The sequence below is a fragment of the Salvelinus namaycush genome, chromosome 39, assembly GCF_016432855.1.
Source record: "Salvelinus namaycush isolate Seneca chromosome 39, SaNama_1.0, whole genome shotgun sequence".
Classification (NCBI taxonomy): domain Eukaryota; kingdom Metazoa; phylum Chordata; class Actinopteri; order Salmoniformes; family Salmonidae; genus Salvelinus; species Salvelinus namaycush.
Window position 1 is genome coordinate 813,433 of NC_052345.1, and position 143,337 is coordinate 956,769.

At 46.2% G+C, this 143,337-nt stretch overlaps 5 protein-coding genes and 6 long non-coding RNA genes across 15 annotated transcripts; all 11 read left to right on the forward strand.

Annotated features, from left to right (window-relative positions):
* The first annotated feature begins 1,420 nt into the window (after nt 1–1,420).
* Nucleotides 1,421–3,105, forward strand: LOC120033061. Of its 2 annotated transcripts, XR_005473899.1 has the most exons (5): nt 1,421–1,921; nt 2,014–2,474; nt 2,558–2,648; nt 2,745–2,911; nt 3,006–3,105. It is a non-coding gene; the product is annotated as an uncharacterized LOC120033061 (long non-coding RNA). The 2 variants fall into 2 exon arrangements; XR_005473898.1 differs by having other exon boundaries at nt 1,421–2,474.
* A 3,011-nt stretch (nt 3,106–6,116) lies between these two features.
* On the forward strand, nt 6,117–9,918 carry LOC120032935. The gene is made up of 6 exons (XR_005473874.1): nt 6,117–6,578; nt 6,673–7,417; nt 7,508–7,687; nt 7,803–8,160; nt 8,747–8,983; nt 9,116–9,918. It is a non-coding gene; the product is annotated as an uncharacterized LOC120032935 (long non-coding RNA).
* A 2,849-nt stretch (nt 9,919–12,767) lies between these two features.
* On the forward strand, nt 12,768–16,481 carry LOC120032439. The gene is made up of 8 exons (XM_038978543.1): nt 12,768–12,812; nt 12,907–12,936; nt 13,366–13,529; nt 13,627–14,081; nt 14,440–14,764; nt 14,945–15,743; nt 15,845–16,060; nt 16,150–16,481. Exons 4-8 carry the CDS (start codon nt 13,834–13,836, stop codon nt 16,479–16,481), a joined length of 1,920 nt encoding a protein of 639 aa, XP_038834471.1. The 5' UTR covers nt 12,768–12,812; nt 12,907–12,936; nt 13,366–13,529; nt 13,627–13,833.
* Nucleotides 16,482–37,672: 21,191 nt separating this feature from the next.
* On the forward strand, nt 37,673–38,236 carry LOC120032584. Its single transcript, XR_005473840.1, has 3 exons — nt 37,673–37,757; nt 37,871–38,086; nt 38,183–38,236. It is a non-coding gene; the product is annotated as an uncharacterized LOC120032584 (long non-coding RNA).
* A 9,172-nt stretch (nt 38,237–47,408) lies between these two features.
* Nucleotides 47,409–55,617, forward strand: LOC120033054. Of its 2 annotated transcripts, none has more exons than XM_038979340.1 (6): nt 47,409–47,721; nt 47,824–48,601; nt 48,692–48,871; nt 52,841–53,200; nt 53,782–54,018; nt 54,150–55,617. In XM_038979340.1, exons 4-6 carry the CDS (start codon nt 52,919–52,921, stop codon nt 54,264–54,266), a joined length of 636 nt encoding a protein of 211 aa, XP_038835268.1. In that variant the 5' UTR covers nt 47,409–47,721; nt 47,824–48,601; nt 48,692–48,871; nt 52,841–52,918; the 3' UTR covers nt 54,267–55,617. The 2 variants fall into 2 exon arrangements, with proteins under 2 accessions (XP_038835268.1, XP_038835267.1); XM_038979339.1 differs by having other exon boundaries at nt 52,865–53,200.
* Nucleotides 55,618–57,440: 1,823 nt separating this feature from the next.
* LOC120032440 lies at nt 57,441–60,680 on the forward strand. The gene is made up of 7 exons (XM_038978544.1): nt 57,441–57,593; nt 57,688–57,717; nt 58,147–58,310; nt 58,408–58,862; nt 59,221–59,545; nt 59,726–60,524; nt 60,667–60,680. Exons 4-7 carry the CDS (start codon nt 58,615–58,617, stop codon nt 60,678–60,680), a joined length of 1,386 nt encoding a protein of 461 aa, XP_038834472.1. The 5' UTR covers nt 57,441–57,593; nt 57,688–57,717; nt 58,147–58,310; nt 58,408–58,614.
* A 4,958-nt stretch (nt 60,681–65,638) lies between these two features.
* On the forward strand, nt 65,639–67,318 carry LOC120033063. 2 transcript variants are annotated; one of them, XR_005473901.1, is made up of 5 exons: nt 65,639–66,139; nt 66,232–66,692; nt 66,776–66,866; nt 66,963–67,129; nt 67,224–67,318. It is a non-coding gene; the product is annotated as an uncharacterized LOC120033063 (long non-coding RNA). The 2 variants fall into 2 exon arrangements; XR_005473900.1 differs by having other exon boundaries at nt 65,639–66,692.
* An 11,719-nt stretch (nt 67,319–79,037) lies between these two features.
* Nucleotides 79,038–80,063, forward strand: LOC120032441. Its single transcript, XM_038978545.1, has 2 exons — nt 79,038–79,316; nt 79,419–80,063. Exons 1-2 carry the CDS (start codon nt 79,038–79,040, stop codon nt 80,061–80,063), a joined length of 924 nt encoding a protein of 307 aa, XP_038834473.1.
* Nucleotides 80,064–80,072: 9 nt separating this feature from the next.
* LOC120032955 lies at nt 80,073–82,059 on the forward strand. 2 transcript variants are annotated; one of them, XR_005473876.1, is made up of 5 exons: nt 80,073–80,195; nt 80,286–80,498; nt 80,608–80,940; nt 81,525–81,761; nt 81,894–82,059. It is a non-coding gene; the product is annotated as an uncharacterized LOC120032955 (long non-coding RNA). The 2 variants fall into 2 exon arrangements; XR_005473875.1 differs by having other exon boundaries at nt 80,286–80,465.
* A 16,288-nt stretch (nt 82,060–98,347) lies between these two features.
* Nucleotides 98,348–99,175, forward strand: LOC120032442. Its single transcript, XM_038978546.1, has 2 exons — nt 98,348–99,001; nt 99,092–99,175. The coding sequence occupies exons 1-2, from the start codon at nt 98,348–98,350 to the stop codon at nt 99,143–99,145; spliced, it is 708 nt and encodes a 235-aa protein (XP_038834474.1). The 3' UTR covers nt 99,146–99,175.
* Nucleotides 99,176–99,181: 6 nt separating this feature from the next.
* On the forward strand, nt 99,182–100,501 carry LOC120032993. The gene is made up of 3 exons (XR_005473879.1): nt 99,182–99,271; nt 99,414–99,746; nt 100,331–100,501. It is a non-coding gene; the product is annotated as an uncharacterized LOC120032993 (long non-coding RNA).
* Nucleotides 100,502–143,337: the final 42,836 nt, after the last annotated feature.

Below are 143,337 nucleotides of genomic sequence, written 5' to 3' on the forward strand. Positions count from 1 at the left end.
GTACACTCTCGTTGGCAGGTCCTCGCTTCATACTCGTCGCCAAACCCACTGGCTCCAGGTCATCTACAAGACCCTGCTAGGTAAAGTCCCCCCTTATCTCAGCTCGCTGGTCACCATAGCAGCACCTACCTGTAGCACGCGCTCCAGCAGGTATATCTCTCTGGTCACCCCCAAAACCAATTCTTCCTTTGGCCGCCTCTCCTTCCAGTTCTCTGCTGCCAATGACTGGAACGAACTACAAAAATCTCTGAAACTGGAAACACTTATCTCCCTCACTAGCTTTAAGCACCAGCTGTCAGAGCAGCTCATAGATTACTGCACCTGTACATAGCCCATCTATAATTTAGCCCAAACAACTACCTCTTTACCTACTGTATTCATTTATTTATTTTTGCTCCTTTGCACCCCATTATTTCTATCTCTACTTTGCACTTTCTTCCACTGCAAACCAACCATTCCAGTGTTTTTTTACTTGCTATATTGTATTTACTTCGCCACCATGGCCTTTTTTTATATTTTTATTTATTTATATATTTTGTTTGCCTTCACCTCCCTTATCTCACCTCACTTGCTCACATTGTATATAGACTTATTTTTCACTGTATTATTGACTGTATGTTTGTTCTACTCCATGTGTAACCATGTGTTGTTGTATGTGTCGAACTGCTTTGCTTTATCTTGGCTAGGTCGCAATTGTAAATGAGAACGTGTTCTCAATTTGCCTACCTGGTTAAATAAAGGTGAAATAAATAAAATAAAAATATGCGAAACGTATGCTGGGTGATATGGGAGTACACTGTCCCATCTAGGACTTTGATAGGGTAGAACATAACGACGTAACAAAAGCCCGCGCACAAAACCCCACCCACTCACTGAAACCCGACACGCTCTGGGGCTGCATTCACAAAAGGTCCTCACACACAGATGTAGAAGGAAATAAACATTACAACACACAAGGTAGCCATTTAACGATGCATTATTATCCCTACCAGGTTCACGTCTATACAATATCCTGTGGGAATCTTCAACGGGTGGTTTATGAGCCTCCAAAGATCCGTTTGACCCCAACCAGGATACAAAACGTCAGGGGGTTGTGCTCTATATATGAGGGCCTCTCCTTTGTCCCTAATGTTCTCGATTCAGTAGCACATATACTCAAATTGGAACGATGGACAGAGAAGAATGGGCAATATCCTTGGGCAATTTGCAAATTTTTATCTGTTCCAAATGTTCCAAATACCCATATTGTACCATTAGTCCTCTCCTCCAATCAGATGCTTCAGTTTGTTCCAAATTGGAGAAAGAGAGCAAAAATCCACCAATGAAGAACCTAGCTTGTTCCAAAAGTTTTTAAGCCAATCATCTTCCTCTGAAATTTTCCTAACGTCACTTTATCACAAAATATTTTTCTAGGAAGCCATTGATGCTACTCGGTGAGTATCTGAGGTAATTTTGCTTAATTTCCAACGAATTTAACGTCGATGACTATAAATGTGATGAAATATGACAATAACACCTCTAGTCAACCGACTTGTTTGACGACATGGGCTACCCAAATTGTGTAATTTAACAACGGTCATAACGTTATATCGCTAGCTACTGTAGGTGTACAAAATTCACAAAGTTTATTTGACCACTGACAATCCTGTAAAACCTTAGCTAACATTTATATCAACTAAAAGTTGAAATTCTATACTATTTAATTGTCTATTTTCTTTCGTTTTTTTGATGGCATGCGTTTGAAGTGTATGTAGTTGAATGAATTGTATGATATGTGACAGCCTGATGGTCATTGGGGGCAAACGTGTCTTTCTATGTAAACTGAATTTAACTGCATATGAAATAATAATCACCCTAACCCTACCCATAACCCCCAAACCCCCCACTGCTGTCTTCCTCCTAGCAGACCTATCAAGCAAACGTAAGTTTCTTTATATGTATCTAATATGGTTATACTGTCACTTGTCACTGCACTCATCAGTCATGATAATAGTTTTTTTTTTGCCTCCTAAGATGGAAAATCCAAGGTTCCGTTTCACGCCCTCACAGGAGTTGGTCCTCAAGGCCACACCCCAGGCAGTAAGAGTGGCTGCTGACGGCCCCCCTGCTTCTGGTGCTCAGGGCCCTCCTGTGAGGACTAAGAAGTGGGAGGAAGTGGAGGCAGAGGCTCGCGCCCGCGTCGTCTCCGAGGGAGGTGACCCCGGTGCAGAGATGGTCATCCTGAACCGGTGCACGGTTCCGTTCGGCAAGTACCGGGGTCAGACATTCAAGTGGATGATGGAGAACGACGTAGGCTACATGTGTACGTGGTAACAGTACATCAGAAGGAGAGGGAGCGAGAGCGCAGCGTTTCCCAGCATCCCCTGATGGGCCAACAAGGACGCCTTGACTCGCTACTCGTGCGCCGATCCGGCCTTCGCTGAGATGGTCAGGTTCAACCGGGCACAGGAGGAAGCTAAAGTCCTCCCAGCCAGGTGAGTTTGTTTAATTCTCCTCATTGTATGTAAGATGTATCTCTTTTGCTCTGACAGTTAATTGGTTCCCGTGCTGATTTCAGGCCAGGAGGGCCTGGCCTTTGTTGGCATCAGGAAGTACAAGTGGGACTCGCTGCAGGACCTGTATGAGACTACAGGTGCAGACAGGATAAGGTAATGGGCATGTGTCTTTTGTGTTTTCTATGTTCAGCTCAGTGTGTTTTATGCAACATTTTACATCTGAAACGTTCCCTCTGCTGTGTCTCACAGATATGTCAGGAGCTTGAGGACGCAGACACCCCGTTATCCTGGGAGTGCGATGGCTGCCTTGATTGGCTACATTCAGCGCAGAGACCAGGAGGGGGTAGCTGCTGTGGTCAGGCCCGCCGCAGCCAGCACCACCCCCGCCAGCTAACACCCGGCCCAAGTGCGGCTACGTAAGTGTTACATATCATCTTAAAGGAAAATATAATTCTACTTGTTCCACACAGTTGGAAATGATGACATATTTGCTATGTTTCGTTTTCAAAGGTCTCTTGGTCCTGCGATCTCTACGCTCCTGTCAAGGCGCTCTCTCACCCAGGTGAACTGCAGTCGAAGATGAAGAAGCTCATTGCTTCTCAGCCTGCAATTCAAGGTGAGTGTGTAGTTACACATGTAAGATAATATTAACTTTTTGGATAAGCTGTGTAGCTCACAATCCTTTCTCTCTCCACGTGATATAGGGGTGTCTTTCCCTCGACCAGCACTGCCACCAACAGATCTATCGGACGCAGAGCTGGTCAAAGCAGCTGCTGACAGACACATGTATATTTTTACGTCACTATTAATTGACAAAGGACATTTAATAAGTTTTCAGTTAACGTTTGCTGACATATTAAAGTGTGTTCAATGTTTCCCTATCATCAGCCCGAGGAAATGTATTGGTAAGAGTCATCTGGGTTTAGAGGAGAGTCACTGCATGTATGAACTATTAAATATCGTATCTTGCCACTGTAGCTGTCATCCTGCATGTAGCTGTCATCCTGCGTGTAGCTGTCATCCTGCATGTAGCTGTCATCCTGCGTGTAGCTGTCATCCTGCATGTAGCTGTCATCCTGCATGTAGCATGTAGCTGTCATCCTGCATGTAGCTGTCATCCTGCGTGTAGCTGTCATCCTGCATGTAGCTGTCATCCTGCATGTAGCTGTCATCCTGCATGTAGCATGTAGCTGTCATCCTGCATGTAGCTGTCATCCTGCATGTAGCTGTCATCCTGCATGTAGCTGTCATCCTGCATGTAGCTGTCATCCTGCATGTAGCTGTCATCCTGCATGTAGCTGTCATCCTGCATGTAGCTGTCATCCTGCATGTAGCTGTCATCCTGCATGTAGCTGTCATCCTGCATGTAGCATGTAGCTGTCATCCTGCATGTAGCTGTCATCCTGCATGTAGCTGTCATCCTGCATGTAGCTGTCATCCTGCATGTAGCTGTCATCCTGCATGTAGCTGTCAACCTGTATGTAGCTGTCATCCTGTATGTAGCTGTCATCCTGCATGTAGCTGTCATCCTGTATGTAGCTGTCATCCTGTATGTAGCTGTCATCCTGTATGTAGCTGTCATCCTGCATGTAGCTGTCATCCTGCATGTAGCTGTCATCCTGTATGTAGCTGTCATCCTGCATGTAGCTGTCATCCTGCATGTAGCTGTCATCCTGTATGTAGCTGTCATCCTGTATGTAGCTGTCATCCTGCGTGTAGCGGTCATCCTGCATGTAGCATGTAGCTGTCATCCTGCATGTAGCTGTCATCCTGCATGTAGCATGTAGCTGTCATCCTGCATGTAGCTGTCATCCTGCATGTAGCTGTCATCCTGCATGTAGCATGTAGCTGTCATCCTGCATGTAGCTGTCATCCTGCATGTAGCATGTAGCTGTCATCCTGCATGTAGCATGTATCTGTCATCCTGCATGTAGCTGTCATCCTGCATGTAGCTGTCATCCTGCATGTAGCATGTAGCTGTCATCCTGCATGTAGCTGTCATCCTGCATGTAGCTGTCATCCTGCATGTAGCTGTCATCCTGCATGTAGCTGTCATCCTGCATGTAGCATGTAGCTGTCATCCTGCATGTAGCATGTAGCTGTCATCCTGCATGTAGCTGTCATCCTGCATGTAGCTGTCATCCTGCATGTAGCTGTCATCCTGCGTGTAGCTGTCATCCTGCATGTAGCTGTCATCCTGCGTGTAGCTGTCATCCTGCGTGTAGCTGTCATCCTGCATGTAGCTGTCATCCTGTATGTAGCTGTCATCCTGTATGTAGCTGTCATCCTGCATGTAGCTGTCATCCTGCGTGTAGCTGTCATCCTGCGTGTAGCTGTCATCCTGCGTGTAGCTGTCATCCTGCATGTAGCTGTCATCCTGCATGTAGCTGTCATCCTGCATGTAGCTGTCATCCTGCATGTAGCTGTCATCCTGCATGTAGCTGTCATCCTGCATGTAGCTGTCATCCTGTATGTAGCTGTCATCCTGCATGTAGCTGTCATCCTGTATGTAGCTGTCATCCTGCATGTAGCTGTCATCCTGCATGTAGCTGTCACCCTGCATGTAGCTGTCACCCTGCATGTAGCTGTCATCCTGTATGTAGCTGTCATCCTGCATGTAGCTGTCATCCTGCGTGTAGCTGTCATCCTGCGTGTAGCTGTCATCCTGCATGTAGCTGTCATCCTGCATGTAGCTGTCATCCTGTATGTAGCTGTCATCCTGTATGTAGCTGTCATCCTGCATGTAGCTGTCATCCTGCATGTAGCTGTCATCCTGTATGTAGCTGTCATCCTGCATGTAGCTGTCATCCTGCATGTAGCTGTCATCCTGCATGTAGCTGTCATCCTGTATGTAGCTGTCATCCTGTATGTCACTTAATCATGACTTTCTCTTTTCCATTTTAATCACTCATTTCATTTCAGTTTTACACTCAAACTTGACCAACACTCATTTCATTTTTTTTTGTTACATCCTATCACTGATTGATATTCATCTGGGCATGTTGGAATGTGCTATTAACTTAATTACTGTTATCTACATTTGTAATATGTCTGTCCATTCATGCATGCATTCATGCCTGCCCCGGTCCCTGCTCCTGCCCCACTGGGGCAGAGCGAAGAGGAGGATTTGCCCCGGCAGTCCTTCCTGCCTCCAAGGCCCTCAGAAAGTGCTGAGGTAAATTCATCAACTGTAATTACTCCACATTGTTAAGATATTAACCACGATGCCAAATTGGACACAGTTGTCTCCTCTCCTGCATACTCTCTCCCTGTCCGTTTCTCTGAAACATTACCATCCATTCGCCCCCGCCCCATCACTCTCTCGTCTCACTCAGCTGCTGATTCCAGAGAGTTGGCATTCATCTCTCACCAAGTAGCAGCAGTGGTGGATCGGCCGCACGCTGTTCACCAGGAATCCCCGACCCCTTCTTCGCATGTCAGCTGTTCCTTTGGATGCCCGTACCTATATGGGCATACAAGCTGGCACGTCCCCAGTCTGGGTGCAGAGGCACACTCTGCAAGACCACCCGGAGGGTCTTGGACATCGACCTCTTGTATCTCATGGCCACTGAGTGCCTGGAATGCGGTCGATGTAAGAAGGTCGCGGGGTGGTCACGGGACCTTGTCAGTCAGCTGGACGTTCGGCATCGCTGCCAGTTCCCAGCAATATTGACATACAAGTAACTTCACAAGATTTAGTTAGTTAGTAATAAAGTAAAATAAAAGCGTGTCATTCATATGCTTTATCTCTCTCTCTCTGGGCTGTCCTGTGACCTGCGGGTTGTGAGGATGCTGAGGTCGCGCACTTTGGGGAACAGTGCGTCACAGACCTACAGCAAGCTGTGTGAAAGTCACAGCGAGTCCTGGATGCGGAGTGGAATACGGTACCTCGGGGAGTGCGAGCAGTTTCTGGCCTTGGGCACTGGGCGGCAGTTCACTGATCTACCGGAGATGCCCCCGGTGCCCTCACCCGTCTGGCTGCTGACAGTCTACAGCCATGACGTGCTGTCGCGGCTGGACGAGGTGAAGGCCAGGGTCACCTCCATCTTTGGGTCCATCTTAAAGATGGACTCTACCAAGAAGGTGAGTTTTCACTTAGAAATGTGAAGATAAGTCGTGTCTGATTTTGTTCATCTATATTTAAATAATGTCTTGACCTTTGTGTGTCCGTCTCCAGGTGACTAAAAAGCTTGCGGGTACCGCTGCAGACACGGCCGCCTGGGTTACCAACGTCGGTAATGAGCATGGACTGGTCCTCGTCAGTGTCGTCACTGCCGGTGAGGGCGAGGGCTGCTCCCCAAGGCGGCTGGTCTCATGGAGTGGTACAGGCTCGCCGGGGTGGCGCCCCCCCAGCTCATGTACGTGGACTGAGACTGCTGCTCCAGCTTTGGTGGATCAAAGACAGCTGCCATGTACAATGAGTGGGACCAGCTGGTGATTCGGCTGGACATCTGGCACCTGATGCGGCGGTTTGCGCCAGGTGTCACCACTGAGAGCCACCAGCTCTACAGTCCCTTCATGCGGCAGCTGTCAGCCTGCATCTTTGAGTGGGATGCAGGCGATGTCCGCCGACTGCTGGAGGCCAAGACGTCTGCGCTGGAGGGGAGGCACGGGATGGTCGGCCTCACCGAGGAGGAGGTTTCGAGGCTGATCGGCAGGAAGGAGATTGCACTTCACTGTCGGGGTTGTACGCGTGGAGCTGCGGCGACCGAAGTCCTTCTCCTTGACCTCCTCGAGACCTTCAACAGCGAGAAGGGGGTCGACACCCTGGGCATCCCGTTGCTGGACTCCATCCGCATCCAGGCAATCTGGAAAGAGCGGAGGCGCCACCTCTACTGTATACAGGACCCACGAGATCGGCAACTGCCGGTTTATCGCTGAGCACGGGGCTCCACATCCTTGGAGTCATTCCACCTCAACCGGTAATTGTCATTGTGTAGCTTAATGTAATGCTTAATGATTAATGTTAACAGCAACAGCTCTCCCACCCTAATCATGCATTGTTCTCTCAGGTACCAGGGCAAATGCAATGCATTTCCAGGCATTCCTGTTGGATGGACCGATGAGGTGGAACGAGGACCGTGCGCAGGCAGCAGTGGAGGGAAAGAACAGGCAGCCCCTGCTCTCCTACAGTGGCCACCTGCAGCACATCCTTAACCTGAGCAGCCAAAGGGTGCTTGGCAAGGAACAGGGTAAGGACTACACCAAGCCTAGCGAGTACAGGGGTGAGTCGAGTAAGAGAATGAACATTTACATCAATCGCATTAGTTACATCCCATTAACACTTCCCTACTCTGCTTTTGCCAGATTTTTATTTTGTTGCTTTAATAGGGGAACTTCTCGGAGTGGAGTACCTGTACTCGCAGACTGGCAGAGTGCTGCAGGATGTCAGCGTGGACCCTGACCTTCCTGGAAGAGGCAGCCGCCGTCGAGCAGCTCGACGAGGAGGACGAGGGCTTTCAGGAGAATGTGGACCCGACAGTCCACATCCCTCATGTCACTCATATGAGCGCCCCGTCCTCCAGCTCAGCGGCACCTCTGTCAGGGGAACCCGCTGACGCACCCAGGTCTGGGCCATCCAGTCCCACCGCCCCTGAAGACGGAGGCTCTCCTGAGGCCCCTGGTCGACACGGTTCTCCTCACCCTGACCACTCCTCTGATTCAGGTAATTATAATTGACGTTTTGTGTTGTTAAAAAAATACATGCTATTGCAACCTCTTTGAAATAAAGGAATTGAAACAAAAAACTCAAGACAATTTTCAGGTGTTTTATACCAAGGATGCCATCAGCTGAGTGCATTCGTTTAGAAAGCTCACACCACGTCTTATACTCTTCCCTTGTAGACGTCACCTCCCTAGTTATACATTTTATGACCCCAATGACTCTCCCCTTCTTTCCCCTGTGGAATGTCCACGGTCCTCTCTTTGTTTAGCTATCCATCTTCTGGGCCTGACCCTGATCTCTGATCCTAGGCAATTTCCTCTTGTCTGATTAGGTCATGGTTTGTAAATTAGCATACACAAAGTTTCTTGACCTAAACTCCATTAATACTCACAGTAATCATTCACTAAACAGGATTAAAAAACTACAGTTTAACTTGAAACATGTTGCATTTTAACAGATTCCATCTGTTGATTTTCAGTTACACAATATAAAACATCTTCTATTTCCTTGGTAGAAGAATCTTATGTGTTACCCCTAAATGTTTGACATCGTCCTCATCGATTCTTCCATGTGTCTTTATCTTCAGGGGGAGAAGCAAGGCCCTGATGCAATGCCGGGCTACCAGCATGTCCGCAGGCTTGCCAGGGCCTTGGTGGGGGTGAGGAACCGTCAGGGGCTGTCGGACCGCAGGGTAGACGGTCTGGTGGCGCTGTGGCTGGCGCTTGATCTACCCTGCCCGACACCAGGAGAGGATCGTTCAGGGGCGGTTCAAGGCAACGAAGGGGAAGTCGTCCATTGTCGTAGAAAAAGACTCTCTCCAACGGTATGTTGTTAGTGTTCATGTCCTCCACCTTACTATTATATTGCCTGCCTCTACATTAAATACATATGAAGGTTAGTTGATGGCTATCATTATTTTTCAATGTTCTCTAATTATTTATCTCCTCTGTTTCAGTTGCCTTCTTGGACTCAACTCGGGCCCTGCAAATTGGCCGGGCACCAGCCGTTTGGTGGAGGCCATTTGCAGTCAGCTCTGCCAAATCCATCCCAGCGCCATCAGCCTACTTTATGATACAGAATGCAGGGATGTGTACTGAACCTGTACCCATAATAAAACAAAGTGCTCTATGGTCAAATGCATCTAAAGGCTTTAATGAAGTGGCATCTGCATTCATATAGATGATTTTGCAATAGTCTAGGACCAGTAAGAACATAGATTGAATTATCTGCTTTGTATTATTAAGCAAGAGGCCTGACCTATTTCTATAGAAGAAGACCCTTTTTATATTCAGCATCTTAATTAACTCATCATTATGTTTTAAAAAAAGACAACTTAACGTATTTACTGATACACCACCGTACTAGGGACGTACACTTCAATCATTAGAATAATTTTTGTGTACTCTAGAAAACAACATACTTAGTTTTCCATGTATTCAATAATAATTTAAGGTCAAAGTTTTTCTGCAAAATATTGAAAGCATAATGTAGTTCAGATAGAGCATGATCAGCAGGGCGGGCGATAGAGTACTCAACCGTATCGTCTGCATACAGGTGCAGGTAAAACATTATTATTATATATTTCTGACAAAACAATATTATTAATGTATAAAATAGTTGTTTATTAGACATTCTAACATAACACAATATCTAGATACTAAAACATGTATATGCAACATTTGAACAACAATTTCGACCCCCTCGGGTTATAAAGTATATGACATGACGACACATTGGCTATTTTAGTATTCCTTTTTTTATTTACATGTTTATAATTTGAAAGTACATTTTTAGAGTGGAGGGAAATATGTTTTATGTTAAACTGTAGAGAACAAGAACCTTTGGTGAATCAAAGAGTCACTGATGTTTTATATACAGTACCACACATATCCAAAAGGCTCGTTCTGACAATAAACAAGAAGTTTTAACGTTTCAAACGAGGATGTCAAGACAGGTCCGTACTGTAGTACTACGCTATTACACTGTTATGTACTACTAATGTTCTAGTATCTAGGATGTTACGGAATATCTATAGGGGGGAACATGTACAAGATATAACACATTCCCCACTGCATCGAAGGATGCTGACACTGACATTGTATTATGTGAAAGTAGCATAAGTATGTGTAATGAGTTTACAATTTTGTTTAAAAGTTCAGAATATGTCTCTAGGGAATATTGAGATGGGGTACATATATTATGTATTTCCATGTCTTACACATGTTTAATAACTTGTGAGTTGTAGACATATTTTGATTTAGTTCAGCGTTGAGTCGTTTTGTTTTACATGTAATCTAAGATCTTCACAACCTAATACATATACAACTTTTCTCATTCCCCCCATGGCTATATAAACCCGACTCTAGGTTTCATTTTCATTATAATAATGATTTACAAATGAAAAAGTCAATAGTTAATTGCATATTATGTAATTGTTGATTAGATTATTTTTCATTATTTAGCCAATTTTCTCAACTGTGACCCCCTTGCTTTTATGGTTTATAGGTGTCCTCTGCTAGTCCTAAATCCAGACAAAGTCCAAACATATGTGATTGTTATAAAGGGTCTACGTTGAGGGGGAACAAACATATGTGTTCCTGGAAGGGTGAGCTTTCAGGAATGGGGTCACAATAAATATGCTAGAAGTGATAGAAACAAGGATGTATTTCCCAGAAACTAATAGTGTATATCAATTGGTAATTCACGGTATCATGGTTCAATGATACGTGGTCCATTCTGCGGACTGAGAATAAAAATACTTTGCAGAACACAAACATTTAGATTGTATACATTGTTGCTTTGGCAATATTGACACAATGTTTTTCATGCCAATAAAGCAGCTTCAATTTGAAAAAAATTATAATTTGAGAAAAGACAGAGAGAAAGGAGAGAGAGAGAAAAGAACGACAAGAGAGTCTGTCGTTCATGTCCCGCCTCCCCCAAAATCCACGGAGAAGTTCTTTGCAGTTAGTTCTCCATCATTCCGAGTACTTGTGAGAAAGATAGTTGTAAAGGTAACGTTAGCTATATTTCATCGCGGATTTCGGAACACAGTTGTGTATTTCGGTGAATTAAGGTGAGTTTCAGTCGTTGATTTAGTTGTCATCACGTATTTCAGGAAACATTTGGATGAATTAATGTGAGTTTCAGTCGTGGTCGTAAAGGTAACGTTAGCTATATTTCATGTCGGATTTCAGAACACAGTTGTGTATTTAGGTGAATTAATGTGAGTTTCAGTCGATTTTCTTGAAAACGAGTCCTGTCGCTAGCTAATAATGTGTAATAAAGGGCGGTAATAATTGATAGTTAGCTGGCTAACGAGTTAACGTTATATATTTAGCCAATGTAGTTAACGTGCAGTGTTAACTTAGTGTACTACAACGCACACTTGCCAGCTAGCTAACGTTATATGTAGAATGAAATGGACATTTAACGCTGTATGGGCCAGCTAGCTAACGTTATATGTAGAATGAAATGGACATTTAACGCTGTATGGGCCAGCTAGCTAAAGTTATATGTAGAATGAAATTGACATTTAACGCAGTATGTGCTCTACTGTAAGCAGGGTAACTATGTGGTCCACTGTGTATTGCTGTCAACAAATAACGTGTGTGTATGTGTGTGAATAACCTCTCTTAATGAAAGGAAGAATGGATTATGTTCACACCCCTGCTTTCCGCTTGGTGCCCTCACCCTGAGGGCATCTGAAGAGGCTGCCAGGGTTGCCAGGACCATCCAGGAGGAAGAGTGTACAGGTGTAGTCCAGGTGCTGAAGCCACGACAAGTGAAGGAGAAGGCAAAGGCTTGTGTGGTAGCCAGTTGGGGTGACCCGGATGATAGCCGACTGGTGGACAGTGAGAGTGCCATCCAGTTCGGCAAATACCGTGGTCAAACCTTCAAGTGGCTGCTAAGCCACGATGTCGGCTATGCTGTCATGGTCTTGGCTTCTCACCAGCAAGAGAGGGAGAGGATGGACACAGACACGTCTTCTGAAATGGCCAACAAGGACCGGTTTGACTGGTACTCTTTTCCTTAAATAGTTGTATTTTCTTATAAAATTACATAAACATGAAATCAGTCAGAATCACAATACAATTTATAACATTTTCCCAACAATCCGGACAGGTATACTAACCTGTTTCCTGAGGTCCAGAAGGCAGTGGAGGAACGCAGGTTACGGGACGGGACCTTGCCCCCCCGACCTGACCAGGAGGACTCGCGCCTCGTTGGCTTTGGGAACCACAAGTCCCTTACCTACAAAGAGCTTTATGAGGCCAAAGACAAGGAAAGGAAGAGGTATAGTGACCTTACATTGTAAAAATCTCTTTAAGCCTCTTGTTGGCCTGTTTGGAGACTTGTTTATTTCCTTTATCTCAATACAGCTACATGGCCTGCGTTAGGAAATACCAAGTAAAGCCGGGGACCTCAATGGGCCACTTCAAGGTCTATGTCCAGCGCAGGGACACAGCAACAGCTGTAGAGCCTCCTAATCCATGTAAATATATATTCTGTAGTCATCTAAGTCAATCAAACAGTAAATCAAACAGTGTAGCAGTTGACAATATAACTGTGTCATTATGTTTGTCTGTGTTTCTTAACTGCCGAGCCATCGGATCAGGAGGTGCTGTCTATCTGCGTGGGTTTTGACCAAGGTACTCTATGTTATGGCACTTTATTGTTTTTTTCTGTTGAGAAGAATATACATATGAAATGACCTTTCCCCTAATAACTATCTGTTGTTGTTAGCATTAACAGGATACACTTTAAAGTGGTAAGGTAAGTGGTAAAATTGTTAAAACACCTCCTAGCTGGGCTTAGAAATCACTGTAGAATTTCTCATTTTTGCATCCATTTTGCTTGCCATAGAAAAATCCTTCCTCATCTTTTTGTGGAATGAATTGTTTACTGTAGCTTGTCTTGTCACCATTCCAACCTGTATTTCAGTCTGCATCACTTTGCTTTGCCTATTCCTTGCTTGTAGATGTCTACCCACTATACATCTGTCGTTTGTATCTTTTAAATGTAGATTGTGTTTAACCTAGATTCCTAACCTCTACCACTGATAACACTGATCAAAACTAAACCAAAGTGCATTGGCTGTCAACAGGCTGTTAACATGTTTTGAAGCTGAAGCTCTATTCTAATTGAATTATTTCACTTATTTCTCTGAAATATTTTGTGAGACTAACTCCTGTGCTCCTGTAGCAGTTCCTACTGCTCCCACCCCCACCGCACCCCCTGCTGTGCTAGCTCCTACTGCTCCCACTCCCACCGCGCCCCCTGCTGTGCTAGCTCCTACTGCCCCTCCTCAGCTCCAGTCAGCCTCCCAGCCAACAGCTGGACCACTACAGCCTGCTGCTGACGCTCAGGTAAACGTCTCACCTCAACTATGACTTGGCTATTTCATTTCACTTTTGGTTGTGTGGGGATGGAAAAGAAATGTATTGATTCTCTGCTCTGTTGCAGGTGCTTCTCCCTGAGGGATGGAAGCAGACCCTCCCAAAGGAGCAGCAAGAGTGGGTCAGTCGGGCCATTTTCATCAGGAACAAGCAGCTCAAATGTGTCCTGAAAAGCCAGCTTGAGCTGTGGTACTTCCCTCCTCTGCCTCCTAACATCAGCCATCAGCCTCCAGCTTCTCCCTCCGCCTACTTCCTCCGGCCATTCTGCCTCTGGATGCCCTACCGCCTGTGGGCCTTTAAGTTTGTGTGCACCCAGCCACGGTGCAAGCGTCAAAAGCTCACAGGCTGTGGGGTGTACAAGACAGTCCGGAGGGTGCTTGACATGGACGGCTGGTATTATATGGGGACAGAATACCTGGAGTGCCGCCTCTGTAAGAAGAAGCTAGCAGGATGGTCGCTGGATATCTTGGACCAGCTGGACGCAAGTCATCGCTCCATTTTCCCAGCCATCTTGACTTACAGGTTAGTAATTCACACCTCTGAAAATCAAAGCTCTTGTTCACTTTGAGGAAAAACAGAAAAAAGCATCATGGTGAGAAAAAGAGGCGGTCAGTAGGTTCTTGTCAACACTGAGGTTTTGATTTGTCAAAGCCCCATTGACATGTTAATTAGCTCTTTGCCCCATTGAAATGTTAATGAGCTCTTTGATCTGAATGTCTGACCTTTGATCTCTTATCAGGAACTTCCCAAACAAAGCAAAGTGTTTCAAAGTCACCCTTTCCCAAGCCCCTCCTTCCCTTATCAAAGTGTTTCTAGAACCCCCCTCCACACTCCTCACCCTCTTCTCCTCCTTTCCCCCACAATTGTCTCTGTGTATTAGGCTGTCATGTGACCTGAAGGTGGTCAGGCTGATGAGAGAGAGGACACTGGGGAACAGTGTGACCAGGCTGTACAACCAGCTGAGGGAGCAGCACAGCCAGACCTGGATGAGTCGGACCCTGTACTACCTGTCCGTCTGTGACCACTTTGTAGTCCCAGGTGCCGCACCACTGAGGGTAACACCTCCTCCTCCCTTTTTGGATGTGCCCTCAGCCCAGTGGCTGCTGACTGTCCACGGCTACGACGTTCTGTTCCAGCTGGAGGACTTCAAGGCCAGAGTCACCTCCATCTTTGGGTCCATCCTGAAGATGGATTCAACCAAGAAGGTGATTCAAGATGTTTTGACCAGAAATAATACTAGTTAGTTAGAGACAATCAAATGAATAATAATTTATTATGACTTATTTTATGACTTAATAAATGTATTGTGAAACTTTGTGTCCACTCACTGACATGACTGTGTGTTTGTCTGTCTTGTCTGTCTGTGTTTGTTTGACTCCCCTCAGGTGACCAAGAAACTAGCTGGGGCAGCACACGGGACAGCAGCGTGGGCCACAAATGTGGGCAATGAGTACGGCCAGGTGCTCATTACGGTCCTCACTGACAGCGAAGGAGAGGGCCTGCTCGACATGGCAGCTGGCCTCCAGCAGCGCTACAGTAGAGCTGGAGTGGCACCTCCCAAGCTGCTCTATGTCACCCGGGACTGCTGCGCCCTGATGGGAAAGGGGAAGACGGCAGCCATGTTCAGCCAGTGGGAGGAACTCATCGTCCGGCTGGATGTGGGGCACCTCATCCGTCGCTTTGCTCGGGGAGTGACAACAGAGAGCCATCCTCTGTATGCTCTCTTTTTGCGGCGGCTCTCCTCCTGCATGTTGGTGTGGTGTGCAGAGGATGTGGAGCGCCTGCTGGAGGCCAAGCGAGGTGAGCTCAAGGAGAGCCACATCACGGGGCTCAGCGACGCACAGGTGTTGAAGAGGATCCGCCTGAAGGAGATGGCTCGGCACTGTCGTCGCCGCACGCACGGGGCGGAGGAGACCGAGCGTCTCATCGGGGAGCTCCTGGAGACCTTCATCGATGCCACAGACACCCTGGGCGTCCGGCTCCTGGACCGTGACCGAATGCAGGCCATCTGGCAGACCCAGAGACAACACCTGGTCTGTATTCAGGACCCCCCTGGTGTCAGCATCTACACCAACAAGGGCAAGGACGTGACCAAGGGAGGGGTCATCCTGCCTGTGTTGCGCTGCGCCCGTGAGTCCACCTCCCTGGAGTCTTTCCACCTCCACCTCAACCACTTCATTCCTGGTATGTTAAATATAAAACTGGATCATGTTGTTACGTCATGTTGTGTGTTAACAACTGTGTGCATGTGAGGAGTTCTTATTTCTTGTTGTCGTCATTTATAGGAACAAGTGCGTCTGCCGAGCACTTTCAGGCCTACCTCCTTGAAGGGTTGGTTCGGTGGAATGAGGACCGTGCCGAAGCTGCAGCGGAGGGGGGGGGACAGAAGCAGACCCTGCACTGCTATGATGGTGTAGCCCAGCACGCCATCAATGAGCTGAGCCAGAAGCTCCTGGGCCGCAGTCTTGTGAAGGATCACACAAGGCCTGCAAAGTACACTGGTATGTATTTCTAAATTATACACACACACTAAAACATGTACAGTTCTGTTTATGTACAACTCTCTTTTTTTTTTGTCTCTTTGTTTAAGGGGAACTCATTGGGGTCAAGTATCTCTTCTCCCAGAGCCATGGTGACCAGAGGTTGGAGTCCAACCTCGGTAAGGACCCGGATGTCCCAGACGGGACACCTGATCTATTTGAGGGAGGAGAGGTAGAGGAGGATGACCTGGGAGAGCTTGAGGAGGAGGATGACCCCACCATGTCCTTGCCCGACCTCGATGACCATCTCCCACCAGTTCCTCCACTCAGGAAGGCCACTCCATCGCCCACTCAACCCAACCCATCCCAGGTACCTGTCGTCACACCCCCTGAGTGGCTGGCACTCATGAAGGCCCAGCGTGGTGCTAGCAAAGGCCAGTAAACTCTGACTGACTGACTGATTGGTGTGTCAATTGTAAAGTCGTTTTTGTACATATCTTCTTTGTTGTTTATTTATTTTTTACGACATTCATTGTTAATCTCTTGTACATTTAGCTCATTTCAAATCATCTTAACTTGTACAGTAGGTGTAGGGGACATTATGCTGGGTTGTTTCACATGTGACATTCCCTGTGAAATAAATAATAATTGAATGCAAGCACATTTTCTCCTTTGAAATTCATTTTGATTTATTGTCATACACTCTCTTTAAAGTTCAACAAATAAAAAGACAAGTAAATCTGTCATCATTTTCATAGTCAATAAACACACTGTTTACAGAGTTGTAACACACAAAAAAACAATAATACAGTCAAATTCTACTCAGAGATTTGAGATGACCCAGATACTACAGGTGACAGCAGGGAGTCAAACCCCCCCAGTGACGCCCACTTATCTCTGATTGATTGCTGCACACCTTCTCTCCCCCTTTCACTCTCTCCCTCTTTTTCTCTTTCGCCCTCCCCCTTTTTCTTTCTCTCGTTTTTTCTCTCCCTCCCCCTTTTCTGTCATTTTTTTCTCTCTCCCTCCCCTTTTTGTCTCCCTCCCCTTTTTGTCTCCCTCTCCCTTTTTTCTCTCCCTCCCCTCTTTTACTCTTGTTCTTGCAAGAGAAAGAGGTTGCAACTTTCTGAGGCCTCTGCCTCTGCCTCAGAGAGTTGCAACGTATGCTGGGTTATATCGCTTCAGCCCTACGAATCAAATTACAGCTTGTTTTCATGTGTAGTGCACCCAAATTACAACTTAAGTGCATCCAAAATGGCACCCTATTCCCTATTTAGTGTACTCGTTTTGCCCATAGGGTCCAAAGTAGAGCACTATATAAGGAATAGGGTGTGATTTGGGATACATCCCTTGACTGACTCATCTTGGGGATACCTAGAAAGTAGGCTACTATGGGGTCTGGTCAAAAGTAGTGTAAGGAATGGGGTGCCATATGGGATGCAAACTTATAAAGTATGGTTGACTCTGGACCCCATGTACCCTCCTCTCTTCTAGGGCCCTATGTTGTCTTTTTAGGAGTCCTGAGGTTCCGTCAAATCTCATTCCACCCTAGTCCCTATCAATAAACCGCGATGCTCCGTCTCGTCGAGGGTTAGCCGATGTTCCAACTCGTGAACTATGGTGTGTTATTTTGTGTGTATAAATTGCTGACATTTATTTAATGTTTATTGGATTTACATTGCAATAATTATCTTCCATTTCATCCTGTTTCCCTATGTATACTCTGGTTCATCATTAAAACTCCTAGACTGCGCTTCTGTGTCTGTCATCACTGTTTTGACCTGGTGATTAAAGCACATGGCTACTTAATATGCATTGTTGACACATCCCTGCCAACTCCTCCTCTCACCCAGCAAAACCCCCCATTTCCCCTCCTCCTTGGACAGAGAAGAACGGGCAATATCCTTGGGCAATTTGCAAATTTTTATCTGTTCCAAATGTTCCAAATACCCATATTGTTCCATTAGTCCTCTCCTCCAATCAGATGCTTCAGTTTGTTCCAAATTGGAGAAAGAGAGCAAAAATTCACCAATGAAGAGCCTAGCTTGTTCCAAAAGTTTTTAAGTCAATCATCTTCCTCTGAAATTTTCCTAAAGTCACTTCATCACAAAATATTTTTCTATCAGCCATTGATGCTACTCGGTGAGTATCTGAGGTAATTTTGCTTAATTTCCAACGAATTTAACGTCGATGACTATAAATGTGATGAAATATGACAATAACACTTCTAGTCAACCGACTTGTTTGACGACAAGGGCTACCCAAATTGTGTAATTTAACAACGGTCATAACGTTAAAGCGCTAGCTACTGTAGGTGTACAAAATTCACAAAGTTTATTTGACCACACAATCCTGTAAAACCTTAGCTAACATCTATATCAACTAAAAGTTGAAATTCTATACTATTTAATTGTCTATTTTCTTTCGTTTTTTGATGGCATGCGTTTGAAGTGTATGTAGGTGAATTCATTGTATGATATGTGACAGCCTGATGGTCATTGGGGGCAAACGTGTCTTTCTATGTAAACTGAATTTAACTGCATATGAAATAATAATCACCCTAACCCTACCCATAACCCCCCACTGCTGTCCTTCTCCTAGCAGACCTATCAAGCAAACGTAAGTTCCTTTATATGTATCTAATATGGTTATGCTGTCACTTGTCACTGCACTCATCAGTCATGATAATAGTTTTTTTCTTGCCTCCTAAGATGGAAAATCCAAGGTTCCGTTTCACGCCCTCACAGGAGTTGGTCCTCAAGGCCACACCCCAGGCAGTTAAAGTGGCCGCTGATGGCCCCCCTGCTTCTGGTGCTCAGGGCCCTCTTGTGAGGACTAAGAAGTGGGAGGAAGTGGAGGCAGAGGCTCGAGCCCGCGTCGTCTCCGAGGGAGGTGACCCCGGTGCAGAGATGGTCGTCCTGAGCCGGTGCACGGTTCAGTTCGGCAAGTACCGGGGTCAGACCTTCAAGTGGATGATGGAAAACGACGTGGGCTACATTGTGCACGTGGTAGCAGTGCATCAGAAGGAGAGGGAGCGAGAGCGCAGCGTTTCCCAGCATCCCCTGATGGGCCAACAAGGACGCCTTGCCTCGCTACTCGTGCGCCTATCCGGCCTTCGCTGAGATGGTCAGGTTCAACCGGGCGCACGAGGAAGCTAAAGTCCTGTCCTCCCAGCCAGGTGAGTTTGTTTAATTCTCCTCATTGTATGTAAGATGTAACTCTTTTGCTCTGACAGTTAATTGGTTCCCGTACTGATTTCAGGCCAGGAGGGAAAGGCCCTTGTTGGCATCGGGAAGTACAAGTGGAACACGCTGCAGGACCTGTATAAGGCTACGGGTGCAGACAGGATAAAGTAACGGGCGTACGTCTTTTGTGTTTTCTATGTTCATCTCAGTGTGTTTTATGAAAACATTTTACATCTGAAATGTTCCCTCTGCTGTGTCTCACAGATATGTCAGGAGCTTGAGGACGCAGACACACCGTTATCCTGGGAGTGCGATGGCCGCCTTGATTGACTACATTCAGCGCAGAGACCAGGAGGGGGTAGCTGCTGTGGCCAGGCCCGCCGCAGCCAGCACCACCCCCACCAGTAACACCCGTCCCAAGAGTGCGGCTACGTAAGTGTTACATATCATCTTAAAGGAAAATATAATTCCACTTGTTCCACACAGTTGGAAATTATGACATATTTGCTATGTTTTGTTTTCAAAGGTCTCTTGGTCCTGCGATCTCTGCGTTCCTGTCAAGGCGCTCTCTCACCCCAGGTGAACTGCAGGCGAAGATGAAGAAGCTCATGACTTCTCAGCCTGCAGTTCAAGGTGAGTGTCTAGTTACACATGTAAGATAATATGAACTTTTTGGATAAGCTGTGTAGCTCACAATCCTTTCTCTCTCCACGTGATATAGGGGTGTCTTTCCCTCGACCAGCACTGCCACAGACAGATCTATCGGACGCAGAGCTGGTCAAAGCAGCTGCTGACAGACACATGTATGTCACTATTAATTGACTTAGGACATTTGATAAGTTTTCAGTTAAAGTTTGCTGTCATATTAAAGTGTGTTCAATGTTTCCCTATCATCAGCCCACGGAAATGTATTGGTAAGAGTCATCTGGGTTTAGAGGAGAGTCACTGCATGAATGAACTATTAAATATCTTAGCTGTCATCCTGCGTGTAGCTGTCATCCTGCGTGTAGCTGTCATCCTGCATGTAGCTGTCATCCTGCATGTAGCTGTCATCCTGCATGTAGCTGTCATCCTGAGTGTAGCTGTCATCCTGAGTGTAGCTGTCATCCTGCGTGTAGCTGTCATCCTGCGTGTAGCTGTCATCCTGCGTGTAGCTGTCATCCTGCATGTAGCAGTCATCCTGTATGTAGCTGTCATCCTGCGTGTAGCTGTCATCCTGCGTGTAGCTGTCATCCTGCGTGTAGCTGTCATCCTGCGTGTAGCTGTCATCCTGCATGTAGCTGTCATCCTGCATGTAGCTGTCATCCTGCATGTAGCTGTCATCCTGTATGTAGCTGTCATCCTGCATGTAGCTGTCATCCTGTATGTAGCTGTCATCCTGTATGTAGCTGTCATCCTGCATGTAGCTGTCATCCTGTATGTAGCTGTCATCCTGCATGTAGCTGTCATCCTGCATGTAGCTGTCATCCTGAGTGTAGCTGTCATCCTGCGTGTAGCTGTCATCCTGCGTGTAGCTGTCATCCTGCGTGTAGCTGTCATCCTGCATGTAGCTGTCATCCTGCATGTAGCTGTCATCCTGCATGTAGCTGTCATCCTGCATGTAGCTGTCATCCTGTATGTAGCTGTCATCCTGCATGTAGCTGTCATCCTGTATGTAGCTGTCATCCTGTATGTAGCTGTCATCCTGCATGTAGCTGTCATCCTGTATGTAGCTGTCATCCTGCATGTAGCTGTCATCCTGCATGTAGCTGTCATCCTGTATGTAGTTGTCATCCTGCATGTAGCGGTCATCCTGTATGTCACTTAATCATGACTTTCTCTTTTCCATTTTAATCACTCATTTCATTTCAGTTTTACACTCAAACTTGACCAACACTCATTTCATTTTTTTGTTACATCCTATCACTGATTGATATTCATCTGGGCATGTTGGAATGTGCTATTAACTTAATCACTGTTATCTACATTTGTAATATGTCTGTCCATTCATGCATGCATTCATGCCTGCCCCGGTCCCTGCTCCTGCCCCACAGGGGCAGAGCGAAGAGGAGGATTTGCCCCGGCAGTCCTTCCTGCCTCCAAGGCCCTCAGAAAGTGCTGAGGTAAATTCATCAACTGTAATTACTCCACATTGTTAAGATATTAACCACGATGCCAAATTGGACACAGTGGTCTCCTTTCCTGCATACTCTCTCCCTGTCCGTTTCTCTGAAACATTACCATCCATTCGCCCCCGCCCCCATCACTCTCTCGTCTCACTCAGCTGCTGATTCCAGAGAGTTGGCATTCATCTCTCACCAAGTAGCAGCAGTGGTGGATCGGCCGCACGCTGTTCACCAGGAATCCCCGACCCCTTCTTCGCATGTCAGCTGTTCCTTTGGATGCCCGTACGTAAATGGGCATACAAGCTGGCACGCCCCCAGCATGGGTGCAGAGGCACACTCTGCATGACCATCCGGAGGGTCTTGGACATCGACCTCTTGTATCTCATGGCCACTGAGTACCTGGAATGCGGTCGGTGTAAGAAGGTCGCGGGGTGGTCACGGGACCTTGTCAGTCAGCTGGACGCTCGGCATCTCTGCCAGTTTCCAGCAATATTGACATAGAAGTAACTTCACAAGATTTAGTTAGTTAGTAATAAAGTAAAATAAAAGCGTGTCATTCATATGCTTTATCTCTCTCTCTCTAGGCTGTCCTGTGACCTGCGGGTTGTGAGGATGCTGAGGTCACGCACTTTGGGGAACAGTGCGTCACAGACCTACAGCAAGCTGTGTGAAAGTCACAGCGAGTCCTGGATGCGGAGTGGAATACAGTACCTCGGGGAGTGCGAGCAGTTTCTGGCCTTGGGCACTGGGCGGCAGTTCACTGATCTACCGGAGATGCCCCCGGTGCCCTCACCCGTCTGGCTGCTGACAGTCTACAGCCATGACGTGTTGTCGCGGCTGGACGAGGTGAAGGCCAGGGTCACCTCCATCTTTGGGTCCATCTTAAAGATGGACTCTACCAAGAAGGTGAGTTTTCACCTAAAAATGTGAAGATAAGTCGTGTCTGATTTTGTATATCTATATTTCAATAATGTCTTAACCTTTCTGTCTTTGTGTGTCTGTCTCCAGGTGACCAAAAAGCTTGCGGGTACCGCTGCAGACACGGCCGCCTGGGTTACCAACGTCGGCAACGAGCACGGGCAGGTCCTCGTCAGTGTCCTCACTGCCGGTGAGGGGGAGGGCCTGCTCCCCATGGCGGCTGGTCTCATGGAGCGGTACCGACTCGCCGGGGTGGCGCCCCCCCAGCTCATGTACGTGGACCGAGACTGCTGCTCCAGCTTCGGTGGATCAAAGACAGCTGCCATGTACAATGAGTGGGACCAGCTGGTGGTTCGGCTGGACATCTGGCACCTGATGCGGCGGTTCGCGGCAGGTGTCACCACTGAGAGCCACCAGCTCTACGGTCCCTTCATGCGGCAGCTGTCAGCCTGCATCTTTGAGTGGGATGCAGGTGATGTCCGCCGACTGCTGGAGGCCAAGAGGTCTGCGCTGGAGGGGAAGCACGGGATGGTCGGCCTCACCGAGGTGGAGGTTTCGAGGCTGATCGGCAGGAAGGAGATGGCACTTCACTGTCGGCGTCGTATGTGTGGAGCTGCGGCGACCGATGTCCTTCTCCTTGACCTCCTCGAGACCTTCAACAGCGAGAAGGGGGTTGACACCCTGGGCATCCCGCTGCTGGACTCCGTCCGCATCCAGGCAATCTGGAAAGAGCAGAGGCGCCACCTCCACTGCATACAGGACCCACCCGGTGTACAGCTGTACACCGAGACCGGCAAAATCACCAAGGGCGGCGTGATTTTGCCAGTTTATCGCTGCGCACGGGGCTCCACATCCTTGGAGTCATTCCACCTCCATCTCAACCGGTTCATCCCAGGTAAATGTCATTGCGGAGCTTAAAGTAATGCTTAATGTTTAATGTTAACAGCAACAGCTCTCCCACCCTAATCATGCATTGTTCTCTCAGGTACCAGGGCAAATGCCATGCATTTCCAGGCATTTCTGTTGGATGGACTGGTGAGGTGGAACGAGGACCGTGCGCAGGCAGCAGTGGAGGGAAAGAACAGGCAGTCCCTGCTCTCCTACAGTGGCCACCTGCAGCACATCCTTAACCTGAGCAGCCAAAGGGTGCTTGGCAAGGAACAGGTGAAGGACTACTCCAAGCCTAGCGAGTACACGGGTAAGTCGAGTAAGAGAATAAACATTTACATCAATTGCATTAGTTACATCCCATTATCACTTCCCTACTTTGCTTTTGCCTGATTTTTTTGTTTTTGTTGCTTTAATAGGGGAACTTCTCGGAGTGGAGTACCTGTACTCGCAGACTGGCAGAGTGCTGCAGGATGTCAGCGCGGACCCTGACCTTCCGGAAGAGGCAGCCGCCGTCGAGCAGCTCGACGAGGAGGACGAAGGCTTTCAGGAGGATGTGGACCCGACAGTCCACATCCCTCATGTCACTCCTATGAGCGCCCCGTCCTCCAGCTCAGCGGCACCTCTGTCAGGGGAACCCGCTGACGCACCCAGGTCTGGGCCATCCAGTCCCACCGCCCCTGAAGACGGAAGCTCTCCTGAGGCATTTGATCGACACGGTTCTCCTCACCTTGATCACTCCTCTGATTCAGAGGTAATTATAATTAACCTTTTGTGTTGTTAAAAAGAAAAATGATATTGCAACCTCTTTTAAAGAAGGTTCATTTAGAAAGCTCACAACACAATAGTTTATTTTTAATTTTTTTATCCATCAGTGTGATTTTCAGTTAGTTACACAATGTAAAATAACATATTTTTCCTCTGTAGAAACATCTTACGTGTTAACCCTAAATGTGTGACGTTGTCTCTTTATCTTCAGGGGGAGACTAAAGGCCCTGATGCAATGCCAGGCTACCAGCATGTCCGCAGGCTTGCCAGGGCCTTGGTGGGGGTGAGGAACCGTCAGGGGCTGTCGGACCGTAGGGTAGACGGTCTGGTGGCGCTGTGGCTGGCGCTTGATCTACCCTGCCCGACACCAGGAGAGGATCGTTCAGGGGCGGTTCAAGGCAACGAAAGGGAAGTCGTCCATTGTTGTAGGAAAAGACTCTCTCCAACGGTATGTTGTTAGTGTTCATGTCCTCCACCTTACTATTTCGTTGCCTGCCTCTACATTAAATGCTTATGAAGGTCAGGCGATGGCTATCATTATTTTTCAATGTTCTCTAATTATTTATCTCCTCTGTTTCAGTTGCCTTCTTGGACTCAACTCGGGCCCTGCAAATTGGCCGGGCACCAGCCTTTTGGTGGAGGCAATTTGCAGTCAGCTCTGCCAAATCCATCCCAGCGCCACACAGTTTGCCGGCGTCAAGAAGAGCAGGTGGGCGCTCATTCTGGCAGACTACGTGGCCATCAGGGAGGCAGTGCTGAACAGCCCGAGGTTGATGACCCAGACCAACCTTCAGCTCTTTGAGCTGAATCAAAGGACCATCAGTCAATGGTAAGACATTAACTTATGGAAGACTTGTTACATAAAGCCATGTGACTAATGACAATCTGTGTGACAGCTTGTGTTTGTTTTCTCTCCCTGTTTCAGGTACTCCCGGCGTCAGAAGGAGAGGGAGAGGATGGTGATGCAGCAGGGAATGGGGCTCGCTGCTGCCCCCAGCGTCACCGCCCAGCCCCTCCCTGCAGCCAAGCCCCTCCACTTCAAGCAGGAGGGAATCAAGGCACCCTTCCCTTTCCCTACGCCGCCCCCCCCTGTCCCACGCCAGAACACCCAGCAAGGAGAGCCAACCCACGCGCCCATTCTGCCAGCCGACCTGGAGCAACAACCCCCCGCACTTCCAGGCCCCTCCGAAGCCCAAGGACAACAGACGGGCTGCTCTTCACCTCCTCCAGTGCCAAGGACAACGGCATGGAGGAGGAAGAGGATGGCGGAGGACACAGAGGAAGTGACAGCCGGGAAGAGAAGGCGACGTGAGCATTACGTCTGCGCCAAATGCGGGTTGCCGAAGCGGCGGGAGACGGGGCACAGCCGCTTCGGCGGCGTGGCGTTCTGCTCTGTTGCTGCGGGGGGTAAGACCGTGGCCCAGTGGCTGGCGGAAATGAAGGACGCTAAGGGGAGAAGTGAAGGACACTGAGCCACTGGCTGGGTGGTCGGACGTTTTTTTGTTGTAAATAGTTCACCGTTTTCCTCTACTTGGACCGAGACCTTGAGCGCGGTGTAGAGGCTTGTGTGTGTTGAGGACCCTCAGAGCTATATTGTTTGTAGTCTATAAGACTACTGGTAGGGTTACCCATGGTAGGCAGTTCTGAGGCGAGACACCAGACTAACATCGGTCCGTTCCCAAACAAAATGCACATGAACATTTTATTAACATAGTTCAATAAGAAGACTGTATAGCAAAGACAGACAGACAGGATTGCGATGAACCTGTAAAAAAAAAAAAAAGGATAGACATTAAAATATACAAATCAAACATGATTTATCAATACATCTTCAAGTGAATTATGGTGTGTTAATTTGTGTATAGAGATTGCTGACATTTAGTTAATGTTTATTGGATTTAATGTGTTAATTTGTGTAAAGAGATTGCTGACATTTAATGTGTTAATTTGTGTATGGAGATTGCTGACATTTATTTAATGTTTATTGGATTTAATGTGTTAATTTGTGTAAAGAGATTGCTGACATTTATTTAATATTTATTGGATTTAATAATTTAATAATTATCTTCCATTTCATCCTGTTTCCCTATGTATACTCTGGTTCATCATTAAAACTCCTAGACTGGGCTTCTGTGTCTGTCATCACTGTTTTGACCTGGTGCTCAAAGCACATGACTACTTAATATGCATTGTTGACATGTCCCCTGTCAACTCCTCCTCTCACCCAGCAAAACCCCCCATTTCCCCCTCCTCCTTCGACAGAGAAGAATGGGCAATATCCTTGGGCAATTTGCACATTTTTATCTGTTCCAAATGTTCCAAATACCCATATTGTTCCATTAGTCCTCTCCTCCAATCAGATGCTTCAGTTTGTTCCAAATTGGAGAAAGAGAGCAAAAATTCACCAATGAAGAGCCTAGCTTGTTCCAAAAGTTTTTAAGCCAATCATCTTCCTCTGAAATTTTCCTAACATCACTTCATCACAAAATATTTTGCTGTCAGCCATTGATGCTACTCGGTGAGTATCTGAGGTAATTTTGCTTAATTTGCAACGAATTTAACATCGACGACTATAAATGTGATGAAATATGACAATAACACGTCTAGTCAACTGACTTGTTTGACTACAGGGGCTACCCAAATTGTGTAATTTAACAACGTTCGTAGATCGCTAGCTACTGTAGCTTGCTGCTGCACAGGCAAGTTAGCATTGGCTATAAATTATTTTTCTGTCAGCCATGATGCCACTCGGTGAGTATATGAGGTAATTGTGCTTAATTTGCAAGAATGAATACTAAATGTGATGAAATATGACAATAACACCTCTAGCCAACCGACTTGTTTGACTACAGGGGCTACCCAAAATGTGTAATTTAACAACGTTCGTATATCGCTAGCTACTGTAGGTGTACAAAACTCCCAAAGTTTATTTGACCACTGACAATCCTGTAAAACCTTAGCTAACATCTATATCAACTCAAAGTTGGAATTCTATCCTATTTAATTGTCTATTTTCTTTTGTTTTTTGATGGCATGCGTTTGAAGTGTATGTAGTTGAATTAATTGTATGATATGTGACAGCCTGATGGTCATTGGGGGCAAACGTGTCTTTCTATGTAAACTGAATTTAACTGCATAGGAAATAATAATCACCCTACCCATAACCCCCCACTGCTGTCCTCCTCCTAGCAGACATATCAAGCAAACGTAAGTTTCTTTATATGTATCTAATATGGTTATGCTGTCACTTGTCACTGCACTCATCAGTCATGATAATAGTTTTTTTTCTTGCCTCCTAAGATGGAAAATCCAAGGTTCCGTTCCACGCCCTCACAGGAGTTGGTCCTCAAGGCCACACCCCAGGCAGTAAGAGTGGCTGCTGACGGCCCCCCTGCCTCGGGTGCTCAGGGCCCTCCTGTGAGGACTAAGAAGTGGGAGGAAGTGGAGGCAGAGGCTCGAGCCCGCGTTGTCTCCGAGGGAGGTGACCCCGGTGCAGAGATGGTCGTCCTGAGCCGGTGCACGGTTCAGTTCGGCAAGTACCGGGGTCAGACATTCAAGTGGATGATGGAGAACGACGTGGGCTACATGGTGTACGTGGTAACAGTGCATCAGAAGGAGAGGGAGCGAGAGCGCAGCGTTTCCCAGCATCCCCTGATGGGCAAACAAGGATGCCTTGCCTCGCTACTCGTGCGCCGATCCGGCCTTCGCTGAGATGGTCAGGTTAAACCGGGCGCACGAGGAAGCGAAAGTCCTGTCCTCCCAGCCAGGTGAGTTTGTTTAATTCTCCTCATTGTATGTAAGATGTAACTCTTTTGCTCTGACAGTTAATTGGTTCCCGTGCTGATTTCAGGCCAGGAGGGCAAGGCCCTTGTTGGCATCGGGAAGTACAAGTGGGTCACGCTGCAGGACCTGTATAAGGCTACGGGTGCAGACAGGATAAGGTAATGGGCGTACGTCTTTTGTGTTTTCTCTGTTCATCTCAGTGTTTTATACAACATTTTACATCTGAAATGTTCCCTCTGCTGTGTCTCACAGATATGTCAGGAGCTTGAGGACGCAGACACCCCGTTATCCTGGGAGTGCGATGGCCGCCTTGATTGACTACATTCAGCGCAGAGACCAGGAGGGGGTAGCTGCTGTGGCCAGGCCCGCCGCAGCCAGCACCACCCCCGCCAGTAACACCCGGCCCAAGAGTGCGGCTACGTAAGTGTTACATATCATCTTAAAGGAAAATATAATTCTACTTGTTCCACACAGTTGGAAATGATGACATATTTGCTATGTTTTGTTTTCAAAGGCCTCTTGGTCCTGCGATCTCTGCGTTCCTTTCAAGGAGCTCTCTCACCCCAGGTGAACTGCAGGTGAAGATGAAGAAACTCATTGGTTCTCAGCCTGCAGTTCAAGGTGAGTGTCTAGTTACACATGTAAGATAATATGAACTTTTTGGATAAGCTATGTAGCTCACAATCCTTTCTCTTTCCACGTGATATCGGGGTGTCTTTCCCTCGACCAGCACTGCCACCGACAGATCTATCGGACGCAGAGCTGGTGAAAGCAGCTGCTGACAGACACACGTATGTTTTTACGTCACTATTAATTGACAAAGGACATTTGATAAGTTTTGATAAGTATTCAGTTAAAGTTTGACATATTAAATAGTGTTAAATTTTCCCTATCATCAGCCCAAGGAAATGTATTGGTAAGAGTTATCTGGGTTTAGAGGAGAGTCACTGCATGTAAGAACTATTAAATATCTTACCTTGCCACTTTAGCTGTCATCCTGCATGTAGCTGTCATCCTGCGTGTAGCTGTCACCCTGCGTGTAGCTGTCACCCTGCGTGTAGCTGTCACCCTGCGTGTAGCTGTCACCCTGCGTGTAGCTGTCATCCTGCGTGTAGCTGTCATCCTGCGTGTAGCTGTCATCCTGCGTGTAGCTGTCACCCTGCGTGTAGCTGTCACCCTGCGTGTAGCTGTCACCCTGCGTGTAGCTGTCACCCTGCGTGTAGCTGTCACCCTGCGTGTAGCTGTCACCCTGCGTGTAGCTGTCACCCTGCGTGTAGCTGTCATCCTGCATGTAGCTGTCATCCTGTATGTTGCTGTCATCCTGCATGTAGCTGTCATCCTGCATGTAGCTGTCATCCTGCATGTAGCTGTCATCCTGTATGTAGCTGTCATCCTGCATGTAGCTGTCATCCTGCATGTAGCTGTCATCCTGTATGTAGCTGTCATCCTGTATGTAGCTGTCATCCTGTATGTAGCTGTCATCCTGCATGTAGCTGTCATCCTGCATGTAGCTGTCATCCTGTATGTAGCTGTCATCCTGCATGTAGCTGTCATCCTGCATGTAGCATGTAGCTGTCATCCTGTATGTAGCTGTCATCCTGCATGTAGCTGTCATCCTGTATGTAGCTGTCATCCTGCATGTAGCTGTCATCCTGCATGTAGCTGTCATCCTGTATGTCACTTAATCATGACTTTCTCTTTTCCATTTTAATCACTTATTTCATTTCAGTTTTACACTCAAACTTGACCAACACTCATTTCATTTTTTTGTTACATCCTATCACTGATTGATATTCATCTGGGCATGTTGGAATGTGCTATTAACTTAATCACTGTTATCTACATTTGTAATATGTCTGTCCATTTCATGCATGCATTTTTTTTATTTATTAATTCATTAGTTTAACCTATTTATTTCTGTGTCATTGCAAAAGCCGTAGCCCTACAGGTCCCCCCCATTGCTCCCTCGGCCTCTGCTTCCAACTGACCAAGCCCCTGTTCCTGCCCCGGTCCTGGCCCCGGCCCCTGCTCCTGCCCCGCTGGGGCAGAGCGAAGAGGAGGATTTGCCCCGGCAGTCCTTCCTGCCTCCAAGGCCCTCCTCAGAAAGTGCTGAGGTAAATTCATCAACTGTAATTACTCCACATTGTTAAGATATTGTTAAGATATTAAACACGATGCCAAATTGGACACAGTGGGCACACACTGCAAGGCTGGGCTCTACAAGACCATCCGGAGGGTCTTGGACATCGACCTCTTGTATCTCATGGCCACTGAGTGCCTGGAATGCGGTCGGTGTAAGAAGGTCGCGGGGTGGTCACGGGACCTTGTCAGTCAGCTGGACGCTCGGCATCGCTGCCACTTTCCAGCAATATTGACATACAAGTAAGCTCACAAGATTTTGTTAGTTAGTAATGAAGTAAAATGAAAGCGTGTCATTCATATGCTTTATATCTCTCTCTCTCCTCTAGGTCTGGGCCATCCAGTCCCACCGCCCCTGAAGACGGAAGCTCTCCTGAGGCCCCTGATCGACACGGTTCTCCTCACCCTGACCACTCCTCTGATTCAGAGGTAATTATAATTGACCTTTTGTGTTGTTGAAAAGAAAAATGTTATTGCAACCTCTTTGAAATAAGGAATTGAGACAAACTCAAGACAATTTTCGGTGTTTAATACCAAGGATGCCCTCAGCTGAGTGCATTCGTTTAGAAAGCTCACAACACGTCTTATACTCTTCCCTTGTAGACGTCACCTCCCTAGTTATACATTTTATGACCCCAATGACTCTCCCCTTCTTTCCCCTGTGGAATGTCCACGGTCCTCTCTTTGTTTAGCTATCCATCTTCTGGGCCTGACCCTGATCTCTGATCCTAGGCAATTTCCTCTTGTCTGATTAGGTCATGGTTTGTAAATTAGCATACACAAAGTTTCTTGACCTAAACTCCGTTAATACTCACAGTAGTCATTCACTAAACAGGATTAAAAAACTACAGTTTAACTTGAAACATGTTACATTTTAACAGATTCCATCTGTTGATTTTCAGTTACACAATATAAAACATCTTCTATTTCCTTTGTAGAAGAATCTTATGTGTTACCCCTAAATGTTTGACAACGTCCTCATCGATTCTTCCATGTCTCTTTATCTTCAGGGGGAGACGCAAGGCCCTAATGCAATGCCTGGCTACCAGCATGTCCGCAGGCTTGCCAGGGCCTTGGTGGGGGTGAGGAACCGTCAGGGGCTGTCGGACCGCAGGGTAGACGGTCTGGTGGCGCTGTGGCTGGCGCTTGATCTACCCTGCCCGACACCAGGAGAGGATCGTTCAGGGGCGGTTCAAGGCAACGAAGGGGAAGTCGCCCATTGTCCCAGGAAAAGACTCTCTCCATCGGTATGTTGTTAGTGTTCATATCCTCCACCTTACTATTATATTGCCTGCCTCTACATTAAATGCTTATGAAGGTTAGTTGATGGCTATCATTATTTTTCAATGTTCTCTAATTATTTATCTCCTCTGTTTCAGTTGCCTACTTGGACTCAACTCGGGCCCTGCAAATTGGCCGGGCACCAGCCGTTTGGTGGAGGCCATTTGCAGTCAGCTCTGCCAAATCCATCCCAGCGCCATCAGCCTACTTTATGATACAGAATGCAGGGATGTGTACTGAACCTGTACCCATAATAAAACAAAGTGCTCTATGGTCAAATGCATCTAAAGGCTTTAATGAAGTGGCAGCTGTATTCATATAGATGATTTTGCAATAGTCTAAGACCAGTAACAACATAGATTGAATTATCTGCTTTGTACTATTAAGCAAGAGGCCTGACCTATTTCTATAGATGAAGCCCCTTTTTATATTCAGCATCTTAATTAACTCATCAATATGTTTAAAAAAAAAAGACAACTTAACGTATTTACTGATACACCACCGTACTAGGGACGTACACTTCAGTCATTAGAATCATTTTTGTGTCCTCTAGAAAACAACATACTTAGTGTTCCATGTATTCAATAATAATTTAAGGTCAAAGGTTTTCTGCAAAATATTGAAAGCATAATGTAGTTCAGATAGAGCATGATCAGCAGGGCGGGCGATAGAGTACTCAACGGTATCGTCTGCATACAGGTGCAGGTAAAACATTATTATTATATATTTCTGACAAAACAATATTATTCATGTATAAAATAGTTGTTTATTAGACATTCTAACATAACACAATATCTAGATACTAAAAAATGCATATGCAACATTTGAACAACAATTTCGACCCCGTCGGGTTATAATGTATATGACATGACGACACATTGGCTATTTTAGTATTCCTTTTTTATTTACATGTTTGTAATTCGAAAGTATATTTTTAGAGTGGAGGGAAATATTTTTTATGTTAAACTGTAGAGAACAAGAACCTTTGGTGAATCAAAGAGTCACTGATGTTTTATATACAGTACCACACATATCCAGAATGCTCGTTCTGACAATAAACAAGAAGTTTTAACATTTCATACGAGGATGTCAAGACAGGTCCGTACTGTAGTACTACGCTATTACACTGTTATGTACTACTAATGTTCTAGTATCTAGGATGTTAAGGAATATCTATAGGGGGGAACATGTACAAGATATAACACATTCCCCACTGCATCGAAGGATGCTGACACTGACATTGTATTATGTGAAAGTAGCATAAGTATGTGTAACGAGTTTACAATTTTGTTTAAAAGTTCAGAATATGTCTCTTGGGAATATTGAGATGGGGTACATATATTATGTATTTCAATTTCTTACACATTTTTAATAACACTTGTGAGTTGTAGACATATTTTGATTTAGTTCAGCGTTGAGTCGTTTTTTTATTTTTATACATGTAATCTAAGATCTTCACAACCTAATACATATACAACTTTTTTCATTCCCCCGAAGGCTATATAAACCCAACTCTAGGTTTAATTTGCATTATAATAATGATTTACAAATGAAAAAGTCAATAGTTAATTGACTATTACGTAATTGTTGATTAGATTCTTTTTCATTATTTAGCCAATTTTCTCAACTGTGACCCCCTTGCTTTTATGGTTTATAGGTATCCTCTGCTAGTCCTAAATCCAGACAAAGTCCAAACATATGTGATTGTTATAAAGGGTCTACGTTGAGGGGGAACAAACATATGTGTTCCTGGAAGGGTGAGCTTTCAGGAATGGGGTCACAATACATATGCTAGAAGTGATAGAAACAAGGATGTATTTCCCAGAAACTAATAGTGTATATCAATTGGTAATTCACGGTATCATGGTTCAATGATACGTGGTCCATTCTGCGGACTGAGAATAAAAATACTTTGCAGAACACAAACATTTAGATTGTATACATTGTTGCTTTGGCAATATTGACACAATGTTTTTCATGCCAATAAAGCAGCTTCAATTTGAAAAAAATTATAATTTGAGAAAAGACAGAGAGAAAGGAGAGAGAGAGAAAAGAACGACAAGAGAGTCTGTCGTTCATGTCCCGCCTCCCCTAAAATCCACGGAGAAGTTCTTTGCAGTTAGTTCTCCATCATTCCGAGTACTTGTGAGAAAGATAGTTGTAAAGATAACGTTAGCTATATTTCATCGCGGATTTTGGAACACAGTTGTGTATTTCGGTGAATTAAGGTGAGTTTCAGTCGTTGATTTAGTTGTCATCACGTATTTCAGGTACATTTGGATGAATTAATGTGAGTTTCAGTCGTGGTCGTAAAGGTAACGTTAGCTATATTTCATGGCGGATTTCAGAACACAGTTGTGTATTTAGGTGAATTAATGTGAGTTTCAGTCGATTTTCTTGAAAACGAGTCCTGTCGCTCGCCAATAATGTGTAATAAAGGGCGGTAATAATTGATAGTTAGCTGGCTAACTAGTTAACGTTATATATTTATATATTTAGCCAATGTAGTTAACGTGCAGTGTTAACTTAGTCTACTACAACGCACACTTGCCAGCTAGCTAACGTTATATGTAGAATAAAATTGACATTTAACGCTGTATGGGCCAGCTGGCTAACGTTATATGTAGAATGAAATGGACATTTAACGCTGTATGGGCCAGCTAGCTAACGTTATATGAAGAATGAAATTGACATTTAACGCTGTATGGGCCAGCTGGCTAACGTTATATGTGGAATGAAATTGACATTTAACGCTGTATGGGCCAGCTAGCTAACGTTATATGTGGAATGAAATGGACATTTAACGCTGTATGGGCTCTACTGTAAGCAGGGTAGCTATGTGGTCCACTGTGTATTGCTGTCAACAAATAACAACGTGTGTGTATGTGTGTGAATAACCTCTCTTAATGAAAGGAAGAATGGATTATGTTCACACCCCTGCTTTCCGCTTGGAGCCCTCTGGTGCCCTCACCCTGAGGGCATCTGAAGAGGCTGCCAGGGTTGCCAGGACCATCCAGGAGGAGTGTACAGGTGTAGTCCGGGTGCTGAAGCCACGACAAGTGAAGGAGAAGGCAAAGGCTTGTGTGGTAGCCAGAGGGGGTGACCCGGATGATAGCCGACTGGTGGACAGTGAGAGTGCCATCCAGTTCGGCAAATACCGGGGTCAAACCTTCAAGTGGCTGCTAAGCCACGATGTCGGCTATGCCGTCATGGTCTTGGCTTCTCACCAGCAAGAGAGGGAGATGGGGGACACAATCACGTCTTCTGAAATGGCCAACAAGGACCGGTTTGACTGGTACTCTTTTCCTTAAATAGTTGTAATTTCTTATAAAATTACAAAAACATGAAATCAGTCAGAATCACAATACAATTTATAACATTTTCCCAATCATCCGGACAGGTATACCAACCTGTTTCCTGAGGTCCAGAAGGCAGTGGAGGAACGCAGGGTACGGGACGGGACCTTGCCCCCCCGACCTGACCAGGAGGACACAGCAACAGCTGTAGCGCCTCCTAATCCATGTAAATATATATTCTGTAGTCATCTAAGTCAATCAAACAGTAAATCAAACAGTGTAGCAGTTGACAATATAACTGTGTCATTATGTTTGTCTGTGTTTCTTAGCTGCCGAGCCATCAGATCAGGAGGTGCTGTCTATCTGCGTGGGTTTTGACCAAGGTACTCTATGTTATGGCACTTTATTGTTTTTTTCTGTTGAGAAGAATATACATATGAAATGACCTTTCCCCTAATAACTATCTGTTGTTGTTAGCATTAACAGGATACACTTTAAAGTGGTAAGGTAAGTGGTAAAATTGTTAAAACACCTCCTAGCTGGGCTTAGAAATCACTGTAGAATTTCTAATTTTTGCATCCATTTTGCTTGCCATAGAAAATCCTTCCTCATCTTTTTGTGGAATGAATTGTTTACTGTAGCTTGTCTTGTCACCATTCCAACCTGTATTTCAGTCTGCATCACTTTGATTGGCCTATTCCTTGCTTGTAGATGTCTACCCACTATACATCTGTCGTTTGTATCTTTTAAATGTAGATTGTGTTTAACCTAGATTCCTAACCTCTACCACTGATAACACTGATCAAAACTAAACCAAAGTGCATTGGCTGTCAACAGGCTGTTAACATGTTTTGAAGCTGAAGCTCTATTCTAATTGAATTATTTCACTTATTTCTCTGAAATATTTTGTGAGACTAACTCCTGTGCTCCTGTAGCAGTTCCTACTGCTCCCACCCCCACCGCACCCCCTGCTGTGCTAGCTCCTACTGCTCCCACTCCCACCGCACCCCCTGCTGTGCTAGCTCCTACTGCTCCCACTCCCACCGCGCCCCCTGCTGTGCTAGCTCCTACTGCCCCTCCTCAGCTCCAGTCAGCCTCCCAGCCAACAGCTGGACCACTACAGCCTGCTGCTGACGCTCAGGTAAACGTCTCACCTCAACTATGACTTGGCTATTTCATTTCACTTTTGGTTGTGTGGGGATGGAAAAGAAATGTATTGATTCTCTGCTCTGTTGCAGGTGCTTCTCCCTGAGGGATGGAAGCAGACCCTCCCAAAGGAGCAGCAAGAGTGGGTCAGTCAGGCCATTTTCATCAGGAACAAGCAGCTCAAATGTGTCCTGAAAAGCCAGCTTGAGCTGTGGTACTTCCCTCCTCTGCCTCCTAACATCAGCCATCAGCCTCCAGCTTCTCCCTCCGCCTACTTCCTCCGGCCATTCTGCCTCTGGATGCCCTACCGCCTGTGGGCCTTTAAGTTTGTGTGCACCCAGCCACGGTGCAAGTGTCAAAAGCTCACAGGCTGTGGGGTGTACAAGACAGTCCGGAGGGTGCTTGACATGGACGGCTGGTATTATATGGGGACAGAGTACCTGGAGTGCCGCCTCTGTAAGAAGAAGCTAGCAGGATGGTCGCTGGATATCTTGGACCAGCTGGACGCAAGTCATCGCTCCATTTTCCCAGCCATCTTGACTTACAGGTTAGTAATTCACACCTCTGAAAATCAAAGCTATTGTTCACTTTGAGGAAAAACAGAAAAAAGCATCATGGTGAGAAAAAGAGGCGGTCAGTAGGTTCTTGTCAACACTGAGGATTTGATTTTTCAAAGCCCCATTGAAATGTTAATTAGCTCTTTGCCCCATTAAAATGTTAATTAGCTCTTTGATCTGAATTTCTGACCTTTGATCTCTTATCAGGAACTGCCCAAACAAAGCAAAGTGTTTCAAAGTCACCCTTTCCCAAGCCCCTCCTTCCCTTATCAAAGTGTTTCTAGAACCCCCCTCCACACTCCTCACCCTCTTCTCTCCCCCCCCCCCCCCCAATTGTCTCTGTGTATTAGGCTGTCCTGTGACCTGAAGGTGGTCAGGCTGATGAGAGAGAGGACACTGGGGAACAGTGTGACCAGGCTGTACAACCAGCTGAGGGAGCAGCACAGCCTGACCTGGATGAGTCGGACCCTGTACTACCTGTCCGTCTGTGACCACTTTGTAGTCCCAGGTGCCGCACCACTGAGGGTAACACCTCCTCCTCCCTTTTTGGATGTGCCCTCAGCCCAGTGGCTGCTGACTGTCCACGGCTACGACGTTCTGTTCCAGCTGGAGGACTTCAAGGCCAGAGTCACCTCCATCTTTGGGTCCATCCTGAAGATGGATTCAACCAAGAAGGTGATTCAAGATGTTTTGACCAGAAATAATACTAGTTAGTTAGAGACAATCAAATGAATAATAATTTATTATGACTTATTTTATGACTTAATAAATGTGTTGTGAAACTTTGTGTCCACTCACTGACATGACTGTGTTTGTCTGTCTTGTCTGTCTGTGTTTGTTTGACTCCCCTCAGGTGACCAAGAAACTAGCTGGGGCAGCACACGGGACAGCAGCGTGGGCCACAAATGTGGGCAATGAGTACGGCCAGGTGCTCATTACGGTCCTCACTGACAGCGAAGGAGAGGGCCTGCTCGACATGGCAGCTGGCCTCCAGCAGCGCTACAGTAGAGCTGGAGTGGCACCTCCCAAGCTGCTCTATGTCAACCGGGACTGCTGCGCCCTGATGGGAAAGGGGAAGACGGCAGCCATGTTCAGCCAGTGGGATGAACTCATCGTCCGGCTGGATGTGGGGCACCTCATCCGTCGCTTTGCTGGGGGAGTGACAACAGAGAGCCATCCTCTGTATGCTCTCTTTTTGCGGCGGCTCTCCTCCTGCATGTTGGTGTGGTGTGCAGATGATGTGGAGCGCCTGCTGGAGGCCAAGCGAGGTGAGCTCAAGGAGAGCCACATCACGGGGCTCAGCGACGCACAGGTGTTGAAGAGGATCCGCCTGAAGGAGATGGCTCGGCACTGTCGTCGCCGCACGCACGGGGCGGAGGAGACCGAGCGTCTCATCGGGGAGCTCCTGGAGACCTTCATCGATGCCACAGACACCCTGGGCGTCCGGCTCCTGGACCGTGATCGAATGCAGGCCATCTGGCAGACCCAGAGACGACACCTGGTCTGTATTCAGGACCCCCCTGGTGTCAGCATCTACACCAAAAAGGGCAAGGACGTGACCAAGGGAGGGGTCATCCTGCCTGTGTTGCGTTGCGCCCGTGGGTCCACCTCCCTGGAGTCTTTCCACCTCCACCTCAACCGCTTCATTCCTGGTATGTTAAATGTAAAACCAGATCATGTTGTTACGTCATGTTGTGTGTTAACAACTGTGTGCATGTGAGGAGTTATTATTTATTGTTGTTGTTGTTGTTGTCGTCATTTATAGGAACAAGTGCGTCTGCCGAGCACTTTCAGGCCTACCTCCTTGAAGGGTTGGTTCGGTGGAATGAGGACCGTGCCGAAGCTGCAGCGGAGGGGGGGGGACAGAAGCAGACCCTGCACTGCTATGATGGTGTAGCCCAGCACGCCATCAATGAGCTGAGCCAGAAGCTCCTGGGCCGCAGTCTTGTGAAGGATCACACAAGGCCTGCAAAGTACACTGGTATGTATTTCTAAATTATACAATTATACACACACACTAAAACATGTGCAGTTCTGTTTATGTACAACTCTCTTTTTTGTTGTCTCTTTGTTTAAGGGGAACTCATTGGGGTCGAGTATCTCTTCTCCCAGACCCATGGTGACCAGAGGTTGGAGTCCAACCTTGGTAAGGACCCGGATGTCCCAGACGGGACACCTGATCTATTTGTGGGAGGAGAGCTTGAGGAGGAGGATGACCTGAGAGAGCTTGAGGAGGAGGATGACCCCACCATGTCCTTGCCCGACCTCGATGACCATCTCCCACCAGTCCCTCCACTCAGGAAGGCCGCTCCACCGCCCACTCAACCCAACCCATCCCAGGTACCTGTCGTCACACCCCCTGATGACACTATGGAGGAGATGGACACTGCACCAGCTGCCAGTCAGGACCCGGAGGATGACGTAAGTGCCTATCCACATCCTAAACAGCTCACTCTCAAGTTTCTTTCCATTCATACCTATTAATCTGACTATTAATCCAACCCTTCCCCACAACTCTTCTAATTTCCAGGAGTACATAGGACCTGATGGGGTTAGTGGATACCAGCACGTGGTCCTCCTGGCCAAGAGTCTGCTGAGGCTGCTGGAGGGGCCATGGATCTCTAATAGGCAAATAGAGGAGATCATGGCTCTCTGGGGAAATCTTCCGGAGAGAGACAAGGCGGCAGTCTCCTACCCCGAGAGGTTCCGGGACCGAGTCCTGCAGGGGAGCTTCAACAATTCAAAGAGCTCAACCGTGACGGGGGAAGAGAGTATGAAGCGGTATGTACTGCACATTGTTCTAAACTCACTACACACATAAAGACATAAGTGTATTTCTCATTAACGTGATGTTTCCTTTTGTTAACTTAATCTACCTTCAGCTCCCTGCTTGGCCAAGACTCTGGACCTGCTCAGTGGCCCAACACCAGCAGGACAGTGGAGGCCATTTTTGTGGAGCTGTGCCACAAACACCCTGCTGGCAAGACGGTTCTTGGTAACCGGGTCAACAGGTGGGCTGCTATCCTGGGGGACTACAGGAGAATCAGGACCATGGTGCTGGGCAGCCCAAACCTCAATACCCACACAAGGCTGCAATTATTCGAGGTCAACAAGCTGACCTTGACACAGTGGTAAGTTTAAAAAATAAATGTTGGTATATTTTATGTGTAGTTCACTGGTTGACAGTGTTCCTGATAACAGTAAACATATTTCACGTTTTTCACACAGGTACAACAAATGGATATCCTCTATGGAGAGAGTGGCCCTGCACCAGAACCGGGACAGCATGACTGCAGAGAGGGAGGAGTCAGGCCCCTTCCACACTGCAGTCTGGAGCACTTCACCGCTGTCAGCCCCATCAACCAGCAGCACCTACCAGCTGCCAGAGGACAGAACGGGGCAGGCTACACAGCGTGGCAGAGCAGCCACTTGTCAGCCACTGCCACCTCTACCGCCACCCAGTCTGCCTACCACCTCCCTCCCTATAACGCCAGTCTCCCAAGACCTGCCCTCGACCTCCACTCCTCTTCCCCCTCCTCCTGCTGGTGGACCCAAGGTCTCCAGGACCACTGAATGGAGAAGGAGGAAGAGGCTGGAGTCTGGCATTAAAGTCAGAGCGCACAAGCCATACGAAGGCTATAAGTGCTCTAAATGTGGCAAGCCGAAAACTGCAGAGTTTGGACACAGTATGTATGGTTCTGTGAGATTCTGTGCCGCTTCCTCTGGTGGCCAAACTGTGGAGGAGTGGCTGGCACTCATGAGGGCCCAGCATGGTGCTAGCCAAGGCCAGTAAACTCTGACTGACTGACTGATTGGTGTGTCAATTGTAAAGTCGTTTTTGTACATATGTTCTTTGTTGTTTATTTATTTTTTAAGACATTCATTGTTAATCTCTTGTACATTTAGCTCATTTCAAATCATCTTAACTTGTACAGTAGGTGTAGGGGACATTATGCTGGGTTGTTTCACATGTAACATTCCCTGTGAAATAAATAATAATTGAATGCAAGCACTTTTTCTCCCTTGAAATTCATTTTGATTTATTGTCATACACTCTCTTTAAAGTTCAACAAATATAAAGACAAGTAAATCTGTCATCATTTTCTTAGTCAATAAACACACTGTTTACAGAGTTGTAACACACAAAAAAACAATAATACAGTCAAGTTCTACTTCTAGATTTGAGATGACCAGCAGATACTACAGGTGACAGCAGGGAGTCAAACCCCCCCAGTGACGCCCACTAATCTCTGATTGATTGCTGCACACCTTCTCTCCCCCTTTCGCTCTCTCCCTCTTTTTCTCTTTCGCCCTCCCCCTTTTTCTTTCTCTCGTTTTTTCTCTCCCCCTTTTCTGTCATTTTTTCTCTCTCCCTCCCCTTTTTGTCTCCGTCCCCTTTTTGTCTCCCTCCCCTTTTTGTCTCGCTCTCCCCTTTTTCTCTCCCTCCCCTCTTTTACTCTTGTTCTTGCAAGAGAAAGAGGTTGCAATTTTCTGAGGCCTCTGCCTCAGAGAGTTGCAACGTATGCTGGGTTATATCGCTTCAGCTCTACGAAACAAATTACATCTTGTTTTCCTGTGTAGAGCAAACCAAAATTACAGCCTGTTTGTTTTCCTGTGTAGTGCACCCAAATTACAACTTGTTTGCATCCAAAATGGCTCCCTATTCCCTATTTAGTGTACTCGTTTTGCCCATAGGGTCCAAAGTAGAGCACTATATAAGGAATAGGGTGTGATTTGGTATACATCCTTGACTGACTCATCTTGGGGATACCTAGAAAGTAGGCTACTATGGGGTTATACACTCTCTTTAAAGTTCAACAAATAAAAAGACAAGTAAATCTGTCATCATTTTCTTAGTCAATAAACACACTGTTTACAGAGTTGTAACACAAAAACAATAATACAGTCAAGTTCTACTCAGAGATTTGAGATGGCCAGCAGATACTACAGGTGACAGCAGGGAGTCAAACCCCCAGTGACGCCCACTAATCTCTGATTGGTTGCTGCACACCTTCTCTCTCCCCCTTTCGCTTTCTCCCTCTTTTTCTCTTTCGCCCTTCCCCTTTTTCTCTCGTTTTTTCTCTCCCTCCCCTTTTTCTGTCATTTTTTCTCTCCCTTCCCTTTTTGTCTCCCTCTCCCCTTTTTCTCTCCCTCCCCTCTTTTTCTCTTGTTCTTGCAAGAGAAAGAGGTTGCAACTCTCTGAGGCAGAGGCCTTTGCCTCAGAGAGTGCAACGTATGCTGGATTATATGCGAAACGTATGCTGGGTTATAACTGACCATCCTACCAATCCTCGACTTCGGTGATGTCATTTACAAAATAGCCTCCAATACCCTACTCAATAAATTGGATGCAGTCTATCACAGTGCCATCCGTTTTGTCACCAAAGCCCCATACACTACCCACCACTGCGACCTGTACACTCTCGTTGGCTGGCCCTCGCTTCATACTCGTCGCCAAACCCACTGGCTCCAGGTCATCTACAAGACCCTGCTAGGTAAAGTCCCCCCTTATCTCAGCTCGCTGGTCACCATAGCGGCACCTACCTGTAGCACGCGCTCCAGCAGGTATATCTCTCTGGTCACCCCCAAAACCAATTCTTCCTTTGGCCGCCTCTCCTTCCAGTTCTCTGCTGCCAATGACTGGAACGAACTACAAAAATCTCTGAAACTGGAAACACTTATCTCCCTCACTAGCTTTAAGCACCAGCTGTCAGAGCAGCTCATAGATTACTGCACCTGTACATAGCCCATCTATAATTTAGCCCAAACAACTACCTCTTTACCTACTGTATTCATTTATTTATTTTTGCTCCTTTGCACCCCATTATTTCTATCTCTACTTTGCACTTTCTTCCACTGCAAACCAACCATTCCAGTGTTTTTTTACTTGCTATATTGTATTTACTTCGCCACCATGGCCTTTTTTTATATTTTTATTTATTTATATATATATATTTTGTTTGCCTTCACCTCCCTTATCTCACCTCACTTGCTCACATTGTATATAGACTTATTTTTCACTGTATTATTGACTGTATGTTTGTTCTACTCCATGTGTAACCATGTGTTGTTGTATGTGTCGAACTGCTTTGCTTTATCTTGGCTAGGTCGCAATTGTAAATGAGAACGTGTTCTCAATTTGCCTACCTGGTTAAATAAAGGTGAAATAAATAAAATAAAAATATGCGAAACGTATGCTGGGTGATATGGGAGTACACTGTCCCATCTAGGACGTTGATAGGGTAGAACATAACGACGTAACAAAAGCCCGTGCACAAAACCCCACCCACTCACTGAAACCCGACACGCTCTGGGGCTGCATTCACAAAAGGTCCTCACACACAGATGTAGAAGGAAATAAACATTACAACACACAAGGTAGCCATTTAACGATGCATTATTATCCCTACCAGGTTCACGTCTATACAATATCCTGTGGGAATCTTCAACGGGTGGTTTTTGAGCCTCCAAAGATCCGTTTGACCCCAACCAGGATACAAAACGTCAGGGGGTTGTGCTCTATATATGAGGGCCTCTCCTTTGTCCCTAATGTTCTCGATTCAGTAGCACATATACTCAAATTGGAACGATGGACAGAGAAGAATGGGCAATATCCTTGGGCAATTTGCACAATTTTATCTGTTCCAAATGTTCCAAATACCCATATTGTACCATTAGTTCTCTCCTCCAATCAGAAGCTTCAGTTTGTTCCAAATTGGAGAAAGAGAGCAAAAATCCATCAATGAAGAACCTAGCTTGTTCCAAAAGTTTTTAAGCCAATCATCTTCCTCTGAAATTTTCCTAACGTCACTTCATCACAAAATATTTTTCTAGGAAGCCATTGATGCTACTCGGTGAGTATCTGAGGTAATTTTGCTTAATTTCCAACGAATTTAACGTCGATGACTATAAATGTGATGAAATATGACAATAACACCTCTAGTCAACCGACTTGTTTGACAACATGGTCTACCCAAATTGTGTAATTTAACAACGGTCATAACGTTATATCGCTAGCTACTGTAGGTGTACAAAATTCACAAAGTTTATTTGACCACTGACAATCCTGTAAAACCTTAGCTAACATTTATATCAACTAAAAGTTGAAATTCTATACTATTTAATTGTCTATTTTCTTTCGTTTTTTGATGGCATGCGTTTGAAGTGTATGTAGTTGAATGCATTGTATGATATGTGACAGCCTGATGGTCATTGGGGGCAAACGTGTCTTTCTATGTAAACTGAATTTAACTGCATATGAAATAATAATCACCCTAACCCTACCCATAACCCCCAAACCCCCCACTGCTGTCTTCCTCCTAGCAGACCTATCAAGCAAACGTAAGTTTCTTTATATGTATCTAATATGGTTATACTGTCACTTGTCACTGCACTCATCAGTCATGATAATAGTTTTTTTTTTGCCTCCTAAGATGGAAAATCCAAGGTTCCGTTTCACGCCCTCACAGGAGTTGGTCCTCAAGGCCACACCCCAGGCAGTAAGAGTGGCTGCTGACGGCCCCCCTGCTTCTGGTGCTCAGGGCTCTCCTGTGAGGACTAAGAAGTGGGAGGAAGTGGAGGCAGAGGCTCGCGCCCGCGTCGTCTCCGGGGGAGGTGACCCCGGTGCAGAGATGGTCATCCTGAACCGGTGCACGGTTCCGTTCGGCAAGTACTGGGGTCAGACATTCAAGTGGATGATGGAGAACGACGTAGGCTACATGTGTACGTGGTAACAGTACATCAGAAGGAGAGGGAGCGAGAGCGCAGCGTTTCCCAGCATCCCCTGATGGGCCAACAAGGACGCCTTGACTCGCTACTCGTGCGCCAATCCGGCCTTCGCTGAGATGGTCAGGTTCAACCGGGCACAGGAGGAAGCTAAAGTCCTGTCCTCCCAGCCAGGTGAGTTTGTTTAATTCTCCTCATTGTATGTAAGATGTAACTCTTTTGCTCTGACAGTTAATTGGTTCCCGTGCTGATTTCAGGCCAGGAGGGCCTGGCCCTTGTTGGCATCAGGAAGTACAAGTGGGACTCGCTGCAGGACCTGTATGAGACTACAGGTGCAGACAGGATAAGGTAATGGGCATGTGTCTTTTGTGTTTTCTATGTTCAGCTCAGTGTGTTTTATGCAACATTTTACATCTGAAACGTTCCCTCTGCTGTGTCTCACAGATATGTCAGGAGCTTGAGGATGCAGACACCCCGTTATCCTGGGACTGCAATGGCCGCCTTGATTGGCTACATTCAGCGCAGAGACCAGGAGGGGGTAGCTGCTGTGGCCCAGCCCGCCTCAGCCAGCACCACCCCCGCCAGTAACACCCGGCCCAAGAGTGCGGCTACGTAAGTGTTACATATCATCTTAAAGGAAAATATAATTCTACTTGTTCCACACAGTTGGAAATGATGACATATTTGCTATGTTTCGTTTTCAAAGGCCTCTTGGTCCTGCGATCTCTGCGTTCCTGTCAAGGCGCTCTCTCACCCAGGTGAACTGCAGTCGAAGATGAAGAAGCTCATTGCCTCTCAGCCTGCAGTTCAAGGTGAGTGTGTAGTTACACATGTAAGATAATATGAACTTTTTGGATAAGCTGTGTAGCTCACAATCCTTTCTCTCTCCACGTGATATAGGGGTGTCTTTCCCTCGACCAGCACTGCCACCAACAGATCTATCGGACTCAGAGCTGGTCAAAGCAGCTGCTGACATAGACACATGTATGTTTTTACGTCACTATTCATTGACAAAGGACATTTAATACGTTTTCAGTTAACGTTTGCTGACATATTAAAGTGTGTTCAATGTTTCCCTATCATCAGCCCGAGGAAATGTATTGGTAAGAATCATCTGGGTTTAGAGGAGAGTCACTGCATGTATGAACTATTAAATATCGTATCTTGCCACTGTAGCTGTCATCCTGTATGTAGCTGTCATCCTGCATGTAGCTGTCATCCTGCATGTAGCTGTCATCCTGCATGTAGCTGTCATCCTGCATGTAGCTGTGATCCTGCATGTAGCTGTCATCCTGCATGTAGCTGTCATCCTGTATGTAGCTGTCATCCTGCATGTAGCTGTCATCCTGCGTGTAGCTGTCATCCTGCATGTAGCATGTAGCTGTCATCCTGCATGTAGCTGTCATCCTGCATGTAGCTGTCATCCTGCATGTAGCTGTCATCCTGCATGTAGCTGTCATCCTGCGTGTAGCTGTCATCCTGCATGTAGCATGTAGCTGTCATCCTAAATGTAGCTGTCATCCTGCATGTAGCTGTCATCCTGCATGTAGCTGTCATCCTGCATGTAGCTGTCATCCTGCATGTAGCTGTCATCCTGCATGTAGCATGTAGCTGTCATCCTGCATGTAGCTGTCATCCTGCATGTAGCTGTCATCCTGTATGTAGCTGTCATCCTGCATGTAGCTGTCATCCTGCATGTAGCTGTAATCCTGCGTGTAGCTGTCATCCTGCATGTAGCTGTCATCCTGCATGTAGCTGTCATCCTGCATGTAGCTGTCATCCTGTATGTAGCTGTCATCCTGCATGTAGCTGTCATCCTGTATGTAGCTGTCATCCTGCATGTAGCTGTCATCCTGCGTGTAGCTGTCATCCTGCATGTAGCTGTCATCCTGCGTGTAGCTGTCATCCTGCGTGTAGCTGTCATCCTGCATGTAGCTGTCATCCTGTATGTAGCTGTCATCCTGTATGTAGCTGTCATCCTGTATGTAGCTGTCATCCTGCATGTAGCTGTCATCCTGCATGTAGCTGTCATCCTGCGTGTAGATGTCATCCTGCATGTAGCTGTCATCCTGCGTGTAGCTGTCATCCTGCATGTAGCTGTCATCCTGCATGTAGCTGTCATCCTGCATGTAGCTGTCATCCTGCATGTAGCTGTCATCCTGCATGTAGCTGTCATCCTGCATGTAGCTGTCATCCTGCATGTAGCTGTCATCCTGCATGTAGCTGTCATCCTGTATGTAGCTGTCATCCTGCATGTAGCTGTCATCCTGTATGTAGCTGTCATCCTGCATGTAGCTGTCATCCTGCGTATAGCTGTCATCCTGCATGTAGCTGTCATCCTGTATGTAGCTGTCATCCTGTATGTAGCTGTCATCCTGCGTGTAGCTGTCATCCTGCGTGTAGCTGTCATCCTGCGTGTAGCTGTCATCCTGCGTGTAGCTGTCATCCTGCGTGTAGCTGTCATCCTGCGTGTAGCTGTCATCCTGCGTGTAGCTGTCATCCTGCATGTAGCTGTCATCCTGCATGTAGCTGTCATCCTGCATGTAGCTGTCATCCTGTATGTAGCTGTCATCCTGCATGTAGCTGTCATCCTGCATGTAGCTGTCATCCTGCATGTAGCTGTCATCCTGCATGTAGCTGTCATCCTGTATGTAGCTGTCATCCTGTATGTAGCGGTCATCCTGTATGTCACTTAATCATGACTTTCTCTTTTCCATTTTAATCACTCATTTAATTTCAGTTTTACACTCAAACTTGACCAACACTCATTTCATTGTTTTTTGTTACATCCTATCACTGATTGATATTCATCTGGGCATGTTGGAATGTGCTATTAACTTAATTACTGTTATCTACATTTGTAATATGTCTGTCCATTCATGCACGCATTCATGCCTGCCCCGGTCCCTGCTCCTGCCCCACAGGGGCAGAGCGAAGAGGAGGATTTGCCCCGGCAGTACTTCCTGCCTCCAAGGCCCTCAGAAAGTGCTGAGGTAAATTCATCAACTGTAATTACTCCACATTGTTAAGATATTAACCACGATGCCAAATTGGACACAGTTGTCTCCTCTCCTGCATATTCTCTCCCTGTCCGTTTCTCTGAAACATTACCATCCATTCGCCCCCGCCCCCATCACTCTCTCGTCTCACTCAGCTGCTGATTCCAGAGAGTTGGCATTCATCTCTCACCAAGTAGCAGCAGTGGTGGATCGGCCGCACGCTGTTCACCAGAAATCCCCGACCCCTTCTTCGCATGTCAGCTGTTCCTTTGGATGCCCGTACCTATATGGGCATACAAGCTGGCACGTCCCCAGTCTGCAAGACTCTGCAAGACCACCCGGAGGGTCTTGGACATCGACCTCTTGTATCTCATGGCCACTGAGTGCCTGGAATGCGGTCGATGTAAGAAGGTCGCGGGGTGGTCACGGGACCTTGTCAGTCAGCTGGACGCTCGGCATCTCTGCCAGTTTCCAGCAATATTGACATACAAGTAACTTCACAAGATTTAGTTAGTTAGTAATAAAGTAAAATAAAAGCGTGTCATTCATATGCTTTATCTCTCTCTCTAGGCTGTCCTGTGACCTGCGGGTTGTGAGGATGCTGAGGTCGCGCACTTTGGGGAACAGTGCGTCACAGACCTACAGCAAGCTGTGTGAAAGTCACAGCGAGTCCTGGATGCGGAGTGGAATACGGTACCTCGGGGAGTGCGAGCAGTTTCTGGCCTTGGGCACTGGGCGGCAGTTCACTGATCTACCGGAGATGCCCCCGGTGCCCTCACCCGTCTGGCTGCTGACAGTCTACAGCCATGACGTGTTGTCGCGGCTGGACGAGGTGAAGGCCAGGGTCACCTCCATCTTTGGGTCCATCTTAAAGATGGACTCTACCAAGAAGGTGAGTTTTCACTTAGAAATGTGAAGATAAGTCGTGTCTGATTTTGTACATCTATATTTAAATAATGTCTTGACCTTTCTGTCTTTGTGTGTCCGTCTCCAGGTGACTAAAAAGCTTGCGGGTACCGCTGCAGACACGGCCGCCTGGGTTACCAACGTCGGTAATGAGCATGGACTGGTCCTCGTCAGTGTCGTCACTGCCGGTGAGGGCGAGGGCTGCTCCCCAAGGCGGCTGGTCTCATGGAGTGGTACAGGCTCGCCGGGGTGGCGCCCCCCCAGCTCATGTACGTGGACTGAGACTGCTGCTCCAGCTTTGGTGGATCAAAGACAGCTGCCATGTACAATGAGTGGGACCAGCTGGTGATTCGGCTGGACATCTGGCACCTGATGCGGCGGTTTGCGCCAGGTGTCACCACTGAGAGCCACCAGCTCTACAGTCCCTTCATGCGGCAGCTGTCAGCCTGCATCTTTGAGTGGGATGCAGGCGATGTCCGCCGACTGCTGGAGGCCAAGACGTCTGCGCTGGAGGGGAGGCACGGGATGGTCGGCCTCACCGAGGAGGAGGTTTCGAGGCTGATCGGCAGGAAGGAGATTGCACTTCACTGTCGGGGTTGTACGCGTGGAGCTGCGGCGACCGAAGTCCTTCTCCTTGACCTCCTCGAGACCTTCAACAGCGAGAAGGGGGTCGACACCCTGGGCATCCCGTTGCTGGACTCCATCCACATCCAGGCAATCTGGCAAGAGCAGAGGCGCCACCTCCACTGCATACAAGACCCACCCGGGGTATACAGGTGTACACCGAGACCGGCAAAATCACGCCACGCCTTGGTTTATCTCTGCGCACCGGGCTCCACATCCTTGGAGTCATTCCACCTCAACCGGTAAATGTCATTGTGTAGCTTAAAGTAATGCTTAATGTTTAATGTTAACAGTAACAGCTCTCCCACCCTAATCATGCATTGTTCTCTCAGGTACCAGGGCAAATGCAATGCATTTCCAGGCATTCCTGTTGGATGGACTGGTGAGGTGAAACGAGGACCGTGCGCATGCAGCAGTGGAGGGAAAGAACAGGCAGTCCCTGCTCTCCTACAGTGGCCACCTGCAGCACATCCTTAACCTTAGCAGCCAAAGGGTGCTTGGCAAGGAACAGGGTAAGGACTACTCCAAGCCTAGCGAGTACACGGGTAAGTCGAGTAAGAGAACGAACATTTACATCAATCTTATTAATTACATCCCATTAACACTTCCCTGTTAACTCGAAATGACACAACGACAAGGTTCCAGTTTAACAAAGTTTACTCTACTATATGAACACACTACAAGGTAGCCATTACACTCCAGGCTAGGTCCAACAACGAACAGACTTCCAGCGCATGCGCACTCTTGACTCCGTGATAGCCCCGTAATAACAGGAGTATAGGGATACTTAAAACATGAACTTAACAATCTCCCCCTTTTCTTTAAAGACAAATAAAACATCAACAACATAATTAAAGGTCCAAGTATTATTCAAGATCCCCATTACAAATGGGTTGTGTTACAGGCTGCCACTTTCCATTACTGAGAGCCTGTAGGAGCGAGAGCCTGTAGGAGCACAAGACCGGATGCTCCCTTTTTAGTCAGACAGTCAGCAAGCTGTTCCTTTGTGGTCGACCACAGAATCCGCTGGATTCTCTGTGCTTGAATAAGTTCCTTGATGCTGCTAATCTCAAAGTCTTTTCTCTGTGACAGACTTGGTTGACTTCACAGCATCAACTAATGAGTAGTTGTCAGTGACACAAACTACAGGTAGGAAGTGCCGTTTTGTCCCACCAGTGATAACCTAGCGAAGCATCACTGAAGACAACTAGTTTCAAAGAGTCATCTTTTCCAACATGCTGAAACTTTAACGTCACTTGTTGTGATTCCAGTTTACGAACAACTTTGTTTGCCTCATGAATGGTTTGTACAGTGGCGTGTTTTGTGTTAGATGCCAAGTTGCAACCATCAAACCAGGTCTACTCTGTCTCGCAGCCCATAAAATTTGTCCCATCTTTGACCTCAATTGACCAGCTTCAATTCCACAGAGGGGAATTCCTTTGTACGGCTCTTGAAGAATCCATGTGGATAGGTTGAAGATTATTGATATAGCTCTCCAGTTGCATCAGTATTTTTCCATCAACTGTAATAAACTCTATGCCAACATAACAAAAATGATCATGCTCCTCACGGCCAACCTAGAAAACAGCTTTGAGGTGTGGAATCACAGTTGAAGCAAAGGTCTGTGAGCCACCCCAGATAAAGTCATCAACATGACAGGCAAGTACTCCAGTCACATTGCAGTCTTGATCAAGCCAATAGAAGACTGCAGGATCCACTTGTGACATTTTTCCACCTGTATTCAGCATTGTTGCCTTGACTTTGTTGTACCAGTAGAGTGATCCATCTGCCAGTCCATACACACACTTTTTTAGTTTCCACAGTGTTCCTTCACTTTTAGCTTCGGGCGGAGGTCGGATGTGAATGTCCCTTGACAGCTCTGTTCCCTGCAAAAATCCAGATTTGATGTCTATGGAATTAAGTTTCCATTTTTTCTGGCAGATCACTGACATCAGCAATCTGAGTGACTCTGAGGCCCATGTCGGTGAGTCTTTTGGGAGTTCTTTAGCAGCCAGCTCCTCAAAAACTCTAGCCACTAGACGTGCTTTGGGCACTATTCCAGTTAAGGATTCTTTAAGGGTACACACCCACCTTGTTGAGACGCACTTTTGGCCAATGTCTTTGACTTCCTCAAACACTCCATTTTTCCTCCAATTACTGAGCTCATCTAGCTTAGCTGAGTCAAATGACACGTCCTTTGTTTCAAGTACATCATCATTTTGAATGTCATTCTGTTTTTCTCGATTTTCCATTGGTTCAATTCTGATATTATCTACAAGTGACAGGTCAGCTGACCCTGTTGTACCAGAAAGTGTAGCTGGTTCAGAGTACTGCAAGTTGTACCAGTTCTTGTGTTTTGCTTTTCCTGCTCGTCCAATGACGGTTGCTGTATGTGGAATACCACTTTCTCTGTCCGTGTATTTAACAGGTTGTCCAGTTTTCAGATTGGAACAACCATGTTCTCTTAACACATGTGGCTGTTGAATGTTTTCCTCATTTGAACGCTCAACAGTATTACCTGTGGCATGGTTGAAGGTCTCTGCTCCATTTCCTATGTCAGTTTCGGTGTCCATATCATTGGATGCGACATCTGGTAGGTTTGTGTCTGTTACTGTGTCCTTTTTGTCATTTTCATTAGGAGACTGATTCTCAGCAACAGCCCCTCTATCTTGTTGATCATTTACTTTCCGCAATCTTGAGTGATGCACCCTGACAATCATGCCTCCGTGCCTCACAAATATCACCACACCATCTTGACCAATGACTACTCCCGGTCCTTTCCACTCTTGACAGTCAACTCGTTTGTAGTACACTTTGTCTCCAGACTCGTACTTCTCATCATCATTATTCCCTGAACTGCTGAGTAACTTTTGAAGTCTGTTAACTGTATCATGTCCAAACTGTTTGTAAAGCTTTAACAATACTTTGTGTTTTTCTTTAGTGCTCATGTTCTCTGTGACTGTCAGAATCTTCATGTGCTCTGTGTCAGTCAGAATCTCATTTTTGCATGGACACTGTGTGATGTCTTTGTCTAAAATGTTTACACAATAGTGGCCTGAGGTAGTAAGTTCAAGAGTCACTGGTTGTTTAAACATCACTGCCTTGTCATTTTTTATGTCTAGTACAGCCTCTGCCTTCTTGAGGGAAGCTTTGCTTAATAGTAAGGGGATATCTGTAGGGACCACCTCTGTTTCAATGTGACACTTAGTCTGACCAATTTTTGCTGGTATCTTAACTCTCTTGGTAGAATGGACAATTCTCCCGTCTCCAAATTTGAAAGCTCTGTTGCTTGGTGTGTCAATCATATTTTGTACTTCCTTCATATTTAGTTCACTGACATAGCTATCAAGCCATTTTGCACCACACACTGTCCGTGTACATGCAGTATCAATCACAGCAGATCCTAAGGATTCAACTATAAAAATCTCAGTATCAGAAGCAGATTCATTTGAAAACAGTGTAATGTTACACTGCTCTATCTCTGTGTTTACATTTTCCTCTGTTAGTTTAACTTGTTCATTTTTATGAGGACAGTCTTTAACCCAATGGTAAGTGCTTTGACAAATAGCACATTTCGATCTCCTTCCATATGTGTCCAGTGGATTTGTGCCGGGAAATGGCGCCCTCTTCTGGTTATCTTGAGAACGTGACTTTTTGGCGCCTTTTCTGTGCTGCTCGGTGTAATATGCTGCGTCACTCACTTGCATTCCATCTGTTATTGGCGCTACAGACGTCTTTTCACCAAATATTCTTTTTAGTGCCGACTTCATAGATGCAAAAGTCAGCACAGTACAAGCAGTCAACGCCAACTGTTTCTCCCTACCATCTAGACAAGCAGTGTCTAGCAACTTGAACCCTAACACTGCATCTGGGAGAACCATGTCGTACTTGCGCATTCTATTGTACCTCTGTTCGAAATCAATGATGTAGTCCGCCATTGCAACCGAAATATCTCTCGTAACACTGTCAAAGTTTGAATATGCCTCGTAGGCACGGTCTTTCTCTTCTTTAAGAAATACAGAATCCAGTGCTGTGATCAAAGTTCCCATACCGTCATCCTTGTTCAAATCCTCAACGGATATCTCCAGTGCTGTATCTCTCGCTCTTCCCTCGAGCGATAATACCACCGCAAGTGCTTGCTTTTTCGCGTCCAGATTAGTAACGCGTGTCCAGATTCCCAGTTCATTTTTCCAACTTTCGTACGACCTCTTCTCGTCGAAGCGAGGTGGCACGTTGTAGTTAGAAGCCATCGTCTGCTACCAATGTTAACTCGAAATGACACAACGACAAGGTTCCAGTTTAACAAAGTTTACTCTACTATATGAACACACTACAAGGTAGCCATTACACTCCAGGCTAGGTCCAACAACGAACAGACTTCCAGCGCATGCGCACTCTTGACTCCGTGATAGCCCCGTAATAACAGGAGTATAGGGATACTTAAAACATGAACTTAACATTCCCTACTCTGCTTTTGCCAGATTTTTATTTTTTTGCTTAAATAGGGGAACTCCTCGGAGTGGAGTACCTGTACTCGCAGACTGGCAGAGTGCTGCAGGATGTCAGCGTGGACCCTGACCTTCCTGGAAGAGGCAGCCACCGTCAAGCAGCTCAATGAGGAGGACGAGGGCTTTCAGGAGGATGTGGACCCGACAATCCACATCCCTCATGTCACTCATATGAGCGCCCCGTCCTCCAGCTCAGCTGCACCTCTGTCAGGGGAACCCGCTGACGCATCCAGGTCTGGGCCATCCAGTCCCACCGCCCCTGAAGACGGAAGCTCTCCTGAGGCCCCTGATCGACACGGTTCTCCTCACCCTGACAACTCCTCTGATTCAGAGGTAATTATAATTGACCTTTTGTGTTGTTGAAAATAAAAATGTTATTGCAACCTCTTTGAAATAAGAAATTGAGACAAACTCAAGACAATTTTCGGTGTTTAATACCAAGGATGCCCTCAGCTGAGTGCATTCGTTTAGAAAGCTCACAACACGTCTTATACTCTTCCCTTGTAGACGTCACCTCCCTAGTTATACATTTTATGACCCCAATGACTCTCCCCTTCTTTCCCCTGTGGAATGTCCACGGTCCTCTCTTTGTTTAGCTATCCATCTTCTGGGCCTGACCCTGATCTCTGATCCTAGGCAATTTCCTCTTGTCTGATTAGGTCATGGTTTGTAAATTAGCATACACAAAGTTTCTTGACCTAAACTCCGTTAATACTCACAGTAATCATTCACTAAACAGGATTAAAAAACTACAGTTTAACTTGAAACATGTTACATTTTAACAGATTCCATCTGTTGATTTTCAGTTACACAATATAAAACATCTTCTATTTCCTTTGTAGAAGAATCTTATGTGTTACCCCTAAATGTTTGACAACGTCCTCATCGATTCTTCCATGTCTCTTTATCTTCAGGGGGAGACGCAAGGCCCTAATGCAATGCCTGGCTACCAGCATGTCCGCAGGCTTGCCAGGGCCTTGGTGGGGGTGAGGAACCGTCAGGGGCTGTCGGACCGCAGGGTAGACGGTCTGGTGGCGCTGTGGCTGGCGCTTGATCTACCCTGCCCGACACCAGGAGAGGATCGTTCAGGGGCGGTTCAAGGCAACGAAGGGGAAGTCGTCCATTGTCGTAGTAAAAGACTCTCTCTAATGGTATGTTGTTAGTGTTCATGTCCTCCACCTTACTATTATATTGCCTGCCTCTACATTAAATGCAAATGAAGGTCAGGCGATGGCTATCATTATTTTCAATGTTCTCTAATTATTTATCTCCTCTGTTTCAGTTGCCTTCTTGGACTCAACTCGGGCCCTGCAAATTGGCCGGGCACCAGCCGTTTGGTGGAGGCCATTTGCAGTCAGCTCTACCAAATCCATCCCAGCGCCATCAGCCTACTTTATGATACAGAATGCAGGGATGTGTACTGAACCTGTACCCATAATAAAACAAAGTGCTCTATGCATCTAAAGGCTTTAATGAAGTGGCATCTGCATTCATATAGATGATTTTGCAATAGTCTAGGACCAGTAAGAACATAGATTGAACTATCTGCTTTGTATTATTAAGCAAGAGGCCTGACCTATTTCTATAGAAGAAGACCCTTTTTATATTCAGCATCTTAATTAACTCATCAATATGTTTTAAAAAAAGACAACTTAACGTATTTACTGATACACCACCGTACTAGGGACGTACACTTCAATCATTAGAATAATTGTTGTGTCCTCTAGAAAACAACATACTTAGTTTTCCATGTATTCAATAATAATTTAAGGTCAAAGGTTTTCTGCAAAATATTGAAAGCATAATGTAGTTCAGATAGAGTATGATCAGCAGGGCGGGCGATAGAGTACTCAACCGTATCGTCTGCATACAGGTGCAGGTAAAACATTATTATTATATATTTCTGACAAAACAATATTATTCATGTATAAAATAGTTGTTTATTAGACATTCTAACATAACACAATATCTAGATACTAAAACATGTATATGCAACATTTGAACAACAATTTCGACCCCCTCGGGTTATAAAGTATATGACATGACGACACATTGGCTATTTTAGTATTCCTTTTTTTATTTACATGTTTATAATTCGAAAGTATATTTTTAGAGTGGAGGGAAATATTTTTATGTTAAACTGTAGAGAACAAGAAGCTTTGGTGAATCAAAGAGTCACTGATGTTTTGTATACAGTACCACACATATCCAGAAGGCTCGTTCTGACAATAAACAAGAAGTTTTAACGTTTCAAACGAGGATGTCAAGACAGGTCCGTACTGTAGTACTACGCTATTACACTGTTATGTACTACTAATGTTCTAGTATCTAGGATGTTACGGAATATCTATAGGGGGGAACATGTACAAGTTATAACACATTCCCCACAGCATCGAAGGATGCTGACACTGACATTGTATTATGTGAAAGTAGCATAAGTATGTGTAATGAGTTTACAATTTTGTTTAAAAGTTCAGAATATGTCTAGGGAATATTGAGATGGGGTACATATATTATGTATTTCCATGTCTTACACATGTTTAATAACTTGTGAGTTGTAGACATATTTTGATTTAGTTCAGCGTTGAGTCGTTTTGTTTTACATGTAATCTAAGATCTTCACAACCTAATACATATACAACTTTTTTCATTCCCCCCATGGCTATATAAACCCAACTCTAGGTTTCATTTGCATTATAATAATGATTTACAAATGAAAAAGTCAATAGTTAATTGCATATTATGTAATTGTTGATTAGATTCTTTTTCATTATTTAGCCAATTTTCTCAACTGTGACCCCCTTGCTTTTATGGTTTATAAAATCCGTTGCTAGTCCTAAATCCAGACAAAGTCCAAACATATGTGATTGTTATAAAGGGTATACGTTGAGGGGGAACAAACATATGTGTTCCTGGAAGGGTGAGCTTTCAGGAATGGGGTCACAATACATATGCTAGAAGTGATAGAAACAAGGATGTATTTCCCAGAAACTAATAGTGTATATCAATTGGTAATTCACGGTATCATGGTTCAATGATACGTGGTCCATTCTGCGGACTGAGAATAAAAATACTTTGCAGAACACAAACATTTAGATTGTATACATTGTTGCTTTGGCAATATTGACACAATGTTTTTCATGCCAATAAAGCAGCTTCAATTTGAAAAAAATTATAATTTGAGAAAAGACAGAGAGAAAGGAGAGAGAGAGAAAAGAACGACAAGAGAGTCTGTCGTTCATGTCCCGCCTCCCCTAAAATCCACGGAGAAGTTCTTTGCAGTTAGTTCTCCATCATTCCGAGTACTTGTGAGAAAGATAGTTGTAAAGGTAACGTTAGCTATATTTCATCGCGGATTTCGGAACACAGTTGTGTATTTCGGTGAATTAAGGTGAGTTTCAGTCGTTGATTTAGTTGTCATCACGTATTTCAGGAAACATTTGGATGAATTAATGTGAGTTTCAGTCGTGGTCGTAAAGGCAACGTTAGCTATATTTCATGGCAGATTTCAGAACACAGTTTCAGTCAATTTAAGTGAGTTTCAGTCGATTTTCTTGAAAACGAGTCCTGTCGCTAGCTAATAATGTGTAATAAAGGGCGGTAATAATTGATAGTTAGCTGGCTAACTAGTTAACGTTATATATTTATATATTTAGCCAATGTAGTTAACGTGCAGTGTTAACTTAGTGTACTACAACGCACACTTGCCAGTTAGCTAACGTTATATGTAGAATGAAATGGACATTTAACGCTGTATGGGCCAGCTGGCTAACGTTATATGTAGAATGAAATGGACATTTAACGCTGTATGGGCCAGCTGGCTAACGTTATATGAAGAATGAAATTGACATTTAACGCTGTATGGGCTCTACTGTAAGCAGGGTAACTATGTGGTCCACTGTATTGCTGTCAACAAATAACGTGTGTGTATGTGTGTGAATAACCTCTCTTAATGAAAGGAAGAATGGATTATGTTCACACCCCTGCTTTCCGCTTGGAGCCCTCTGGTGCCCTCACCCTGAGGGCATCTGAAGAGGCTGCCAGGGTTGCCAGGACCATCCAGGAGGAAGAGTGTACAGGTGTAGTCCGGGTGCTGAAGCCACGACAAGTGAAGGAGAAGGCAAAGGCTTGTGTGGTAGCCAGAGGGGGTGACCCGGATGATAGCCGACTGGTGGACAGTGAGAGTGCCATCCAGTTCGGCAAATACCGTGGTCAAACCTTCAAGTGGCTGCTAAGCCACGATGTCGGCTATGCCGTCATGGTCTTGGCTTCTCACCAGCAAGAGAGGGAGATGGGGGACACAAACACGTCTTCTGAAATGGCCAACAAGGACCGGTTTGACTGGTACTCTTTTCCTTAAATAGTTGTAATTTCTTATAAAATTACAAAAACATGAAATCAGTCAATCACAATACAATTTATAACATTTTCCCAACCATCCGGACAGGTATACCAACCTGTTTCCTGAGGTCCAGAAGGCAGTGGAGGAACGCAGGGTACGGGACGGGACCTTGCCCCCCCGACCTGACCAGGAGGACACAGTAACAGCTGTAGCGCCTCCTAATCCATGTAAATATATATTCTGTAGTCATCTAAGTCAATCAAACAGTAAATCAAACAGTGTAGCAGTTGACAATATAACTGTGTCATTATGTTTGTCTGTGTTTCTTAGCTGCCGAGCCATCGGATCAGGAGGTGCTGTCTATCTGCGTGGGTTTTGACCAAGGTACTCTATGTTATGGCACTTTATTGTTTTTTTCTGTTGAGAAGAATATACATATGAAATTACCTTTCCCCTAATAACTATCTGTTGTTGTTAGCATTAACAGGATACACTTTAAAGTGGTAAGGTAAGTGGTAAAATTGTTAAAACACCTCCTAGCTGGGCTTAGAAATCACTGTAGAATTTCTCATTTTTGCATCCATTTTGCTTGCCATAGAAAAATCCTTCCTCATCTTTTTGTGGAATGAATTGTTTACTGTAGCTTGTCTTGTCACCATTCCAACCTGTATTTCAGTCTGCATCACTTTGCTTGGCCTATTCCTTGCTTGTAGATGTCTACCCACTATACATCTGTCGTTTGTATCTTTTAAATGTAGATTGTGTTTAACCTAGATTCCTAACCTCTACCACTGATAACACTGATCAAAACTAAACCAAAGTGCATTGGCTGTCAACAGGCTGTTAACATGTTTTGAAGCTGAAGCTCTATTCTAATTGAATTATTTCACTTATTTCTCTGAAATATTTTGTGAGACTAACTCCTGTGCTCCTGTAGCAGTTCCTACTGCTCCCACCCCCACCGCACCCCCTGCTGTGCTAGCTCCTACTGCTCCCACTCCCACCGCGCCCCCTGCTGTGCTAGCTCCTACTGCCCCTCCTCAGCTCCAGTCAGCCTCCCAGCCAACAGCTGGACCACTACAGCCTGCTGCTGACGCTCAGGTAAACGTCTCACCTCAACTATGACTTGGCTATTTCATTTCACTTTTGGTTGTGTGGGGATGGAAAAGAAATGTATTGATTCTCTGCTCTGTTGCAGGTGCTTCTCCCTGAGGGATGGAAGCAGACCCTCCCAAAGGAGCAGCAAGAGTGGGTCAGTCGGGCCATTTTCATCAGGAACAAGCAGCTCAAATGTGTCCTGAAAAGCCAGCTTGAGCTGTGGTACTTCCCTCCTCTGCCTCCTAACATCAGCCATCAGCCTCCAGCTTCTCCCTCCGCCTACTTCCTCCGGCCATTCTGCCTCTGGATGCCCTACCGCCTGTGGGCCTTTAAGTTTGTGTGCACCCAGCCACGGTGCAAGCGTCAAAAGCTCACAGGCTGTGGGGTGTACAAGACAGTCCGGAGGGTGCTTGACATGGACGGCTGGTATTATATGGGGACAGAATACCTGGAGTGCCGCCTCTGTAAGAAGAAGCTAGCAGGATGGTCGCTGGATATCTTGGACCAGCTGGACGCAAGTCATCGCTCCATTTTCCCAGCCATCTTGACTTACAGGTTAGTAATTCACACCTCTGAAAATCAAAGCTCTTGTTCACTTTGAGGAAAAACAGAAAAAAGCATCATGGTGAGAAAAAGAGGCGGTCAGTAGGTTCTTGTCAACACTGAGGTTTTGATTTGTCAAAGCCCCATTGACATGTTAATTAGCTCTTTGCCCCATTGAAATGTTAATGAGCTCTTTGATCTGAATGTCTGACCTTTGATCTCTTATCAGGAACTTCCCAAACAAAGCAAAGTGTTTCAAAGTCACCCTTTCCCAAGCCCCTCCTTCCCTTATCAAAGTGTTTCTAGAACCCCCCTCCACACTCCTCACCCTCTTCTCCTCCTTTCCCCCACAATTGTCTCTGTGTATTAGGCTGTCATGTGACCTGAAGGTGGTCAGGCTGATGAGAGAGAGGACACTGGGGAACAGTGTGACCAGGCTGTACAACCAGCTGAGGGAGCAGCACAGCCAGACCTGGATGAGTCGGACCCTGTACTACCTGTCCGTCTGTGACCACTTTGTAGTCCCAGGTGCCGCACCACTGAGGGTAACACCTCCTCCTCCCTTTTTGGATGTGCCCTCAGCCCAGTGGCTGCTGACTGTCCACGGCTACGACGTTCTGTTCCAGCTGGAGGACTTCAAGGCCAGAGTCACCTCCATCTTTGGGTCCATCCTGAAGATGGATTCAACCAAGAAGGTGATTTAAGATGTTTTGACCAGAAATAATACTAGTTAGTTAGAGACAATCAAATGAATAATAATTTATTATGACTTATTTTATGACTTAATAAATGTATTGTGAAACTTTGTGTCCACTCACTGACATGACTGTGTGTTTGTCTGTCTTGTCTGTCTGTGTTTGTTTGACTCCCCTCAGGTGACCAAGAAACTAGCTGGGGCAGCACACGGGACAGCAGCGTGGGCCACAAATGTGGGCAATGAGTACGGCCAGGTGCTCATGACGGTCCTCACTGACAGCGAAGGAGAGGGCCTGCTCGACATGGCAGCTGGCCTCCAGCAGCGCTACAGTAGAGCTGGAGTGGCACCTCCCAAGCTGCTCTATGTCACCCGGGACTGCTGCGCCCTGATGGGAAAGGGGAAGACGGCAGCCATGTTCAGCCAGTGGGAGGAACTCATCGTCCGGCTGGATGTGGGGCACCTCATCCGTCGCTTTGCTCGGGGAGTGACAACAGAGAGCCATCCTCTGTATGCTCTCTTTTTGCGGCGGCTCTCCTCCTGCATGTTGGTGTGGTGTGCAGATGATGTGGAGCGCCTGCTGGAGGCCAAGCGAGGTGAGCTCAAGGAGAGCCACATCACGGGGCTCAGCGACGCACAGGTGTTGAAGAGGATCAGCCTGAAGGAGATGGCTCGGCACTGTCGTCGCCGCACGCGCGGGGCGGAGGAGACCGAGCGTCTCATCGGGGAGCTCCTGGAGACCTTCATCGATGCCACAGACACCCTGGGCGTCCGGCTCCTGGACCGTGACCGAATGCAGGCCATCTGGCAGACCCAGAGACGACACCTGGTCTGTATTCAGGACCCCCCTGGTGTTAGTATCTACACCAAAAAGGGCAAGGACGTGACCAAGGGAGGGGTCATCCTGCCTGTGTTGCGTTGCGCCCGTGAGTCCACCTCCCTGGAGTCTTTCCACCTCCACCTCAACCGCTTCATTCCTGGTATGTTAAATGTAAAACCGGATCATGTTGTTACGTCATGTTGTGTGTTAACAACTGTGTGCATGTGAGGAGTTATTATTTATTGTTGTTGTTGTTGTTGTCCTCATTTATAGGAACAAGTGCGTCTGCCGAGCACTTTCAGGTCTACCTCCTTGAAGGGTTGGTTCGGTGGAATGAGGACCGTGCCGAAGCTGCAGCGGAGGGGGGGGGACAGAAGCAGACCCTGCACTGCTATGATGGTGTAGCCCAGCACGCCATCAATGAGCTGAGCCAGAAGCTCCTGGGCCGCAGTCTTGTGAAGGATCACACAAGGCCTGCAAAGTACACTGGTATGTATTTCTAAATTATACAATTATACACACACACTAAAACATGTACAGTTCTGTTTATGTACAACTCTCTTTTTTTTGTCTCTTTGTTTAAGGGGAACTCATTGGGGTCGAGTATCTCTTCTCCCAGACCCATGGTGACCAGAGGTTGGAGTCCAACCTCGGTAAGGACCCGGATGTCCCAGACGGGACACCTGATCTATTTGAGGGGGGAGAGGGAGAGGAGGATGACCTGAGAGAGCTTGAGGAGGAGGATGACCCCACCATGTCCTTGCCCGACCTCGATGACCATCTCCCACCAGTCCCTCCACTCAGGAAGGCCGCTCCACCGCCCACTCAACCCAACCCATCCCAGGTACCTGTCGTCACACCCCCTGATGACACTATGGAGGAGATGGACACTGCACCAGCTGCCAGTCAGGACCCGGAGGATGACGTAAGTGCCTATCCACATCCTAAACAGCTCACTCTCAAGTTTCTTTCCATTCATAACTATTAATCTGACTATTAATCCAACCCTTCCCCACAACTCTTCTAATTTCCAGGAGTACATAGGACCTGATGGGGTTAGTGGATACCAGCACGTGGTCCTCCTGGCCAAGAGTCTGCTGAGGCTGCTGGAGGGGCCATGGATCTCTAATAGGCAAATAGAGGAGATCATGGCTCTCTGGGGAAATCTTCCGGAGAGAGACAAGGCGGCAGTCTCCTACCCCGAGAGGTTCCGGGACCGAGTCCTGCAGGGGAGCTTCAACAATTCAAAGAGCTCAACCGTGACGGGGGAAGAGAGTATGAAGCGGTATGTACTGCACATTGTTCTAAACTCACTACACACATAAAGACATAAGTGTATTTCTCATTAACGTGATGTTTCCTTTTGTTAACTTAATCTACCTTCAGCTCCCTGCTTGGCCAAGACTCTGGACCTGCTCAGTGGCCCAACACCAGCAGGACAGTGGAGGCCATTTTTGTGGAGCTGTGCCACAAACACCCTGCTGGCAAGACGGTTCTTGGTAACCGGGTCAACAGGTGGGCTGCTATCCTGGGGGACTACAGGAGAATCAGGACCATGGTGCTGGGCAGCCCAAACCTCAATACCCACACAAGGCTGCAATTATTCGAGGTCAACAAGCTGACCTTGACACAGTGGTAAGTTTAAAAAATAAATGTTGGTATATTTTATGTGTAGTTCACTGGTTGACAGTGTTCCTGATAACAGTAAACATATTTCACGTTTTTCACACAGGTACAACAAATGGATATCCTCTATGGAGAGAGTGGCCCTGCACCAGACCCGGGACAGCATGACTGCAGAGAGGGAGGAGTCAGGCCCCTTCCACGCTGCAGTCTGGAGCACTTCGCCGCTGCCAGCCCCATCAACCAGCAGCACCTACCAGCTGCCAGAGGACAGAACGGGGCAGGCTACACAGCGTGGCAGAGCAGCCACTTGTCAGCCACTGCCACCTCTACCGCCACCCAGTCTGCCTACCACCTCCCTCCCTATAACGCCAGTCTCCCAAGACCTGCCCTCGACCTCCACTCCTCTTCCCCCTCCTCCTGCTGGTGGACCCAAGGTCTCCAGGACCACTGAATGGAGAAGGAGGAAGAGGCTGGAGTCTGGCATTAAAGTCAGAGCGCACAAGCCATACGAAGGCTATAAGTGCTCTAAATGTGGCAAGCCGAAAACTGCAGAGTTTGGACACAGTATGTATGGTTCTGTGAGATTCTGTGCCGCTTCCTCTGGCGGCCAAACTGTGGAGGAGTGGCTGGCACTCATGAGGGCCCAGCATGGTGCTAGCCAAGGCCAGTAAACTCTGACTGACTGACTGACTGATTGGTGTGTCAATTGTAAAGTCGTTTTTGTACATATGTTCTTTGTTGTTTATTTATTTTTTAAGACATTCATTGTTAATCTCTTGTACATTTAGCTCATTTCAAATCATCTTAACTTGTACAGTAGGTGTAGGGGACATTATGCTGGGTTGTTTCACATGTAACATTCCCTGTGAATTAAATAATAATTGAATGCAAGCACTTTTTCTCCCTTGAAATTCATTTTGATTTATTGTCATACACTCTCTTTAAAGTTCAACAAATAAAAAGACAAGTAAATCAGTCATCATTTTCTTAGTCAATAAACACACTGTTTACAGAGTTGTAACACACAAAAAAACAATAATACAGTCAAGTTCTACTCAGAGATTTGAGATGACCAGCAGATACTACAGGTGACAGCAGGGAGTCAAACCCCCCCAGTGACGCCCACTAATCTCTGATTGATTGCTGCACACCTTATCTCCCCCTTTCGCTCTCTCCCTCTTTTTCTCTTTCGCCCTCCCCCTTTTTCTTTCTCTCGTTTTTTCTCTCCCTCCCCCTTTTCTGTCATTTTTTATCTCTCCCTCCCCTTTTTGTCTCCCTCCCCTTTTTGTCTCCCTCTCCCCTTTTTCTCTCCCTCCCCTCTTTTACTCTTGTTCTTGCAAGAGAAAGAGGTTGCAATTTTCTGAGGCCTCTGCCTCAGAGAGTTGCAACGTATGCTGGGTTATATCGCTTCAGCTCTACGAATCAAATTACATCTTGTTTTCCTGTGTAGAGCAAACCAAAATTACAGCCTGTTTGTTTTCCTGTGTAGTGCACCCAAATTACAACTTGTTTGCATCCAAAATGGCACCCTATTCCCTATTTAGTGTACTCGTTTTGCCCATAGGGTCCAAAGTAGAGCACTATATAAGGAATAGGGTGTGATTTGGTATACATCCTTGACTGACTCATCTTGGGGATACCTAGAAAGTAGGCTACTATGGGGTTATACACTCTCTTTAAAGTTCAACAAATAAAAAGACAAGTAAATCTGTCATCATTTTCTTAGTCAATAAACACACTGTTTACAGAGTTGTAACACAAAAACAATAATACAGTCAAGTTCTACTCAGAGATTTGAGATGGCCAGCAGATACTACAGGTGACAGCAGGGAGTTAAACCCCCAGTGACGCCCACTAATCTCTGATTGGTTGCTGCTCACCTTCTCTCTCCCCCTTTCGCTTTCTCCCTCTTTTTCTCTTTCGCCCTTCCCCTTTTTCTCTCGTTTTTTCTCTCCCTCCCCTTTTTCTGTCATTTTTTCTCTCCCTCCCCTTTTTGTCTCCCTCTCCCCTTTTTCTCTCCCTCCCCTCTTTTTCTCTTGTTCTTGCAAGAGAAAGAGGTTGCAACTCTCTGAGGCAGAGGCCTTTGCCTCAGAGAGTGCAACGTATGCTGGATTATATGCGAAACGCAAAATAGCCTCCAATACCCTACTCAATAAATTGGATGCAGTCTATCACAGTGCCATCTGTTTTGTCACCAAAGCCCCATACACTACCCACCACTGCGACCTGTACACTCTCGTTGGCAGGTCCTCGCTTCATACTCGTCGCCAAACCCACTGGCTCCAGGTCATCTACAAGACCCTGCTAGGTAAAGTCCCCCCTTATCTCAGCTCGCTGGTCACCATAGCAGCACCTACCTGTAGCACGCGCTCCAGCAGGTATATCTCTCTGGTCACCCCCAAAACCAATTCTTCCTTTGGCCGCCTCTCCTTCCAGTTCTCTGCTGCCAATGACTGGAACGAACTACAAAAATCTCTGAAACTGGAAACACTTATCTCCCTCACTAGCTTTAAGCACCAGCTGTCAGAGCAGCTCATAGATTACTGCACCTGTACATAGCCCATCTATAATTTAGCCCAAACAACTACCTCTTTACCTACTGTATTCATTTATTTATTTTTGCTCCTTTGCACCCCATTATTTCTATCTCTACTTTGCACTTTCTTCCACTGCAAACCAACCATTCCAGTGTTTTTTTACTTGCTATATTGTATTTACTTCGCCACCATGGCCTTTTTTTATATTTTTATTTATTTATATATTTTGTTTGCCTTCACCTCCCTTATCTCACCTCACTTGCTCACATTGTATATAGACTTATTTTTCACTGTATTATTGACTGTATGTTTGTTCTACTCCATGTGTAACCATGTGTTGTTGTATGTGTCGAACTGCTTTGCTTTATCTTGGCTAGGTCGCAATTGTAAATGAGAACGTGTTCTCAATTTGCCTACCTGGTTAAATAAAGGTGAAATAAATAAAATAAAAATATGCGAAACGTATGCTGGGTGATATGGGAGTACACTGTCCCATCTAGGACTTTGATAGGGTAGAACATAACGACGTAACAAAAGCCCGCGCACAAAACCCCACCCACTCACTGAAACCCGACACGCTCTGGGGCTGCATTCACAAAAGGTCCTCACACACAGATGTAGAAGGAAATAAATATTACAACACACAAGGTAGCCATTTAACGATGCATTATTATCCCTACCAGGTTCACGTCTATACAATATCCTGTGGGAATCTTCAACGGGTGGTTTTTGAGCCTCCAAAGATCCGTTTGACCCCAACCAGGATACAAAACGTCAGGGGGTTGTGCTCTATATATGAGGGCCTCTCCTTTGTCCCTAATGTTCTCGATTCAGTAGCACATATACTCAAATTGGAACGATGGACAGAGAAGAATGGGCAATATCCTTGGGCAATTTGCAAATTTTTATCTGTTCCAAATGTTCCAAATACCCATATTGTACCATTAGTCCTCTCCTCCAATCAGATGCTTCAGTTTGTTCCAAATTGGAGAAAGAGAGCAAAAATCCACCAATGAAGAACCTAGCTTGTTCCAAAAGTTTTTAAGCCAATCATCTTCCTCTGAAATTTTCCTAAAGTCACTTTATCACAAAATATTTTTCTAGGAAGCCATTGATGCTACTCGGTGAGTATCTGAGGTAATTTTGCTTAATTTCCAACGAATTTAACGTCGATGACTATAAATGTGATGAAATATGACAATAACACCTCTAGTCAACCGACTTGTTTGACGACATGGGCTACCCAAATTGTGTAATTTAACAACGGTCATAACGTTATATCGCTAGCTACTGTAGGTGTACAAAATTCACAAAGTTTATTTGACCACTGACAATCCTGTAAAACCTTAGCTAACATTTATATCAACTAAAAGTTGAAATTCTATACTATTTAATTGTCTATTTTCTTTCGTTTTTTTGATGGCATGCGTTTGAAGTGTATGTAGTTGAATGAATTGTATGATATGTGACAGCCTGATGGTCATTGGGGGCAAACGTGTCTTTCTATGTAAACTGAATTTAACTGCATATGAAATAATAATCACCCTAACCCTACCCATAACCCCCAAACCCCCCACTGCTGTCTTCCTCCTAGCAGACCTATCAAGCAAACGTAAGTTTCTTTATATGTATCTAATATGGTTATACTGTCACTTGTCACTGCACTCATCAGTCATGATAATAGTTTTTTTTTTGCCTCCTAAGATGGAAAATCCAAGGTTCCGTTTCACGCCCTCACAGGAGTTGGTCCTCAAGGCCACACCCCAGGCAGTAAGAGTGGCTGCTGACGGCCCCCCTGCTTCTGGTGCTCAGGGCCCTCCTGTGAGGACTAAGAAGTGGGAGGAAGTGGAGGCAGAGGCTCGCGCCCGCGTCGTCTCCGAGGGAGGTGACCCCGGTGCAGAGATGGTCATCCTGAACCGGTGCACGGTTCCGTTCGGCAAGTACCGGGGTCAGACATTCAAGTGGATGATGGAGAACGACGTAGGCTACATGTGTACGTGGTAACAGTACATCAGAAGGAGAGGGAGCGAGAGCGCAGCGTTTCCCAGCATCCCCTGATGGGCCAACAAGGACGCCTTGACTCGCTACTCGTGCGCCGATCCGGCCTTCGCTGAGATGGTCAGGTTCAACCGGGCACAGGAGGAAGCTAAAGTCCTCCCAGCCAGGTGAGTTTGTTTAATTCTCCTCATTGTATGTAAGATGTATCTCTTTTGCTCTGACAGTTAATTGGTTCCCGTGCTGATTTCAGGCCAGGAGGGCCTGGCCTTTGTTGGCATCAGGAAGTACAAGTGGGACTCGCTGCAGGACCTGTATGAGACTACAGGTGCAGACAGGATAAGGTAATGGGCATGTGTCTTTTGTGTTTTCTATGTTCAGCTCAGTGTGTTTTATGCAACATTTTACATCTGAAACGTTCCCTCTGCTGTGTCTCACAGATATGTCAGGAGCTTGAGGACGCAGACACCCCGTTATCCTGGGAGTGCGATGGCTGCCTTGATTGGCTACATTCAGCGCAGAGACCAGGAGGGGGTAGCTGCTGTGGTCAGGCCCGCCGCAGCCAGCACCACCCCCGCCAGCTAACACCCGGCCCAAGTGCGGCTACGTAAGTGTTACATATCATCTTAAAGGAAAATATAATTCTACTTGTTCCACACAGTTGGAAATGATGACATATTTGCTATGTTTCGTTTTCAAAGGTCTCTTGGTCCTGCGATCTCTACGCTCCTGTCAAGGCGCTCTCTCACCCAGGTGAACTGCAGTCGAAGATGAAGAAGCTCATTGCTTCTCAGCCTGCAATTCAAGGTGAGTGTGTAGTTACACATGTAAGATAATATTAACTTTTTGGATAAGCTGTGTAGCTCACAATCCTTTCTCTCTCCACGTGATATAGGGGTGTCTTTCCCTCGACCAGCACTGCCACCAACAGATCTATCGGACGCAGAGCTGGTCAAAGCAGCTGCTGACAGACACATGTATATTTTTACGTCACTATTAATTGACAAAGGACATTTAATAAGTTTTCAGTTAACGTTTGCTGACATATTAAAGTGTGTTCAATGTTTCCCTATCATCAGCCCGAGGAAATGTATTGGTAAGAGTCATCTGGGTTTAGAGGAGAGTCACTGCATGTATGAACTATTAAATATCGTATCTTGCCACTGTAGCTGTCATCCTGCATGTAGCTGTCATCCTGCGTGTAGCTGTCATCCTGCATGTAGCTGTCATCCTGCGTGTAGCTGTCATCCTGCATGTAGCTGTCATCCTGCATGTAGCATGTAGCTGTCATCCTGTATGTAGCTGTCATCCTGTATGTAGCTGTCATCCTGCATGTAGCTGTCATCCTGCGTTTAGCTGCCATCCTGCATGTAGCTGTCATCCTGCATGTAGCTGTCATCCTGCGTGTAGCTGTCATCCTGCATGTAGCTGTCATCCTGCATGTAGCTGTCATCCTGCATGTAGCATGTAGCTGTCATCCTGCATGTAGCTGTCATCCTGCATGTAGCTGTCATCCTGCATGTAGCTGTCATCCTGCATGTAGCTGTCATCCTTCATGTAGCTGTCATCCTGCATGTAGCATGTAGCTGTCATCCTGCATGTAGCTGTCATCCTGCATGTAGCTGTCATCCTGCATGTAGCTGTCATCCTGCATGTAGCTGTCATCCTGCATGTAGCTGTCATCCTGTATGTAGCTGTCATCCTGTATGTAGCTGTCATCCTGCATGTAGCTGTCATCCTGTATGTAGCTGTCACCCTGCATGTAGCTGTCACCCTGCATGTAGCTGTCACCCTGCATGTAGCTGTCACCCTGCATGTAGCTGTCATCCTGCATGTAGCTGTCATCCTGCATGTAGCTGTCATCCTGCGTGTAGCTGTCATCCTGCATGTAGCTGTCATCCTGCATGTAGCTGTCATCCTGCATGTAGCTGTCATCCTGTATGTAGCTGTCATCCTGCATGTAGCTGTCATCCTGCATGTAGCTGTCATCCTGTATGTAGCTGTCATCCTGCATGTAGCTGTCATCCTGCATGTAGCTGTCATCCTGCATGTAGCTGTCATCCTGCATGTAGCTGTCATCCTGTATGTAGCTGTCATCCTGCGTGTAGCGGTCATCCTGCATGTAGCATGTAGCTGTCATCCTGCATGTAGCTGTCATCCTGCATGTAGCATGTAGCTGTCATCCTGCATGTAGCTGTCATCCTGCATGTAGCTGTCATCCTGCATGTAGCATGTAGCTGTCATCCTGCATGTAGCTGTCATCCTGCATGTAGCATGTAGCTGTCATCCTGCATGTAGCTGTCATCCTGCATGTAGCTGTCATCCTGCATGTAGCTGTCATCCTGCATGTAGCTGTCATCCTGCATGTAGCTGTCATCCTGCATGTAGCATGTAGCTGTCATCCTGCATGTAGCATGTAGCTGTCATCCTGCATGTAGCATGTAGTTGTCATCCTGCATGTAGCTGTCATCCTGCATGTAGCTGTCATCCTGCGTGTAGCTGTCATCCTGCGTGTAGCTGTCATCCTGCGTGTAGCTGTCATCCTGCGTGTAGCTGTCATCCTGCATGTAGCTGTCATCCTGTATGTAGCTGTCATCCTGCATGTAGCTGTCATCCTGTATGTAGCTGTCATCATGCATGTAGCTGTCATCATGCGTTTAGCTGTCATCCTGCATGTAGCTGTCATCCTGCATGTAGCTGTCATCCTGCATGTAGCTGTCATCCTGCATGTAGCTGTCATCCTGCATGTAGCTGTCATCCTGCATGTAGCTGTCATCCTGTATGTAGCTGTCATCCTGCATGTAGCTGTCATCCTGCGTGTAGCGGTCATCCTGCATGTAGCTGTCATCCTGCGTGTAGCGGTCATCCTGCATGTAGCTGTCATCCTGCGTGTAGCGGTCATCCTGCATGTATCTGTCATCCTGTATGTAGCTGTCATCCTGCATGTAGCATGTAGCTGTCATCCTGTATGTAGCTGTCATCCTGCATGTAGCTGTCATCCTGCATGTAGCATGTAGCTGTCATCCTGCGTGTAGCTGTCACCCTGCATGTAGCATGTAGCTGTCATCCTGTATGTAGCTGTCATCCTGTATGTAGCTGTCATCCTGCATGTAGCTGTCATCCTGCATGTAGCTGTCATCCTGCGTGTAGCTGTCATCCTGCATGTAGCTGTCATCCTGTATGTAGCTGTCATCCTGCATGTAGCTGTCATCCTGCATGTAGCTGTCATCCTGTATGTAGCTGTCATCCTGCATGTAGCTGTCATCCTGTATGTAGCTGTCATCCTGCATGTAGCTGTCATCCTGCATGTAGCTGTCATCCTTTATGTAGCTGTCATCCTGCATGTAGCTGTCATCCTGTATGTAGCTGTCACCCTGCATGTAGCTGTCATCCTGTATCTAGCTGTCATCCTGCATGTAGCTGTCATCCTGTATGTAGCTGTCATCCTGCATGTAGCTGTCATCCTGCATGTAGCTGTCATCCTGCATGTAGCTGTCATCCTGCATGTAGCTGTCATCCTGCATGTAGCTGTCATCCTGTATGTAGCTGTCATCCTGTATGTAGCTGTCATCCTGTATGTAGCTGTCATCCTGCATGTAGCTGTCATCCTGTATGTAGCTGTCATCCTGTATGTCACTTAATCATGACTTTCTCTTTTCCATTTTAATCACTCATTTCATTTCAGTTTTACACTCAAACTTGACCAACACTCATTTCATTTTTTTTTGTTACATCCTATCACTGATTGATATTCATCTGGGCATGTTGGAATGTGCTATTAACTTAATTACTGTTATCTACATTTGTAATATGTCTGTCCATTCATGCATGCATTCATGCCTGCCCCGGTCCCTGCTCCTGCCCCACAGGGGCAGAGCGAAGAGGAGGATTTGCCCCGGCAGTCCTTCCTGCCTCCAAGGCCCTCAGAAAGTGCTGAGGTAAATTCATCAACTGTAATTACTCCACATTGTTAAGATATTAACCACGATGCCAAATTGGACACAGTTGTCTCCTCTCCTGCATACTCTCTCCCTGTCCGTTTCTCTGAAACATTACCATCCATTCGCCCCCGCCCCATCACTCTCTCGTCTCACTCAGCTGCTGATTCCAGAGAGTTGGCATTCATCTCTCACCAAGTAGCAGCAGTGGTGGATCGGCCGCACGCTGTTCACCAGGAATCCCCGACCCCTTCTTCGCATGTCAGCTGTTCCTTTGGATGCCCGTACCTATATGGGCATACAAGCTGGCACGTCCCCAGTCTGGGTGCAGAGGCACACTCTGCATGACCACCCGGAGGGTCTTGGACATCGACCTCTTGTATCTCATGGCCACTGAGTGCCTGGAATGCGGTCGATGTAAGAAGGTCGCGGGGTGGTCACGGGACCTTGTCAGTCAGCTGGACGTTCGGCATCGCTGCCAGTTCCCAGCAATATTGACATACAAGTAAGATCACAAGATTTAGTTAGTTAGTAATAAAGTAAAATAAAAGCGTGTCATTCATATGCTTTATCTCTCTCTCTGGGCTGTCCTGTGACCTGCGGGTTGTGAGGATGCTGAGGTTGCGCACTTTGGGGAACAGTGCGTCACAGACCTACAGCAAGCTGTGTGAAAGTCACAGCGAGTCCTGGATGCGGAGTGGAATACGGTACCTCGGGGAGTGCGAGCAGTTTCTGGCCTTGGGCACTGGGCGGCAGTTCACTGATCTACCGGAGATGCCCCCGGTGCCCTCACCCGTCTGGCTGCTGACAGTCTACAGCCATGACGTGTTGTCGCGGCTGGACGAGGTGAAGGCCAGGGTCACCTCCATCTTTGGGTCCATCTTAAAGATGGACTCTACCAAGAAGGTGAGTTTTCACCTAAAAATGTGAAGATAAGTCGTGTCTGATTTTGTATATCTATATTTCAATAATGTCTTAACCTTTCTGTCTTTGTGTGTCTGTCTCCAGGTGACCAAAAAGCTTGCGGGTACCGCTGCAGACACGGCCGCCTGGGTTACCAACGTCGGCAACGAGCACGGGCAGGTCCTCGTCAGTGTCCTCACTGCCGGTGAGGGGGAGGGCCTGCTCCCCATGGCGGCTGGTCTCATGGAGCGGTACCGACTCGCCGGGGTGGCGCCCCCCCAGCTCATGTACGTGGACCGAGACTGCTGCTCCAGCTTCGGTGGATCAAAGACAGCTGCCATGTACAATGAGTGGGACCAGCTGGTGGTTCGGCTGGACATCTGGCACCTGATGCGGCGGTTCGCGGCAGGTGTCACCACTGAGAGCCACCAGCTCTACGGTCCCTTCATGCGGCAGCTGTCAGCCTGCATCTTTGAGTGGGATGCAGGTGATGTCCGCCGACTGCTGGAGGCCAAGAGGTCTGCGCTGGAGGGGAAGCACGGGATGGTCGGCCTCACCGAGGTGGAGGTTTCGAGGCTGATCGGCAGGAAGGAGATGGCACTTCACTGTCGGCGTCGTATGTGTGGAGCTGCGGCGACCGATGTCCTTCTCCTTGACCTCCTCGAGACCTTCAACAGCGAGAAGGGGGTTGACACCCTGGGCATCCCGCTGCTGGACTCCGTCCGCATCCAGGCAATCTGGAAAGAGCAGAGGCGCCACCTCCACTGCATACAGGACCCACCCGGTGTACAGCTGTACACCGAGACCGGCAAAATCACCAAGGGCGGCGTGATTTTGCCAGTTTATCGCTGCGCACGGGGCTCCACATCCTTGGAGTCATTCCACCTCCATCTCAACCGGTTCATCCCAGGTAAATGTCATTGCGGAGCTTAAAGTAATGCTTAATGTTTAATGTTAACAGCAACAGCTCTCCCACCCTAATCATGCATTGTTCTCTCAGGTACCAGGGCAAATGCCATGCATTTCCAGGCATTTCTGTTGGATGGACTGGTGAGGTGGAACGAGGACCGTGCGCAGGCAGCAGTGGAGGGAAAGAACAGGCAGTCCCTGCTCTCCTACAGTGGCCACCTGCAGCACATCCTTAACCTGAGCAGCCAAAGGGTGCTTGGCAAGGAACAGGTGAAGGACTACTCCAAGCCTAGCGAGTACACGGGTAAGTCGAGTAAGAGAATAAACATTTACATCAATTGCATTAGTTACATCCCATTATCACTTCCCTACTTTGCTTTTGCCTGATTTTTTTGTTTTTGTTGCTTTAATAGGGGAACTTCTCGGAGTGGAGTACCTGTACTCGCAGACTGGCAGAGTGCTGCAGGATGTCAGCGCGGACCCTGACCTTCCGGAAGAGGCAGCCGCCGTCGAGCAGCTCGACGAGGAGGACGAAGGCTTTCAGGAGGATGTGGACCCGACAGTCCACATCCCTCATGTCACTCCTATGAGCGCCCCGTCCTCCAGCTCAGCGGCACCTCTGTCAGGGGAACCCGCTGACGCACCCAGGTCTGGGCCATCCAGTCCCACCGCCCCTGAAGACGGAAGCTCTCCTGAGGCATTTGATCGACACGGTTCTCCTCACTTTGATCACTCCTCTGATTCAGAGGTAATTATAATTAACCTTTTGTGTTGTTAAAAAGAAAAATGATATTGCAACCTCTTTTAAAGAAGGTTCATTTAGAAAGCTCACAACACAATAGTTTATTTTTAATTTTTTTATCCATCAGTGTGATTTTCAGTTAGTTACACAATGTAAAATAACATATTTTTCCTCTGTAGAAACATCTTACGTGTTAACCCTAAATGTGTGACGTTGTCTCTTTATCTTCAGGGGGAGACTAAAGGCCCTGATGCAATGCCAGGCTACCAGCATGTCCGCAGGCTTGCCAGGGCCTTGGTGGGGGTGAGGAACCGTCAGGGGCTGTCGGACCGTAGGGTAGACGGTCTGGTGGCGCTGTGGCTGGCGCTTGATCTACCCTGCCCGACACCAGGAGAGGATCGTTCAGGGGCGGTTCAAGGCAACGAAAGGGAAGTCGTCCATTGTTGTAGGAAAAGACTCTCTCCAACGGTATGTTGTTAGTGTTCATGTCCTCCACCTTACTATTTCGTTGCCTGCCTCTACATTAAATGCTTATGAAGGTCAGGCGATGGCTATCATTATTTTTCAATGTTCTCTAATTATATATCTCCTGTTTCAGTTGCCTTCTTGGACTCAACTCGGGCCCTGCAAATTGGCCGGGCACCAGCCTTTTGGTGGAGGCAATTTGCAGTCAGCTCTGCCAAATCCATCCCAGCGCCACACAGTTTGCCGGCGTCAAGAAGAGCAGGTGGGCGCTCATTCTGGCAGACTACGTGGCCATCAGGGAGGCAGTGCTGAACAGCCCGAGGTTGATGACCCAGACCAACCTTCAGCTCTGAGCTGAATCAAAGGACCATCAGTCAATGGTAAGACATTAACTTATAGAAGACTTGTTACATAAAGCCATGTGACTAATGACAATCTGTGACAGCTTGTGTTTGTTTTCTCTCCCTGTTTCAGGTACTCCCGGCGTCAGAAGGAGAGGGAGAGGATGGTGATGCAGCAGGGAATGGGGCTCGCTGCTGCCCCCAGCGTCACCGCCCAGCCCCTCCCTGCAGCCAAGCCCCTCCACTTCAAGCAGGAGGGAATCAAGGCACCCTTCCCTTTCCCTACGCCGCCCCCCCCTGTCCCACGCCAGAACACCCAGCAAGGAGAGCCAACCCACGCGCCCATTCTGCCAGCCGACCTGGAGCAACAACCCCCCGCACTTCCAGGCCCCTCCGAAGCCCAAGGACAACAGACGGGCTGCTCTTCACCTCCTCCAGTGCCAAGGACAACGGCATGGAGGAGGAAGAGGATGGCGGAGGACACAGAGGAAGTGACAGCCGGGAAGAGAAGGCGACGTGAGCATTACGTCTGCGCCAAATGCGGGTTGCCGAAGCGGCGGGAGACGGGGCACAGCCGCTTCGGCGGCGTGGCGTTCTGCTCTGTTGCTGCGGGGGGTAAGACCGTGGCCCAGTGGCTGGCGGAAATGAAGGACGCTAAGGGGAGAAGTGAAGGACACTGAGCCACTGGCTGGGTGGTCGGACGTTTTTTTGTTGTAAATAGTTCACCGTTTTCCTCTACTTGGACCGAGACCTTGAGCGCGGTGTAGAGGCTTGTGTGTGTTGAGGACCCTCAGAGCTATATTGTTTGTAGTCTATATGACTACTGGTAGGGTTACCCATGGTAGGCAGTTCTGAGGCGAGACACCAGACTAACATCGGTCCGTTCCCAAACAAAATGCACATGAACATTTTATTAACATAGTTCAATAAGAAGACTGTATAGCAAAGACAGACAGACAGGATTGCGATGAACCTGTAAAAAAAAAAAAAGGATAGACATTAAAATATACAAATCAAACATGATTTATCAATACATCTTCAAGTGAATTATGGTGTGTTAATTTGTGTATAGAGATTGCTGACATTTAGTTAATGTTTATTGGATTTAATGTGTTAATTTGTGTAAAGAGATTGCTGACATTTAATGTGTTAATTTGTGTATGGAGATTGCTGACATTTATTTAATGTTTATTGGATTTAATGTGTTAATTTGTGTAAAGAGATTGCTGACATTTATTTAATATTTATTGGATTTAATAATTTAATAATTATCTTCCATTTCATCCTGTTTCCCTATGTATACTCTGGTTCATCATTAAAACTCCTAGACTGGGCTTCTGTGTCTGTCATCACTGTTTTGACCTGGTGCTCAAAGCACATGACTACTTAATATGCATTGTTGACACGTCCCCTGTCAACTCCTCCTCTCACCCAGCAAAACCCCCCATTTCCCCCTCCTCCTTCGACAGAGAAGAATGGGCAATATCCTTGGGCAATTTGCAAATTTTTATCTGTTCCAAATGTTCCAAATACCCATATTGTTCCATTAGTCCTCTCCTCCAATCAGATGCTTCAGTTTGTTCCAAATTGGAGAAAGAGAGCAAAAATTCACCAATGAAGAGCCTAGCTTGTTCCAAAAGTTTTTAAGTCAATCATCTTCCTCTGAAATTTTCCTAAAGTCACTTCATCACAAAATATTTTTCTATCAGCCATTGATGCTACTCGGTGAGTATCTGAGGTAATTTTGCTTAATTTCCAACGAATTTAACGTCGATGACTATAAATGTGATGAAATATGACAATAACACTTCTAGTCAACCGACTTGTTTGACGACAAGGGCTACCCAAATTGTGTAATTTAACAACGGTCATAACGTTAAAGCGCTAGCTACTGTAGGTGTACAAAATTCACAAAGTTTATTTGACCACACAATCCTGTAAAACCTTAGCTAACATCTATATCAACTAAAAGTTGAAATTCTATACTATTTAATTGTCTATTTTCTTTCGTTTTTTGATGGCATGCGTTTGAAGTGTATGTAGGTGAATTCATTGTATGATATGTGACAGCCTGATGGTCATTGGGGGCAAACGTGTCTTTCTATGTAAACTGAATTTAACTGCATATGAAATAATAATCACCCTAACCCTACCCATAACCCCCCACTGCTGTCCTTCTCCTAGCAGACCTATCAAGCAAACGTAAGTTCCTTTATATGTATCTAATATGGTTATGCTGTCACTTGTCACTGCACTCATCAGTCATGATAATAGTTTTTTTCTTGCCTCCTAAGATGGAAAATCCAAGGTTCCGTTTCACGCCCTCACAGGAGTTGGTCCTCAAGGCCACACCCCAGGCAGTTAAAGTGGCCGCTGACGGCCCCCCTGCTTCTGGTGCTCAGGGCCCTCTTGTGAGGACTAAGAAGTGGGAGGAAGTGGAGGCAGAGGCTCGAGCCCGCGTCGTCTCCGAGGGAGGTGACCCCGGTGCAGAGATGGTCGTCCTGAGCCGGTGCACGGTTCAGTTCGGCAAGTACCGGGGTCAGACCTTCAAGTGGATGATGGAAAACGACGTGGGCTACATTGTGCACGTGGTAACGGTGCATCAGAAGGAGAGGGAGCGAGAGCGCAGCGTTTCCCAGCATCCCCTGATGGGCCAACAAGGACGCCTTGCCTCGCTACTCGTGCGCCTATCCGGCCTTCGCTGAGATGGTCAGGTTCAACCGGGCGCACGAGGAAGCTAAAGTCCTGTCCTCCCAGCCAGGTGAGTTTGTTTAATTCTCCTCATTGTATGTAAGATGTAACTCTCTTGCTCTGACAGTTAATTGGTTCCCGTACTGATTTCAGGCCAGGAGGGCAAGGCCCTTGTTGGCATCGGGAAGTACAAGTGGAACACGCTGCAGGACCTGTATAAGGCTACGGGTGCAGACAGGATAAAGTAACGGGCGTACGTCTTTTGTGTTTTCTATGTTCATCTCAGTGTGTTTTATGAAAACATTTTACATCTGAAATGTTCCCTCTGCTGTGTCTCACAGATATGTCAGGATCTTGAGGACGCAGACACACCGTTATCCTGGGAGTGCGATGGCCGCCTTGATTGACTACATTCAGCGCAGAGACCAGGAGGGGGTAGCTGCTGTGGCCAGGCCCGCCGCAGCCAGCACCACCCCCACCAGTAACACCCGTCCCAAGAGTGCGGCTACGTAAGTGTTACATATCATCTTAAAGGAAAATATAATTACACTTGTTCCACACAGTTGGAAATGATGACATATTTGCTATGTTTTGTTTTCAAAGGTCTCTTGGTCCTGCGATCTCTGCGTTCCTGTCAAGGCGCTCTCTCACCCCAGGTGAACTGCAGGCGAAGATGAAGAAGCTCATGACTTCTCAGCCTGCAGTTCAAGGTGAGTGTCTAGTTACACATGTAAGATAATATGAACTTTTTGGATAAGCTGTGTAGCTCACAATCCTTTCTCTCTCCACGTGATATAGGGGTGTCTTTCCCTCGACCAGCACTGCCACAGACAGATCTATCGGACGCAGAGCTGGTCAAAGCAGCTGCTGACAGACACATGTATGTCACTATTAATTGACTTAGGACATTTGATAAGTTTTCAGTTAAAGTTTGCTGTCATATTAAAGTGTGTTCAATGTTTCCCTATCATCAGCCCACGGAAATGTATTGGTAAGAGTCATCTGGGTTTAGAGGAGAGTCACTGCATGAATGAACTATTAAATATCTTAGCTGTCATCCTGCGTGTAGCTGTCATCCTGCGTGTAGCTGTCATCCTGCGTGTAGCTGTCATCCTGCGTGTAGCTGTCATCCTGTATGTAGCTGTCATCCTGTGTGTAGCTGTCATCCTGCGTGTAGCTGTCATCCTGTGTGTAGCTGTCATCCTGCGTGTAGCTGTCATCCTGCGTGTAGCTGTCATCCTGCGTGTAGCTGTCATCCTGCGTGTAGCTGTCATCCTGCGTGTAGCTGTCGTCCTGCGTGTAGCTGTCGTCCTGCGTGTAGCAGTCGTCCTGCGTGTAGCTGTCGTCCTGCGTGTAGCTGTCGTCCTGCGTGTAGCTGTCATCCTGCGTGTAGCTGTCATCCTGCGTGTAGCTGTCATCCTGCGTGTAGCTGTCATCCTGCGTGTAGCTGTCATCCTGCGTGTAGCTGTCATCCTGCGTGTAGCTGTCATCCTGCGTGTAGCTGTCATCCTGCGTGTAGCTGTCATCCTGCATGTAGCTGTCATCCTGCATGTAGCTGTCATCCTGCATGTAGCTGTCATCCTGCATGTAGCTGTCATCCTGCATGTCACTTAATCATGACTTTCTCTTTTCCATTTTAATCACTCATTTCATTTCAGTTTTACACTCAAACTTGACCAACACTCATTTCATTTTTTTGTTACATCCTATCACTGATTGATATTCATCTGGGCATGTTGGAATGTGCTATTAACTTAATTACTGTTATCTACATTTGTAATATGTCTGTCCATTCATGCACGCATTCATGCCTGCCCCGGTCCCTGCTCCTGCCCCACTGGGGCAGAGCGAAGAGCAGGATTTGCCCCGGCAGTCCTTCCTGCCTCCAAGGCCCTCAGAAAGTGCTGAGGTAAATTCATCAACTGTAATTACTCCACATTGTTAAGATATTAACCACGATGCCAAATTGGACACAGTTGTCTCCTTTCCTGCATACTCTCTCCCTGTCCGTTTCTCTGAAACATTACCATCCATTCGCCCCCGCCCCCATCACTCTCTCGTCTCACTCAGCTGCTGATTCCAGAGAGTTGGCATTCATCTCTCACCAAGTAGCAGCAGTGGTGGATCGGCCGCACGCTGTTCACCAGGAATCCCCGACCCCTTCTTCGCATGTCAGCTGTTCCTTTGGATGCCCGTACGTAAATGGGCATACAAGCTGGCACGCCCCCAGCATGGGTGCAGAGGCACACTCTGCATGACCATCCGGAGGGTCTTGGACATCGACCTCTTGTATCTCATGGCCACTGAGTACCTGGAATGCGGTCGGTGTAAGAAGGTCGCGGGGTGGTCACGGGACCTTGTCAGTCAGCTGGACGCTCGGCATCTCTGCCAGTTCCCAGCAATATTGACATAGAAGTAACTTCACAAGATTTAGTTAGTTAGTAATAAAGTAAAATAAAAGCGTGTCATTCATATGCTTTATCTCTCTCTCTCTCTGGGCTGTCCTGTGACCTGCGGGTTGTGAGGATGCTGAGGTCGCGCACTTTGGGGAACAGTGCGTCACAGACCTACAGCAAGCTGTGTGAAAGTCACAGCGAGTCCTGGATGCGGAGCGGAATACGGTACCTCGGGGAGTGCGAGCAGTTTCTGGCCTTGGGCACTGGGCGGCAGTTCACTGATCTACCGGAGATGCCCCCGGTGCCCTCACCCGTCTACAGCCATGACGTGCTGTCGCGGCTGGACGAGGTGAAGGCCAGGGTCACCTCCATCTTTGGGTCCATCTTAAAGATGGACTCTACCAAGAAGGTGAGTTTTCACTTAGAAATGTGAAGATAAGTCGTGTCTGATTTTGTATATCTATATAACAATAATGTCTTAACCTTTCTGTCTTTGTGTGTCCGTCTCCAGGTGACCAAAAAGCTCGCGGGTACCGCTGCAGACACGGCCGCCTGGGTTACCAACGTCGGCAACGAGCATGGACTGGTCCTCATCAGTGTCCTCACTGCCGCTGAGGGCGAGGGCCTGCTCCCCATGGCGGCTGGTCTCATGGAGCGGTACCGGCTCGCCGGGGTGGCGCCCCCCCAGCTCATGTACGTGGACCGAGACTGCTGCTCCAGCTTCGGCGGATCAAAGACAGCTGCCATGTACAATGAGTGGGACCAGCTGGTGGTTCGGCTGGACATCTGGCACCTGATGCGGCGGTTCGCGGCAGGTGTCACCACTGAGAGCCACCAGCTCTACGGTCCCTTCATGCGGCAGCTGTCAGCCTGCATCTTTGAGTGGGATGCAGGTGATGTCCGCCGACTGCTGGAGGCCAAGAGGTCTGCGCTGGAGGGGAAGCACGGGATGGTCGGCCTCACCGAGGCGGAGGTTTCGAGGCTGATCGGCAGGAAGGAGATTGCACTTCACTGTCGGCGTCGTACGTGTGGAGCTGCGGCGACCGAAGTCCTTCTCCTTGACCTCCTCGAGACCTTCAACAGCGAGAAGGGGGTCGACACCCTGGGCATCCCGTTGCTGGACTCCATCCACATCCAGGCAATCTGGCAAGAGTAGAGGCGCCACCTCCACTGCATACAAGACCCACCCGGTGTACAGCTGTACACCGAGACCGGCAAAATCACGCCACGCCTTGGTTTATCTCTGCGCACGGGGCTCCACATCCTTGGAGTCATTCCACCTCAACCGGTAAATGTCATTGTGTAGCTTAAAGTAATGCTTAATGTTTAATGTTAACAGCAACAGCTCTCCCACCCTAATCATGCATTGTTCTCTCAGGTACCAGGGCAAATGCAATGCATTTCCAGGCATTCCTACTGGATGGACCGATGAGGTGGAACGAGGACCGTGCGCAGGCAGCAGTGGAGGGAAAGAACAGGCAGCCCCTGCTCTCCTACAGTGGCCACCTGCAGCACATCCTTAACCTTAGCAGCCAAAGGGTGCTTGGCAAGGAACAGGGTAAGGACTACTCCAAGCCTAGCGAGTACACGGGTAAGTCGAGTAAGAGAATGAACATTTACATCAATTGCATTAATTACATCCCATTAACACTTCCCTACTCTGCCTTTGCCTGATTTTTTGGTTGTTTTTGCCTTAATAGGGTAACTCCTCGGAGTGGAGTACCTGTACTCGCAGACTGGCAGAGTGCTGCAGGATGTCAGCGTGGACCCTGGCCTTCCGGAAGAGGCAGCCGCCGTCGCCCAGCTCGACGAGGAGGACGAGGGCTTTCAGGAGGATGTGGACCCGACAATCCACATCCCTCATGTCACTCATATGAGCGCCCCGTCCTCCAGCTCAGCGGCACCTCTGTCAGGGGAACCCGCTGACGCATCCAGGTCTGGGCCATCCAGTCCCACCGCCCCTGAAGACGGAAGCTCTCCTGAGGCCCCTGATCGACACGGTTCTCCTCACCCTGACAACTCCTCTGATTGAGGTAATTATAATTGACCTTTTGTGTTGTTGAAAATAAAAATGTTATTGCAACCTCTTTGAAATAAGAAATTGAGACAAACTCAAGACAATTTTCGGTGTTTAATACCAAGGATGCCCTCAGCTGAGTGCATTCGTTTAGAAAGCTCACAACACGTCTTATACTCTTCCCTTGTAGACGTCACCTCCCTAGTTATACATTTTATGACCCCAATGACTCTCCCCTTCTTTCCCCTGTGGAATGTCCACGGTCCTCTCTTTGTTTAGCTATCCATCTTCTGGGCCTGACCCTGATCTCTGATCCTAGGCAATTTCCTCTTGTCTGATTAGGTCATGGTCTCTAAATTAGCATACACAAAGTTTCATGACCTAAACTCCATTTAATACTCACAGTAATCATTCACGAAACAGGATTAGAAAACTACAGTTTAACTTGAAACATGTTACATTTTAACATGTTGTGTAACTGTTGATTTTCAGTTACACAATATAAAACATATTCTATTTCCTTTGTAGAAGAATCTTATGTGTTACCCCTAAATGTTTGACATCGTCCTCATCGATTCTTCCATGTCTCTTTATCTTCAGGGGGAGACGCAAGGCCCTAATGCAATGCCTGGCTACCAGCATGTCCGCAGGCTTGCCAGGGCCTTGGTGGGGGTGAGGAACCGTCAGGGGCTGTCGGACCGCAGGGTAGACGGTCTGGTGGCGCTGTGGCTGGCGCTTGATCTACCCTGCCCGACACCAGGAGAGGATCGTTCAGGGGCGGTTCAAGGCAACGAAGGGGAAGTCGTCCATTGTCATAGGAAAAGACTCTCTCTAATGGTATGTTGTTAGTGTTCATGTCCTCCACCTTACTATTATATTGCCTGCCTCTACATTAAATGCAAATGAAGGTCAGGCGATGGCTATCATTATTTTTCAATGTTCTCTAATTATTTATCTCCTCTGTTTCAGTTGCCTTCTTGGACTCAACTTGGGCCCTGCAAATTGGCCGGGCACCAGCCGTTTGGTGGAGGCCATTTGCAGTCAGCTCTGCCAAATCCATCCCAGCGCCATCAGCCTACTTTATGATACAGAATGCAGGGATGTGTAGTGAACCTGTACCCATAATAAAACAAAGTGCTCTATGGTCAAATGCATCTAAAGGCTTTAATAAAGTGGCATCTGCATTCATATAGATGATTTTGCAATAGTCTAGGACCAGTAAGAACATAGATTGAACTATCTGCTTTGTATTATTAAGCAAGAGGCCTGACCTATTTCTATAGAAGAAGCCCCTTTTTATATTCAGCATCTTAATTAACTCATCATTATGTTTTTAAAAAAGACAACTTAACGTATTTACTGATACACCACCGTACTAGGGACGTACACTTCAATCATTAGAATCATTTTTGTGTCCTCTAGAAAACAACATACTTAGTTTTCCATGTATTCAATAATAATTTAAGGTCAAAGGTTTTCTGCAAAATAATGAAAGCATAATATAGTTCAGATAGAGCATGATCAGCAGGGCGGGCGATAGAGTACTCAACCGTATCGTCTGCATACAGGTGCAGGTAAAACATTATTATTATATATTTCTGACAAAACAATATTATTCATGTATAAAATAGTTGTTTATTAGACATTCTAACATAACACAATATCTAGATACTAAAACATGTATATGCAACATTTGAACAACAATTTCGACCCCCTCGGGTTATAAAGTATATGACATGACGACACATTGGCTATTTTAGTATTCCTTTTTTTATTTACATGTTTATAATTCGAAAGTATATTTTTAGAGTGGAGGGAAATATTTTTATGTTAAACTGCAGAGAACAAGAAGCTTTGGTAAATCAAAGAGTCACTGATGTTTTATATACAGTACCACACATATCCAGAAGGCTCGTTCTGACAATAAACAAGAAGTTTTAATGTTTCAAACGAGGATGTCAAGACAGGTCCGTACTGTAGTACTACGCTATTACACTGTTATGTACTACTAATGTTCTAGTATCTAGGATGTTACGGAATATCTATAGGGGGGAACATGTACAAGTTATAACACATTCCCCACAGCATCGAAGGATGCTGACACTGACATTGTATTATGTGAAAGTAGCATAAGTATGTGTAAAGAGTTTACAATTTTGTTTAAAAGTTCAGAATATGTCTCTAGGGAATATTGAGATGGGGTACATATATTATGTATTTCAATGTCTTACACATTTTTAATAACACTTGTGAGTTGTAGACATTTTGATTTAGTTCAGCGTTCAGTCGTTTTTTTTGTTTTTTTTTACATGTAATCTAAGATCTTCACAACCTAATACATATACAACTTTTTTCATTCCCCCCATGGCTATATAAACCCAACTCTAGGTTTCATTTGCATTATAATAATGATTTACAAATGAAAAAGTCAATAGTTAATTGACTATTATGTAATTGTTGATTAGATTATTTTTCATTATTTAGCCAATTTTCTCAACTGTGACCCCCTTGCTTTTATGGTTTATAGGTGTCCTCTGCTAGTCCTAAATCCAGACAAAGTCCAAACATATGTGATTGTTATAAAGGGTCTACGTTGAGGGGGAACAAACATATGTGTTCCTGGAAGGGTGAGCTTTCAGGAATGGGGTCACAATAAATATGCTAGAAGCGATAGAAACAAGGATGTATTTCCCAGAAACTAATAGTGTATATCATTGGTAATTCACGGTATCATGGTTCAATGATACGTGGTCCATTCTGCGGACTGAGAATAAAAATACTTTGCAGAACACAAACATTTAGATTGTATAGATTGTTGCTTTGGCAATGTTGACACAATGTTTTTCATGCCAATAAAGCAGCTTCAATTTGAAAAAAAATATAATTTGAGATAAGACAGAGAGAAAGGAGAGAGAAAAGAACGAAAAGAGAGTCTGTCGTTCATGTCCCGCCTCCCCCAAAATCCACGGAGAAGTTCTTTGCAGTTAGTTCTCCATCATTCCGAGTACTTGTGAGAAAGATAGTTGTAAAGGTAACGTTAGCTATATTTCATCGCGGATTTCGGAACACAGTTGTGTATTTCGGTGAATTAAGGTGAGTTTCAGTCGTTGATTTAGTTGTCATCACGGATTTCAGGAACCATTTGGGTATTTAGATGAAATAATGTGAGTTTCCGTCGTGGTCGTAAAGGTAACGTTAGCTATATTTCGTCGAGGATTTGATGTTTTAGGTGAATTAATGTGAGTTTCAGTCAATTTTCTTGAAAACGAGACCTGTCGCTAGCTAATAATGTGTAATAAAGGGCGGTAATAATTGATAGTTAGCTGGCTATGGGCCAGCTAGCTAACGTTATATGTAGAATGAAATGGACATTTAACGCTGTATGGGCCAGCTAGCTAACGTTATATGTAGAATGAAATTGCCATTTAACGCTGTATGGGCCAGCTGGCTAACGTTATATGTAGAATGAAATTGACATTTAACGCTGTATGGGCTCTACTGTAAGCAGGGTAACTATGTGGTCCACTGTGTATTGCTGTCAACAAATAACATGTGTGTGAATAACCTCTCTTAATGAAAGGAAGAATGGATTATGTTCACACCCCTGCTTTCCGCTTGGAGCCCTCTGGTGCCCTCACCCTGAGGGCATCTGAAGAGGCTGCCAGGGTTGCCAGGACCATCCAGGAGGAAGAGTGTACAGGTGTAGTCCGGGTGCTGAAGCCACGACAAGTGAAGGAGAAGGCAAAGGCTTGTGTGGTAGCCAGAGGGGGTGACCCGGATGATAGCCGACTGGTGGACAGTGAGAGTGCCATCCAGTTCGGCAAATACCGTGGTCAAACCTTCAAGTGGCTGCTAAGCCACGATGTCGGCTATGCCGTCATGGTCTTGGCTTCTCACCAGCAAGAGAGGGAGATGGGGGACACAAACACGTCTTCTGAAATGGCCAACAAGGACCGGTTTGACTGGTACTCTTTTCCTTAAATAGTTGTAATTTCTTATAAAATTACAAAAACATGAAATCAGTCAGAATCACAATACAATTTATAACATTTTCCCAACCATCCGGACAGGTATACCAACCTGTTTCCTGAGGTCCAGAAGGCAGTGGAGGAACGCAGGGTACGGGACGGGACCTTGCCCCCCCGACCTGACCAGGAGGACACAGCAACAGCTGTAGCGCCTCCTAATCCATGTAAATATATATTCTGTAGTCATCTAAGTCAATCAAACAGTAAATCAAACAGTGTAGCAGTTGACAATATAACAGTGTCATTATGTTTGTCTGTGTTTCTTAGCTGCCGAGCCATCAGATCAGGAGTTGCTGTCTATCTGCGTGGGTTTTGACCAAGGTACTCTATGTTATGGCACTTTATTGTTTTTTTCTGTTGAGAAGAATATACATATGAAATGACCTTTCCCCTAATAACTATCTGTTGTTGTTAGCATTAACAGGATACACTTTAAAGTGGTAAGGTAAGTGGTAAAATTGTTAAAACACCTCCTAGCTGGGCTTAGAAATCACTGTAGAATTTCACATTTTTGCATCCATTTTGCTTGCCATAGAAAAATCCTTCCTCATCTTTTTGTGGAATGAATTGTTTACTGAAGCTTGTCTTGTCACCATTCCAACCTGTATTTCAGTCTGCATCACTTTGCTTTGCCTATTCTTTGCTTGTAGATGTCTACCCACTATACATCTGTCGTTTGTAGCTTTTAAATGTAGATTGTGTTTAACCTAGATTCTTAACCTCTACCACTGATAACACTGATCAAAACTAAACCAAAGTGCATTGGCTGTCAACAGGCTGTTAACATGTTTTGAAGCTGAAGCTCTATTCTAATTGAATTATTTCACTTATTTCTCTGAAATATTTTGTGAGACTAACTCCTGTGCTCCTGTAGCAGTTCCTACTGCTCCCACCCCCACCGCACCCCCTGCTGTGCTAGCTCCTACTGCTCCCACTCCCACCGCACCCCCTGCTGTGCTAGCTCCTACTGCTCCCACTCCCACCGCGCCCCCTGCTGTGCTAGCTCCTACTGCCCCTCCTCAGCTCCGGTCAACCTCCCAGCCAACAGCTGGACCACTACAGCCTGCTGCTGACGCTCAGGTAAACGTCTCACCTCAACTATGACTTGGCTATTTCATTTCACTTTTGGTTGTGTGGGGATGGAAAAGAAATGTATTGATTCTCTGCTCTGTTGCAGGTGCTTCTCCCTGAGGGATGGAAGCAGACCCTCCCAAAGGAGCAGCAAGAGTGGGTCAGTCGGGCCATTTTCATCAGGGACAAGCAGCTCAAATGTGTCCTGAAAAGCCAGCTTGAGCTGTGGTACTTCCCTCCTCTGCCTCCTAACATCAGCCATCAGCCTCCAGCTTCTCCCTCTGCCTACTTCCTCCGGCCATTCTGCCTCTGGATGCCCTACCGCCTGTGGGCCTTTAAGTTTGTGTGCACCCAGCCACGGTGCAAGCGTCAAAAGCTCACAGGCTGTGGGGTGTACAAGACAGTCCGGAGGGTGCTTGACATGGATGGCTGGTATTATATGGGGACAGAGTACCTGGAGTGCCGCCTCTGTAAGAAGAAGCTAGCAGGATGGTCGCTGGATATCTTGGACCAGCTGGACGCAAGTCATCGCTCCATTTTCCCAGCCATCTTGACTTACAGGTTAGTAATTCACACCTCTGAAAATCAAAGCTCTTGTTCACTTTGAGGAAAAACAGAAAAAAGCATCATGATGAGAAAAAGAGGCGGTCAGTAGGTTCTTGTCAACACTGAGGTTTTGATTTTTCAAAGCCCCATTGAAATGTTAATTAGCTATTTGCCCCATTAAAATGGTAATGAGCTATTTGATCTGAATGTCTGACCTTTGATCTCTTATCAGGAACTGCCCAAACAAAGCAAAGTGTTTCAAAGTCACCCTTTCCCAAGCCCCTCCTTCCCTTATCAAAGTGTTTCTAGAACCCCCCTCCACACACTCCTCACCCTCTTCTCCTCATTTCCCCCCCAATTGTCTCTGTGTATTAGGCTGTCCTGTGACCTGAAGGTGGTCAGGCTGATGAGAGAGAGGACACTGGGGAACAGTGTGACCAGACTGTACAACCAGCTGAGGGAGCAGCACAGCCTGACCTGGATGAGTCGGACCCTGTACTACCTGTCCGTCTGTGACCACTTTGTAGTCCCAGGTGCCGCACCACTGAGGGTAACACCTCCTCCTCCCTTTTTGGATGTGCCCTCAGCCCAGTGGCTGCTGACTGTCCACGGCTACGACGTTCTGTTCCAGCTGGAGGACTTCAAGGCCAGAGTCACCTCCATCTTTGGGTCCATCCTGAAGATGGATTCAACCAAGAAGGTGATTCAAGATGTTTTGACCAGAAATAATACTAGTTAGTTAGAGACAATCAAATGAATAATAATTTATTATGACTTATTTTATGACTTAATAAATGTGTTGTGAAACTTTGTGTCCACTCACTGACATGACTGTGTTTGTCTGTCTTGTCTGTCTGTGTTTGTTTGACTCCCCTCAGGTGACCAAGAAACTAGCTGGGGCAGCACACGGGACAGCAGCGTGGGCCACAAATGTGGGCAATGAGTACGGCCAGGTGCTCATTACGGTCCTCACTGACAGCGAAGGAGAGGGCCTGCTCGACATGGCAGCTGGCCTCCAGCAGCGCTACAGTAGAGCTGGAGTGGCACCTCCCAAGCTGCTCTATGTCACCCGGGACTGCTGCGCCCTGATGGGAAAGGGGAAGACGGCAGCCATGTTCAGCCAGTGGGATGAACTCATCGTCCGGCTGGATGTGGGGCACCTCATCCGTCGCTTTGCTCGGGGAGTGACAACAGAGAGCCATCCTCTGTATGCTCTCTTTTTGCGGCGGCTCTCCTCCTGCATGTTGGTGTGGTGTGCAGAGGATGTGGAGCGCCTGCTGGAGGCCAAGCGAGGTGAGCTCAAGGAGAGCCACATCACGGGGCTCAGCGACGCACAGGTGTTAAAGAGGATCAGCCTGAAGGAGATGGCTCGGCACTGTCGTCGCCGCACGCGCGGGGCGGAGGAGACCGAGCGTCTCATCGGGGAGCTCCTGGAGACCTTCATCGATGCCACAGACACCCTGGGCGTCCGGCTCCTGAACCGTGACCGAATGCAGGCCATCTGGCAGACCCAGAGACGACACCTGGTCTGTATTCAGGACCCCCCTGGTGTCAGCATCTACACCAAAAAGGGCAAGGACGTGACCAAGGGAGGGGTCATCCTGCCTGTGTTGCGTTGCGCCCGTGGGTCCACCTCCCTGGAGTCTTTCCACCTCCACCTCAACCGCTTCATTCCTGGTATGTTAAATGTAAAACCAGATCATGTTGTTACGTCATGTTGTGTGTTAACAACTGTGTGCATGTGAGGAGTTATTATTTATTGTTGTTGTTGTTGTTGTCGTCATTTATAGGAACAAGTGCGTCTGCCGAGCACTTTCAGGCCTACCTCCTTGAAGGGTTGGTTCGGTGGAATGAGGACCGTGCCGAAGCTGCAGCGGAGGGGGGGGGACAGAAGCAGACCCTGCACTGCTATGATGGTGTAGCCCAGCACGCCATCAATGAGCTGAGCCAGAAGCTCCTGGGCTGCAGTCTTGTGAAGGATCACACAAGGCCTGCAAAGTACACTGGTATGTATTTCTAAATTATACACACACACTAAAACATGTACAGTTCTGTTTATGTACAACTCTCTTTTTTTGTTGTCTCTTTGTTTAAGGGGAACTCATTGGGGTCGAGTATCTCTTCTCCCAGAGCCATGGTGACCAGAGGTTGGAGTCCAACCTCGGTAAGGACCCGGATGTCCCAGACGGGACACCTGATCTATTTGAGGGAGGAGAGGGAGAGGAGGATGACCTGAGAGAGCTTGAGGAGGAGGATGACCCCACCATGTCCTTGCCCGACCTCGATGACCATCTCCCACCAGTCGCTCCACTCAGGAAGGCCACTCCACCGCCCACTCAACCCAACCCATCCCAGGTACCTGTCGTCACACCCCCTGATGACACTATGGAGGAGGTGGACACTGCACCAGCTGCCAGTCAGGACCCGGAGGATGACGTAAGTGCCTATCCACATCCTAAACAGCTCACTCTCAAGTTTCTTTCCATTCATAACTATTAATCTGACTATTAATCCAACCCTTCCCCACAACTCTTCTAATTTCCAGGAGTACATAGCACCTGATGGGGTTAGTGGATACCAGCACGTGGTCCTCCTGGCCAAGAGTCTGCTGAGGCTGCTGGAGGGGCCATGGATCTCTAACAGGCAAATAGAGGAGATCATGGCTCTCTGGGGAAATCTTCCGGAGAGAGACAAGGCGGCAGTCTCCTACCCCGAGAGGTTCCGGGACCGAGTCCTGCAGGGGAGCTTCAACAATTCAAAGAGCTCAACCGTGACGGGGGAAGAGAGTATGAAGCGGTACGTACTGCACATTGTTCTAAACTCAGTACACACATAAAGACATGAGTGTATTTCTCATTAACGTGATGTTTCCTTTTGTTAACTTAATCTACCTTCAGCTCCCTGCTTGGCCAAGACTCTGGACCTGCTCAGTGGCCCAACACCAGCAGGACAGTGGAGGCCATTTTTGTGGAGCTGTGCCACAAACACCCTGCTGGCAAGACGGTTCTTGGTAACCGGGTCAACAGGTGGGCTGCTATCCTGGGGGACTACAGGAGAATCAGGACCATGGTGCTGGGCAGCCCAAACCTCAATACCCACACAAGGCTGCAACTGTTCCAGGTCAACAAGCTGACCTTGACACAGTGGTAAGTTTAAAAAATATATTTTGGTATATTTTATGTGTAGTTCACTGGTTGACAGTGTTCCTGATAACAGTAAACATATTTCACGTTTTTCACACAGGTACAACAAATGGACATCCTCTATGGAGAGAGTGGCCCTGCACCAGAACCGTGACAGCATGACTGCAGAGAGAGAGGAGTCAGGCCCCTTCCACACTGCAGTCTGGAGCACTTCACCGCTGCCAGCCCCATCAACCAGCAGCACCTACCAGCTGCCAGAGGACAGAACGGGGCAGGCTACACAGCGTGGCAGAGCAGACACTTGTCAGCCACTGCCACCTCTACCGCCACCCAGTCTGCCTACCACCTCCCTCCCTATAACGCCAGTCTCCCAAGACCTGCCCTCGACCTCCACTCCTCTTCCCCCTCCTCCTGCTGGTGGACCCAAGGTCTCCAGGACCACTGAATGGAGAAGGAAGAAGAAGCTGGAGTCTGGCATTAAAGTCAGAGCGCACAAGCCATACGAAGGCTATAAGTGCTCTAAATGTGGCAAGCCGAAAACTGCAGAGTTTGGACACAGTATGTATGGTTCTGTGAGATTCTGTGCCGCTTCCTCAGGCGGCCAAACTGTGGAGGAGTGGCTGGCACTCATGAGGGCCCAGCATGGTGCTAGCCAAGGCCAGTAAACTCTGACTGACTGACTGATTGGTGTGTCAATTGTAAAGTCGTTTTTGTACATATGTTCTTTGTTTTTTTTTTTAAGATTGTTAATCTCTTGTACATTTAGCTCATTTCAAATCATCTTAACTTGTGCAGTAGGTGTAGGGGACATTATGCTGGGTTGTTTCACATGTGACATTCCCTGTGAAATAAATAATAATTGAATGCAAGCACTTTTTCTCCCTTAAATTCATTTTGATTTATTGTCATACTCTTTAAAGTTCAACAAATAAAAAGACAAGTAAATCTGTCATCATTTTCGTAGTCAATAAACACACTGTTTACAGAGTTGTAACACACAAAAACAATAGAACAGTCAAGTTCTACTCAGAGATTTGAGATGACCAGCAGATACTACAGGTGACAGCAGGGAGTCAAACCCGCCCATCCCCCAGTGCCCCTTGTGACGCCCACTAATCTCTGATTGGTTGCTGCACACCTTTACTTGTTGAAGTTTGGGATAGTCTCAGGGAGAGTCTCAGTTTGCCCAGATCTATTAGTCAAGATGGATGCAGTCTTCAATAGGCCAGTCTTTGGGAATATTATCAATGCAGTCTATAACTCTACAGACCGTAAACAAAGAAGGTAACTTGTTTTAACATTATTATTTATCCACCCTTTTCAGTGTATCTGCTAATTCTAATTCTCACAGCTACATGGGCTGGATAAGGCAGCTCAACACCTTGCCTGGGACAAGAATGCTTGCTTAACTACAATACACTGCTCAAAAAAATAAAGGGAACACTTAAACAACACAATGTAACTCCAAGTCAATCACACTTCTGTGAAATCAAACTGTCCACTTAGGAAGCAACACTGATTGACAATAAATTTCACATGCTGTTGTGCAAATGGAATAGACAACAGGTGGAAATTATAGGCAATTAAGAATGCGTGCTTAACAACAATATATTTTGAAAAGGATCGGAGGAGGAGGAAAGCACAAAAGGCCCAACTGTAGTTGAAAAGAATAAAAAGGCAGCCGAGGGAAAGAGAGGAGAGAGCCCAGCGGCATGCTGGGAAATACAAGGACCCACCTCCACACCTGACATGTTGCCGTCCATGGTGGCCTCCAGTTCTGAACAGGCGGTTCCCCAAAGGTGAGTTCTTTATTTTAAAAAATCTCTATATTTTTTTATTCCATAAATTTAGTTCATCTTACAAAAATAAACAATCCAAACAATAAATAATCAATCCAAACTTAAGTTAATGAAAAGAAAAACAATCAATTACCCAGAAAATGAATGCGTTTGTTCAAATAACATGTAACAATCATGTTTAAATATAGCAATATATTGTGTGGTGTGTTCATTAAGACACTAATGCCCTTTTGTTCTTCTGTAGACAAGAAACCGATACCAGCTCCAACCGGAAGGTTGTCCCCCCTCCCCGGTCCCCCCTCTCCTCCCCCACACCTGAAATTCAGCCGTCCATGTTGGCCCCCAGTTCTGAACAGACACCCCCCCAAAGGTGAGTTCTCTTAAATTCACATTTGTGTGTTTGACTATAGCAATTTCCCTTTGTGTAATGTGTTATAATTTGCCACTACCTGTGTTTCCTCTGTAGACAAGAACCTGAAGCCAGCTCCATCTAGAATCAACAAGGGGGTCAGGAGGAAAGATAAGCGGCGCCCACCAACAAGCAAACCCCCTATTGCTAGAGTTGCTTCCACCCTCACAAAAGGCCTCCCCTTGACCAGGTACACAGGTTTGAGGAGGAGAAGTGCACAGGCTGGTGATGGACCTGTGACGAAGAGGAGGTTTCCTGTTGCTTTCCCCTGCAAGATATGTGGCAAGCCTAAAAGAAAAGAATTTGGCCACAGCCAGTACAGGGGAGAGCACTTCTGTGAGGCAGCAGGGGGAGGCAAAACTGCTGTCGAGAGGTTGGAGGAGAAGAGAGGGCCTGGGCCTCGGGTGCCAAGGACCACAGCATAGAGGCGAAGGAAGGAGCTGGATGGTCGTCGTAAATAGTTCTGTAATATCTAAGAAACATGTTAAGTTAGTTGTGTCAAACGGTGTGTAATATGTTTAATATGTAAATAGTTAAATTAAGGATTTGTTTTATCTGTTTTCTTGGTTGATAAATAAAGTAGAGCTTGAGAGCCTAAAACTATCATGTGTCAAATGGCTCATTAGTTATTCTGTTTTTGAATTTTGGGAAGCACATGGCTACTTAATATACACCTGTAGGGACACCTACTCTGTTACACTTTCTTAAAGGTCCAGTGTGCCTATTTCACATGTTTTGACATGAATATGACTGAATTCATTCAATACCTTGACATGTTCACATCAAGTACATTTCAGCAATCTTTGGGGGCCCTGTAAAGTCTGTTAAGGTGCTCCAAGTGCCATGTGGAGGCCCCAGGGGCCAACCTACAAGATGGACTGAGACGGGCATTCTTCTCTGTTCCAAAACCCATCAATGAAGAGCCTAGCTTGTTCCAAAAGTTTTTAAGCCAATCATCTTCCTCTGAAATTTTCCTAACGTCTCTTCATTACAATCTCTTTTTCTGTCAGCCATTGATGCTACTCGGTGAGTATCTGAGGTAATTTTGCTTAATTTGCAACAAATTTAACATCGACGACTATAAATGTGATGAAATATGACGTCTAGCCAACCGACTTGTTTGACTACAGGGTCCACCCAAATTGTGTAATTTAAAAACCTCTCTTGGGTAGGAGACAGTATTTTCACCGCCGGATGTAAAGCGTGCCCAAATTAAACTGCCTGCTACTCAGGCCCATAAGCTAGGATAACCAGGAAGTACTATTATTTTGAAAGGCTGTTTTTCCATTGAAAGCCTTTCCACCATACAAAGACTTAGAACCCAGTTCACGATCTCTATGGCTTCCTCTACATGTGGCCAGTCTTCAGGCATTGTTTCAGGCTTTTACTCTGAAAAATTAGGGAGATACACCACTTTTAATGAGTGGACAGTGGAAATGTCCAGACATGAGCCAAGCGCTTGATCTGGAGCGCGCCTTTCTTGTTTCTCCTTTTCTATTGACGAAGCTTTTGTCCGGTTGAAATATTATTGATTATTTATGACAAAAACAACCTGAGGATTGATTTTAAACATCGTTTGACACGTTTCTACGAACTTTTATTGTACTTTTTTAAAACTTTTCGTCTGGATGTTGTGAGCGCTCATTGTGCCTTTGGATTACTGACCTAAACGCACCAACAAAACTGAGGTTTTTGGACATAAAGAGGGACATTATCAAACAAAACATGTATTGTCTAACATGGAGACCTGGGAGTGCCACCAGATGAAGATCATCCAAGGTAAGTGATTCATTTTAACGCTATTTCTGACTTTTGTGAGCCCTCTCCTTGGCTGGAAAATGGCTGTATAGTTTTCTGCCTCTAGGCGCTGACCTAACATAATCGTTTGGTGTGCTTTCGCCGTAAAGCCTTTTTGAAATCGGACACTGTGTTTGGATTTACAAGAAGTTTATCTTTAAAATGGTGTATAATGCTTGTATGTTTGAGGAATTTTAATTATGGGATTTCTGTTTTGAATTTGCGCACTGCAATTTCACTTGCTGTTGTCGAGGTGGGACGCTACCTTCCCACTGGTGCCAGACAGGTTAACAACGTTTGTATATCACTAGCTACTGTAGACGTACAAAGTTTCTTTGACCACTGACAATCCTGTAAAACCTTAGCTAACATCTATATCAAGTCAAAGTTGGAATTCTATCCTATTTAATTGTCTTTTCTTTCGTTTTTTGATGGCATGCGTTTGAAGAGGATAATTGAATGCATTGTATGATATGTGACAACCTGATGGTCATTGGGGGCAAACGTGTCTTTCTATGTAAACGGAATTTAACTGCATATTAAATAATAATCACCCTACCCATAACCCCCAAAACCCCCACTGCTGTCCTCCTCCTAGCAGACCTATTAAGCAAACGTAAGTTCCAATGAAGAGCCTAGCTTGTTCCAAAAGTTTTTCAGCCAATCATCTTCCTCTAAAATTTTCCTAACGTCACTTAGTCAAAATCTTTTTCTAGGCAGCCAGTGATTGAGCATACATACGGGGAGTATCTGAGGTAATTTTGCCTAATTTGCAAAGAATTTAACATCAACGACTATAAATGTGATGAAATATGACAATAACACGTCAAGCCAACCGAATTGTTTAACTACAGGGGCTACCCAAATTGTTTAATTTAACAACGTCTGTAGATCGCTAGCTACTGTAGCTATAGTAATAGTGTGCAGCATGCTGTTAGCATTGGCAATAAAATATTTTTGACAGATTGATGATCTAAAATATTTTTCTGACAGAAATTGATGATACCCGGTGAATATATGAGGGAAGTGTGCTTAGTTTGCAAAGAAATGAAAATAATCGACGAGTATCACGTCTAGTCAACCGAATTGTTTGACTACAGGGGCTACCCAAGCTGTGTAATTTAACAACGTGTTTAGATCGCTAACTACTTTAAACTAGGTTTACAAAATCTCAAAAGTTTATTTGACCGCTGACAACCATATAAAACCTTAGCTAAAATTTCTATCATCTCAAAGTTGGAATTGTATACTACTTAAATGTCTATTTTCCTTCGTTTTTTGATGGCATGCATTTGAAGTGTATGTAGTTGGATGCATTGTATGATATGTGACAACCTGGGGCAAACGTGTCTTTCTATGAATTTAACTAAACTGAATGTAACTGCATATAAGTTATTAACCCTGACCCGGCACCCCCCACCACACTGCTGAACCTAGCAGACCTATCAAGCAAACGTGAGTTCCATTATATGTACCTAATACGGTTATGCTGTCACTTGTCACTGCACTCCTCACTCATGTTAATAGTTTGTTTCTTGCCAATAAGATGGAAATTCCTAGGTTCCGGTTAACACCCTCACAGGAGTTGGTCCTCAGGGCCACACCCCAGGCAGTTAAAGTGGCTGCTGACGGCCCCCCTGCCTCGGGTGCTCAGGGCCCTCCTGTGAGGGCTAAGAAGTGGGAGGAAGTGGAGGCAGAGGCTCGAGCCCGCGTCGTCTCCGAGGGAGGTGACCCCGTTGCAGAGATGGTCGTCCTGAGCCGGTGCATGGTTCAGTTCGGCAAGTACCGGGGTCAGACCTTCAAGTGGATGATGGAGAACGACGTGGGCTACATGGTGCACCTGGTAACGGTGCATCAGAAGGAGAGAGAGCGAGAGTGCAGCGTTTCCCAGCATCCCCTGATGGCCAACAAGGACGCCTTGACTCGCTACTCGTGCGCCGATCCGGCCTTCGCTGAGATGGTCAGGTTCAACCGGGCGCATGAGGAAGCTAAAGTCCTGTCCTCCCAGCCAGGTGAGTTTGTTTAATTCTCCTCATTGTATGTAAGATGTAACTCTTTTGCTCTGACAGTTAATTGGTTCCCGTGCTGATTTCAGGCCAGGAGGGCAAGGCCCTTGTTGGCATCGGGAAGTACAAGTGGGACACGCTGCAGGACCTGTATGAGGCTACGGGTGCAGACAGGATATGGTAATGGGTGCACGTGTCTTTTGTGTTTTCTATGTTCATGTCAGTGTGTTTTATGCAACATTTTACATCTGAAATGTTCCCTCTACTGTATCTCACAGATATGTCAGGAGCATGAGGACGCAGACACCCCGTTATCCTGGGAGTGCGATGGCCGCCTTGATTGGCTACATTCAGCGCAGAGACCAGGAGGGGGTAGCTGCTGTGGCCAGGCCCGCCGCAGCAGCCAGCACCACCCGGCCCAAGAGTGCGGCTTCGTAAGTGTTACATATCATCTTAAAGGAAAATATAATTCTACTTGTTCCACATAGTTGAAAATGATGACATATTTGCTATGTTTCGTTTTCAAAGGCCTCTTGGTCCTGCGATCTCTGCGCTCCTGTCAAGGAGCTCTCTCACCCAGGTGAACTGCAGGTGAAGATGAAGAAGCTCATGGCTTCTCAGCCTGCAGTTCAAGGTGAGTGTCTAGTTACACATGTAAGATAATATAAAATTTTTGGATAAGCTGTGTAGCTCACAATCCTTTCTCTCTCCACGTGATATAGGGGTGTCTTTCCCTCGACCAGCACTGCCACAGACAGATCTATCGGACGCAGAGCTGGTCAAGGCAGCTGCTGACATAGACACACGTTTGTTTTTACGTCACTATTAATTGACAAAGGACATTTGATAAGTATTCAGTTAAAGTTTGTTGACATATTAAAGTGTTTTGAATATTTTTCCTATCATCAACCTTAAGGAAATGTATTGGTAAGAGTCATCTGGGTTTAGAGGAGAGTCACTGCATGTATGAACTATTAAATAACATATCTTGCCACTGTAGCTGTCATCCTGTATGTCACGTAATCATTACTTTCCTTTTTCCATTTAAATCACTAATTTCATTTCATTGTTTTGTTACATCCTATCACTGATTGATATTCATCTGGGCATGTTGGAATGTGCTATTAACTTAATCACCGTTATCTACATTTGTAATATGTCTGTCCAATCATGCATGCATTTATTTATTTGCCCATTCATTCATTTAACCTATTCATTTCTGTGTCACTGCAAAAGCCGTAGCCCTACAGGTTCCCCCATCGCTCCCTCGGCCTCTGACTCCAACTGACCAAGCCCCGGTTCCTGCCCCGGTCGCTGCTCCTGCCCCACTGGGGCAGAGCGAAGAGGAGGATTTGCCCCGGCAGTCCTTCCTGCCTCCAAGGCCCTCCTCAGAAAGTGCTGAGGTAAATTCATCAACTGTAATTACTCCACATTGTTAAGATATTAAACACTAGGCCAAATTGGACACAGTTGTCTTGTCTCCTGGATACTCTCTCCCTGTCCGTTTCTCTGAAACATTATCATCCCTTCTCCCCCGCCTCCATCACTCTCTCCCCCAGCTGCTGCTTCCAGAGAGTTGGCGTTCATCTCTCACCAAGGAGCAGCAGCGGTGGATCGGCCGCACGCTGTTCACCAGGAACAGCATTGGGAGGTCGACACTCACCACTGACCTGGTCACGTGGTGGACACCTCCCCAACCGCGGCCGATCTACAATCAGCCACCCGCATCCCCCGACCCCTTCTTCGCATGTCAGCTGTTCCTTTGGATGCCCGTACGTATATGGGCATACAAGCTGGCATGCCCCCAGTCTGGGTGCAGAGGCACCCTATGCAAGGCTGGGCTCTACAAGACCATCCGGAGGGTCTTGGACATCGACCGCTGGTATCTCATGGCCACTGAGTACCTGGAATGCAGTCGGTGTAAGAAGAAGGTCGCGGGGTGGTCACGGGACCTTGTCAGTCAGCTGGACGTTCGGCATCGCTGCCAGTTCCCAGCAATATTGACATACAAGTAAGTTCACAAGATTTAGTTAGTTAGTAATAAAGTAAAATAAAAGCGTGTCATTCATATGCTTTATCTCTCTCTCTCTGGGCTGTCCTGTGACCTGCGGGTTGTGAGGATGCTGAGGTCGCGCACTTTGGGGAACAGTGCGTCACAGACCTACAGCAAGCTGTGTGAAAGTCACAGCGAGTCCTGGATGCGGAGCGGAATACGGTACCTCGGGGAGTGCGAGCAGTTTCTGGCCTTGGGCACTGGGCGGCAGTTCACTGATCTACCGGAGATGCCCCCGGTGCCCTCACCCGTCTACAGCCATGACGTGCTGTCGCGGCTGGACGAGGTGAAGGCCAGGGTCACCTCCATCTTTGGGTCCATCTTAAAGATGGACTCTACCAAGAAGGTGAGTTTTCACTTAGAAATGTGAAGATAAGTCGTGTCTGATTTTGTATATCTATATAACAATAATGTCTTAACCTTTCTGTCTTTGTGTGTCCGTCTCCAGGTGACCAAAAAGCTCGCGGGTACCGCTGCAGACACGGCCGCCTGGGTTACCAACGTCGGCAACGAGCATGGACTGGTCCTCATCAGTGTCCTCACTGCCGCTGAGGGCGAGGGCCTGCTCCCCATGGCAGCTGGTCTCATGGAGCGGTACCGGCTCGCCGGGGTGGCGCCCCCCCAGCTCATGTACGTGGACCGAGACTGCTGCTCCAGCTTCGGCGGATCAAAGACAGCTGCCATGTACAATGAGTGGGACCAGCTGGTGGTTCGGCTGGACATCTGGCACCTGATGCGGCGGTTCGCGGCAGGTGTCACCACTGAGAGCCACCAGCTCTACGGTCCCTTCATGCGGCAGCTGTCAGCCTGCATCTTTGAGTGGGATGCAGGTGATGTCCGCCGACTGCTGGAGGCCAAGAGGTCTGCGCTGGAGGGGAAGCACGGGATGGTCGGCCTCACCGAGGCGGAGGTTTCGAGGCTGATCGGCAGGAAGGAGATTGCACTTCACTGTCGGCGTCGTACGTGTGGAGCTGCGGCGACCGAAGTCCTTCTCCTTGACCTCCTCGAGACCTTCAACAGCGAGAAGGGGGTCGACACCCTGGGCATCCCGTTGCTGGACTCCATCCACATCCAGGCAATCTGGCAAGAGCAGAGGCGCCACCTCCACTGCATACAAGACCCACCCGGTGTACAGCTGTACACCGAGACCGGCAAAATCACGCCACGCCTTGGTTTATCTCTGCGCACGGGGCTCCACATCCTTGGAGTCATTCCACCTCAACCGGTAAATGTCATTGTGTAGCTTAAAGTAATGCTTAATGTTTAATGTTAACAGCAACAGCTCTCCCACCCTAATCATGCATTGTTCTCTCAGGTACCAGGGCAAATGCAATGCATTTCCAGGCATTCCTACTGGATGGACCGATGAGGTGGAACGAGGACCGTGCGCAGGCAGCAGTTGAGGGAAAGAACAGGCAGCCCCTGCTCTCCTACAGTGGCCACCTGCAGCACATCCTTAACCTTAGCAGCCAAAGGGTGCTTGGCAAGGAACAGGGTAAGGACTACTCCAAGCCTAGCGAGTACACGGGTAAGTCGAGTAAGAGAATGAACATTTACATCAATTGCATTAATTACATCCCATTAACACTTCCCTACTCTGCCTTTGCCTGATTTTTTGTTTGTTTTTGCCTTAATAGGGTAACTCCTCGGAGTGGAGTACCTGTACTCGCAGACTGGCAGAGTGCTGCAGGATGTCAGCGTGGACCCTGGCCTTCCGGAAGAGGCAGCCGCCGTCGCCCAGCTCGACGAGGAGGACGAGGGCTTTCAGGAGGATGTGGACCCGACAATCCACATCCCTCATGTCACTCATATGAGCGCCCCGTCCTCCAGCTCAGCGGCACCTCTGTCAGGGGAACCCGCTGACGCATCCAGGTCTGGGCCATCCAGTCCCACCGCCCCTGAAGACGGAAGCTCTCCTGAGGCCCCTGATCGACACGGTTCTCCTCACCCTGACAACTCCTCTGATTGAGGTAATTATAATTGACCTTTTGTGTTGTTGAAAATAAAAATGTTATTGCAACCTCTTTGAAATAAGAAATTGAGACAAACTCAAGACAATTTTCGGTGTTTAATACCAAGGATGCCCTCAGCTGAGTGCATTCGTTTAGAAAGCTCACAACACGTCTTATACTCTTCCCTTGTAGACGTCACCTCCCTAGTTATACATTTTATGACCCCAATGACTCTCCCCTTCTTTCCCCTGTGGAATGTCCACGGTCCTCTCTTTGTTTAGCTATCCATCTTCTGGGCCTGACCCTGATCTCTGATCCTAGGCAATTTCCTCTTGTCTGATTAGGTCATGGTCTCTAAATTAGCATACACAAAGTTTCATGACCTAAACTCCATTTAATACTCACAGTAATCATTCACGAAACAGGATTAGAAAACTACAGTTTAACTTGAAACATGTTACATTTTAACATGTTGTGTAACTGTTGATTTTCAGTTACACAATATAAAACATATTCTATTTCCTTTGTAGAAGAATCTTATGTGTTACCCCTAAATGTTTGACATCGTCCTCATCGATTCTTCCATGTCTCTTTATCTTCAGGGGGAGACGCAAGGCCCTAATGCAATGCCTGGCTACCAGCATGTCCGCAGGCTTGCCAGGGCCTTGGTGGGGGTGAGGAACCGTCAGGGGCTGTCGGACCGCAGGGTAGACGGTCTGGTGGCGCTGTGGCTGGCGCTTGATCTACCCTGCCCGACACCAGGAGAGGATCGTTCAGGGCGGTTCAAGGCAACGAAGGGGAAGTCGTCCATTGTCATAGGAAAAGACTCTCTCTAATGGTATGTTGTTAGTGTTCATGTCCTCCACCTTACTATTATATTGCCTGCCTCTACATTAAATGCAAATGAAGGTCAGGCGATGGCTATCATTATTTTTCAATGTTCTCTAATTATTTATCTCCTCTGTTTCAGTTGCCTTCTTGGACTCAACTTGGGCCCTGCAAATTGGCCGGGCACCAGCCGTTTGGTGGAGGCCATTTGCAGTCAGCTCTGCCAAATCCATCCCAGCGCCATCAGCCTACTTTATGATACAGAATGCAGGGATGTGTAGTGAACCTGTACCCATAATAAAACAAAGTGCTCTATGGTCAAATGCATCTAAAGGCTTTAATAAAGTGGCATCTGCATTCATATAGATGATTTTGCAATAGTCTAGGACCAGTAAGAACATAGATTGAACTATCTGCTTTGTATTATTAAGCAAGAGGCCTGACCTATTTCTATAGAAGAAGCCCCTTTTTATATTCAGCATCTTAATTAACTCATCATTATGTTTTTAAAAAAGACAACTTAACGTATTTACTGATACACCACCGTACTAGGGACGTACACTTCAATCATTAGAATCATTTTTGTGTCCTCTAGAAAACAACATACTTAGTTTTCCATGTATTCAATAATAATTTAAGGTCAAAGGTTTTCTGCAAAATAATGAAAGCATAATATAGTTCAGATAGAGCATGATCAGCAGGGCGGGCGATAGAGTACTCAACCGTATCGTCTGCATACAGGTGCAGGTAAAACATTATTATTATATATTTCTGACAAAACAATATTATTCATGTATAAAATAGTTGTTTATTAGACATTCTAACATAACACAATATCTAGATACTAAAACATGTATATGCAACATTTGAACAACAATTTCGACCCCTCGGGTTATAAAGTATATGACATGACGACACATTGGCTATTTTAGTATTCCTTTTTTTATTTACATGTTTATAATTCGAAAGTATATTTTTAGAGTGGAGGGAAATATTTTTATGTTAAACTGCAGAGAACAAGAAGCTTTGGTAAATCAAAGAGTCACTGATGTTTTATATACAGTACCACACATATCCAGAAGGCTCGTTCTGACAATAAACAAGAAGTTTTAATGTTTCAAACGAGGATGTCAAGACAGGTCCGTACTGTAGTACTACGCTATTACACTGTTATGTACTACTAATGTTCTAGTATCTAGGATGTTACGGAATATCTATAGGGGGGAACATGTACAAGTTATAACACATTCCCCACAGCATCGAAGGATGCTGACACTGACATTGTATTATGTGAAAGTAGCATAAGTATGTGTAAAGAGTTTACAATTTTGTTTAAAAGTTCAGAATATGTCTCTAGGGAATATTGAGATGGGGTACATATATTATGTATTTCAATGTCTTACACATTTTTAATAACACTTGTGAGTTGTAGACATTTTGATTTAGTTCAGCGTTCAGTCGTTTTTTTAGTTTTTTTTTTTACATGTAATCTAAGATCTTCACAACCTAATACATATACAACTTTTTTCATTCCCCCCATGGCTATATAAACCCAACTCTAGGTTTCATTTGCATTATAATAATGATTTACAAATGAAAAAGTCAATAGTTAATTGACTATTATGTAATTGTTGATTAGATTATTTTTCATTATTTAGCCAATTTTCTCAACTGTGACCCCCTTGCTTTTATGGTTTATAGGTGTCCTCTGCTAGTCCTAAATCCAGACAAAGTCCAAACATATGTGATTGTTATAAAGGGTCTACGTTGAGGGGGAACAAACATATGTGTTCCTGGAAGGGTGAGCTTTCAGGAATGGGGTCACAATAAATATGCTAGAAGCGATAGAAACAAGGATGTATTTCCCAGAAACTAATAGTGTATATCATTGGTAATTCACGGTATCATGGTTCAATGATACGTGGTCCATTCTGCGGACTGAGAATAAAAATACTTTGCAGAACACAAACATTTAGATTGTATACATTGTTGCTTTGGCAATGTTGACACAATGTTTTTCATGCCAATAAAGCAGCTTCAATTTGAGAAAAAAAATGAATTTGAGAAAAGACAGAGAGAAAGGAGAGAGAAAAGAACAGAGAGAAAGGAGAGAGAAAAGAACGACATGAGAGTCTGTCGTTCATGTCCCGCCTCCCCCAAAATCCACGGGAAGTTCTTTGCAGTTAGTTCTCCATCATTCCGAGTACTTGTGAGAAAGATAGTTGTAAAGGTAACGTTAGCTATATTTCATCGCGGATTTCGGAACACAGTTGTGTATTTCGGTGAATTAAGGTGAGTTTCAGTCGTTGATACGTATTTCAGGAACCATTTGGTTATTTAGATGAAATAATGTGAGTTTCAGTCGTGGTCGTAAAGGTAACGTTAGCTATATTTCGTCGAGGATTTGATGTTTTAGGTGAATTAATGTGAGTTTCAGTCAATTTTCTTGAAAACGAGACCTGTCGCTAGCTAATAATGTGTAATAAAGGGCGGTAATAATTGATAGTTAGCTGGCTATGGGCCAGCTAGCTAACGTTATATGTAGAATGAAATGGACATTTAACGCTGTATGGGCCAGCTAGCTAACGTTATATGTAGAATGAAATTGCCATTTAACGCTGTATGGGCCAGCTAGCTAACGTTATATGTAGAATGAAATTGACATTTAACGCTGTATGGGCCAGCTGGCTAACGTTATATGTAGAATGAAATGGACATTTAACGCTGTATGGACCAGCTGGCTAACGTTATATGTAGAATGAAATGGTCATTTAACGCTGTATGTGCTCTACTGTAAGCAGGGTAACTATGTGGTCCACTGTGTATTGCTGTCAACAAATAACAACATGTGTGTATGTGTGTGAATAACCTCTCTTAATGAAAGGAAGAATGGATTATGTTCACACCCCTGCTTTCCGCTTGGAGCCCTCTGGTGCCCTCACCCTGAGGGCATCTGAAGAGGCTGCCAGGGTTGCCAGGACCATCCAGGAGGAAGAGTGTACAGGTGTAGTCCGGGTGCTGAAGCCACGACAAGTGAAGGAGAAGGCAAAGGCTTGTGTGGTAGCCAGAGGGGGTGACCCGGATGATAGCCGACTGGTGGACAGTGAGAGTGCCATCCAGTTCGGCAAATACCGTGGTCAAACCTTCAAGTGGCTGCTAAGCCACGATGTCGGCTATGCCGTCATGGTCTTGGCTTCTCACCAGCAAGAGAGGGAGATGGGGGACACAGACACGTCTTCTGAAATGGCCAACAAGGACCGGTTTGACTGGTACTCTTTTCCTTAAATAGTTGTAATTTCTTATAAAATTACATAAACATGAAATCAGTCAGAATCACAATACAATTTATAAAAAAATTCCCAACAATCCGGACAGGTATACTAACCTGTTTCCTGAGGTCCAGAAGGCAGTGGAGGAATGCAGGGTACGGGACGGGACCTTGCCCCCCCGACCTGACCAGGAGGACACAGCAACAACTTTAGCGCCTCCTAATCCATGTAAATATATATTCTGTAGTCATCTAAGTCAATCAAACAGTAAATCAAACAGTGTAGCAGTTGACAATATAACTGTGTCATTATGTTTGTCTGTGTTTCTTAGCTGCCGAGCCATCAGATCAGGAGTTGCTGTCTATCTGCGTGGGTTTTGACCAAGGTACTCTATGTTATGGCACTTTATTGTTTTTTTCTGTTGAGAAGAATATACATATGAAATGACCTTTCCCCTAATAACTATGTGTTGTTGTTAGCATTAACAGGATACACTTTAAAGTGGTAAGGTAAGTGGTCAAATTGTTAAAACACCTCCTAGCTGGGCTTAGAAATCACTGTAGAATTTCTCATTTTTGCATCCATTTTGCTTGCCATAGAAAAATCCTTCCTCATCTTTTTGTGGAATGAATTGTTTACTGTAGCTTGTCTTGTCACCATTCCAACCTGTATTTCAGTCTGCATCACTTTGATTGGCCTATTCCTTGCTTGTAGATGTCTACCCACTATACATATGTTGTTTGTATCTTTTAAATGTAGATTGTGTTTAACCTAGATTCCTAACCTCTACCACTGATAACACTGATCAAAACTAAACCAAAGTGCATTGGCTGTCAACAGGCTGTTAACATGTTTTGAAGCTGAAGCTCTATTCTAATTGAATTATTTCACTTATTTCTCTGAAATATTTTGTGAGACTAACTCCTGTGCTCCTGTAGCAGTTCCTACTGCTCCCACCCCCACCGCACCCCCTGCTGTGCTAGCTCCTCCTGCTCCCACTCCCACCGCACCCCCTGCTGTGCTAGCTCCTACTGCTCCCACTCCCACCGCGCCCCCTGCTGTGCTAGCTCCTACTGCCCCTCCTCAGCTCCAGTCAACCTCCCAGCCAACAGCCGGACCACTACAGCCTGCTGCTGACGCTCAGGTAAACGTCTCACCTCAACTATGACTTGGCTATTTCATTTAACTTTTGGTTGTGTGGGGATGGAAAAGAAATGTATTGATTCTCTGCTCTGTTGCAGGTGCTTCTCCCTGAGGGATGGAAGCAGACCCTCCCAAAGGAGCAGCAAGAGTGGGTCAGTCAGGCCATTTTCATCAGGAACAAGCAGCTCAAATGTGTCCTGAAAAGCCAGCTTGAGCTGTGGTACTTCCCTCCTCTGCCTCCTAACATCAGCCATCAGCCTCCAGCTTCTCCCTCCGCCTACTTCCTCCGGCCATTCTGCCTCTGGATGCCCTACCGCCTTTGGGCCTTTAAGTTTGTGTGCACCCAGCCACGGTGCAAGCGTCAAAAGCTCACAGGCTGTGGGGTGTACAAGACAGTCCGGAGGGTGCTTGACATGGACGGCTGGTATTTTATGGGGACAGAGTACCTGGAGTGCCGCCTCTGTAAGAAGAAGCTAGCAGGATGGTCGCCGGATATCTTGGACCAGCTGGACGCAAGTCATCGCTCCATTTTCCCAGCCATCTTGACTTACAGGTTAGTAATTCACACCTCTGAAAATCAAAGCTATTGTTCACTTTGAGGAAAAACAGAAAAAAGCATCATGGTGAGAAAAAGAGGCGGTCAGTAGGTTCTTGTCAACACTGAGGTTTTGATTTTTCAAAGCCCCATTGACATGTTAATTTGCTCTTTGCCCAGTTAAAATGTTAATGAGCTCTTTGATCTGATTTTCTGACCTTTGATCTCTTATCAGGAACTGCCCAAACAAAGCAAAGTGTTTCAAAGTCACCCTTTCCCAAGCCCCTCCTTCCCTTATCAAAGTGTTTCAAGAACCCCCCTCCACACACTCCTCACCCTCTTCTCCTCCTTTTCCCCCAATTGTCTCTGTGTATTAGGCTGTCCTGTGACCTGAAGGTGGTCAGGCTGATGAGAGAGAGGACACTGGGGAACAGTGTGACCAGGCTGTACAACCAGCTGAGGGAGCAGCACAGCCTGACCTGGATGAGTCGGACCCTGTACTACCTGTCCGTCTGTGACCACTTTGTAGTCCCAGGTGCCGCACCACTGAGGGTAACACCTCCTCCTCCCTTTTTGGATGTGCCCTCAGCCCAGTGGCTGCTGACTGTCCACGGCTACGACGTTCTGTTCCAGCTGGAGGACTTCAAGGCCAGAGTCACCTCCATCTTTGGGTCCATCCTGAAGATGGATTCAACCAAGAAGGTGATTCAAGATGTTTTGACCAGAAATAATACTAGTTAGTTAGAGACAATCAAATGAATAATCATTTATTATGACTTATTTTATGAATAAATGTATTGTGAAACTTTGTGTCCACTCACTGACATGACTGTGTGTTTGTCTGTCTTGTCTGTCTGTGTTTGTTTGACTCCCCTCAGGTGACCAAAAAACTAGCTGGGGCAGCACACGGGACAGCAGCGTGGGCCACAAATGTGGGCAATGAGTACGGCCAGGTGCTCATTACGGTCCTCACTGACAGCGAAGGAGAGGGCCTGCTCGACATGACAGCTGGCCTCCAGCAGCGCTAAAGTAGAGCTGGAGTGGCACCTCCCAAGCTGCTCTATGTCACCCGGGACTGCTGCGCCCTGATGGGAAAGGGGAAGACGGCAGCCATGTTCAGCCAGTGGGATGAACTCATCGTCCGGCTGGATGTGGGGCACCTCATCCGTCGCTTTGCTCGGGGAGTGACAACAGAGAGCCATCCTCTGTATGCTCTCTTTTTGCGGCGGCTCTCCTCCTGCATGTTGGTGTGGTGTGCAGAGGATGTGGAGCGCCTGCTGGAGGCCAAGCGAGGTGAGCTCAAGGAGAGCCACATCACGGGGCTCAGTGACGCACAGGTGTTGAAGAGGATCAGCCTGAAGGAGATGGCTCGGCACTGTCGTCGCCGCACGCGCGGGGCGGAGGAGACCGAGCGTCTCATCGGGGAGCTCCTGGAGACCTTCATCGATGCCACAGACACCCTGGGCGTCCGGCTCCTGAACCGTGACCGAATGCAGGCCATCTGGCAGACCCAGAGACGACACCTGGTCTGTATTCAGGACCCCCCTGGTGTCAGCATCTACACCAAAAAGGGCAAGGACGTGACCAAGGGAGGGGTCATCCTGCCTGTGTTGCGTTGCGCCCGTGAGTCCACCTCCCTGGAGTCTTTCCACCTCCACCTCAACCGCTTCATTCCTGGTATGTTAAATGTAAAACTGGATCATGTTGTTACGTCATGTTGTGTGTTAACAACTGTGTGCATGTGAGGAGTTATTATTTATTGTTGTTGTTGTCGTCATTTATAGGAACAAGTGCGTCTGCCGAGCACTTTCAGGCCTACCTCCTTGAAGGGTTGGTTCGGTGGAATGAGGACCGTGCAGAAGCTGCAGCGGAGGGGGGGGGGACAGAAGCAGACCCTACACTGCTATGATGGTGTAGCCCAGCACGCCATCAATGAGCTGAGCCAGAAGCTCCTGGGCCGCAGTCTTGTGAAGGATCACACAAGGCCTGCAAAGTACACTGGTATGTATTTCTAAATTATACAATTATACACACACTAAAACATGTACAGTTCTGTTTATGTACAGCTCTCTTTTTTTTGTTGTCTCTGTTTAAGGGGAACTCATTGGGGTCGAGTATCTCTTCTCCCAGACCCATGGTGACCAGAGGTTGGAGTCCAACCTCGGTAAGGACCCGGATGTCCCAGACGGGACACCTGATCTATTTGAGGGAGGAGAGGGAGAGGAGGATGACCTGAGAGAGCTTGAGGAGGAGGATGACCCCACCGTGTCCTTGCCCGACCTCGATGACCATCTCCCACCAGTCCCTCCACTCAGGAAGGCCGCTCCACCGCCCACTCAACCCAACCCATCCCAGGTACCTGTCGTCACACCCCCTGATGACACTATGGAGGAGATGGACACTGCACCAGCTGCCAGTCAGGACCCGGAGGATGACGTAAGTGCCTATCCACATCCTAAACAGCTCACTCTCAAGTTTCTTTCCATTCATAACTATTAATCTGACTATTAATCCAACCCTTCCCCACGACTCTTCTAATTTCCAGGAGTACATAAGACCTGATGTTGTTAGTGGATACCAGCACGTGGTCCTCCTGGCCAAGAGTCTACTGAGGCTGCTGGAGGGGCCATGGATCTCTAATAGGCAAATAGAGGAGATCATGGCTCTCTGGGGAAATCTTCCGGAGAGAGACAAGGCGGCAGTCTCCTACCCCGAGAGGTTCCGGGACCGAGTCCTGCAGGGGAGCTTCAACAATTCAAAGAGCTCAACCGTGACGGGGGAAGAGAGTATGAAGCGGTATGATCTCTAATAGGCAAATAGAGGAGATCATGGCTCTCTGGGGAAATCTTCCGGAGAGAGACAAGGCGGCAGTCTCCTACCCCGAGAGGTTCCGGGACCGAGTCCTGCAGGGGAGCTTCAACAATTCAAAGAGCTCAACCGTGACGGGGGAAGAGAGTATGAAGCGGTATGTACTGCACATTGTTCTAAACTCACTACACACATAAAGACATAAGTGTATTTCTCATTAACGTGATGTTTCCTTTTGCTAACTTAATCTACCTTCAGCTCCCTGCTTGGCCAAGGCTCTGGACCTGCTCAGTGGCCCAACACCAGCAGGACAGTGGAGGCCATTTTTGTGGAGCTGTGCCACAAACACCCTGCTGGCAAGACGGTTCTTGGTAACCGGGTCAACAGGTGGGCTGCTATCCTGGGGGACTACAGGAGAATCAGGACCATGGTGCTGGGCAGCCCAAACCTCAATACCCACACAAGGCTGCAACTGTTCCAGGTCAACAAGCTGACCTTGACACAGTGGTAAGTTTAAAAAATATATTTTGGTATATTTTATGTGTAGTTCACTGGGTGACAGTGTTCCTGACAACAGTAAACATATTTCACGTTTTTCACACAGGTACAACAAACGGATATCCTCTATGGAGAGAGTGGCCCTGCACCAGAACCGGGACAGCATGACTGCAGAGAGAGAGGAGTCAGGCCCCTTCCACACTGCAGTCTGGAGCACTTCACCGCTGCCAGCCCCATCAACCAGCAGCACCTACCAGCTGCCAGAGGACAGAACGGGGCAGGCTACACAGCGTGGCAGAGCAGACACTTGTCAGCCACTGCCACCTCTACCGCCACCCAGTCTGCCTACCACCTCCCTCCCTATAACGCCAGTCTCCCAAGACCTGCCCTCGACCTCCACTCCTCTTCCCCCTCCTCCTGCTGGTGGACCCAAGGTCTCCAGGACCACTGAATGGAGAAGGAAGAAGAAGCTGGAGTCTGGCATTAAAGTCAGAGCGCACAAGCCATACGAAGGCTATAAGTGCTCTAAATGTGGCAAGCCGAAAACTGCAGAGTTTGGACACAGTATGTATGGTTCTGTGAGATTCTGTGCCGCTTCCTCAGGCGGCCAAACTGTGGAGGAGTGGCTGGCACTCATGAGGGCCCAGCATGGTGCTAGCCAAGGCCAGTAAACTCTGACTGACTGACTGATTGGTGTGTCAATTGTAAAGTCGTTTTTGTACATATGTTCTTTGTTGTTGTTTTTTTTAAGATTGTTAATCTCTTGTACATTTAGCTCATTTCAAATCATCTTAACTTGTGCAGTAGGTGTAGGGGACATTATGCTGGGTTGTTTCACATGTGACATTCCCTGTGAAATAAATAATAATTGAATGCAAGCACTTTTTCTCCCTTAAATTCATTTTGATTTATTGTCATACTCTTTAAAGTTCAACAAATAAAAAGACAAGTAAATCTGTCATCATTTTCGTAGTCAATAAACACACTGTTTACAGAGTTGTAACACACAAAAACAATAATACAGTCAAGTTCTACTCAGAGATTTGAGATGACCAGCAGATACTACAGGTGACAGCAGGGAGTCAAACCCGCCCATCCCCCAGTGCCCCTTGTGACGCCCACTAATCTCTGATTGGTTGCTGCACACCTTTACTTGTTGAAGTTTGGGATAGTCTCAGGGAGAGTCTCAGTTTGCCCAGATCTATTAGTCAAGATGGATGCAGTCTTCAATAGGCCAGTCTTTGGGAATATTATCAATGCAGTCCATAACTCTACAGACCGTAAACAAAGAAGGTAACTTGTTTTAACATTATTATTTATCCACCCTTTTCAGTGTATCTGCTAATTCTAATTCTCACAGCTACATGGGCTGGATAAGGCAGCTCAACACCTTGCCTGGGACAAGAATGCTTGCTTAACTACAATACACTGCTCAAAAAAATAAAGGGAACACTTAAACAACACAATGTAACTCCAAGTCAATCACACTTCTGTGAAATCAAACTGTCCACTTAGGAAGCAACACTGATTGACAATAAATTTCACATGCTGTTGTGCAAATGGAATAGACAACAGGTGGAAATTATAGGCAATTAAGAATGCGTGCTTAACAACAATATATTTTGAAAAGGATCGGAGGAGGAGGAAAGCACAAAAGGCCCAACTGTAGTTGAAAAGAATAAAAAGGCAGCCGAGGGAAAGAGAGGAGAGAGCCCAGCGGCATGCTGGGAAATACAAGGACCCACCTCCACACCTGACATGTTGCCGTCCATGGTGGCCTCCAGTTCTGAACAGGCGGTTCCCCAAAGGTGAGTTCTTTATTTTAAAAAATCTCTATATTTTTTTATTCCATAAATTTAGTTCATCTTACAAAAATAAACAATCCAAACAATAAATAATCAATCCAAACTTAAGTTAATGAAAAGAAAAACAATCAATTACCCAGAAAATGAATGCGTTTGTTCAAATAACATGTAACAATCATGTTTAAATATAGCAATATATTGTGTGGTGTGTTCATTAAGACACTAATGCCCTTTTGTTCTTCTGTAGACAAGAAACCGATACCAGCTCCAACCGGAAGGTTGTCCCCCCTCCCCGGTCCCCCCTCTCCTCCCCCACACCTGAAATTCAGCCGTCCATGTTGGCCCCCAGTTCTGAACAGACACCCCCCCCAAAGGTGAGTTCTCTTAAATTCACATTTGTGTGTTTGACTATAGCAATTTCCCTTTGTGTAATGTGTTAGACTAAGCCACTACCTGTGTTTCCTCTGTAGACAAGAAGCTGAAGCCAGCTCCATCAACAATCAACAAGGGGGTCAGGAGGAAAGATAAGCGGCGCCCACCAACAAACAAACCCCCTATTGCTAGAGTTGCTTCCACCCTCACAAAAGGCCTCCCCTTGACCAGGTACACAGGTTTGAGGAGGAGAAGTGCACAGGCTGGTCATGGACCTGTGACGAAGAGGAGGTTTCCTGTTGCTTTCCCCTGCAAGATATGTGGCAAGCCTAAAAGAAAATAATTTGGCCACAGCCAGTACAGGGGAGAGCACTCCTGTGAGGCAGCAGGGGGAGGTAAAACTGCTGTCGAGTTGTTGGAGGAGAAGAGAGGGCCTCGGGTGGGCCTCGGGTGCCAAGGACCACAGCATGGAGGCGAAGGAAGGAGTTGGAGGGTCGTCGTAAATAGTTCTGTAATATCTAAGAAAAATGTTAAGTTGTGTAATATGTTTAATAGTTATGTTTAATATGTAAATAGTTAAATTAAAGATTTGTTTTCTGTTTTCTTGGTTGATAAATAAAGTAGAGCTTGAGAGCCTAAAACTATCCTGTTGTAGTAAAAATTGATCATTTATTATTGTTTTTTGGGAAGAACATGGCTACTTAATATACACCTGTAGCCACTCCTACTGTGTAGCCACTCCTGCTCTGTTTTGACTTTCTTAAAGGCCCAGTGTGCCTATTTCACGTGTTTTGACAATAGGCACACTGGGCCTTGACAGGTATTTTTGAGCAATTTTTGGGGTAATGTACAGTCTTATTAAGATGCTCAAAGTGCCCTGTGGATACCCCAGGGGCCACCTATACAATCACCCAGGATCTTCATTCAAGGGTGATGCTACTCGGTGAGTTTCTGAGGTAATTTTGCTTAATTTGCAACAAATTTAACGTTGACGACTATAAATGTGATGAAATATGACAATAACACGTCTAGTCAACCGACTTGTTTGACTACAGAAGCTACCCATATTGTGTAATTTAACAACGTTCGTAGATCGCTAGCTACTGTAGCTTGCTGCTGCACAGGCAAGTTAGCATTGGCTATACAAATGATGACTAAATGTGATGAAATATGACATGTCTAGCCAACCGACTTGTTTGACTACAGGGTCCACCCAAATTGTGTAATTTAAAAACCTCTCTTGGGTAGGAGACAGTATTTTCACCTCCGTCTTCAGGCATTGTTTCAGGCTTTTACTCTGAAATATTAGGGAGATACACCACTTTCAATGAGTGGACAGTGGAAATGTCACCCACCCGGTGTACAGCTGTACACCGAGACCGGCAAAATCACCAAGGGCGGCGTAATTTTGCCGGTTTATCGCTGTGCACGGGGCTCCACATCCTTGGAGTCATTCCACCTCAACCGGTTCATCCCAGGTAATTGTCATTGCGGAGCTTAAAATAATCGACTCTGTCAATCACCATATTCTTATCGGCAGACTCAATAGCCTCAGTTTTTCTAATGACTGCCTTGCCTGGTTCACCAACTACTTTGCAGACAGAGTTCAGTGTGTCAAATCGGAGGGCATGTTGTCCGGTCCTCTGGCAGTCTCTATGGGGGTACCACAGGGTTCAATTCTCGGGCCGACTCTTTTCTCTGTATACATCAATGATGTTGCTCTTGCTGCGGGCGATTCCCTGATCCACCTCTACGCAGACGACACCATTCTGTATACTTCCGGCCCTTCCCTGGACACTGTGCTATCTAACCTCCAAACGAGCTTCAATGCCATACAACACTCCTTCCGTGGCCTCCAACTGCTGTTAAACGCTAGTAAAACCAAATGCATGCTTTTCAACCGTTCGCTGCCTGCACCCGCACGCCCGACTAGCATCACCACCCTGGACGGTTCCGACCTAGAATATGTGGACATCTATAAGTACCTAGGTGTCTGGCTAGACTGCAAACTCTCCTCCCAGACTCATATCAAACATCTCCAATCCAAAATCAAATCTAGAGTCGGCTTTCTATTCCGGAACAAAGCCTCCTTCACTCACGCCGCCAAACTTACCCTAGTAAAACTGACTATCCTACCGATCCTCGACTTCGGCGATGTCATCTACAAAATAGCTTCCAATACTCTACTCAGCAAACTGGATGCAGTTTATCACAGTGCCATCCGTTTTGTTACTAAAGCACCTTATACGACCCACCACTGCGACCTGTATGCCCTAGTCGGCTGGCCCTCGCTACATGTTCGTCGTCAGACCCACTGGCTCCAGGTCATCTACAAGGCTATGCTAGGTAAAGTGCCGCCTTATCTCAGTTCACTGGTCACGATGGCTACACCCACCCGTAGCACGCGCTCCAGCAGGTGTATCTCACTGATCATCCCTAAAGCCAAAACCTCATTTGGACGCCTTTCCTTCCAGTTCTCTGCTGCCTGCGACTGGAACAAATTGCAAAAATCTCTGAAGTTGGAGACTTTTATCTCCCTCAACAACTTTAAAAATCTGCTATCCGAGCAGCTAACCGATCGCTGCAGCTGTACATAGTCCATCTGTAAACTACCCACCCAATTTTACCTACCTCACCCCCATACTGCTTTTATTTATTTACTTTTCTGCTCTTTTGCACACCAGTATCTCTTCTTGCACATGATCATCTGATGATTTATCACTCCAGTGTTAATCTGCTAAATTGTAATTATTCGATTTATTGCCTACCTCATGCCTTTTGCACACATTGTATATAGATTCTCTTTTTTCTACCATGTTATTGACTTGTTTATTGTTTACTCCATATGTAACTCTGTGTTGTTGTCTGTTCACACTGCTATGCTTTATCTTGGCCAGGTCGCAGTTGCAAATGAGAACTTGTTCTCAACTAGCCTACCTGGTTAAATAAAGGTGAAATAAAAAATAAAAAATGCTTCATGTTTAATGTTAACAGCAACAGCTCTCCCACCCTAATCATGCATTGTTCTCTCAGGTACCAGGGCAAATGCCATGCATTTCCAGGCATTCCTGTTGGATGGACTGGTGAGGTGGAACGAGGACCGTGCACATGCGGCAGTGGAGGGAAAGAACAGGCAGTCCCTGCTCTCCTACAGTGGCCACCTGCAGCACATCCTTAACCTGAGCAGCCAAAGGGTGCTTGGCAAGGAACAGGTTAAGGACTACTCCAAGCCTAGCGAGTACACGGGTAAGTCGAGTAAGAGAACGAACATTTACATCAATCGCATTAGTTACATCCCATTAACACTTCCCTACTCTGCTTTTTGCCTGTTTCTTTTGCTGTTGTTTTGTTGCTTTAATAGGGGAACTCCTCGGAGTGGAGTACCTGTACTCGCAGACTGGCAGAGTGTTGCAGGATGTCAGCGCGGACCCTGACCTTACGGAAGAGGCAGCCGCCGTCGAGCAGCTCGACGGCTTTCAGGAGGATGTGGACCCGACAGTCCACATCCCTCATGTCACACCTATGAGCGCCCCGTCCTTCAGCTCAGCGGCACCTCTGTCAGGGGAATCCGCTGACGCACCCAGGTCTGGGCCATCCAGTCCCACCGCCCCTGAAGACGGAAGTTTCGGGTGTCTAATACCAAGGATGCCATCAGCTGAGTGCATACATTTTAGAAAGCTCACAACACAAGAGTTCTTTTACTTTTTTTATCCATTAGTGTGATTTTCAGTTAGTTACACATTGTAAAATAACATTTTTCTTTTGTAGAAACATCTTAAGTGTTACCCCTAAATGTGTGACGTTGTTTCTTTATCTTCAGGGGGAGACTAAAGGCCCTGATGCAATGCCAGGCTACCAGCATGTCCGCAGGCTTGCCAGGGCCTTGGTGGGGGTGAGGAACCGCCAGGGGCTGTCGGACCGTAGGGTAGACGGTCTGGTGGCGCTGTGGCTGGCGCTGCCAGACTTTGACACGCAACACTTGATCTACCCTGCCCGACACCAGGAGAGGATCGTTCAGGGGCGGTTCAAGGCAACGAAGGGGAAGTCGTCCATTGTCCTAGGAAAAGACTCTCTCCAATGGTATGTTGTTAGTGTTCATATCCTCCACCTTACTATTATATTGCCTGCCTCTACATTAAATGCTTATGAAGGTCAGGCGATGGCTATCATTATTTTTCAATGTTCTCTAATTATTTATCTCCTCTGTTTCAGTTGCCTTCTTGGACTCAACTCGGGCCCTGCAAATTGGCCGGGCACCAGCCGTTTGGTGGAGGCCATTTCCAGTCAGCTCTGCCAAATCCATCCCAGCGCCATCAGCCTACTTTATGATACAGAATTCAGGGATGTGTACTGAACCTGTACCCATAATAAAACAAAGTGCTCTATGGTCAAATGCATCTAAAGGCTTTAATGAAGTGGCATCTAAATTCATATAGATGATTTTGCAATAGTCTAGGACCAGTAAGAACATAGATTGAACTATCTGCTTTGTATTATTAAGCAAGAGGCCTGACCTATTTCTATAGAAGAAGCCCCTTTTGATTTTCAGCATCTTAATTAACTCATCATTATGTTTTTTTAAAAGACAACTTAACGTATTTACTGATACACCACCGTACTAGGGACGTACACTTCAATCATTAGAATAATTTTTGTGTACTCTAGAAAACAACATACTTAGTTTTCCATGTATTCAATAATAATTTAAGGTCAAAGGTTTTCTGCAAAATATTGAAAGCATAATGTAGTTCAGATAGAGTATGATCAGCAGGGCGGGCGATAGAGTACTCAACCGTATTGTCTGCATACAGGTGCAGGTAAAACATTATTATTATATATTTCTGACAAAACAATATTATTCATGTATAAAATAGTTGTTTATTAGACATTCTAACATAACACAATATCTAGATACTAAAACATGTATATGCAACATTTGAACAACAATTTCGACCCCCTCGGGTTAAAAAGTATATGACATGACGACACATTGGCTATTTTAGTATTCCTTTTTTTATTTACATGTTTATAATTCGAAAGTACATTTTTAGAGTGGAGGGAAATATGTTTTATGTTAAACTGTAGAGAACAAGAACCTTTGGTGAATCAAAGAGTCACTGATGTTTTATATACAGTACCACACATATCCAAAAGGCTCGTTCTGACAATAAACAAGAAGTTTTAACGTTTCAAACGAGGATGTCAAGACAGGTCCGTACTGTAGTACTACGCTATTACACTGTTATGTACTACTAATGTTCTAGTATCTAGGATGTTAAGGAATATCTATAAGGGGGAACATGTACAAGATATAACACATTCCCCACTGCATCGAAGGATGCTGACACTGACATTGTATTATGTGAAAGTAGCATAAGTATGTGTAATGAGTTTACAATTTTGTTTAAAAGTTCAGAATATGTCTCTAGGGAATATTGAGATGGGGTACATATATTATGTATTTCAATGTCTTACACATTTTTAATAACTTGTGAGTTGTAGACATATTTTGATTTAGTTCAGCGTTGAGTCGTTTTGTTTTACATGTAATCTAAGATCTTCACAACCTAATACATATACAACTTTTCTCATTCCCTCCATGGCTATATAAACCCAACTCTAGGTTTCATTTGCATTATAATAATGATTTACAAATGAAAAAGTCAATAGTTAATTGCATATTATGTAATTGTTGATTAGATTATTTTTCATTATTTAGCCAATTTTCACAACTGTGACCCCCTTGCTTTTATGGTTTATAGGTGTCCTCTGCTAGTCCTAAATCCAGACAAAGTCCAAACATATGTGATTGTTATAAAGGGTCTACGTTGAGGGGGAACAAACATATGTGTTCCTGGAAGGGTGAGCTTTCAGGAATGGGGTCACAATAAATATGCTAGAAGCGATAGAAACAAGGATGTATTTCCCAGGAACTAATAGTGTATATCATTGGCAATTCCCGATATCATGGTTCAATGATACGTGGTCCATTCTGCGGACTGAGAATAAAAATACTTTGCAGAATACAAACATTTAGATTGTATACATTGTTGCTTTGGCAATGTTGCCACAATGTTTTTCATGCCAATAAAGCAGCTTCAATTTGAGAAAAAAAATGAATTTGAGAAAAGACAGAGAGAAAGGAGAGAGAAAAGAACAGAGAGAAAGGAGAGAGAAAAGACAGAGAGAAAGGAGAGAGAAAAGACAGAGAGAAAGGAGAGAGAAAAGAACAGAGAGAAAGGAGAGAGAAAAGAACGACATGAGAGTCTGTCGTTCATGTCCCGCCTCCCCCAAAATCCACGGGAAGTTCTTTGCAGTTAGTTCTCCATCATTCCGAGTACTTGTGAGAAAGATAGTTGTAAAGGTAACGTTAGCTATATTTCATCGCGGATTTCGGAACACAGTTGTGTATTTCGGTGAATTAAGGTGAGTTTCAGTCGTTGATACGGATTTCAGGAACCATTTGGGTATTTAGATGAAATAATGTGAGTTTCAGTCGTGGTCGTAAAGGTAACGTTAGCTATATTTCGTCGAGGATTTGATGTTTTAGGTGAATTAATGTGAGTTTCAGTCAATTTTCTTGAAAACGAGACCTGTCGCTAGCTAATAATGTGTAATAAAGGGCGGTAATAATTGATAGTTAGCTGGCTATGGGCCAGCTAGCTAACGTTATATGTAGAATGAAATGGACATTTAACGCTGTATGGGCCAGCTGGCTAACGTTATATGTAGAATGAAATGGACATTTAACGCTGTATGGACCAGCTGGCTAACGTTATATGTAGAATGAAATTGACATTTAACGCTGTATGGGCCAGCTGGCTAACGTTATATGTAGAATGAAATGGACATTTAACGCTGTATGGACCAGCTGGCTAACGTTATATGTAGAATGAAATGGTCATTTAACGCTGTATGTGCCAGCTGGCTAACGTTATATGTAGAATGAAATTGACATTTAACGCTGTATGGGCCAGCTGGCTAACGTTATATGTAGAATGAAATGGACATTTAACGCTGTATGGACCAGCTGGCTAACGTTATATGTAGAATGAAATTGACATTTAACGCTGTATGGGCCAGCTGGCTAACGTTATATGTAGAATGAAATGGACATTTAACGCTGTATGGACCAGCTGGCTAACGTTATATGTAGAATGAAATGGTCATTTAACGCTGTATGTGCTCTACTGTAAGCAGGGTAACTATGTGGTCCACTGTGTATTGCTGTCAACAAATAACAACATGTGTGTGAATAACCTCTCTTAATGAAAGGAAGAATGGATTATGTTCACACCCCTACTTTCCGCTTGGAGCCCTCTGGTGCCCTCACCCTGAGGGCATCTGAAGAGGCTGCCAGGGTTGCCAGGACCATCCAGGAGGAAGAGTGTACAGGTGTAGTCCGGGTGCTGAAGCCACGACAAGTGAAGGAGAAGGCAAAGGCTTGTGTGGTAGCCAGAGGGGGTGACCCGGATGATAGCCGACTGGTGGACAGTGAGAGTGCCATCCAGTTCGGCAAATACCGTGGTCAAACCTTCAAGTGGCTGCTAAGCCACGATGTCGGCTATGCCGTCATGGTCTTGGCTTCTCACCAGCAAGAGAGGGAGATGGGGGACACAGACACGTCTTCTGAAATGGCCAACAAGGACCGGTTTGACTGGTACTCTTTTCCTTAGTTGTAATTTCTTATAAAATTACATAAACATGAAATCAGTCAGAATCACAATACAATTTATAACATTTTCCCAACAATCCGGACAGGTATACCAACCTGTTTCCTGAGGTCCAGAAGGCAGTGGAGGAACGCAGGGTACGGGACGGGACCTTGCCCCCCCGACCTGACCAGGAGGACACAGCAACAGCTTTAGCGCCTCCTAATCCATGTAAATATATATTCTGTAGTCATCTAAGTCAATCAAACAGTAAATCAAACAGTGTAGCAGTTGACAATATAACTGTGTCATTATGTTTGTCTGTGTTTCTTAGCTGCCGAGCCATCAGATCAGGAGGTGCTGTCTATCTGCGTGGGTTTTGACCAAGGTACTCTATGTTATGGCACTTTATTGTTTATTTCTGTTGAGAAGAATATACATATGAAATGACCTTTCCCCTAATAACTATGTGTTGTTGTTAGCATTAACAGGATACACTTTAAAGTGGTAAGGTAAGTGGTCAAATTGTTAAAACACCTCCTAGCTGGGCTTAGAAATCACTAGAATTTCTCATTTTTGCATCCATTTTGCTTGCCATAGAAAAATCCTTCCTCATCTTTTTGTGGAATGAATTGTTTACTGTAGCTTGTCTTGTCACCATTCCAACCTGTATTTCAGTCTGCATCACTTTGATTGGCCTATTCCTTGCTTGTAGATGTCTACCCACTATACATCTGTCGTTTGTATCTTTTAAATGTAGATTGTGTTTAACCTAGATTCCTAACCTCTACCACTGATAACACTGATCAAAACTAAACCAAAGTGCATTGGCTGTCAACAGGCTGTTAACATGTTTTGAAGCTGAAGCTCTATTCTAATAGAATTATTTAACTTATTTCTCTGAAATATTTTGTGAGACTAACTCCTGTGCTCCTGTAGCAGTTCCTACTGCTCCCACCCCCACCGCACCCCCTGCTGTGCTAGCTCCTCCTGCTCCCACTCCCACCGCACCCCCTGCTGTGCTAGCTCCTACTGCCCCTCCTCAGCTCCAGTCAACCTCCCAGCCAACAGCTGGACCACTACAGCCTGCTGCTGACGCTCAGGTAAACGTCTCACCTCAACTATGACTTGGCTATTTCATTTAACTTTTGGTTGTGTGGGGATGGAAAAGAAATGTATTGATTCTCTGCTCTGTTGCAGGTGCTTCTCCCTGAGGGATGGAAGCAGACCCTCCCAAAGGAGCAGCAAGAGTGGGTCAGTCAGGCCATTTTCATCAGGAACAAGCAGCTCAAATGTGTCCTGAAAAGCCAGCTTGAGCTGTGGTACTTCCCTCCTCTGCCTCCTAACATCAGCCATCAGCCTCCAGCTTCTCCCTCCGCCTACTTCCTCCGGCCATTCTGCCTCTGGATGCCCTACCGCCTTTGGGCCTTTAAGTTTGTGTGCACCCAGCCACGGTGCAAGCGTCAAAAGCTCACAGGCTGTGGGGTGTACAAGACAGTCCGGAGGGTGCTTGACATGGACGGCTGGTATTATATGGGGACAGAGTACCTGGAGTGCCGCCTCTGTAAGAAGAAGCTAGCAAGATGGTCGCTGGATATCTTGGACCAGCTGGACGCAAGTCATCGCTCCATTTTCACAGCCATCTTGACTTACAGGTTAGTAATTTACACCTCTGAAAATCAAAGCTCTTGTTCACTTTGAGGAAAAACAGAAAAAAGCATCATGGTGAGAAAAAGAGGCGGTCAGTAGGTTCTTGTCAACACTGAGGTTTTGATTTTTCAAAGCCCCATTGACATGTTAATTTGCTCTTTGCCCAGTTAAAATGTTAATGAGCTCTTTGATCTGATTTTCTGACCTTTGATCTCTTATCAGGAACTGCCCAAACAAAGCAAAGTGTTTCAAGGTCACCCTTTCCCAAGCCCCTCCTTCCCTTATCAAAGTGTTTCTAGAACCCCCCTCCACACACTCCTCACCCTCTTCTCCTCCTTTCCCCCCCAATTGTCTCTGTGTATTAGGCTGTCCTGTGACCTGAAGGTGGTCAGGCTGATGAGAGAGAGGACACTGGGGAACAGTGTGACCAGGCTGTACAACCAGCTGAGGGAGCAGCACAGCCTGACCTGGATGAGTCGGACCCTGTACTACCTGTCCGTCTGTGACCACTTTGTAGTCCCAGGTGCCGCACCACTGAGGGTAACACCTCCTCCTCCCTTTTTGGATGTGCCCTCAGCCCAGTGGCTGCTGACTGTCCACGGCTACGACATTCTGTTCCAGCTGGAGGACTTCAAGGCCAGAGTCACCTCCATCTTTGGGTCCATCCTGAAGATGGATTCAACAAAGAAGGTGATTCAAGATGTTTTGACCAGAAATAATACTAGTTAGTTAGAGACAATCAAATGAATAGTAATTTATTATGACTTATTTTATGACTTAATAAATGTATTGTGAAACTTTGTGTCCACTCACTGACATGACTGTGTTTGTCTGTCTTGTCTGTTTGTGTTTGTTTGACTCCCCTCAGGTGACCAAGAAACTAGCTGGGGCAGCACACGGGACAGCAGCGTGGGCCACAAATGTGGGCAATGAGTACGGCCAGGTGCTCATTACGGTCCTCACTGACAGCGAAGGAGAGGGCCTGCTCGACATGGCAGCTGGCCTCCAGCAGCGCTACAGTAGAGCTGGAGTGGCACCTCCCAAGCTGCTCTATGTCAACCGGGACTGCTGCGCCCTGATGGGAAAGGGGAAGACGGCAGCCATGTTCAGCCAGTGGGATGAACTCATCGTCCGGCTGGATGTGGGGCACCTCATCCGTCGCTTTGCTGGGGGAGTGACAACAGAGAGCCATCCTCTGTATGCTCTCTTTTTGCGGCGGCTCTCCTCCTGCATGTTGGTGTGGTGTGCAGATGATGTGGAGCGCCTGCTGGAGGCCAAGCGAGGTGAGCTCAAGGAGAGCCACATCACGGGGCTCAGCGACGCACAGGTGTTGAAGAGGATCAGCCTGAAGGAGATGGCTCGGCACTGTCGTCGCCGCACGCGCGGGGCGGAGGAGACCGAGCGTCTCATCGGGGAGCTCCTGGAGACCTTCATCGATGCCACAGACACCCTGGGCGTCCGGCTCCTGGACCGTGACCGAATGCAGGCCATCTGGCAGACCCAGAGACGACACCTGGTCTGTATTCAGGACCCCCCTGGTGTCAGCATCTACACCAAAAAGGGCAAGGACGTGACCAAGGGAGGGGTCATCCTGCCTGTGTTGCGTTGCGCCCGTGGGTCCACCTCCCTGGAGTCTTTCCACCTCCACCTCAACCGCTTCATTCCTGGTATGTTAAATGTAAAACCAGATCATGTTGTTACGTCATGTTGTGTGTTAACAACTGTGTGCATGTGAGGAGTTATTATTTATTGTTGTTGTTGTTGTTGTCGTCATTTATAGGAACAAGTGCGTCTGCCGAGCACTTTCAGGCCTACCTCCTTGAAGGGTTGGTTCGGTGGAATGAGGACCGTGCCGAAGCTGCAGCGGAGGGGGGGGGACAGAAGCAGACCCTGCACTGCTATGATGGTGTAGCCCAGCACGCCATCAATGAGCTGAGCCAGAAGCTCCTGGGCTGCAGTCTTGTGAAGGATCACACAAGGCCTGCAAAGTACACTGGTATGTATTTCTAAATTATACACACACACTAAAACATGTACAGTTCTGTTTATGTACAACTCTCTTTTTTTGTTGTCTCTTTGTTTAAGGGGAACTCATTGGGGTCGAGTATCTCTTCTCCCAGAGCCATGGTGACCAGAGGTTGGAGTCCAACCTCGGTAAGGACCCGGATGTCCCAGACGGGACACCTGATCTATTTGAGGGAGGAGAGGGAGAGGAGGATGACCTGAGAGAGCTTGAGGAGGAGGATGACCCCACCATGTCCTTGCCCGACCTCGATGACCATCTCCCACCAGTCGCTCCACTCAGGAAGGCCACTCCACCGCCCACTCAACCCAACCCATCCCAGGTACCTGTCGTCACACCCCCTGATGACACTATGGAGGAGGTGGACACTGCACCAGCTGCCAGTCAGGACCCGGAGGATGACGTAAGTGCCTATCCACATCCTAAACAGCTCACTCTCAAGTTTCTTTCCATTCATAACTATTAATCTGACTATTAATCCAACCCTTCCCCACAACTCTTCTAATTTCCAGGAGTACATAGCACCTGATGGGGTTAGTGGATACCAGCACGTGGTCCTCCTGGCCAAGAGTCTGCTGAGGCTGCTGGAGGGGCCATGGATCTCTAACAGGCAAATAGAGGAGATCATGGCTCTCTGGGGAAATCTTCCGGAGAGAGACAAGGCGGCAGTCTCCTACCCCGAGAGGTTCCGGGACCGAGTCCTGCAGGGGAGCTTCAACAATTCAAAGAGCTCAACCGTGACGGGGGAAGAGAGTATGAAGCGGTACGTACTGCACATTGTTCTAAACTCAGTACACACATAAAGACATGAGTGTATTTCTCATTAACGTGATGTTTCCTTTTGTTAACTTAATCTACCTTCAGCTCCCTGCTTGGCCAAGACTCTGGACCTGCTCAGTGGCCCAACACCAGCAGGACAGTGGAGGCCATTTTTGTGGAGCTGTGCCACAAACACCCTGCTGGCAAGACGGTTCTTGGTAACCGGGTCAACAGGTGGGCTGCTATCCTGGGGGACTACAGGAGAATCAGGACCATGGTGCTGGGCAGCCCAAACCTCAATACCCACACAAGGCTGCAACTGTTCCAGGTCAACAAGCTGACCTTGACACAGTGGTAAGTTTAAAAAATATATTTTGGTATATTTTATGTGTAGTTCACTGGTTGACAGTGTTCCTGATAACAGTAAACATATTTCACGTTTTTCACACAGGTACAACAAATGGACATCCTCTATGGAGAGAGTGGCCCTGCACCAGAACCGTGACAGCATGACTGCAGAGAGAGAGGAGTCAGGCCCCTTCCACACTGCAGTCTGGAGCACTTCACCGCTGCCAGCCCCATCAACCAGCAGCACCTACCAGCTGCCAGAGGACAGAACGGGGCAGGCTACACAGCGTGGCAGAGCAGACACTTGTCAGCCACTGCCACCTCTACCGCCACCCAGTCTGCCTACCACCTCCCTCCCTATAACGCCAGTCTCCCAAGACCTGCCCTCGACCTCCACTCCTCTTCCCCCTCCTCCTGCTGGTGGACCCAAGGTCTCCAGGACCACTGAATGGAGAAGGAAGAAGAAGCTGGAGTCTGGCATTAAAGTCAGAGCGCACAAGCCATACGAAGGCTATAAGTGCTCTAAATGTGGCAAGCCGAAAACTGCAGAGTTTGGACACAGTATGTATGGTTCTGTGAGATTCTGTGCCGCTTCCTCAGGCGGCCAAACTGTGGAGGAGTGGCTGGCACTCATGAGGGCCCAGCATGGTGCTAGCCAAGGCCAGTAAACTCTGACTGACTGACTGATTGGTGTGTCAATTGTAAAGTCGTTTTTGTACATATGTTCTTTGTTGTTGTTTTTTTTAAGATTGTTAATCTCTTGTACATTTAGCTCATTTCAAATCATCTTAACTTGTGCAGTAGGTGTAGGGGACATTATGCTGGGTTGTTTCACATGTGACATTCCCTGTGAAATAAATAATAATTGAATGCAAGCACTTTTTCTCCCTTAAATTCATTTTGATTTATTGTCATACTCTTTAAAGTTCAACAAATAAAAAGACAAGTAAATCTGTCATCATTTTCGTAGTCAATAAACACACTGTTTACAGAGTTGTAACACACAAAAACAATAATACAGTCAAGTTCTACTCAGAGATTTGAGATGACCAGCAGATACTACAGGTGACAGCAGGGAGTCAAACCCGCCCATCCCCCAGTGCCCCTTGTGACGCCCACTAATCTCTGATTGGTTGCTGCACACCTTTACTTGTTGAAGTTTGGGATAGTCTCAGGGAGAGTCTCAGTTTGCCCAGATCTATTAGTCAAGATGGATGCAGTCTTCAATAGGCCAGTCTTTGGGAATATTATCAATGCAGTCCATAACTCTACAGACCGTAAACAAAGAAGGTAACTTGTTTTAACATTATTATTTATCCACCCTTTTCAGTGTATCTGCTAATTCTAATTCTCACAGCTACATGGGCTGGATAAGGCAGCTCAACACCTTGCCTGGGACAAGAATGCTTGCTTAACTACAATACACTGCTCAAAAAAATAAAGGGAACACTTAAACAACACAATGTAACTCCAAGTCAATCACACTTCTGTGAAATCAAACTGTCCACTTAGGAAGCAACACTGATTGACAATAAATTTCACATGCTGTTGTGCAAATGGAATAGACAACAGGTGGAAATTATAGGCAATTAAGAATGCGTGCTTAACAACAATATATTTTGAAAAGGATCGGAGGAGGAGGAAAGCACAAAAGGCCCAACTGTAGTTGAAAAGAATAAAAAGGCAGCCGAGGGAAAGAGAGGAGAGAGCCCAGCGGCATGCTGGGAAATACAAGGACCCACCTCCACACCTGACATGTTGCCGTCCATGGTGGCCTCCAGTTCTGAACAGGCGGTTCCCCAAAGGTGAGTTCTTTATTTTAAAAAATCTCTATATTTTTTTATTCCATAAATTTAGTTCATCTTACAAAAATAAACAATCCAAACAATAAATAATCAATCCAAACTTAAGTTAATGAAAAGAAAAACAATCAATTACCCAGAAAATGAATGCGTTTGTTCAAATAACATGTAACAATCATGTTTAAATATAGCAATATATTGTGTGGTGTGTTCATTAAGACACTAATGCCCTTTTGTTCTTCTGTAGACAAGAAACCGATACCAGCTCCAACCGGAAGGTTGTCCCCCCTCCCCGGTCCCCCCTCTCCTCCCCCACACCTGAAATTCAGCCGTCCATGTTGGCCCCCAGTTCTGAACAGACACCCCCCCCAAAGGTGAGTTCTCTTAAATTCACATTTGTGTGTTTGACTATAGCAATTTCCCTTTGTGTAATGTGTTAGACTAAGCCACTACCTGTGTTTCCTCTGTAGACAAGAAGCTGAAGCCAGCTCCATCAACAATCAACAAGGGGGTCAGGAGGAAAGATAAGCGGCGCCCACCAACAAACAAACCCCCTATTGCTAGAGTTGCTTCCACCCTCACAAAAGGCCTCCCCTTGACCAGGTACACAGGTTTGAGGAGGAGAAGTGCACAGGCTGGTCATGGACCTGTGACGAAGAGGAGGTTTCCTGTTGCTTTCCCCTGCAAGATATGTGGCAAGCCTAAAAGAAAATAATTTGGCCACAGCCAGTACAGGGGAGAGCACTCCTGTGAGGCAGCAGGGGGAGGTAAAACTGCTGTCGAGTTGTTGGAGGAGAAGAGAGGGCCTCGGGTGGGCCTCGGGTGCCAAGGACCACAGCATGGAGGCGAAGGAAGGAGTTGGAGGGTCGTCGTAAATAGTTCTGTAATATCTAAGAAAAATGTTAAGTTGTGTAATATGTTTAATAGTTATGTTTAATATGTAAATAGTTAAATTAAAGATTTGTTTTCTGTTTTCTTGGTTGATAAATAAAGTAGAGCTTGAGAGCCTAAAACTATCCTGTTGTAGTAAAAATTGATCATTTATTATTGTTTTTTGGGAAGAACATGGCTACTTAATATACACCTGTAGCCACTCCTACTGTGTAGCCACTCCTGCTCTGTTTTGACTTTCTTAAAGGCCCAGTGTGCCTATTTCACGTGTTTTGACAATAGGCACACTGGGCCTTGACAGGTATTTTTGAGCAATTTTTGGGGTAATGTACAGTCTTATTAAGATGCTCAAAGTGCCCTGTGGATACCCCAGGGGCCACCTATACAATCACCCAGGATCTTCATTCAAGGGTGATGCTACTCGGTGAGTTTCTGAGGTAATTTTGCTTAATTTGCAACAAATTTAACGTTGACGACTATAAATGTGATGAAATATGACAATAACACGTCTAGTCAACCGACTTGTTTGACTACAGAAGCTACCCATATTGTGTAATTTAACAACGTTCGTAGATCGCTAGCTACTGTAGCTTGCTGCTGCACAGGCAAGTTAGCATTGGCTATACAAATGATGACTAAATGTGATGAAATATGACATGTCTAGCCAACCGACTTGTTTGACTACAGGGTCCACCCAAATTGTGTAATTTAAAAACCTCTCTTGGGTAGGAGACAGTATTTTCACCTCCGTCTTCAGGCATTGTTTCAGGCTTTTACTCTGAAATATTAGGGAGATACACCACTTTCAATGAGTGGACAGTGGAAATGTCACCCACCCGGTGTACAGCTGTACACCGAGACCGGCAAAATCACCAAGGGCGGCGTAATTTTGCCGGTTTATCGCTGTGCACGGGGCTCCACATCCTTGGAGTCATTCCACCTCAACCGGTTCATCCCAGGTAATTGTCATTGCGGAGCTTAAAATAATCGACTCTGTCAATCACCATATTCTTATCGGCAGACTCAATAGCCTCGGTTTTTCTAATGACTGCCTTGCCTGGTTCACCAACTACTTTGCAGACAGAGTTCAGTGTGTCAAATCGGAGGGCATGTTGTCCGGTCCTCTGGCAGTCTCTATGGGGGTACCACAGGGTTCAATTCTCGGGCCGACTCTTTTCTCTGTATACATCAATGATGTTGCTCTTGCTGCGGGCGATTCCCTGATCCACCTCTACGCAGACGACACCATTCTGTATACTTCCGGCCCTTCCCTGGACACTGTGCTATCTAACCTCCAAACGAGCTTCAATGCCATACAACACTCCTTCCGTGGCCTCCAACTGCTCTTAAACGCTAGTAAAACCAAATGCATGCTTTTCAACCGTTCGCTGCCTGCACCCGCACGCCCGACTAGCATCACCACCCTGGACGGTTCCGACCTAGAATATGTGGACATCTATAAGTACCTAGGTGTCTGGCTAGACTGCAAACTCTCCTCCCAGACTCATATCAAACATCTCCAATCCAAAATCAAATCTAGAGTCGGCTTTCTATTCCGGAACAAAGCCTCCTTCACTCACGCTGCCAAACTTACCCTAGTAAAACTGACTATCCTACCGATCCTCGACTTCGGCGATGTCATCTACAAAATAGCTTCCAATACTCTACTCAGCAAACTGGATGCAGTTTATCACAGTGCCATCCGTTTTGTTACTAAAGCACCTTATACGACCCACCACTGCGACCTGTATGCCCTAGTCGGCTGGCCCTCGCTACATGTTCGTCGTCAGACCCACTGGCTCCAGGTCATCTACAAGGCTATGCTAGGTAAAGTGCCGCCTTATCTCAGTTCACTGGTCACGATGGCTACACCCACCCGTAGCACGCGCTCCAGCAGGTGTATCTCACTGATCATCCCTAAAGCCAAAACCTCATTTGGACGCCTTTCCTTCCAGTTCTCTGCTGCCTGCGACTGGAACAAATTGCAAAAATCTCTGAAGTTGGAGACTTTTATCTCCCTCAACAACTTTAAAAATCTGCTATCCGAGCAGCTAACCGATCGCTGCAGCTGTACATAGTCCATCTGTAAACTACCCACCCAATTTTACCTACCTCACCCCCATAATGCTTTTATTTATTTACTTTTCTGCTCTTTTGCACACCAGTATCTCTTCTTGCACATGATCATCTGATGATTTATCACTCCAGTGTTAATCTGCTAAATTGTAATTATTCGATTTATTGCCTACCTCATGCCTTTTGCACACATTGTATATAGATTCTCTTTTTTCTACCATGTTATTGACTTGTTTATTGTTTACTCCATGTGTAACTCTGTGTTGTTGTCTGTTCACACTGCTATGCTTTATCTTGGCCAGGTCGCAGTTGCAAATGAGAACTTGTTCTCAACTAGCCTACCTGGTTAAATAAAGGTGAAATAAAAAAAAATTAAAAAATAAATGCTTAATGTCTAATGTTAACAGCAACAGCTCTCCCACCCTAATCATGCATTGTTCTCTCAGGTACCAGGGCAAATGCCATGCATTTCCAGGCATTCCTGTTGGATGGACTGGTGAGGTGGAACGAGGGCCGTGCACATGCGGCAGTGGAGGGAAAGAACAGGCAGTCCCTGCTCTCCTACAGTGGCCACCTGCAGCACATCCTTAACCTGAGCAGCCAAAGGGTGCTTGGCAAGGAGCAGGTTAAGGACTACTCCAAGCCTAGCGAGTACACGGGTAAGTCGAGTAAGAGAACGAACATTTACATCAATCGCATTAGTTACATCCCATTAACACTTCCCTACTCTGCTTTTTGGCTGTTTCTTTTGCTGTTGTTTTGTTGCTTTAATAGGGGAACTCCTCGGAGTGGAGTACCTGTACTCGCAGACTGGCAGAGTGTTGCAGGATGTCAGCGCGGACCCTGACCTTACGGAAGAGGCAGCCGCCGTCGAGCAGCTCGACGGCTTTCAGGAGGATGTGGACCCGACAGTCCACATCCCTCATGTCACACCTATGAGCGCCCCGTCCTCCAGCTCAGCGGCACCTCTGTCAGGGGAATCCGCTGACGCACCCAGGTCTGGGCCATCCAGTCCCACCGCCCCTGAAGACGGAAGTTTCGGGTGTCTAATACCAAGGATGCCATCAGCTGAGTGCATACATTTTAGAAAGCTCACAACACAAGAGTTCTTTTACTTTTTTTATCCATTAGTGTGATTTTCAGTTAGTTACACATTGTAAAATAACATTTTTCTTTTGTAGAAACATCGTAAGTGTTACCCCTAAATGTGTGACGTTGTTTCTTTATCTTCAGGGGGAGACTAAAGGCCCTGATGCAATGCCAGGCTACCAGCATGTCCGCAGGCTTGCCAGGGCCTTGGTGGGGGTGAGGAACCGTCAGGGGCTGTCGGACCGTAGGGTAGACGGTCTGGTGGCGCTGTGGCTGGCGCTGCCAGACTTTGACAAGCAACACTTGATCTACCCTGCCCGACACCAGGAGAGGATCGTTCAGGGGCGGTTCAAGGCAACGAAGGGGAAGTCGTCCATTGTCCTAGGAAAAGACTCTCTCCAATGGTATGTTGTTAGTGTTCATATCCTCCACCTTACTATTATATTGCCTGCCTCTACATTAAATGCTTATGAAGGTCAGGCGATGGCTATCATTATTTTTCAATGTTCTCTAATTATTTATCTCCTCTGTTTCAGTTGCCTTCTTGGACTCAACTCGGGCCCTGCAAATTGGCCGGGCACCAGCAGTTTGGTGGAGGCCATTTGCAGTCAGCTCTGCCAAATCCATCCCAGTGCCATCAGCCTACTTTATGATACAGAATGCTGGGATGTGTACTGAACCTGTACCCATAATAAAACAAAGTGCTCTATGGTCAAATGCATCTAAAGGCTTTAATGAAGTGGCATCTGCATTCATATAGATGATTTTGCAATAGTCTAGGACCAGTAAGAACATAGATTGAACTATCTGCTTTGTATTATTAAGCAAGAGGCCTGACCTATTTCTATAGAAGAAGCCCCTTTTGATTTTCAGCATCTTAATTAACTCATCATTATGTTTTTTAAAAAGACAACTTAACGTATTTACTGATACACCACCGTACTAGGGACGTACACTTCAATCATTAGAATAATTTTTGTGTACTCTAGAAAACAACATACTTAGTTTTCCATGTATTCAATAATAATTTAAGGTCAAAGGTTTTCTGCAAAATATTGAAAGCATAATGTAGTTCAGATAGAGTATGATCAGCAGGGCGGGCGATAGAGTACTCAACCGTATTGTCTGCATACAGGTGCAGGTAAAACATTATTATTATATATTTCTGACAAAACAATATTATTCATGTATAAAATAGTTGTTTATTAGACATTCTAACATAACACAATATCTAGATACTAAAACATGTATATGCAACATTTGAACAACAATTTCGACCCCCTCGGGTTAAAAAGTATATGACATGACGACACATTGGCTATTTTAGTATTCCTTTTTTTATTTACATGTTTATAATTCGAAAGTACATTTTTAGAGTGGAGGGAAATATGTTTTATGTTAAACTGTAGAGAACAAGAACCTTTGGTGAATCAAAGAGTCACTGATGTTTTATATACAATACCACACATATCCAAAAGGCTCGTTCTGACAATAAACAAGAAGTTTTAACGTTTCAAACGAGGATGTCAAGACAGGTCCGTACTGTAGTACTACGCTATTACACTGTTATGTACTACTAATGTTCTAGTATCTAGGATGTTAAGGAATATCTATAAGGGGGAACATGTACAAGATATAACACATTCCCCACTGCATCGAAGGATGCTGACACTGACATTGTATTATGTGAAAGTAGCATAAGTATGTGTAATGAGTTTACAATTTTGTTTAAAAGTTCAGAATATGTGTCTAGGGAATATTGAGATGGGGTACATATATTATGTATTTCAATGTCTTACACATTTTTAATAACTTGTGAGTTGTAGACATATTTTGATTTAGTTCAGCGTTGAGTCGTTTTGTTTTACATGTAATCTAAGATCTTCACAACCTAATACATATACAACTTTTCTCATTCCCTCCATGGCTATATAAACCCAACTCTAGGTTTCATTTGCATTATAATAATGATTTACAAATGAAAAAGTCAATAGTTAATTGCCTATTATGTAATTGTTGATTAGATTATTTTTCATTATTTAGCCAATTTTCACAACTGTGACCCCCTTGCTTTTATGGTTTATAGGTGTCCTCTGCCAGTCCTAAATCCAGACAAAGTCCAAACATATGTGATTGTTATAAAGGGTCGACGTTGAGGGGGAACAAACATATGTGTTCCTGGAAGGGTGAGCTTTCAGGAATGGGGTCACAATAAATATGCTAGAAGCGATAGAAACAAGGATGTATTTCCCAGGAACTAATAGTGTATATCATTGGCAATTCCCGATATCATGGTACAATGATACGTGGTCCATTCTGCGGACTGAGAATAAAAATACTTTGCAGAAGACAAACATTTAGATTGTATACATTGTTGCTTTGGCAATGTTGACACAATGTTTTTCATACCAATAAAGCAGCTTCAATTTGAAAAAAAATGAATTTGAGAAAAGACAGAGAGAAAGGAGAGAGAAAAGAACAGAGAGAAAGGAGAGAGAAAAGAACGACAAGAGAGTCTGTCGTTCATGTCCCGCCTCCCCCAAAATCCACGGGAAGTTCTTTGCAGTTAGTTCTCCATCATTCCGAGTACTTGTGAGAAAGATAGTTGTAAAGGTAACGTTAGCTATATTTCATCGCGGATTTCGGAACACAGTTGTGTATTTCGGTGAATTAAGGTGAGTTTCAGTCGTGGTCGTAAAGGTAACGTTAGCTATATTTCGTCGAGGATTTGATGTTTTAGGTGAATTAATGTGAGTTGCAGTCAATTTTCTTGAAAACGAGACCTGTCGCTAGCTAATAATGTGTAATAAAGGGCGGTAATAATTGATAGTTAGCTGGCTAACTAGTTAACGTTATATATTTATATATTTAGCCAATGTAGTTAACGTGCAGTGTTAACTTAGTGTACTACAATGCACACTTGCCAGCTAGCTAACGTTATATGTAGAATAAAATGGACATTTAACGCTGTATGGGCCAGCTAGCTAACGTTATATGTAGAATGAAATTGACATTTAACGCTGTATGGGCCAGCTGGCTAACGTTATATGTAGAATGAAATGGACATTTAACGCTGTATGGGCCAGCTGGCTAACTTTATATGTAGAATGAAATTTACATTTAACGCTGTATGGACCAGCTAGCTAACGTTATATGTAGAATGAAATGGTAATTTAACGCTGTATGGGCTCTACTGTAAGCAGGGTAACTATGTGGTCCACTGTGTATTGCTGTCAACAAATAACATGTGTGTGAATAACCTCTCTTAATGAAAGGAAGAATGGATTATGTTCACACCCCTGCTTTCCGCTTGGAGCCCTCTGGTGCCCTCACCCTGAGGGCATCTGAAGAGGCTGCCAGGGTTGCCAGGACCATCCAGGAGGAAGAGTGTACAGGTGTAGTCCGGGTGCTGAAGCCAAGACAAGTGAAGGCGAAGGCAAAGGCTTGTGTGGTAGCCAGAGGGGGTGACCCGGATGATAGCCGACTGGTGGACAGTGAGAGTGCCATCCAGTTCGGCAAATACCGGGGTCAAACCTTCAAGTGGCTGCTAAGCCACGATGTGGCTATGCCGTCATGGTCTTGGCTTCTCACCAGCAAGAGAGGGAGATGGGGGACACAAATACGTCTTCTGAAATGGCCAACATGGACCGGTTTGACTGGTACTCTTTTCCTTAAATAGTTGTAATTTCTTATAAAATTACAAAAACATGAAATCAGTCAGAATCACAATACAATTTATAACATTTTCCCAACCATCCGGACAGGTATACCAACCTGTTTCCTGAGGTCCAGAAGGCAGTGGAGGAACGCAGGGTACGGGACAGGACCTTGCCCCCCCGACCTGACTAGGAGGACACAGCAACAGCTGTAGCGCCTCCTAATGTAAGAAATTGTAATAGAGACTGGAAACTAGTAATAACTACATTTCAACATAAGCCATATTTTATACAAAATACACATACTCCTCATTTCTCTTGGACATATGCTGGACTTATTAAGACACCAACTACAGACACACATAATTCCCCTCCCCCATGATAACCATAGACACACAACACAAGGTTGGAGCTCAAGACAAAGAACTATCTCAGGAACCAATGGAACGTGGACACCAGGCCTGTTCAGGACTACCCAAGACCCAGATCGACCAATCGGAAGGCCAGACTCGCAGATCAACCTACTTTGCTTGTTGTCTATATAAAACTGTACAACTGTTGAAACTACCCTCTTTTCCGGACGGTTCAATAAGAATCAGACAGAAAGAGCCTTGCTGCAAGATTTTACTAAGATATCTTTACATGTGATTAAACGGCCTTATTATAAAATTATCCACCTCGTCCTATTGTCTCCTCTTGTTCTCCTGTCAACAGTAAACGTTTTATCAACAGACTTGGTAAGCAGAGGATGGTTACATCTTTGAATTCGGCCCAATAGAAAATTAATCGGACAGGAGACGAGAGGGAGAAAGATTCCAGAGGAGAGGTGACCTTTTCGAGGGAGAATCGCGATTCAACCCACCCAGGAAACTGATCAGAGAGCTCGAAACTGAAAGGTAAGCAGATGCCTGTTTAATCAAAATCTGCATATTGTATTATAGCCAATATCTAAATTCAATGATCAGAAGTACTGTGGTGAGTGTGAATTGTTGCTAAATGTATGTGGAATTGTTTAGAATCTAAGGCATAGTGTAAGGATATCTGCGTTAAAAATGTATTCCAAGTAGTCTGATAACAGTGAGGAATTAAATGAATTTTGTCTGAATGTATTCCAAGTAGTCTGATAACAGTGAGGAATTAAATGAATTTTGTCTGAATGTATTCCAAGTAGTCTGATAACAGTGAGGAATTAAATGAATTTTGTCTGAGATGTATTCCAAGTAGTCTGATATACCAGTGAGGAATTGATGAAATTGTGATATTGTGTGATCAAGTTGGTAATAGCGAACCTGAGTCTACTGGAGTTGGCATTCCAGTAGACAGAAGGTTATGCGTGATATTCTGAATGTATTCCAAGTAGTCTGATAACAGTGAGGAATTAAATGAATTTTGTCTAAAATGTATTCCAAGTAGTCTGATATACCAGTGAGGAATTGATGAAATTAAATGATGAAATATGAAATAAGTTGCATGAGCAGAACCGAGACTAGTCGATAACGCCAAATCAATGTGGGTGATTGAACGTTCCACGAGGCCGATTGCTACTAACTAGCCATATGCTAAGTTGAGGCTGTGCTAAAGTGACCGCCGTGTCAATGTGTATGTTGCTGTGAAGCAACTATTTTCTGCTGATGAGTTGACCTGATTTTTCCCTCTCGTGCTGTTGATAAATCCTTAAGGGTTAGAATTAATTTGACAATTATTTTAGAAGCGCTTGATTTACTAGTATATTGTTCCCAAAGGAAATTTCTTAAATGTTTTGGCAAAGTATTTAATTAATCGGAAAAAAAAAAAAGTTCAAATTAATCGAAAAAGTTAAAAGTAATAATATCTTTCGAATAAAAGATCTTATAATTGCCATTCCAATTATATCAGGAGCGCCTGAATTCATTAGTATATTGTTCCCAAAGGAAACTTCTGAAATATTTTGCCAAAGTATTTAATTAATTGAATAAGCGAAAAGCAATAATATTTTTTATTATAAGTACCTAAAACTGTTATTCCAATTATATCAGGAGCGCGTGAATATATTCGTATATTGTTTCAAAAAGATATAGCTGAAATATTGTTGGAAAACGAAAATAATTCATCGAATACACGGCAATAAAATTCTTTGTCCACGCGGCTCGGACACGAGACTGGGGGGGTTAGAGAAAAAAAATACATCGCTGGTTTCGATCAGTGACGGGCTAAAGTATACAAAGATAATAATAGACCCAGACATAGCTTAACGACAAAATGACCACGACTATCGTCCCCAAACACAAATTCAACGAATATTTAGATCAGAGAATGAAAGACAGAGCAGGCGGGAGATTACATTACAAACCCGTTAAAAGAATTTGGGAAGAAGTGAGGCTGAAATGGACGCAAGCCGGTTTCCTTAGTGGAGTCGCCCCATCAAAAGGTCAACTCCTCACTATGGAGAAAGAATTGGAGGAAGCAGTGAAGCAAGGGATAGAATGTGAAGTTGAGAAGAATAAGAGTCACTTATTTAAAAAGGAAGGAACAAAGCAAAGGGAAAAGGCAGAGGCTGAGATGAAAATAGGATTATGGGCGATTGAAGAGATCAGGAGAGCTCTCCCTTACAGGAAACCTGACACGATGGGGGTGGTCACTGGAGCACCAACTGACACCAAAGAGGGCAGGCCCAACAATAATGATGCCCCACCTACCACCACAGCAACCCCATCGGCCCCCACCCATCTATACCCAGAACTGCCACAGGGAGAGAAAAAAGCACCACCTCCCTATTTTCAAAATCCATTCACTCACCTCCCTCAAAACCCCTTTCTGACCCCTGCTGTGGTACAGGCACCAGTGTTTGTGGTGCATGAAGGACACCTAAAAGGAAGCATGACTTTGGGGATCCAAGAAGGGCAACTCGTGTGTGAAGAGAGGCCTGATTATCAAGACAGGGAGGAGAGGGATAGAGCATACACACAGGGACGTGGGGGGGGTTCGAACTCCGCCTCACTACAGGGACACGGTGAGTCGCTATCAACCTACCCACAAGGACGGGGTGGTGGGTCTCAACCAGGCCCTTTGAAGAGAGAAGACAGAGAGCTGATTCAGTTCTCTTCCACTCCAAACCCAGACTGGTTCAGAAACAGAACACGGGGGGATAGTCAAATAGTCACTGAAGGGTCATGGTCGCCACCAGGACAATGTCCCTCTGGGGCCTCTTTAAGAGGGAACCACAGCAAGGACGATGAAGGTGGGAACAGAACAGGACAAGATGAAGAGGAGGAGGAGCGGGACCTCAGGGAGTCACTGGCACGGGCCAGATCTATGATAGAAGATGCTGAATGTGGAGAGGGCTCGTACCATATAAAAGGGGTAATGATGGGGAAGGTGACGGATTTGGTCGAACCTATTAGACAGTCCGTTCGTCTCAAGGAACAGAACAGCAGGGGTGTCTCGTCCAGGGCAGATTGGGATCCCAAACATGGAGGACGAGAAGGGTCGGAGATGCAGATGCCGTTGAGGCCCACTCCGGACGGAGGGCATGAAGAATACCAACCCTGGAAAATGACAGACCTTACCACTTTGATGGAACAATTACCCAGCCTGCATGGGGGTGCCTCTGCATGGCTCCTTCAACTCCAAACACTGACGTCAGGCCTACGGCTCTGTCTAGGTGACATAAGGGCCCTTCTGGCTAGAGCAACAGATCATACCACCATGAATGCTCTGATAAGAGATGCAGATCTTGCCACAGCCCCGGCTGCACTAGCCCAGGAAGACTTCCGAGCGGAATTGTGGGCAGTACTGAGAAGGGCATATCCCACAGAACGAAACCACACAACCCTTTCATCATTCACCATCAATCCAGGGGAACAACCGGCAGCCTATCTCGACAGAGCGAAGACCACATGGAGAACTGTTCATGAAGAACCATATGACCATACTGGCACCACGGTCAGCATGTGGAAGGAGATGGTGGTGAGCGGTGCTCCAATGGAGGTCCGAACTAAACTTAGGGCCACGGTGGGGTTAATGGCACTTCCCCAGGCTCAGTTTAACTCCCATGTGCATCACCACATCACCCAATACAACAAGGATAAGGGAGGGGCTGAAACACAAGTCCAGTCCCTACAGGTACAACTTTTGAAACTGCAATTGAAAGAGGCTCAGAAGGGGGAGAAACCCAAGAAACAGATGGTGGCTGAAGACCAACAAGAAATCTCACAAATTATTGAAAAAACTGTTTCCCAAATGATACAGCAACAACCACTACCCATCTTCACCCAGCAGGGACCACCTATACACCCACCCCAGGAGCAGCCATTCCAACTGCCGTATGCCTACCCGCTTCAGCCATACCCTTCGTCGGAACCACCACTACAACCCTACTACCCACTACCACAATCAAACTATTCCCCCACATGGGGACAGCCCCAGAGGTACTCTGGAGCTTATGGAAGCTGTCATAATTGTAAACAAGCTGGGCACATGGTGCGACAGTGTCCGCACCCAATAACCCCGGCCCAAAGCCAGTTTCTGGCCAATAGGGGACGAGGATACGCCCCTAGACCAAGAGGGGGAGTCAGGCCAATGATGTATCAACCACGTGCGGGCCCTCAACCTGCATACAATCACCCAAACCCAGACCCAAATCAGCAACCACCTCCTCCTTTCCAGGGCATGTCAGACGAATATGCCCCATGGCCCTGAAGCTGCCCACCACCACAGAACGAGAATGGGGGTCAACATTTTCCACTCCACACCGAACCGACTGTCATGTGTGAGGTGGAGGGAGTGACCCACCAATTTTTGGTAGATACAGGATGTACGTATTCTGCCATAAGATCTCGTCAACCACTCTCTTCGGAAACAATACAGGTGGTGGGGGTATCAGGAACACCCGAAGCACAAAACAAGACCATTCCATTGCTTTTCTCATGGGGCCCTTCCAATTTGAAGCATCAGTTCCTATACTGTCCCAATTGTCCAATCAACCTCCTAGGAAGGGATCTACTATGCAAATTGAAATGTTCAATTTACCTTACTGAGAAGGGCGTGGAGGTCTCCATTGATCCTATTCCCTCAACACCTGCCCACCCCGTCAGTGTACTGATGTTACCTATCATCCCAACCCCTGTGTTGTCAGCAACACAAGAAATCTATTGGCTAAAATGCATTGAGACAGGTCCTGGGACCCCGGAGGTCCAGTTTAAGTTCAATCAACTGAAATCACAGATCTATGCATTACACCCATACAAGACCCCACAAGCTGAAATTCACTGCACATTGAATGTGACAGACAATGACGTGAACACATACACCAATGACTGGGATGAGAACATGATGCACCTAACGCCATCCATCAGGTGTTGCACCATTGTGTGTGGACAAGAGGGGGTGGCAGCACCAGTTATCCTACCACCTCATTTGAAATCCTGGTACCTACTAGGGGAGGAGTCAGCTCCCCATGTTACACTGGCAGTGGGTAACGGTTTTGAAACAAGGAGCCTGGGCCCTATGATCAGACGAGCATCCAAACTTCAGTGGGAACCCACCCAAACACCGGGAATACACAAGGCCACCACTGAAAACATGTGGAAGTTCATGACTGTTGACACTGAAGAACACTGTCTTCCAGAACGACTGACCCTGCCAAGACACCATGGTAAGCCATACACCGACCACCCATCTACCAAAGCATTGATCTCCACCATAGATGAAAGGTTATGGACTCACACCCCTTTTGATGTGGGCCAACTACAGGTGGCACCGGTCACCATCACCCTACTAAATCCAGATCAAATACCTATCTACCGAACTCAATACCGTTTGAAACCCGAACAGATCATGGGGATCGAACCGACCATTGATGGGTTACTGAGAGCACAGGTTATCTATCGAACTGTATCTCCATGGAACACGCCGATTCTACCAGTGCTGAAAGCCGGAGGAGAAACATACCGGATGGTTCAAGACTTCCGAGCAGTAAATGACGTTACTGCACCTATAGACCTACCTGTCCCTGACCCTCACATCACTCTGAGCAATCTGTCTCCAAAACACCAATACTTCACGGTGGTGGATCTGGCTAATGCTTTCTTCAGCATCCCACTTGATGAAGCCTCTCAGCCACTCTTTGCTTTCACGTATGAACATCAACAGTACACTTATTTTGTTCTTCCACAGGGTTATAGGTGTTCACCCGGAATATTCAATCATATCCTAAAGACACACCTGGCAGAGTTGAAAATCCCAGAAGGTGTGATACTGATCCAATATGTAGATGACCTTTTGCTGGGGGCTCCCACGTCTGATCTCTGCCTACAGATGACAAAAACACTACTGGACTTACTGGCCGTCAAAGGATACAAAGTCAAAATGAGCAAAGTCCAGACCTGTCGCAGAACTGTCCTTTTCCTTGGCAGAGAAATCTCAGGAGAAGGAGCAGGACTCTCCAAAAGCCACAGAGACTCGATACTTCATCATCCACGCCCCATCACGGTGTCGGGAATGTTGTCTTTCCTTGGCTTGACAGGGTACAGCCGAACACACATCCCAGACTACACTGCCAGAACTGAGCCACTGAGAGAAATAGTGCGAGAGGCGGGACCAAGGAACCTACACTCGTCATTGACATGGACCACTGAAGCATCAAAGGCGTTTGCACTCTTGAAAACAGATCTCTCAGTGGCAGCAGCATTGACATCACCTGACTACAAAAACAAATTCCATCTGGATGTTTCTGAAAAGGAAGGATTCACATCATCCATCCTTTTTCAGAAACAAGAGGGGGAGAGAAGAGTGTTGATGTATCACTCCTCCAAATTGGACCACATTGAAGTAGGACAAACCACGTGTTCCAGGTATGTGGCTGCAGTGGCAAAAGCTATTGAAAAAACAGCCCACCTGGTAATGTGTCATCCATTGGAGATCCACACCCACCATGGGGTTGCAGCATATCTGATGAGCAAAGAATTCACGTTCAGCGCTGAAAGAAAAACGAAAATCCAGAATAAATGCACACAATCACACATCACATTTGTCAACACTGACAAAAACATGGCAGACGCACTCAATGCTGAAGAAGGTCTGCCCCACTCCTGTGCAGAAAGAGCTGCACAAGAACTGAAACTGAGACCTGACCTGGGGAACGAACCACTCACCAACCCGGACCTATGGTTATACACAGATGGATGCTGCTATAGAGGAGAGGAAGGGAACATAGCAGCATACGCAGTGGTGCAGCAGCTCCTGGATAGATCACATGTGACTTTGGAATCTGCCATCATCACACAACCTGCATCAGCCCAGCTAGCTGAAATCATAGGGTTGACACAAGCTCTGGAAAGAGCTGAAGGAAAGACTGTAAACATCTACACCGACTCAGCGTATGCTCATGGAGCAGTCCATACTGATGGACCACAATGGGTTAGACGCAACTTCACCACCACAGGAAACATGCCAATCAAACACAAGACACAGATGGAAAAACTGATTAAATCAGTCTCACTACCTAAGAAGGTGGCCATCATGAAGTGTAAAGGACATCAACAACTGAAAAACAGAGTCAGCGAGGGAAATGATGCAGCTGACAAAGCAGCCAAGAAAGCTGGTGGATACACCCCGAGACAAATGATACTTCAGATTCAACCAGCTCGGACTGAGCTCACAGGGCAACACATAAAAGAACTCCAGTTTTCAGCAGGACCCTATGAACACTCAGTATGGGGACAGAAAGGGGCCACCAAAGGACCTGATGAACTGTGGAGATGCCATGATGGCAGACTAGTGGCCCCTGCAAACCTCTGTCCAGAACTAATACGAGAAGCTCATGGGCCCACACACGAAGGCAAACTGAAGACCTTACAGAAGGTGTCCCACATCTGGTGGCACCCCCACATGAAAGACATGACAGATTTGTTTTGTGACGAGTGTAGCATTTGTGGTAGCCACAATCCAAAGAAACCATATCAAACGCCCATGGGTTCATACCCAGTCCCAAATGCTTGTTTTCAGGACATCAGCATAGATTACACAGATATGGGGCAAGACAATGTGACAAATGGGAAAAGGTACCTGTTAGTTATGGTAGACAGGTTCTCTAAATGGGTTGAGGCAATACCAACAGCAAGGGAGGATGCAAAATCGGTCATTAAGTGGCTGCAAACCGAACTCATACCAAGGTACGGAGTCCCCAGGCAAATCAGATCCGACAATGGATCCCACTTCAGTAACAAACACCTGAGACAGGTGGAGGAAAGATTTGGCATTGTACACAAATTTGGGTCAGTGTATAAGCCCCAATCGCAGGGCCTCGTGGAACGCTCAAATCAGACCCTTAAGGCTAAGATAGCTAAGGTATGTGCAGGTTCGAAGTTGACGTGGGTTGAAGCCCTGCCCCTGGCATTGATGGCCATGAGAGCCTCGCCAGGTGCAGGCACCCATCTCTCTCCTCATGAGATAATGACTGGGAGGGTCATGTCTGGTCCACCGAGGGAGGGAGGTCATATGCCCGCCCTCGATGTACAACAAATTGTAATGTCTGAATATATGAGAAAACTGACGGAACTTTCTGCAGCTTTCTCCAAACAGATTCACAAGGTCCAGCAGGGGGAGCTGACGGGAGATCCGGCATCACTGAAGGTAAAAGTTGGTGACTGGGTAAGGGTGAGAGTCCACAAGAGAAAGTGGCTAGAACCCAGGTGGACTGGACCGTACGAAGTGAAGGAGGTTACTTCACACTCAGTCCAGGTCAAAGGTAAATCGGGCGCACCTTGGCATCACCTTACACATTGTACACCAGCCCCACCTCCTTCCAGAACTCTGACTGAAGTCAGGGCCGATTTGGCCAATCTCAATTCGACCCCAAGCAAACAAACCTTAGTTGGTGAAAATGGGACGCCAGCCCCAGTTTCCACGAACTAAGGCTATTCACTTAGGACCGGGATATCTCACTCCCTGGGAAAGAATGGGAATTTCAGGTCCCTTGTTTGTTATTTTCATGATCATTATTGGAGTGTCCCTAGGAACTTTCACATGGCTCATACAACAGCTCACACATCCACCCCTCTCACATCATACAACCACTAATGTCACGTCTAACATTACCCTCGATCTCACCAGTCCCGTTATACACAAACGTAGCACTACACCCACAGACCAACCATGCACTCCAACAAAGGTCAGAAGCATCACCTTATGTGTACCCTCTAATGCGACCACTACCATTACACTGACTTGGGGAGTATTGGGAAAAGCTAGGAATGGCCTGGGAGGGCATGCTTTGGAGTACACCAGATTTGACTGGTATATGACAAAAGGGGGGTTTCAGGAGTGGTCATGGAAGAGCCTGGTCGCTGAGACTGGTCCTGACTGGTCCAGTTATTCATCAGGGCAAGTTGGGCCCTTCTGCTGGGGACCCAACTTACATTGATGCAATTGGTGTCCCCAGGGGGGTACCAGATAAGTATAAATTGGTTGACCAAGTGGCCGCAGGTTTTGAATCATCATTTTGTTGGTGGTGTACAGTTAATAAAAATGTGGACAGAATTAACTACATTCATTTTAATGTCCAGAAACTGGGCAATTGGACTCAACAAGGCTTCGAGGCGGTCCATGGACAATTGGCAGCTACGTCCCTGATGGCATTTCAAAATAGAATCGCGGTTGATATGTTATTGGCTGAACGGGGGGGGGGGTCTGTGCAATGTTTGGTGAACAGTGTTGTACTTTCATTCCCAATAACACAGCTACGGATGGGAGTCTGACTGTAGCATTGGAGGGACTTCGTACCCTTAATGGTAAGATGAAACAGCATTCTGGAGTGGACACTACTATGTGGGACTCATGGATGGATGCTTTTGGTAAATATAAGACGCTGGTTTCCTCCATCCTAGTATCAATTTCTGTTTTTGCGGCCATTCTTGTACTTTGTGGATGCTGTTGCATTCCATGTGCGCGCACGCTTGCAAGCCGTGTTATAACTGCCGCCATTGACCCTAATCAGGAAAGGGCCCAAATGTTCCCATTGCTTGATGATGGGGAAGCTGGACCTGTCTATCTATTTGAGGACTAAGATACTTTTATGTCACGTCTCTTGTGAGACGTGAAGAGAGGGAATTAAAATTTGTCTTCTGACAAATTTTATCCCTTAGCTTTGTCTTTTTATACTTTTATGTCACGTCTCTTGTGAGACGTGAAGAGAGGGAATTAAAATTTGTCTTCTGACAAATTTTATCCTTTAGTTTTGTTTTTATATACTTTTATGTCACGTCTCTTGTGAGACGTGAAGAGAGGGATTTGTAAGAAATTGTAATAGAGACTGGAAACTAGTAATAACTACATTTCAACATAAGCCATATTTTATACAAAATACACATACTCCTCATTTCTCTTGGACATATGCTGGACTTATTAAGACACCAACTACAGACACACA

Coding starts and splice junctions, on each gene's coding strand:
- LOC120032441 (XM_038978545.1), top strand. CDS start 79,038: ATGCTGAGGTCGCGCACTTTGGGGAACAGTGCGTCACAGACCTACAGC. Junction 79,317..79,418: donor AGATGGACTCTACCAAGAAG/GTGAGTTTTCAC, acceptor GTCCGTCTCCAG/GTGACCAAAAAGCTCGCGGG.
- LOC120032439 (XM_038978543.1), top strand. CDS start 13,834: ATGCCCTACCGCCTGTGGGCCTTTAAGTTTGTGTGCACCCAGCCACGG. Junction 14,765..14,944: donor AGATGGATTCAACCAAGAAG/GTGATTCAAGAT, acceptor GACTCCCCTCAG/GTGACCAAGAAACTAGCTGG. Junction 16,061..16,149: donor AAGGCCTGCAAAGTACACTG/GTATGTATTTCT, acceptor TCTTTGTTTAAG/GGGAACTCATTGGGGTCAAG.
- LOC120032440 (XM_038978544.1), top strand. CDS start 58,615: ATGCCCTACCGCCTGTGGGCCTTTAAGTTTGTGTGCACCCAGCCACGG. Junction 58,863..59,220: donor CCAGCCATCTTGACTTACAG/GTTAGTAATTCA, acceptor TCTGTGTATTAG/GCTGTCATGTGACCTGAAGG. Junction 59,546..59,725: donor AGATGGATTCAACCAAGAAG/GTGATTTAAGAT, acceptor GACTCCCCTCAG/GTGACCAAGAAACTAGCTGG.
- LOC120032442 (XM_038978546.1), top strand. CDS start 98,348: ATGGCAGCTGGTCTCATGGAGCGGTACCGGCTCGCCGGGGTGGCGCCC. Junction 99,002..99,091: donor GAGTCATTCCACCTCAACCG/GTAAATGTCATT, acceptor TTGTTCTCTCAG/GTACCAGGGCAAATGCAATG.
- LOC120033054 (XM_038979339.1), top strand. CDS start 48,767: ATGCAGCAGTGGAGGGAAAGAACAGGCAGTCCCTGCTCTCCTACAGTG. Junction 48,872..52,864: donor GGTGCTTGGCAAGGAACAGG/GTAAGGACTACT, acceptor TTGCTTAAATAG/GGGAACTCCTCGGAGTGGAG. Junction 53,201..53,781: donor ACAACTCCTCTGATTCAGAG/GTAATTATAATT, acceptor CTTTATCTTCAG/GGGGAGACGCAAGGCCCTAA.